The sequence below is a fragment of the Lepidochelys olivacea genome, assembly GCF_965140295.1.
Source record: "Lepidochelys olivacea isolate rLepOli2 genome assembly, chromosome: 7".
NCBI classification, from domain to species: Eukaryota; Metazoa; Chordata; order Testudines; family Cheloniidae; genus Lepidochelys; species Lepidochelys olivacea.
This window is the reverse complement of record NC_140417.1, coordinates 34,397,988-34,519,883: the sequence shown is the minus strand read 5'-3', so window position 1 is coordinate 34,519,883 and position 121,896 is coordinate 34,397,988. Positions and strand designations below refer to the sequence as shown.

Here is a 121,896-nt window from a genome sequence, read left to right as displayed (position 1 = left end):
GTAAGCCCATGTAGATGTTCTTATTCCAGAATTAGGGTGCCTTTTTGGGGTTAGTTTATGTTGCTTGGTCAGGGGGTTAAGCTAAACCAAGAAGAGCCTCTCATTCTGGAATATAAGTACCTGCACAGGGAGTTATAGTGGTATAACTATACCACGTAACTGGAAAAAATTTCCTGTGTAGGCAAGCCCTAGGCGAATATCCAGGGTAGTGCTTTCACCCTCACATTGGCTTGGCAGTGGCTGCTGCTCATCGTGAGCCTCTCCATAAGGCAAAAACCACAGCTAGTGAGGCATCCTAAAGGTCAAGAAACCCAGAATCTGTTCTGAGGACTGAAAGAAGGGATTCTGTGTGCCAGAAAAGCCACATTAATTTGTTTTTCCTTGGTTATTTGTTCAATTTGCAGAGAACCAGAACAGGGCACAGGGTACCATTTCTTTTGGGAATTAAAGCTTCTCCTTAGGAAGATTCTAGCATCTTAGCTTCTGAAATTCTGCTTTTCAGTGTTTCATCCATTTTTGCTAATACAAAAATACGATAGTTTCTGAAGTAACCACAACAATAATTATTTTGCTTCTCAATTTGCTATTTACTGCATTTTTAATTCTCTCTGCCAGCAGGGCCTTGAACTGGAGGCTTTGGTGACTAACTTATGTCATATTTCAGAAAAAATATACCTTCCCCCACTCAAATTTCAGACCAATTATATTTTGTAGCAGCCCTCAAGAGTTAAGTTGAACACTTGCAACTTACTAACCAAGTCATGAAACCTGCGTTATTCAACAAAATGAATAGGACTGAGCATTGTTCTCATCAAGGGCAACATCGCCCTACATAAGGATGATGACAAAGTGCTTTGCTTCCGTTCTCTACATGCCAGTAGGAGATCATGTCATTCACTAACAACCAGCTTATTTGTGCACAGGAAAACTTATTCACAGTATGTTTAATTAAAGGTCTACATGACAATAAAAAAGGCATACATTATTTTATACTAAAAGAATAAAGATTTTTATTAAGCATTGTAAGTTGCATTCAATAGCCTTCAAATACACCACACCACAATCCATCTACAACCAATCAAACCCAACAGTAGTTCATTCTTGCACAATCCATGAGTTGGGGCAGAACTCCCTTCAACTTACATTAAGATACCTACTTAGCTCTTGCGGGCAGGGAATGGGGAATTACACCTCATTTCTGATCACTAATGTGTGATGAAGAGCATCAGGAGAATTATATGAAAACGAATATAAAGAAATGATTCTGATTTTGAAGTACATTAAGTTTGGAAACACTAACAAAAACATCAAAATGATACAGGTATATTTGCTTATACTAAATTCTTGATGGGAAAGTTCTCAAGAACAAGCCATTTGTTTCCTGCTACAGAAGGGGGTATTTTTTGAAGATCAAAGCTTTTTTTGTTTTTTTTGTTTTTCACAGAATTTCATATTTGCTAATATGAAGGCATAAAACAGCAACAGAGAACAATAATGCATACAGCAATGAGTACACCAGGGTAACGTTGATATTCAAAAAACGGCTAGATAATTTTTTTTTTAAAGTTTTAGAATAAATGCAACAGAGGTCAATAATCACAAAATTTTAAGGTTAGAGCAAGATCAGTCAATGACTAAACATAGTTAACATCTTTTATAGGACTATTACTGATTATTAGCTTTTTGTTTTGCAAATGGGCACAGTACTTGTAAGAATGGAAGAAAGAGGACAATAACATGCATAATATTAACTACACACTTTAAAAATCATGAACCATGCAGAAGTTTAGCTCAAATAGTAGTACTAATGGTCTACGTCTGATTCAAAACCACATAGTTCATTGATCACGGATGCATGGTATTAGTCACAAAAAGTTTCAGAACACATTGTGTTTATTTTGAAAGGTCATTTGTATCTTCTATGATTTCAAGTTTATCTCCATTTAACTTTCTTGTAAAGTATGTATGATGTATATTTAAAATCAGCAGAACTGCAATATTACTCTATAATTTTTAGTTTCGATAGTTTGCACATTTTAAACACAAAAGAACCACATCAACAGTGATGAAATTTGAGAAAGAAAAACTGTGGTTGTGCCTTTTTTCCCCCAAAATCATAAATCAAAGCCTTAAAGAAAGCTTTATTGTGACACAGTAATGCAAAATCAAATATAATGGCATACATATGGTGCCAAGTACTAAAAATTATATTTTAAGCTATATATACTTAAAGACTGCCAAAATTTGTTTTCCTTATATTTCAAGAAACAAAACTACAAGCTTTTGTCATAACCAGTTTAAACTTTATGTATACTTCATTTTAAGTGCGGGAGTCAAATGCTCTTCATTCTCTTTCTTTTTTGTTTTATTGTAGCATTTTGACTACAACTGGTTAAAACTAAAAATGTGTTGTTTAAATCTCTGACATCAAAGAGGGATCCGAATTTCCAAAGTCCTCATTTTTCTCTTACGGAAAGGAAAAAATGTACGTAACTGTAGGCTCTCTTTCTTTCCAGATATTCCTAATCCTGACCCTTCCCAACATCCTTCACCCTCTATAAAAAATAAGTTTACTCTTCTTTTTTTAAGACAGCAGCCTCAAGAGTATCATCTTTATGGCAAACACTGTCTGCATTTAGTGCATTTAAGTGAGGATTTGTATTGCACATTTTAGAGTCATTACTCAAGGCACTTTCAGACTGGTTGGAACCCCGGACGTCTCCTGTATTCCCATTCATCTGGGAAGCTGGCTTCTCCTCATTCACTACTCCATTTTCAGCCAGGGATCCATCTGAAGACACAATTGAGGATTTAGATTCCTCTGATTTTGACTTAAGTTCTTTGGCCACTTCTTCTGCTGAAGCAGCATAAGGAGGTTTGCCCTATTTTAAAAAAAGAGAAGACATTATTAAAGAAGCTACCATTGTATATTTGTAACTGATTATCTTGACACCACTTCCGATAGCGTGCTGCAGAACACAGACAGAAGTATTACATGTTAACTTGGAATATTCCAAACATGATCTACTGTTGTAACAAGAGTTTGCATACCATACTAAATTCCCAGATTAGCATGGATTTAAAGACTGAACATATCAATCTACAGACATGGAAAATTTACCTCACTGTGGAAGGGGTGCACAAGGTCAAACAAAGCATCTAATGCCAATTTCATCTTTGGGGAACAACAGACAATATATCTGGGCTTCCCCTAGCTTATGCAGTCAAGAAACCAACTTTTTTTTTTTTCCTTCAGTTAACCAGTTACAGAATTAGCTTTTTATGACCAAGAGCCAAAAATGGCAGAGCTGGCTACCATAATTATGATTACCATAATTCAAAGAATTTCAGTCCTTAAAGGAAAATTAATGTGAACACCTTTTAGCTCAGCCCAGTTTTCTGACATGCCCGTGGGAAGTTGCACTTTGCACCAGGTGCAATAATTACACTGTTTAGACTGTACAATTAAGTAAACAAGAGTCAGGAAATGCCAAAATTAAGATTCAGCACATGATGTTAACTCTGTGTCCTCATTTGCACGCAGTGTAGTCTAATGATATGATTACATACTGTTTCTCAGATACAATATAAAACATTTTTTAACAAAGGTACAAGTAGTGTCATGTAATACCATGTACTGTGCATATGTAAGAGACAGCCCATGAAAGTGACTTATATTCAAAATGCACAATAAATACTCAGAAAACATACCACAGATGAAATAAAGCCATAAAGCTAATATTGAAAATGTAGACTTACAGGGCTTGAGAATTAAAACTACATTTAACTTTTCATCAGTTGCAATAATAAATCATACAATTCCAAAACACACAACAATCAACATAGTTGTTTCTTTTTAATTTAGATTGCTAAGTGACAACTTATCACATTGTTACAAACACAAAACACTTAAGGCTTGTATACATGTACATGCTCCAGCTTGTGGCAAGATGGAGCATAAATCTACCCTTAGTAGTTTTAGTAGCTTGCCAGGCACTAAATGTCCATGTGGACCCTGCTAAAGCACACTAGCTGTTCTCCCCAGTGTCCTCAGATAAAGGAGTAGATTAAAGCAAAAAAGCAAAGAAATGAATACATTAAGGACATGGTGTAAATCTTACAATTTCACAACAACAATCTTAACTGTAACCATGGGAAATATTAGTTAAGGTATTTCTGAATTGCTGGGTTTTTTTGTTTTGGTAAAATATTCAAATTGCTGTCCCTTAGTATTAGTGTTGCATAGGTGGCTTGCTAGGAAAGTGTATAATATCAATATGAAGCATTTGAGGCTGATCAATATTGTGGCACCAGTGCTCACATATTCTTTTTAGGTGTCCTATTCAGGTTGTTTTTTGCTGTGTTAATATTTTGAAACTACTAAGAAAGCACAGCATATATTCTGAGTCAGAGTTAAGGGTGTTATCCTGTGACAAAATATATATTTCTTTATACGTCGTAAGAACATATTAATTATAGACCAGCCACTTGTCCCCTCCACTCCTGCTGAGTAGCACCTTACTTTACAAGTCGTCTCAATGAAGTCATTGAAACTCTTTGAGGGTTAAGATGCTACTTATTCTGGGTACTTGCTCTGCTTTGTGCTGTCTGTTTGCTCTAACCTTCCCCCTCCTCTCTTAGGGCTTGTCTACACTACCTGAAGCATCAGCAGGCAGCGATCGATCCAGCAGGGGTCGATTTATCATGTCTAGTACAGACGCGATAATCGACCGCTGAGCGCTCTCCCACCGACTCAGTTCTCCACCAAAATGAGACACGCAAGCGGAGTCGATGGGAGTGCGTCAGCTGTCAACTTACTGCAGTGAAGACACCATGGAAAGTAGATCTAAGTACGTCGACTTCAGCTATGCTATTCATGTAGCGGAAGTTGTGTATCTTAGATCGACCCCAAGCGGTAGTGTACACAAGCCCGCAGTCTTCACATCTCAGCTTCACTGCACACCTGCCCCCTTACCCTCTGCTCCCCTGCCCTGTTCCTATCCCCTTTTTTCTTTTTCTTTTCATTTAGCTGAACCCCTCCTAACTATACCTACCCCTCAAAAAATAACTGGAACTAACATGACATTTGCAGCCATCACATTGTTCATTCTGCTTGCGTGTGCTACCTCTTTCCCCATCCTGTGTCTGTCTTGTCTACTTAGACTGTAAAGTCTTAGGGGTAGGGACCACCTACTACAGTATTTGTGTGGTGCCTAGTACAATGCGGCTCCATTCTTGGTTGGCCCTTACACACTACCGTAATAAACATAATTAATGACAAGGAAGGGTATCAAAATCTGGCCGTATATCTGCAGTGGAAGAGTTACAATATTCATTTCCTTACGATATCCATTTCCTTGCTTTTAAGTGCTGTCTGATACCCAAAGACTGAAATACCATGGAGACTGGTCTACCCTCTCAATCTCAAAGGTACTCCCTGTGAAAGAGACTTATGACTCTAGCAAACTTGGACTGCTGTGCAAATACTATATTGGTTCTATGGGTAAACAGAGGCCCCCTGTTTCCAGGCCTGTGAATTCAATACAGAATTCCAGCAGAATACTTTACACTGGGGTGCTGGTAATGAGAATTAAAGCTTTAAAAATACAGAAATTAACACCAGATACACATACACACTGAAATTTAGATCCATTTCCACAGACGTTGACAAAGAAGATAGGATGCAATAACTACAAAGAAGTAAATAGAACAAGCTTGAATTTTTACATCCAGAAAACATTGAGTTTTACTTGAAATTAAGAGTTCCCTCATCTCTCACAAGAGAGCACTCCTCTCGCTGTTAGCGCCCCACCCCGCCAACTCCTATCTGCTACTATCCATGTGACACAATGCAGAGCCACGATACATTTATCATGTACTTTTATCCACATCATCTACTAGCTGCCCACTAATCCATCTCCCCTGGGACTCATTTAACTTGCAAAAGTGCTGAGTAGCTGGAATAAAAGACTGAACAAAACTGGGGGAAATGTGAAGCTGAAACAAATTGGCATTATATGTGTAACACCCATATGCTTCAGTTACACGGTTTCAAAGAACCATGGAAAAGGTAGAAGCTATGATTTATGGACTCTTTGTACCATTACCAAAAGATGGGACTGTGTAACCACATGGCACAGAGGTTGTTCCATAATTTCCTATTAATATTTACAGTGAGTACTCTAGAGGTAGAATCCTAGCACTACCTGTTGGTTTGGGTTTTTTTTGTTTTTTTTAAAAGGAATTGGGGGGCCAGAATGAAAGTGAACAAAAACTGGGGGAGTTGGCCGTGGGGAATATAAAATACCAATTTGTTTCAACTTCATATTTCTCCTTAGTGTTTGCTCACTGATTTCAGTTAAGGTCCCACATCCCTCCCCTACAGCTGATCAGGATTGTCCATATGGGACCCATATTCTTCATTGCAGGGTGCATTTTCTCCTCTAATCAGATAACTAAAGCTTGCTTCTGAATGAGATGGAACAACACTGGGAGAACTGTCATCACTGTCCATATGGTTTATTGTTTCAGTGACCAGTATATACCATGGTAGCTACAAGAAGCACTCTATCCTGCCCTTCTCCCACGAGCTGTCAGCAGCAAGTCCTACTGGCCTAGGGAGCCTGTGACCACACTAGCCTGTAAACCAGAGTTATGGAAGTAAATCACACCACTTTATTACCTGAATTGCTCCCTGGTTTTTATAACCTCTCCCATAGTACCTTCCACCTCTTCCAAATGTTCTTATCACTGGAGTGGAAATAACTCCTCTAGGACGCCTATGTGTATTAAAGAAAAACAAACAACAAATGCATTTAAATTTTGTTTAAAAATACCTTAAACTAAATAGAATAAAGGGTTTTTTTGCTAATGCCATCTAATTATTATAGAAAAGTTTCACTCCCTCCCCATCCCAAGGAACAACCTGATTAATCATTCAGTGTTTTAAGATTTTTACTACTTGTGAGAGTGCAAAGTCTATGATTTGTGTTTCTAAAATCTTGTTTTCCTAGCAATAAAATGGCTATTTCACAATTTCACTTCAGAACAAGCAATGGAGAAGTACTTTCAAACTCTATGGAAATGCTTTAAATTCTTATCTAGTTATCCTTAAAATTCCTTTAAAATACGTATCAAATTTTCCATCAGTGGCTAGCATACATACTAAAAGCCTGGCAAAAGACAGCCATTCTGGACTATTTATTTATATTCATAAGACCATTCTTTCCACTGAATAATACTTCCCACCCACAATGTGCAAATATGATTCAACAATGCAAAGCTACTGCAATATTAAAGCTGGTCAGTGATTTAAGTGCTTATGAAATGGAAGGAGTGGCTTGAACCATGCCTAGTCCAGGCAGACACCGTACAAGCTTATCAACACAGTTCTGCTACACTCTCTTAATTATGACTTATCGTTTTGGAACACTCTTGAGCAGAGCTCCAGTCACACCAAATCATATAGCAGGGTTTCAAGTTATCTAAATGAGGATTAGATGAGAGTCCACAGATTTTAATTTGCCCTTCATTACAAATTTTGAACCCAGGTTCCAGGGGTGGAAGACCCACCTACAACCCACATTTATGCTTTACAGTAAGCAATTACATAAAAAAACCTTAATGTACTCTACCACGATGTCAGGACTTTCATTTTCAGTATTGGATCTAACAGCAACAGGACTGCTCTGACTTTACTCCAAGTACATATATCAAAACCAATGGGCCAGAGCCTTAGGCCTGGCCCAGAACAGGAATGAGAAATAGGATAGCCAAGTCAGGTCCACAGGAGCAACTTAGAATCAAAGAATTATAGGGTTAGAAGGGACCACAAGGGTCATCTTGTCAAACCCCCTGCCAAGATGCAGCATCTGTTGGGTCTAACTCATCTAAGACAGATGGCTTTCTAAGCCTCCTTTAGAAAACCTCCAGCGAAGGAGCTTCCACAATGTCCCTAGTAGGTTAGAGCAGTCTCAGGGCTGTTCTATGCTGTGCTGGCTGCACCAGCCCCCACTGAGCCATTCCAGCAACTAGTGATTTCTGCAGCTCGGCATCCATGCCTCCTTTCCCGCATAGCTGGCTCTGCACAACCTGAGGATTCCCCTATGCCAGGAGGGTCCCAAAGTAGCTGATTTTGCTAGCTTTAAGGCTGCTTTGTGCTGCCAGACTGGGACAAAGCAGTCAAAGGAGGAGCCAAGTTCCGATCCAATGTTTCCACTTATTCCACTCCTACAATTTGTTGTCATCTTTGCTGTGTTATGTCTAATTTAGATTGAATCACCTCAAGTGCCAACCCCAGTCTCTGTATGCACATCCACAATGCAATAAGAAGTAATAAATAATGAAATTAGAAGGAAACCAAAAGAGGAAATGAATACTTTACACATCTGACCCCTCTTATTTTAATCTGGTATGCATTTTTAAACCAATTTACAAAGAAAACAAGACAGACCCATCCCATTTACTAATTATATTTAGGATGAAGTGACTGTGACCTCTAGATAGTTCAAAAATAGGATTTTGCAATTCAGATTTCACATCTCACTGTATACTGATGGATCAAAGTTAATGAAAGTGAGTTGGTCACACTTAACGGTATGGAGAAGACTGAAAATCAGTAGATTGCATAGATAAGCCATTTGAGAATTAAGTTGCAAGGAGTCAAGAGAGAACAATGAAGGTAAGCCTGGACTTGAACTGCCCTCTGTTAAGAGGGAGGAGATGAGAAAGTGAGGTGAATTAAGTGACAAAGCATGGACAATGTTGTCCCTGTCCCCTGTTTTCAGTGCAGAGTAACTTTTCCTCTTTGGTACCAAATCAAATCCACAGATGAAGTCCTCAATCATTCACACACCTGTTTTGAGAGGACTCTGACACCAGGGTGTATTTCCTGTCAGCCTTTACGTGGACTGCCACTTTCCGGTGAATGACAGTTTTCCCCCCCTCTGAATGATCCATTTTTAGTAGCTCTACATACAGAGAGGTGAGCTTCCATTATGATTTGGCTGGAAAAGAGCGCGTCTGACATTGCAAAGAATTTTGTTTTTTGGAGGTGGTAACAAGTCTCCCAAAACAAACTGCCTACCCAAACATAGCATCTTTAGTTCATCCTCTCTCTGGCAAGCTATTACCAGAGAGTGTCTTTACATCTCTTTTCCATCTAGGTACTGCTGGAAAGGATTACATCCTTGCAGCAATTCGACTGCTCCCCCCGACACAGTGAGATCCCTATTAAGGATGTCAGTTTAGCATCCTGATTATAGGTGTCTGGGTGCTAGTGATTGTGCATTTGCTTTGCTTCTTCTAGTACCCAGAATATGGAAGGGCTCCTCTCCAATGCAAACGAGTGAAGTGAATTACTTAGACGAGCAGACGCACAGTGGGTATGTGAGGGTGCCTTCAAAGAACTAATGGTAATGCCCTAGCCACTACATATCATAATTATATGCACAGATATTCTGATCTTGGACCCCGCCCCCTTGACTGTGGCAATATACATCACCAGAACTCTTCCACAAGCAGTGTTGTCATCAAAAGTACTATATTTAGCTTACACCAGGGTATTGAACTCATTCTATGGATAGGGCCAGATTCCCCTTTTAATTAATGCCCATTATTGCCTGCACTAGCCAAGAAACGGGGAAACACCCAGGGAACCATTTACAACGGACAAGAGAAGCCTGGAATATAAGATGAGGGAAAAAGTAAATTGTACATGGACTTTGCATGATCAGAGGATGGTGTACAGGGATTGGTTCCTACAACATAACCAAGCCAATCCCAAAACATGTGATACAGTGTATAGTAAATGCAACATAACGTATAAATGTATACAAAGAAAGAGGTTTTCTGTGTAACTTTGGATATGTAGTATGCCCTATACCTACTCCTTATGCCTGAGTCTGATCAACTCAGTATTGCTTTGCTGCATGAAAAATAAAAATACCTAAGTGATAAAATCTGGAGTCAAATGGCGTTCTTGGGAAGCCAAGTGGAAAGAAGTCTCAGGGGAAATCTCAACATATAAAGTTGGATGACACTTGTCTGGAATAGGTAAAACTAACCTCAGCGACAAGACTGAAATAAACCCAAAATCCATACTTCTGGAGTAGATTAAGTAGATATCCCTAACTGTAAGGGTCACTATCTAACCGTAAGGAAAATAATATTTAAACCCTTTTAATGCCAAGTATGAAATTAAGTCAATGTGTTCTAAAAAAGTGTGTAGTATGTAAAAGAATACATGCTATATCAAGTAAAAGCAGCCTTATGTGATACGGAGCAAGAAAACCTGCTCTCCTATCACCACAAAAAAGTGATATATTTAGTGCAGAAAAGGTAACACCAGAGGGTGCAGGCTAAAAAAATTAACAAGGGTCCAATAACAAAGATAAATGTAAAAGCACTGCAACCCACGCAATGTTTTTCCTACTCAAATACTACTTCAAGGCAATACAAGGTCTGAAAAGTCCCAAATGTGTAGGGCTCTTTGCACCTGGGGGACTCTTACATGGGTAGGTGTAAGATCTTACAGACAAAGTTGCCAGCATCTGGGTTCACTCTGGGGGAATAGTATCCAAATTGCACAGTACGACTGAAATACTGAGACTTTGATAAAGTAAAAACTGCCTATGCTGGTAATAACAAGTATTGTGTAACAGCTGAAATGGATTACTTCTGGTAGGACCCAGGGAATGTTATTTAAATTGGACTATGTTCTGTTTCACATCTAAATTTCCTGTGGTAATAAATGAAAAAAATATATATTTTGTACCAGTTTTTTATAATGTAATTAAAATAAAAGCAAAGTTAAAATTACAAAAGAATGTTTTAAAGGCAGAGCAAGCTTATAATGTAAAATTACACCCTGATAGGCTATACTATAAAAGGGAAGCTTGCACTCACTCCCTGGTTCATACTTTAGTTTAATGATAGTCCAAATAATTACAACTACTCTGGTCTTAATATGTTGCTGAGTAATAAACTTACAAAAAAGCACAAAAAACAGGAATATAATGCAAATAAAACAAAGAAGAAAAGGAAAAGAAGTGGAATATACGCCTAGCCTGACATGAGTAACTGGACATAGATGAGGCCTTATTTCTTGGGAGACAGTATTAGGGAGGTAAATGGCTCAGCAGGCTGGAAACGGAATGTCTGTGCTAACTATACTCCTGGGGGAATTCTGCGCCACTGTGCACGCACAGCATTTATGTCCCCTGCAGATTTTTTTGCTTCCCTACGGAAAAATGACTTTCTGACAGGGAAGCAAAGGGAAGCCACAAGAGCAGTCATGTAACCCTCCCCAGCAGTATATTTTGGGTGCCTGGGGCAGACGGCGGAGAGGTAAATCACTGTGGGGCAGGACCGGGGAAGACCCGGCTAGTGGCTCCTACCCTGCGCCAGGCTCAGCTGCTAGTCTCGGCTAGGCTGGAGAGGACGGGACTTCCTCTTCTCCTGTATGGCATCCTGGGCCAGGTCAGACTCACCCCCAGATTTCTCCCCCAGCTGCAGGAATCTCTGCGAACTCCTTCCCCCCAAAATACCCTTCCTGCACCCCTCACTCCTCAGCTGCAGGGGGAGGGATGTCGGTACTGGGAGCTGCTCCCCCATCTGCCCAACCCCTGGGCATCCAGACCCCCTCATATCCAGACCCTCCCGCCAAGCCTCACCTCCTCCCCCAATGAGCCCCACTCCCTATGCGCCTGGACCATTCCGACAAGCCACATGCACCCGGATCCGACCCCCACTGAGCTCCATTCCCCCAGCATATGGACCCCCCACACCCAGACCTCCCTGCCAAGCTCTATCCCCCCCCCCACCCAGGTCGTAACCCCCGTGCTAAGCCCCAACCAACTTGACTTGGACCTCCATTACTGTTGCACCCAGAACTCCCCAATAAGCCCCTGTGCATCCAGATCCCCACTGAGACGCCTGCACCCAGATTGCCCCACACAGAACACTCTCAACCCACACCTGAATCCCCCCGCACTAAGTCCTCCACACTCGGATCCTGACTTGCTGAGCCTGCCTGCCTGCACCTGGCACGGAGGGGCTGGGCCCTGGGTGTTTCTGGGGCAGGTCCGGTCCTTGCGCAGTGTAAGGGTTGGGTGCAGCCTCACTGCTGAATCCGTGTCCCAGGGTGAGAGAGCTGCACAGGGATCTCCCACTTCTGTGCAGCCAGTGGCCTGTGCTCCCCAATGCCATGCTGGAGCCTCCACATTTATTTGACAAATAAAATTTGCAGAATTTTAAAATATTGTCTGCAGAATTTTAAATTTTTTGGCACGACATTTTTTAATTTTTGGCACAGAATGTATAGGAGTATAACTAAGACAGGTAAATGGGTCAATAAACTAAGAGACAGAAAGCCTCCACTAGCCAACAAAGGGGGAACACCCAGGGAACCATTTACGATGGACAAGATAGGCCTGGAATGTAAGATAAGGTAAAAAGTAAGTAGTGTGCGGACAGAGCATGGTGTACAGGGATTAATTCCTACAAAGTAACCCAGCCAATCTCAAAACATGATGCAGTGTATAGTAAATGTAATGTGTAAATGTATATAAAGGAAGAGGTTTTCTGTGCAACTTCGGATGTGTGGTACGCTCTATGCTTGAGTCTGGTCAACTCAGCATCACTTTGCTGCATGCCACATAAAAATACCTGAAGTGTCAATACCCAGCGTTGAACTGAGTTCTTGGGAAGCCATGTGGAAAGAGGTGTCGGAGGGAGTCTCAATTACTGTGAGATAAATTTATATCTACATACTGTCCTCATTTTAAAGCTCAACTCCCAGTGAAGCCCATGGGATTGTTTGTACAAAGAAGCAGCGTAGAACACATCTTTATGTATATCTAAATCTGCTCCCTTTAGTACCACTATTATTTCTGCCCTTTATTTTTCTTCCTTCCTTCCCCAACTTCTTTTCTGTTTGCCTCCCTCTTGCCTGTCACTGTTTCTCTTCTTGTCTTCCCCTCTGCATTTCCCTCCCTGCATCAACTTCCAGTTCTTTCTTTATCTATTCAAGGGCTTCACTTCCACCCACTTCCCTATTCTGGCCAATAAAATGATCAGCAATGAAATAGTCAATGATGACATTAAAAAGTTAGCATTGAGATTTATAGCTTATATCTCAACTAGATTAATGCGGAGAGGGGAAATCATGCCTCCCAGACTCATTGTTTCTGGCTACCCGCAGACCCAGGAAGACATGGCAGTATTTTCATTCACTTCACATTTGGGGGGCTACCTTCAAAACCTATGAGGCTATGAACTTTTCTTTAAAAATGAAAGCTTAGATTTTGCATGATCTAATAACGTCATGCAGGCCACAAACGCATCAAGTGAGGCCAGATGTGTCCTACGTGCTAGGTGTTTGATATTGTTTTGTAAACGGTGGAGAAGAGTGAGGATGAGGTTACTATATAAGAAATATATTAATACACCTATTTTACTCTGCTCCTTTGAAACTACACCTGATTGCAAGTAATTATAGACACAAAATATATTAATTTCCTGTTAACTTTTGGGGTTTAAAGTGTTTGTGTAGTGCCTAGCACAATGGAGCTGAATCCCAATTAAGTTTGCTAAACGCTACTATAACATAAACAATGATCATAAATCTCTGGGAACAAATATCAGCCTTTTTTTTTTTCAAATCAAGCCATATCAAGCCTATTTTGCAAAGGTCCTGGTTTTCAGAACTGCAGCATATCCATAGCACCAGATGAAATCAATAGGAACTGAGGGTGCTTAATGTTCTCTTAACCTAGTTTTTTGTGTGTAATAATCATGTATTTTCCCCCATCACTGTAGTGTCTGGGCATCATTAAGCCTTTTAAACTCCACATTGAGGTGTTTCCCCCTCCTCCTCTAGTACTACATAATAAAATTACTCATCAATTTATCAGACCAGTAAGTAAATATTTTACTATTATAAAAAAATATAGAATGCGGGAATGGATTTGGTTGGCTCAAATAAGTTCCTCATGTTCTTGTAACTGAAATGCTATTGAGTCATATCCTGGTACAGTACCCGTGAAATGTATGTAATTAGATTCAGAATGAGAGATTTTTGCGCACAGAAACGTTTTAATTTATCTGAACTACTGAGAAAGAACATGTTAAAATTAACATACAAGTGCTCTTGAACTCCTGAGTAATGGCATTACTGTTACCTAGTCCACTCCACACACAAGTCCGAAAGAAATGTAATCATAATACTTTATGCAAGGTCTCTGTCACCTCATTTCCCATCCTGGATTCTCTAGTGCACTGAATCACTGAATTATGTTAAGAACAGTTTCTGCGGTATTGCACTTACCCTCTTGCTGGTCCTCCAACAGAAACCACCTGTAGAGGAAATGGCCCTCTACCGCCACGTCCACGTCTGCTTCCAGCCCAATGGCCGACGACAGTGCCAGCTATTTCAAGTTTCCCTCCCTGAGAAGGAATAGGTTGGACTCCTGCACATAAACGCAAAACCAAAAATTGTTCTTTACAGTCATAAAATCAAAGTTATTAGTGAATGGAAAAATACGCTCCGTCAATCTTCATTACACAAAGAACTTCCTTTTCTGATACTGTGAAACTAATTTTCATGATGATGTGAACGTTTAAAGAAATTAGAGCTAAAATTGGAATCTAGAAGTCCTTTATTAAAATAAACGAATTATGAATTAAAAAATAAATACTCTTATGTGACTTCTTCAGTTTCAGTAATTTAAAACAATGTTTAGATAGATACTGAGAGTCTGAAGAGAAATTTTGAAAAATATGTAAGGATTTTTTTTAAACAAGGTAGTAACATGAGTAACAGAGAAGGAATTATTTTTAGATTCTCTTGACCTAGATTTACTACTGTACTTTCATCAGCATGATACACAAGAAAGGGCATTAAAAAATTACTAACGTTGGACTATGTTATAGAAATAGCATTTGAGTTGACTTAATTGTAAACACTATTTTTACCCTCCTTTTACAGAAGCAAAAACCTTAGTATCCAAACAAACAGAGAATATCAGTGTCACTGACATTCAAAATTTGCATTTTTATACCTAATGGCCTTAAAAATTAATGCTAGATCAGGGCATAACATATTTCCAGAAATCAAGGTAAGCACACTAGAGCTAGATGTTACTGTTAAGACCATCAGCAATGAAAGGGTTAAAAATGATGGCACTTATGCAGATGATGTTTGTTTTTAAAAGGTTAATACGCTTAAAAACGACAGCCCTGTTTAATGCAGATGGTTCATACTTCTCTGTACAATTCTCTCAGCTTTAATTGTGTACTGTGTACACTGGCAAGGTTGTTTTTGCCATAGAGTGTTAGAAATATTTGCTTGTTTTTTTTAAATAGAAGCGTAGATGCTAGAGCAGTGGTTCCCGAACTTGTTCCGCCGCTTGTGCAGGGAAAGCCCCTAGCAGGCCGCACCGGTTTGTTTACCTGCCGCGTCCACAGGTTCGGCCGATCCCGGCTCCCAGTGGCTGCAGTTCAATGCTCCAGGCCAATAGGAGCTGCTGGAAGTGGCGACCAGTACGTCCCTCAGCCCGCGCCGCTTCCAGCGGCTCCCATTGGCCTGGAGCAGCGAACCGCGGCCACTGGGAAACGCGATCAGCCGAACCTGTGGATGTGGCAGGTAAACAAACCGACGCAGTCAGCCAGAGGCTTTCCCTGCACAAGCGGAGGAACAAGTTTGGGAACCACAGTGCTAGAGAATACAGCTAGGTATATAGGAAACCTGTAGCCCAAGTAACTGGAATTCATGGATTTCTACTGTCACCTTTTACAGAAGAGAAAAACAATGGACAAAGAAATCTAACACTTTTATTAACTTAGGCCAGAAATCCAGACTTTGACATGAGGCACCAATGAAGGATGGATTAACAGTAACACAAATACAAGAACTTCTACTGTGTCACTTTTTCAAGATGCCTTTTTGCTCTCCAGTTTTAGAAAATCTTTAACATATCCAAGCAAAGCTGAGTTTGTTATAACATATCCTAACATTATGAAGCACAAAAGACAGAATTTCTACTTAAATGTTAAAGCATTTTTATATTTGAACAAGAATGTAACAGGCAGACTGGCACAGAGACCAGGTTGCCACAGGGACTTAGGGAAAAGATTGCAGTAGAGTACAGCAGTCAATGAGTGAGTTCACAGCAACCTACAAAAGTGACAGCTGGAGACAGTTAGGGAGACAGGAAAATTGCAGCCAGTGGAAAGCCCGAGACCAGACTGTGAAGTGAAAAGCTGTTGCCAGAAGCTCTAAGAAAAGGGGTTTGGTATAATTACCGCCCTGAAACTTGCTAGTCCTGTTGTTGTCATTGCCAGAGAAGGCTCCGGAGTGTCCTGCTGCTGCTGCCACCCGGAAGGCCCGGTAAGCGCCTGTTGCTACTGTTTCCCCATAAGGGCCTCCAAAGCCACAGACTCCTGTTAGACCCAGGGTAAAGAAAGACAGGGGAAAAGCTGTGAGGGGGCCGGGTATATGGGAATTCCCTGAAAGATAAGCTGCTGCCATGTTCCTTTTAGAGCCACAGTGACTACTGCCATTCAACACATAAGGCAGGAGAAAGGCTGCTGCTTCAGCAGCCAGAGGGATTAGAGCCACATGGGAGACCTACTGCACAGCCAGATCAGAGGCTGATGAAACGCAGGAGCAACTCACCATCAGTTAGAGCAGAGGTGGGCAAACTGTGGCCCGCGGGCCACATCCTGCCCGGCCTTTGAGCTTCCAGCCGGGGAGGCTAGCCCCCGGCCCCTTCCCTGCTGTCCCTCCTCCCCCGCAATCTCAGCTTGCCGTGCTGCCAGCGCTCTGGGTGGGGGTTGCGAGCTCCTGCCAGGCAGCGCAGCGGCGTGGCTGGCTCCAGCCGGGTGGTGTGGCTGCCAGACATGCTGATCTGAGAGGCACGGTAAGGGGGCAGGGAGGTTGGATAAGGGGCGGGGGTCCCTGGGTGCAGTCGGGGGACAGTTGGGTGGGGCGGAGGTTTGGGGGGGAGGGATGGATAGGTGTGGGAGTCCCGGGGGGCCTGTCAGGGGACAGAGGTGTGGCTAGGGGTCGGGGCAGTCAGGGGACAGGGAGGGTTGGATAGGGGGTGGGGTCCGGGGGGGCAGTTAGGGGCAGGGGGTTCCGGGAGGGGGTGGTCAGGGGACAAGGAGCAGGGGGGGTTGGATGGGTCAGGGGTTCTGAGGGGGGCAGTCAGGGGGCGAGAACTGAGAGGGGGCGGATAGGGGACAGGCTGTTTGGGGAGGCACAGCCTTCCCTACCCGGCCCTCCATTCAGTTTTGGAACCCCAATATGGCTCTCAGGCCAAAAAGTTCACCCACCCCTGAGTTAGAGGGTCCTATCCAGAGTAACTTCAACCTTGGCCTATGTGTCTCCTAGCTACTAAGTATAACCCTTTATTTGGGTAGGAAATATACTTGTGAATCTGGAGGTCTGAACCTCCAGTGCATAAGTTAACATGCTTACAAGTTTTGAGGCAGCAAGCCTTCATGATAACACTTGCCACACACACACACACACACACACACACACAAAAAAAACCACCAACAACAAAAAAACCAAAACCTATTAAACTTCCTGACTATTAAATATAAATTTGTATGTAGCCCTTTGTGTGTGGGGCTGCTGCTATGAGGAAGGGAAACAAATCGAGAATGGCGTGATCATTCAGTCATCTCCTGTGCTTACCCTAGGACATGCCTCTGTTTAAATGAAAGTACCAAAAATTAAATTTAAAAAGTGGGTGCAGGCGTGGTCTTCAGCCCTAACAGCTACCTTGTTCCCTTCATAAATTAAGCCATTCATTCATACTCTACACTTATAAATGTGAACATTTTAAAGTAAGGCAGTTTTATCATTTGTACTTTTCCTATCCTCTTATGCGGATTTATTCCTCTTTATCCCTCCACATACAAACAATAGCCTCTAAGGCATTTTGCACTGGCACAGCTACTTACAATCTTGAAGGAAACAAGTGGTATTACTACAGGCTCCTCAGTTACTAGGGCACAGCCAATAAAAATTATGTTTCCAGCAACAGACATGCTGGACCATAATCTGACCATTTATTTTACTGCACTACTGCTATGAAGTTGGGCTGATGATCAGAACACAATCTTGGAATGTGAATGACATGGCAGTATTTATTTCATACCAGTTTGAATCCATGTACATGTACTGTCAACTACTCACTTACCAGAAAAGCCTCTCCCCCTGCCCTGAGGTGGTGGGACTGGCCCAAAGTGCCGAGGATACATAGAAGCTGGATAGAAAGGCATGGCAGGTGGAGGTGGGAAAGGGAGTGGATGATTCTGCCTGGAGAAATTTAATCCTTCTAGAATGCTCTGACGCATCTTTTCAACCTTGGCAGCCTGCTCAGCCTGCAAGTAAACAAAAGTGCACAAAATAAATGTTAAAATCTTGTATTTGTGCTATGCAAATTCTGCTTATCAACCTGACTGTAGGAATACTAAATTTAGACTGGTGTTGGGACACACCCATATTTCTTAATAAAGCTAGCTTTTAATGGATAAATCACAATTTGCTATAGTGGGTAACAATCTACTATCACATTTCACTGATTCACAAGAAATCCCCATATTCAAGTTAATACAGTAGTCTAGAATCAATTTTCCAACTGTCAGAAACAAATACAGCCAAATGGTAGTCTTACCAACTCTTCCCTCTCAGGATCGCCCAGGAAGTCAAAAAAGGGGATGAGCATTTATTATACTATGCACTCTACTGCAATATTTCCTCTTCCTTGAAAAGGAAATACTGAAGTAAAATTAACAACCATGAGCAGTCACTTGGGAATTCCCTGAAATATACCACTTGGTGATATTTTGTAATACTCATATATTGTTTATTTTTTAAACTTCTGTTTTCTGTAAGAAATTAAGGGTTTTTGAAAGTAGGTGTTGTAAGCCCAACTTCACTCTTTTCAATTCTGTGTCAAATAAATCAGGTACTGGATTTTGTTTGTTTGCAAAAGCAGTGTTAGCATAGCCCTTTTTGACAGCATTGCCATCTTGATGCAAAACAAGATGCTACCGCTGAGAAGAAACAGAGATAGCTGCCAGCTCTGCTTGATTTGCTCATTACCTGGAGAATGTACAAGATTTCAATTTCCGGATATGTATCTTACATATGTATGCATAATAGTCTTTTGATAATTTGAATTCATGTACATCCTCAAAGTAACTAGTGAATCCTTGAGTTTGTTTACTGAGATTACAGGACAGAGGAAAAATGAAGTCATTCTACTTCCTTCAAAGTCTATTAAAATAAAAATGCCATTTCTCCCCAAGAGAAGCCCTAATAATTAAGGTCCATTTCCCATCCCCAAAGATATCTACATTCCAGATAGAAAGACCACTCTCTTAAAACAACAACTGCCAGATAAACTGCATTAGACACTAAAGAAAACTCAGAACACATGAAAAAACTGCATTTCAGAAACTACCTACCTGACCATCACAGAGGTCAATGAGAGGAACTTTCTCCCGGCTTGCTTTGATGAGCTTGGTCTGAAACAGTTTCCCATCAAAATACATCCATGGACAGCAGTGCTCCCATGGGATTGGCTGTCCACAAGCATCATTTGCAAAGAGTGCCATATCCACACCACTCATAAACAAAGCGGACAGCTGAATTCCTCGGGGATCCAGATTCTCAATCTTTAAGGAAAATGAAATTTCAGTTGAACATAGGGAAAGTACCAGATAGAATTCCAGGTTATTAATTTATGCCAATTATTTTCATGTCTACTTTGACAAGAGACTTGTTAAGAGCCTGATTTTCAATAAGTGGACTTATTTGTGAGCAACTTTGTACATAAAACCATCTGTGTGTGCAGGTACTGGAGTCTGCTACCTGTACATCCAAAATAACAATGCTCAAGGAGGCTGGGTTGTCACCCCTATAAAAATAAAGACACAAAGGCATACAAACACAAGCAAAGAAAGGAATTAAAATTATTAGATTTTTTTGGTTATGGACCAGTGCCAAATCTCACTACGAAGTCAGGGAGCCAGTGAAAATTTAAAGGAAATCATATGAATCACCCTAGAAACTAACGTGTACTGCTGGGAATCTTTTACCTTTCTAACTATATATAGCAAGTGACTCCAGATCTAGGAGCTCATGAGCTACTAAACCTTAAATTCACATCATTCTGATTAACAGCTTGCTTTCCTATCACACGAACTTAAAATATGACATAATTTTTTGCAGCCATTGCGTTAAGCACTCCTAGAGAACTGCTTTAAAATCCACGCAAAACCATTTAGTTGTAAGCTTGGCATTCGGCTTCCAAATGGCATAAAGCAGTGGTTTTCAACCTTTCTTTTTTTGAGACCTCCTACAAATTTTTGAATGCAAGTGTGGACCCCTTTGGAAATCCTAGACATAATCTGCAGACCCCAAGGGTCCGCGGAGCCCAGGTCAAAAATCACTGGCATAAAGCACAAAATCTTCAGCTCTAGTGATTACTGAGATATTTCTCACTAAAATCATGCTGGAAACAGCCAGGAAGAAAAACAAGAATAGCAAGAACAACAGTTTTCATGTCCAATGACCTGCCAGTTCCAAAGCTAGAAATACTTTGACAGACCGCTACAAATGTTCCAGAACAAGTAAGGATTGCTTCCAGATCAGCACTCCAAAAGAAAACATGTGATCTCAAATAATGCAAGTTTATATTTCATATTTTAATATTTATTCATGAGTCATGACAAGTACATGAGCTACAGAAATGGCATTTAACGAAGAGAAGAATAAAAACTCATGTTTGTTGTAGTGTGATAGCTGTGTTGGTCCCAGGATATGAGATACACAAGGTAGGTGAAGCTTAACCAATAAAAGATATTACATCACCTACCTTATGTCTCTAATAAAATTCATGCCAAAGTAAAACCCAAATCTTGGTGGGAGAGGGAAGGGGTCATGTGACTGAAATTAGAAGAAGGCAGCCTTAAATATGCTCTGTGCTGATTTAATGATTGGTAGCAATCATATAATTTTTTATTTTTTTTCACAGTAGGACAAAGACAGCACTGTTCACTTATGCTGTCAAGGAAGGATCTCCACTGTGAGATTTAAAGTAATGTTTCCATGCTACCGACAACTGAGAAGCTGCTCTCTGAATTCACCACATCCCTGGGAGAAAAGTTACATCTTCAAATAGCGTTGGGCTTGCTTAACTAGAAGTATTTAAAAGAGCTAGAAGTCAAGCGCAGGTTAAGAAATATCAGTGCTATTCTCCTATCTTCTCCCAAAATGAGAAGAAATTAACAATGATTTTTTAAATTTCCTATGGTGATTGTAATTATTTGGACAGTCATGTAGGAGACCTCCCCCGACCCCACATACACACTAAAGAAACGTTTTTGTTTAAAGAACTGAATTTTGAAGTGAGCACATAGATCAGAATCCAGCTTCCATTTACCTACTCTTCGTGCTCTGGTGTTAAAAGAAGTTGACAGTTAAGTCCACAACAAAAGCAATGTACTGAACTCTACCATAATTTCCTGTTTAACAAAGTATGTCATTTGGTGATTGTGATTATCCATGTGTGATCAAGCCCCATACCACTTACATGTAGTGTAATTCTAAACCCATTTTGACAGAAGTTATGGTAGTTTGAATTAGATTACAGTGGTTTCTAATGAAACTCTGAAAATACTCATACTGCTATAAATTGCACCGGAGCTGAACTAGCCAATGGATTGAGGAAAGAGGAATAAAACCATCCGTGTCTCCCGCACCTCCCCAGATCCTGTGCTAAGAGCATCTCAGCTGAACCCCTAGGTTTGGGGCTTAAGTGTATAAATCTTACAAGGCACACACTACAGTTTACTGCTGCGTTAAGAGCACCCAAAACAACATGCATTATGCAGCCAATTACATAAATTTTTCAGACAGTCTTGGAACATGTTACAACAAACAAAGGTTAAGAGATTTTCCTGACATTCTCTGCTCTGATTATGTTTGCACTTAATATTGTTTAAACTGTAGATAGCAAAAAATATTTTGATGTTTTCGGTGTATCTTCTGTGGTTTACTGCTGGAAACTCTCAGGAGTGCTCAACTTTTAAGATTTCATTTTTTAATGTTTCGGTTCTGAAACATTGCATTTTTCCCCCTCTGTCCTACTTCCATTGCAAAAGAATTTCTATTAGCTCTAGGTTGCCATCTTAGAAAAATTGTGTCAGCATCTGTAGCATTTGGAAAAGCAGTCTTGTATCATTAGAAAAACAAATTTTATTAATGAAGAGTTGGAGCTATAATGGGTTTCTGACAGTGAAATAACAGACTGGTTGAGGGATAAGAGGAGATAATGGAAAGAAAATAAGGAGCATTTATTTTCAGTGTGTAAACAAGAGAACTCTTACTCCTGGGAGAATTCTGTGCCACTGCGCGTGTATGGAATTCATGTCCCCTGCAGATTTCTTTGCTTCCCTGCAGAAAAATGACTTTCTAACATGGATGCAAAGGGAAGCTGCAAGAGTAACTATGCACCACTCCCTAGCTGTGCAGGTACATCATTTCAGACACCCAGAGCAACCAGCAGAGAGGTAAATCACTGCAGGGCTGGGGACACCTAGAAGCAGGAGAGGACGGGACTTCCTCTTCCCCTGCAAGGAGTGGCTGGCGCTGTGTCAGATCCACCCCCAGAAACCTCCCCCAGCTGCAGGAAGCTCAGCATCCTCCCCGCTTCCTGCCCCCATCGCTCCTCAGCTGCAAGGGAAGGGGTCTCTGTACAGGGAGCTGCTCCCCCATCTGCCCAACCCCTGTGCATCCGGACCTCCGATACCCCGACGCCCCTGCCAAGCCTCACCCTGTACACCCAACCCCGCCCCATCCCTCCATACCCAAACCCCACCCCATGGAACTTCAACCCCTGCATCAGAAGCCCCCCTGCACCCAGACCCCTGCCTTTGGACCCCCACCCCTGCACCCAGGCCACCCCCCACTGAGCTCCCTGTACTCAAAGCCCCCCAGATCTAGACCCTCACACCACTGACCCCCAACTAGCTGCACCCTGACCCCCACCAAGCCCCACTCCCTCCACCCAGACCCCTCTGCTGAGCCCCAACCATTCACCTGGAAGCCCCTACAGAGTCCCATTGTCCCTGCACCTGGAACCCCCCCACACTCCAAATGAGACTTGGTGCATCCAGATCCCTCCACACTTACATCCCCCACTGAGAGTTGCCTGCACACAGATTGTCCCACACAGAATCCTCTCACCCCACACCTGGATCCCCCCACACCAAGCCCCTCCACACTTGGATCCTGCCTGGTTGAGCCTGCCTGCCCCTGGCACAGAGGGACAGGGCCCCAGGGTGCTTCTGAGGTAGGCCCAGGCCTTGTGCTGTGTCAGGGTCAGGTGCAGCCTCACCACTGAATCCGTGCCTTGGGGCTGGGGAGGCTGCAGGGTGATTTCCCATTTTCGTGCAGCCAGTGGCTTGTGCCATGCTGGAGCCTCTGCATTTATTTATTGACAAATAAAGCTTGCAGAATTTTGCAGAATTTAAAAATACTGTGTGCAGAATTTTTAATTTTTTGGCACAGAATGCCCTCAGGAGTAAACTCTGTCTGTTCAGTTGACACGTGAAGATGTCAATCCTTTCCTGGAAATATTTGCCTGGTCTCTGCCAATCATTTTTCTCAGACATGAAAAAATGTATTCTCTTCTGGAATTCTTTTGCTGAAACCTTTGTGTCCTTCACAGTGTGGTTTCCTCCTCTACCCACTGAAATTGGAGACAACAGCAAGACTGTTTACTTTGTTAACACACGCAAAACAAAATCTGCAGAGGACTTTATGTCTACATTGTTGGGTTATGAGAATGTGAGGAATGAAGACCAAGTTATTGCCTTGCAGATTTCCTCATATGCCACATCCCACCTTTTGGCCATAAAGTTGCCTTTTGAGTTTTCATCAATACCTACAAGTAAGGTTGCCCAGTTAGCTTTGTGAGACCCCTGATCCATGCTACCACTGAGACTTTGTATAGCTTTCCCCCCGCAGCCTGCTGCAGGATAAAGTACTTGTGTTGACTTCTGTAGGCCTCAGACATGTGCAAATATATTTTGACCGTACTTCTAAACATGTAGGGTGTCTCGCTCAAGGGATGTTCTTGATTTGGACAAAAGCTATGTGTTTTCCTGGAGAGATGTGCACTGCCTCTCTGATGTTGCAAAAGATAGTTATCCTTTGGTCTGACTACTGAGTCAGCACCGTTAACCACCTTATCCTGAAGGAAGGTGACATACTATACTTGAATGGTTAAAGCATTTATTTAAAAACTTTCCTTAAAAAGACGACAACCACAACTGAATGTGAGAAAATACAGAGACACTGATCTCAGCAACAGTCCTGAATTAATCAGTTCAGGCTCCACATGGGCACCTGTGAATGATAGGAGAACTTAGTGATGCTGCTTTCAGGAATCTAGTATGTTGCTTTTTAGCAATCAGTGAAGAACTTCTGCAAATGATCCCATTTGCAATGGCTGAAACAGGATTCTTGAGAACTTGTGCTTTGAGAGCGACCGATGAGCTGTCCTGTAAGAACCCAGCATGTGCTCATTTTGGCTGACTGCATTCTGTCCTAGGTCTCATTATCTCCTTTCTTCTGGTAATTAAAAGTTTACGAGAAAAATGACAATGAAGAATCTCTCTTCCTCATTTCCTTTTGGATATATATATACTATATATATTTTTAGTCTGGGCTTTTCAGGCATCCTTGGGCTGCAAGGATCCTGGAAAGTGATTTATTCTCTCCATCTGCTGAATAACAATCCAAATAAGATTCTGATCTAGACTCAGGATTATTTTCTTCCACATTATCGTTTATGGGATTTATTAGCTCTTTTATGCTTAAAATGTGGGATTCACTGGGGTCAACTGATTTGGTTTTCTTGTATGCATCTCCTTAAGCAACTTCTTTTTACGGCTGGATGATAGCTAGAGGATCCTTCCTGAAACGAGTGGGAGAAATAGGAGATGTCATCTTTAAGATGACATCTGACTTGCTTAAAGGATCGGACAGAGAGAATACACAGCTGGGGGCTACCAGTAAACACAGGCAGGTAAGGCTCTAGCAAGATATAGCCTGCTTGACACCATAGGAAAACATACAGACAATGCATGATCTCTGCAGCACTCCCACTGGCTGGATCCTGGTGGCAGGAGGAAACACGATGCATCTACCTTTCTGAGCCTAGATAGTTGAAATCTAGGTGAGCTGCATCTGCTCCAGCTACTAGGGAGAGCAATGCCACAGGCTGTTGCTTCTCCCTGCTCTCTGCAGTGTCTTCTTCTAACTGTGGATCTCAGCTTGGGAAAAATAGATGTTTTTGCTGTCTGCCCATTCAGTTCAGTACAGCACATGCTCACACACTGGCTTGGAGCAATCATCTTCAAGTAGGAAGACAGTCCTCTCTGGCTTGGTTGGGATCTACTTCTTATATGGGGACTCTGGAAGACTACATACAACTATTACTTTAGTGTGAGGCCGCAGAAGCGGAACCCTTCCTGTTCCTTCTCCCCATCGGCCATCTTCCAACAACATAAAGAAGACTAAGTGAGTTGCTTCAGGTCACCAACTCCCTGCCCCATGCTAAAGTTTTCTTTCGTTTTCATTAAGCAGAGTGCTGGATGGGCTCAGGATCCAGCTGTCTGTTATGAATACAGGACTAAACCCTGCCATTTTCTCCATTCTGGGGCACAGAATTCTGGAGAGGGGTTCTAGGAGGGTGCCACTGTGAAGACAGACTGACTTACAAAGGTCTCTCCCACGCCTTAACTCCCTCCCCACACCCACACCTGCACCCCAACTCCCCGCCCCAGGTCGGAACCCCCTCCTTCACCCAAACTCCCTCCCGGAGCCCGCACCCCAAACCTCCTCCCGCACTCCAACCCCCTGCCCCAGCCCTGAGCCTGCTCCCGCACTCCAAATCCCTTGACCCCATCCTGGATCCCTCTTTTGCATCCCAACCCCCCCAGCCTCCCCCAGAGCCTGCACCCCCAGCTGGAGCCCTCAACCCCTCCCACACCCCAACCCCCGGCCCCAGTCTGGAGCCCTCTCCCGCACCCTGAACCCCTCATTTCTGGCCACACCCTGGAGCCTAGAGGAAGCCATGAGCCTCCGTGCCCCCTGCGGGGCTGGAGCTGCGAGTGCCGGCTCGCCTTGCTGCGGGGTAAAGCCCCAAGTCTCCACACTCCCCCACAGGGCTGTGTGTGGCCTGCGACTGACTGATTTTTCTGTGGGTCAGTGGCCCCTGACAGAAAAAAGGCTTCCCACCCCTGGGATAGTTAGCTATGTTTACTTCATAATATATAATTGTATCTAGAAAGATAAGCATCTTTGCTAAAGTCTTTTAAAAGTATGCAAGTTAATATTTATGGAACACAATCAATGCTGGAAGACTGCTTCCCCCACCTCTTTATTTATGCTTTTAAGTCTACATAAACTTCTTTGTGTTTCTCCACTCAAAATAAATGCTACAAGGATCTTTTGGCCCTAAACAAAGAAATCCATTTATTTAAATCAACAAGATGATGATTCAAGAGCAACCTCACCAGAAGGAAAATAGGTCTGTTCAGAAATAGATTTCTGGTTTAAGCTTTCAAAGGGCTATCATAAAATAGTAAGAATAAAATCTCACCAAAAAAAACCCCTCTAAAATTTTATTTTCATAACATAAACAATACACTATAACTGAGTGAGTACCAGTCTTTGCTGCACTTAAAAAGTTTGCATTTCACAGACTAAGTGACCTATATACATTGAATGGACATCCCAGATTTTTAAAGATATTTAGGCATTACGGTGCTCAGTGTTGCAACATCTGTTTTAGGAGCCTAAAATCCCACTGACTTTCAGGTGCCTAAATCCTTTTTGAAAATGAGAAATAGGCTCCTAAATCGGTTAGACATTGTCACTTCCCAGTGTCTTTTTCTTCTTCATCTTTCTATCAAGATATTTACTACTTCTAAGAACTGAATAAGCGATGGAAAGAATACTTTAAAGAGCCGTACAATATTCAGAACACAGTAGATGAAATGATCCTGGAGAAGCTTCCCAGCACAAACAAGGCACAGTGGATACCTAAATCACTTTTTAAAAAGTGGGCCTTAATGCTTAATGTCTTTAGAGATAAACATCACTTGCTCAACGTTAATATTATGGATCAGTTGGGTAGATTTCTCTAATGAAGGAAGTTGGATTAAGAATTACCTTAAGTTCCTGTAGCTGGTCAGGTTCATAGAGTTTTGGAGACAACGCTTGAGAAAGGAACGCATCAAGTTCCTGGCGACGAAGTATACGGATCCCTGGCCACTGCACCATATACCTACAGCAAAGGCAAACAAAGAACAGTTAATAACCTTTCTGTAACTGCTGTTCTTCACAATATGTTGCATATGTCCATTCCATGTAGGTGTCTGTGGACTCCAATGCACAGTTGGAGAGTTTTTATCCTTTTATCCTGAGTGCCCTCTGCTGTCTTGTGCACATTACACAGGCATAAAGGACTGAGCCACCCCAAGGATCCCCTCAACTCCTTCCTACCGGAATGACTCTGATAGAAATGGGAATGAACAAGTGCAAGGCATCTTAAAGAACTACTGAAAGATTAGTAATCTTTTTTCCTTCTTTGAGGGATTGCACATGTCCACTCCACTGTAGGTGGGATCAGAATCCATTTGAACAAAAAGACTGGTGGAGCACTTGTCCAAATTTAGCTTTGCCTCTAGATTGCTAAGATTGCACAGTGAGAGGCAAACATGTGACACTCTGACCAGGTTGCTGCCTTGCAAATGTCCAATATTGGCACATGAGCCAGAAGAAATGCCTCAAAGGCCACTTGGGATCTAGTTGAATGACCCAATACTCTATCCAGCAGCTCTGCATTAACCCATTGCTAACATAAGCGAATACAACTGGATATCCATGCCTAAATCCTCTGTGTAGAAACTCTGTCTGCAAATGCAACAAACAATTGAGATGAAAATCTAAATGGCTTAGTCCACTCCACATAAAGCACTAATCTCTTCTGCCTTCTGGAGTGAGCAGTGACTTCTCTCTCTCATTACTGTGAGGCTTTGGGAAGGACGGCAAGTAAAACTGCCTAGTTGATGTGAAAAGAGGAGACCACTTGTGCAAGGAACCTTGGATAGGGATGAAAGTAGACATTCTCTGCATAAAAAAATCATATATAGAAGATGTGATACTAACACCCTCAACTCCCCTACTCTCCTGGCCAACGTAATGGCTACTCAAAATGCTACTTTCACTGAAAGGTGTAATATAGACTAGCAGGTCACTAAAGGCTGAAAGTGGGGATCCATCAACTTCAAGACTAAATTCAGGCTTCACGGCGGAATAGGGCTCTGTACATGTGGAAACATCCTGTCCAAGCCCTTTAAAAATCTTACAACCATCGGTCTGGAAAAAAGAGAACGGTTATCCACAGGAGAGTGAAACACAGATACAGCTGCTAGGTGTACCCTAATTGAGCTAATCCTTGATGTTTCAGATACAAAAGACAGTCCAGCACTTGCTGAATAGAAGCAAGAACTGGGGAGACTCCTTTCAGCCTCAACCAGACAGAAAACCTCTTCTACTTAGCTAGTTGTCATCCTCGATGGTTTTCTACTATTCAGCAGTACCTCCTGCACCTCTCTGGAGCAGGACTCCTTGGCTGACATCGGTAGAGAAGTCTCCAGACCATCATGTGAAGATCCTGGAGGTTGGGGTGAAGGAGGCAACCACAATTCTGCAAGGCTAGGGCAGCATGAAGCGGGAGTAACGGACGGGGACTGACAGAGGTCCGAGAGCTGTGAAAGCCAGTGTTGACAGGACCACACTAACACAATGAGTGTAAGACTGGCCTTGTCCTGTTTCACCTTGCACAGAACTCTGGCAGAACAGGGACGGGGCAAAAGCATATAACAGACCATCTGACCACAGCAGCGGAAAAGCATCAGTCAGTGAACGTGGGGTTCGACCTGCTCTGGTGACATTTTGTGTTGCCCTTTGTTGCAAACAGATCCACTTAAGGAGTTCCCCAGACCTGGAAAATGGACCTTGCTATGTCTGGGCGAAGGGACCACTGCTGGTGATTGATGAACAACCTGCTTAGGCAGCCTGCCAGTGTGTTCTGAGCCTCTTGGAGGTGGGCCTCCTTCAGAAGTAGAGAGTTGCTGACACAGAAGTCCCAGAGTAGTAGACAGCTCTCAACCTGCCCATGAAAAATTAGTTCTTGGAAGATGCTGCCTGCCTTGAACCAGTGGCTGCAGATACAAAGGGCAGTGATGGGCGTCACCATTTGTAATCTCTGCTCCTTCTCTATGGTAGGTCTTGGACTTAAGGAGTAAATCACTGAAAACGCTGAGACTGATGAAGACAGCCTGTAGAGCTGTTCTGGCAACCAACTTGCCCTATCCAAGTGAGGAATTCCTGTTTTGCCTCACATGAGCGCTTGTCTTTCAATTTCAAACCTGTCCCCCTCAGAGTGAAATCAAAGCATCGCAGCACAGCTTGCTGGTTCACAGTGTGAAGCTGTAATCCACCTGTGGAATAAAGCTGCCTCCCAAGTAAGTCCAACTTCTTGTCCTCTTTATTCTTTGGTGCTGAAGTCTGGTATCCCTATCGTTCCTTTTCACTGGCTGCTGCAACTTCAAGGGACATTGGAGGAGGATGGTTATACAGTGCTCAAACCCCTGGGGAGAGGAGGTAGTACCTTCTCTCTACTCTTTCAACAGTCAAAGGCAGGGAAGTTGGGGTCTGCCAGAGAATCTTGGTGGGCTCTAAGCCTCATATATTCGCAGAGCTATTCTAGCTGGGGCTAGATTAGAACTTCCACTAGCTTGTGGAGTTTTTCCCACTCCTTCGGGTGGATATCATGCGCCATAATCATCCTCCTCATAGCTCCTGATGAGTCTTAAAATAAATCACCCAGAAGTGGAGATTTAGGCTCCATCATGACTGCCTCATCAGGAGAGGCGGAAGAGGATACTAATGGTTCCGTTCCTACAGTTGCTCGTGTGAGAGATCCCAAGCCTGCTCAGTACCAAGATGTTTGGGGGGACAATGCTCCTGGCACACAGCAGATGGAGCCAGCTGAGATGGCTGTAGGGATGCTCTTGACTGGGGTGGGGAACCTACGGGTCCCAAAAGGGCCACTACTATGTCCCTGGACTCCAGCTTTACACTGCCCAAGGACCCCTCCTGTAAACTCCCTGCTGGTATTGTGGCAGAAACCCGGGTGGGCAGGTGGCATCTCTCCCCCAGTGGGACCAGCTAGGTTGGGAAACATAGGAACCCACTTCAGAGTCTGATAAGGATGAAACTTTTTCTTGAGACCAAGATGGTACTGTACCCATTGATACTGCAGAGGAAGGCTGACTCTGAAGCGGAGACAGAGATATCATCTGTGCCTTTCCCTTAGATGATACCGGCCTCACTGGTACCCTGATGCCATATCTGGTGGAGCTGCTTAGTTGGAGGGGAAGGCCCTGGAGGTGGTGCCATCAGCACTGGTGCCAGGTGAGACTCTTGAACCGCTGGTGGAAAGGTTCCACAACCCTTTCGCAGCCTCCAACACCTCAGGAGTAGGCGGGGTGCCAGAAAGATACTGTGTGGTACAATGTGGCAAGGAGATGCCAATGAAGATGCTTAGAGAACCAGTCTTCACAGGCCCACATTGGCCTCTGGAGTCAATGAACTTCCCTGTTTAGAGGTGTGCTCTGGGAATTGCTTCCTTTTTGATCATCCTCCTGAGTTTTTATTAGAGCTCATCCTCTTTGATTTCTTTGAGGTCCTCATACGGAGTCCAATTTCTTATGCCTCTTGGTACCAGTAGCATGGCAGGTGTACCTCTGACCAAGACAAGGTGCTCTGTACCCAGAGCAACGTAGAGGGCTCAGATGGAGGCCACAGAGGCAATTCGATGACCAGATATTTTAACCTTACTGCCCTGTCTTTTTTCTGAAGAGGATTAAAGCCCTTACAAATGCTGCACTTGTCCCTCACATGAGCTTCCTCCAGGCACTTAAGGCCGCCGGGGTGAGGGTCCCTATTCAGCATAGCCTTGCCACAACAGTGGCAGGGCTCGAAATCCAGAGTATGTGGGGGATACCTCCGGTACTGGGGGTGGTTCATGCTCAAACAATAAAAACAATTTTTTTAAACTAGCAAATTGAGTAACTACTAGACTACACTAACTACACATAGGTACAATATATAGGTATCGAGAAAGACTTGCAGAAGCAAGAACAGGGAGCTTCAATGACTGTAACAGGTGGTAGAAAGTTACTGAGGTGGGTGTGGGGTGCTCAGCCCTTTATGCCTTTCCAATGTGTATGAGACAGCAGAGGGTGCTCAGGCTGCCCTGACAGGTACTACCAAGGGAAAAAACTCTTCAACAACTGTGCACCGGAGAGCACAAATACCTACAGTGGAATGGACATGTGCAATCACTCAAAGAAGATTTACTCAGAGTCCTCACTTTAACAGCTAAAGTAAAAGGTATTATTGTGTGAACAGAAAAGCCACCAGAACGAAGCCAAAAACTTTTTGTTCAGCTTCAAATTAAAGATAAGACATAGCGAAAAAAATAGAAGTGATTTCTTAGGGTTTAATGCCAGACTAATATTTTGGTAATGCTGCTAATTATAAATGACAAATTAATTATTGTCTGCAGTACTGTTACAGCCCTGTTGATCCCATGAGAGAGACATGGTAGGTGAGTTCTGTATAGTTTGATAGCTTGTCTCTTTCACCAACAGAAGTCGGTCCAATAAAAGATTACCACACCCACCTTGTCTAAATTAATTATTGTAGTTTGTGCTGATCCAAATACTTTTGCATAGCATAAAAATATGTATTTGGTCAAAAGTTACTCAAAGAAAACCAGTAATGTTGTTTGACAATATTTTTACATTATACCCCTTGAGCTGGCTCCTCAGAGTAGATGAATTAGGAAAATATCCATTATTTGATGCAAATGTCCAAGCAAAACATACTGATAAGACACTGCCTGTGAACTCACCCCACAGCACACATGATCATCAGAACCCCACGCTGCTGTCAATAACAAAAAGAGTAGGATAGGCCATAAAAATATTACCTAAAGCAGAAGTGCGTGATGATACACATAAAAGTAATGGTGTAGTATAAAGGTTTCATCAACATGAGTCTGAGATGAACACATTACTCAGAAGTGAAGTCACAGCAAGTTTTATGCATTCCAAACAAGTGCCAATAAAATTTTATACCTCACAAACTATTCATGTCACATCACAGAAAAACTATTTTACAAATGTGTTACGGGTTTTAATAAAATATTATTGGAACTATTTGTATTCTACTCCTACAAAGCCAAGTGCCTTATTTATAATTCCGCCCCGCCCTTTATCGCCTTGGTCGAAACCATGAGGCAGTAACAAGGGCGCGTGCGCGGACCAACAGACACTACTACTTTTAAAAGCTCCAGGTGCATGCTCACTACTCTCAGTGGAATACAATAAGGACCACTGCTTGAAGAAAAACTATACGTGGCTCAAAAGGCAAGAGAAATTAATATTAAATTGGAGGCAAACTTACATTTATCATCTCAAAAATTTACCCAAGACCTCTCTCCCATTCATACAAATCTCTCCTTTCAGCCTGAGATCTTGGGTCCTGCCAGATCAAGAAGCAAGAGCTGGGTCTTACTAGGTGACTAGGGATTCCCCGCCCCCCCAAGGTATAGGAGCACTCATTCCTAATTCAGTTCTGAAACTGAAGGTTAGTCTCTTCCTTCTTAATTCTGCACCTCTCATGTGGGCCGGTCAAATCAAGTAAGGGAACCAGCAAGCCTAGTACAGTGAATCCTAGTACCTAGTAAATGGGAAATCAATCCCAAAAAGCTACTAAGCAATTATTTTCTGCAGCACCTTTTGGTTTTTCTTTGGGAATATACAGTGCCACATTCTGTGACCCAAAAGGCAATGTTTGTGTCTGGCTACTTAGAAGCCTTAAATATAACAAGTCTAAATCACAGTTCAAATATAACAATTCAAATGCAAAGAAGCAACTGTGACAAAAAAGCCAATTTTTCTTCTTTCAACTCTCTGTGGAATTAACTGAAAAACTGACAAGTAGCGAGCATACTTTTAAGAATCACAGAAGTGAGGAAGTCATTTCTTCCAAAAATACTTGCAATGTGAATTATTAATATTCAAAGTCATGGTTTAATGCAGGATTAGAGAAAGACTTGATAGAGCAATATATTATACAACGTAGTAACACATTTCTTTCATGCTATTTTAACTTACGATAAACCCTCACCTTAATACACAACAGAGCACCATAAGATGAGTGGGCACATTAGCTGGATTGAGCATTGCTGGTGTATCTGATCTCATACAGGCCAAAAACGCCCTCATTCTTCGGTTCTTGTCCTCTACTGCTTTTCCCAGCCACAGCTTCTTCAGATTGGGACAGGTCCATTCCCTGAACGCAAGCGCTTCCACCAGTTCAGGAGTCTGGGGAGATTTTCCTTTGTAAGCAGCCCATTCTTTAATTATCACTGGGGAAACTATGGAACAAAAACAATTGAGAAAAAAAATTCAAAGTCTTGTATATTTTAAACTTCATATCCAGATAGCCTCCCCATTTAAATCAATAGGTCATTTTAACCCAGGTGGTGTTTAGATATTATATTGGCTGTACTGATTCTGTATCATGTATCCTAATTTGCATGACTAGTAACCAACCAGCAAGGTCCTGAAGGACTATTTGTTTCACATGCACTCACTTCAACACATTCTCTAATATGCAAGAGTATTCATAAAAACACAAATATATTGCAGGAACATTACTGTCAATTTATTTTTAACTTAATTAGTTTATTATCCAAAGTATTTTTCTCTATCATAATGGAAGATAAGCTACTTAATTTCTCTTTTTACCCAGATATTCTCCTAATTAGGTTTTACATGTTTGATTAAAGAGTTGGAGGGATGTAAAATGAAGAATATTTCCCAAAACAGCACATAAATACTAAATACTTCCTAAGCGTCAGCTGCTTTCACCTCTACAACTTTATCTTTGTGCAGCTAATGGTGATGAACAGGTGGCACAACTTTACAAACAAAAAAGGAGGACTGGAAAGGAGAGATGCATCGGGAGTGGAAATGTAAAAGGAAGCCTTGGGCAGTAATGTCTAATGTTCATTTGTCAGCTGTGACAGCCACGTAGGCCTGGTGGAAAGGGGCAAGGTGGTCCCTGGACATGGGGGCAGGCTTCTGATCAGCAGTGATATGACAAACTGATGTAACTCTTCACTTTCCTGTCAAATCTGTTCTCTGCGAAGACACCGGGTTGGTTAAGGAAGCAGAAGACTGGCGTCCCCTGCAATACCTGGGTTTTGCTTTGTGGGCTGTCTGCCCTGGGAGTAGGAAAACATCCTCTGCCTTTGCTGGCGGGTACTTGTATGGCTTTTTGTAGGGAGACCGTGTGTAAACTCCGACGTACCACAGTGTGACCCTTGAGTCCTTGAGGGAATAGAGTACTTTATCTGTCCTTTTATTGAAGAGCTCCATCTCCTGAAAGGGTAGGTCCTTTATCATGAACTGTATTTGGTATGCTCGATGTCAGAAGCCACAAGGCTCATCTGATTGTGACCGCCATGGCAACTGACCTTGCAGATGTATCAGATGTGACCATGGCTGCCTGCAGCAATGTCTTTGTATCCATCTGGCCCTCCTTAATGATCTCCCTCATTTCATCACTGTAGGATTTTTGAAAGGAAAGAAGTGACCCTCCCATATGTGAAGCAACTGTATCTGGTGACTAATGCCTGGCAGTTCTCTACCTAAAGATGCAGTGAGGCTGATGAATATGCCTTGCATCCAAAAAGGTCTAATTTCTTCGGATCCTTGTCCATATGAGTATGTTTAGTGAACTTCAATTTTTCTTGTACTTGTGTTCGGGTGGGCATAAAACACTCTAAGCCCTTCTAGAGCATATAATACTTATTTTCTTTCCACCTCCAAGTGAGCGGAGAAGTGGCCAGGATCTACCATAGTCCTTCCAGTTCCTCTAGCCACTCGTTAATGAGGAGGACGATGAACCTGGCCAGTGCTGTCACACTCAAAAATATCAAAAAACTTAAAACTTTTCTTGTAAGGAATTTGGTCTCAATATCGAGAGTCTCCAGTTCTGGACTAGAGGCCCTGGAAGGCTTTAAAGTCACTGATCACGGCAGTGGAGGCTAGGCTGGGGTCACTGCTTCATCCAGAGACAAGAATGTTTCCTTGGATGGAGACAGGGATCATTGTGATAGCCCCTTTGTCATCTCCTGCAGCCCCACATCTGTTTCCAGTGTGGGTGACCTAACCAATGATAGTGCCAGAGAGTGGGATCTCCTCCTCCTGCTAGAAGCACAAGAGGTTGATTTCTTTCACACAAAGGACAAAGGTCCTCAGTAATGCCAATATGGCCAAGCTGAAATGCCACACTGATGCTGGTGTGGTTCAAACTGGCCAACCCAGTCCCACTTTCAGACCATTTTGGGCAGTGATCTGAAGCCCTTATGCTCTCCTTGGGGTCATTCTCCAATGGTATAGGAGATGGATCTCTGCTTGTTGTTGTCAAGGAGTGCTGGTGATAGCGAGGAGAAGCATTTCTCTTCTTCAGAAAGTGGTTCCATGGGGAAATATGGAGCTGGTTCCAGTTCCAGTCACTTCTTCAGTACTAGGAATATGCCTCCAGGGCATATCTCGAGCCCTTACTCGGCTCTGTCAGGGGTATCAGTGCCATATCGGTGCTGGATCTTTGATTGCTTAGGGCCTTTGTCTTTGGAAGAGCGATGTTCCACGAGCTCCTTCAATTTAAGAGCTATCTATAAGATCAATCTTGTTGTGCGAGTCTATGTCCCCTTTGAGTGGGAATAGATGCCAGCTTTACTACCTGCCATGCACACCTACAGCGACAGACATGACACATACTTGAAGCATTATATATTCACGCATATTCTTTTAAAGAATATTATATAACATGAATACACAGCTGCTCAAGTTGCCACAATTGGTAATTGAGAAGAATAGTAAAAAGAGAGTCACAATAACTAGAAGCCTTAGATCTCCCTAGCCCCCATCAATCTGGTTACAGAGCTGGATATTGCACAGAAACCATCCTTGTCACACTGGACAACAATTTCATCCCAGTGATCAGGTGTCTACGCTGATATTAGATTTATCAGCTGCCTTCAGTTCCAGTGAATATGAAGTACTGTTGACTTGCCTGAAGTTATTTCTTTGTGACAGTGGGATGGGGCTCCTTGAGCAGCTTTGTTCCCTGTAGGCTGAAGCCCCAGAAGATGTATTTGTATCATCAATTCTAAGGACATTCCTGTACAGACTGCTGCAGGGTTCCATCTTGCTACCATTCTCGTTCAGTATATGCACAAGGCCAGGACTGAGTATTTTTGTGTACTTTTTAACTGTATGATCTCAGTGTTGTAGTGGACATTTCAATTAGAAAACTTGACTCCTTTGCACAAAAGAAAAAGTAATGGTTGAAATTCAAATTATAGCTCCCTCCATCTAATGTTTCACCAACAGAAGATAAGCCGTGGTCTCATTCCATTTCATATATGCCAGGAAGACAACTTAAGTTCTTATGTATAATTAGACTTAAGCTGGTATACAATGGGAAGAACTGGTGGTACTTAACACCTTGCCCTAGACAGAACCCCAAGGGCACTCTGAAATCAAATCTGTAAAGTACAAAACAGCTTTGTTTAGGTCTGAACAATGAAGAAACATCTTGGCAGAAGACTAAATGATTGCAGTGTACCTCTACCCTTACTCAAGGGATAAGTAGGCAATACTATCATCTTGGTAACTGTAATGTTGGATGAATTAGTCACTATAATTGGAAATTCCATATGAACAAATTTAAGTTAATTGCCAGGAGGAAAATAACTACATATAGTTTTTCATCCTAATTTCCAAGAAGATTTTGTTTGTGCAACAGGCTGCTTCTTCCTGAAAAAAATACTTGCTTTTCTCTGCATCAGCTCAACAATAAATGTTACTATTTACTGCAAAGCTTTTTAAAATGATACAATCAACTAAAAAATACTTGTTGAAAGAAAGGTGGAAAGAAAGAAAGAAAGAAACCAACCCCTCTACTTCCCCTTCTCCCAAATGCCAAACTTCCTATTACTGTAAATGAAATCTGGGGGAAAAAATAGATTTTTTTCCCCAATAGTTTGTTCACTTTCTGTATATTGTTTAACCATAATCAAGATTTCCCTGTTTGTGTGGGTCTTTCACACAGCAAAAGAGGAGGGGAAAAACCTTAAAGGAAAGCATGGGTGAAAAAAACAAAAACTTTAAAGAAGATTCAAAGACAGATATACTTATCCTTATAAAAATGAATAGACAGCTTCCAAGTAAATTATTTTTTGCCAACCAAATCTTATTTCCATGTAATACTGTGTAAGGAGGGTTAGCCATGAGCCCTTGGAGTTCGCTGACCCTTCTCGCTGATATAATGGTGACTAAAAAGGCTGTCTTCAGAGTAAGGTGATATAAAGAGCATTTAGAAAGAGGCTCAAAGGGGGGCTCCATGTGATTTGTAAGAATAACATTAAGATCCCACCTTAGAGGGCATTCTGTTGATTGGTAAGAATGCAGCAACACCTTTAGAAATCTGGATCCTGGAGGGTGAGAAAAAACTGAGCATGGCTTGATGGTAGTGTGGCAAGACTGCATCCAGGTGGACTTTGATAAAACCGAGTGTCCAGGGTGTTTCAAATATAAAATAAAGTTGAGGATTTTTGGTACAGAAGCCTTCAGTGGGCTGAGGTTGTGCTGGGCTGCCCAAATTGAAAATCTTTTCATTTAAAGGAGTAAGTCTTCCCTGGGAAGAGCCTTCTACTTTGCAGCAGGATCTCTTGTACTTGTAGTGAGCAGCCTCTGTTGGTAGCACTCAGGTGACCAACATCCATTCTATCAAATATTGTGACTTTGGGCACGGATGAAGTACCTGACCTTGTTTCTGTGATATTATGCATGGACTGTCTTGCAGTGGTACAGAAGCCTAGACAGACATTTTAAGGAGATATGTTAGCTAGAACTGTCCTGAAGATATCCGTAACAGTGTGACTGCAGCCTGTTTAATTTTGCACATCACTCTTGGAATCAAGAATATCGGCACAACTGCATACATGAGACCTCCATCCCAGTCTATGAGGAAGGTGTCTTGCAATGATTGAGGGCTCATGCCTCCCTAGAACAAATGGTTGGGCATTTCTTATGGTCTTTAGTGGTAAACAAGTCTATAATAGAATTTCCCATTATACTGATTTAAGGATGGAACTGTTCAGAGACCATTTGTGGCTGGCGATGGATTACTTGTTTAGGAAGTATTTTAAGCTGTTCCTGGCTCCTGGAAGATGAAAAGTGACGGGTTATCCCATGTTCATAAACACCCTATCTATAACTTCTTGATATGGGGTGATAAGAAGCACTTCCTTGCTTGTTCATACAGTACAGTGCAGATATGTTGTGGGCGAGAATTTGGGGAGTTTAGAAGAACAGGCTGGAATGCTATGCAAGCTAATCTGATTGCTCATAATTCTCGTATGTTTATGTGAAGAGTCATGTCTTTTTGAGACCAAGTCCCTTGTATGCGGACACAATCCAGATGTGCTTCCCAACCTGTACTTGATGCATCTGTGACCAACATCTTTCTAGGGGAGGTATGGAGAAGTGGGCTCTGAGCATTCTTGTGGTCTACCCACCAGTTCTGAGCTGATAGGATGAGCACTGGGACCACCATTTGCATGCTCACTATATGCTGTGGCAAGGCACCTCCTTCATCTCACCAGATTTAGTGCTTCCCCCCCTCTGGCGATGGAGGGCCTGGGGTAATCAGCCCCACTAATGGCAGGGTTTGCCTTCCCCCTTCTGTGCTCCTTTGGTCGTACTTTAAGTGTAGGCCTGAAGGTTGGCCGAAGGATTCATCCGCCACCAAACAAAAAGAAAAATAGTCTCAAACAAAGAAAAGCCAGTGGGGTACCTTTCTCTGCCTCCTCCCACGTGCAGGGTGTTGTCCTGTTGGTTGCCCTGGGGTGCCAGTCCTTCCCGCAGCAGGCCTCCGGTTTGGCAGCTTCCCCTGTGGGAAGGAGCCCAGCCTCCCACCCTGGAAAAACTTATTTCCCAACTGCCACAAGCCTGGCAGCAGCATGCCTCTCTTCCCATTTTCTCTCACCAAAGGAGGGGTTATTAAAGGCCTCAGGCAGGCCCTAATTGGAATCAGATGTCCCTCATTGACCTGAGGTAACCGCTTCTCAGCTAGTAGGGAAGAAGACCTTTAACATTCTGGGGCTAATGTATCTGCCTTCTAGCACCCTCTTGCAGCCTTCCAGCCTGTCACAATGCCTTGACCTTAACCAGCCTTGTAATGGACACAGGTGAGGTCTGACTAGGGGCATCATGTGGGCGAGTAAACATGTGACCTAGAAGTTTGAGGCAATTTGTTATTGTAGTTGCTGGATTAGATTTTATACCAGTGATTACTGTATGAAGAGAAAAATCCTTCCTCAGGAAGATATGCTTTTGCTAATTTGGAGTTGATTAGGGCTGCTATATAAATCCATGGCATGCCCACACCTTGAATACTGCAAATAGTTCTGGTCACCCCATCTCAAAGAGATAAATTAGAATTGGAAAAAGTTCAGAGAAGGGCAACAAAAATGGTTAGAGGCACAGAACAGTTTTCATATGAGGAGTTTAAAAAGACTGGGACTGTTCAGTTTTTAAAAAGAGATCACTTGGAGGGGGAGGAGGGAAGAACAGAAGTCTATAAAATCATGAAGGATGGAGAATGTGAAGAAGGAAGTGTTATTTATCCCTTCACAACACCAGAACCAATGGTCACCCAATGGTATTAATAGGCAGTAGGTTTGAAAACCAAACGTAAGGAAGTACTTATTCACACAATGCATAGCAAACCTGTGGAACTCACTGCCAGAGGATGTTGTGAAAGTCAAAAGTATAACTCAATTCAAAAAAGAATTAGGTAAGTTTATGAAGGATAGGTCCATCAATCGCTATTAGCCACGATGGTCAGGAACACAACCCCATGTTCTGGATGTCCCTAAATCTCTGCCAGAAGCTGGGACTGGACGATGGGGGATGGATCACTTGATAAATTGCCCTGTTCTGTTCGTTCCCTCTGAAGCATCTGGCAACAGCCACTGTCAAAGACAGAATACTGGGTTAGATGGACCATTGGCCATTTTTATGTTCTTATGTTTTCCTACAAATCGTATTATCTGTGATGGGCTCAGAGATGATTTCCCATAATTCACCATGAATTTCAGCTGTTTGCATAGGTGAAAAACCATACCTCAGGGCTGTGGCAACTTCCTGATGAGATCTGTCTTTGATCAGGGATAAAAGTGGGATAAAAGTAAATGACATCACCTCAGATATGTCACCACTATCGACAGACATTTTGTAAAGACTCTTGGTTCTATGGAGAGACTGAATGGTATCACTTTGTATTGGTAGCGACTGGACTCCACTGTGAATTGCAAGTACTTTCTGCAGGTAGGATGGATGGTGATATGGAAGTATGCATCTTGTAAACAGCCATGAAACAATCTTGAGCCTGAAGGGCAAGGATGATGGAGGCTAGAGTTACCATCCTGTATCTGAGATGGTAGATATATTTGTTCAGTCTTCTCAGGTCTAGAATAGGACAAAATCCCCTTCTTTCTTTGGAATAAGAAAATATCAGAATTAGAAGCCTCTTCCCCTATACTCCAGAGGCAATTTCTTCTATGGTTTCTAGGCAAAGTAGGAAAGCCACTTATTTGAGCTGATTTTCACGAGAAAGGTCCTGAAGAGGAGCAGGGAATGGTGTCAGCAGGGGGTGAGGACCAAAATTGGATGAGAGAGCTATGGGTGATACTTTCAGCACCCACCTGTCTGTTCTCATAGACCATGCCTGAAAGAAGAAAGCAAGGTGGCGTACAAAAGTCAGAGTTTAGAGATGGTCCCTGAGTGGGTCAAGTATGGCTATGAACTCTTGTGAAAACCTGCTCCCTGGAAGCCAGTGCAGTGTGACAACAGTTGAGGAAGATGCCTCCTCTGAGAAAACCTCTGTTTCTTCCTGGGCGGACATTCAGATCATCTGTATTGGTGTTAGAAGTCTTCTGCCTAGTTTGCCCCAGCACCTAACAGGCTTACAGTTTGTGGTATGTGCCCACAGAGTGGAATGTCCTGGAATCTTTGAGGGACTGTCATCTGTACGAGTGCTAAATAATTCTGTGTCCTTGAAGGGCAAATCCTCAGCTGTGCTTTGCGCCTCTTTTGGAACACCAGAGGCTTGCGGACACAAAGCTCTGCAAATAGTCACAGAAGTGGCCGCAGATCAAGCTGGTGTCCCCTATGCATCCATGGCTGCCTGTTAGCAACATTTTAGCTGTTCGCTGTCCTTCCACAATAATGCTTTTCAAATTCTGCTCTGGAGTCTTATATTCACCTTCACAGCTAAACTTCCACACTACCCCAAATTGTATCTTACAAATAAGGCCTCGTAACTGACAATTCATAGCTGCAATGATGCTGATTCACTGTCCTTTATTCCAAGTAAGTAATTTTTTAGAGCTGTGTCTTTTGGGGTGCTTGTAATCTGCTTAGTCTGTTCATGGGTCAAAGAGACCAGCAAGGAAGGTGAGTGAGGAGTCAGCACAGAATGGAATTGGATGGTGTAACCAGATGTTATAACTTCCGACATCCAACAGGTGGATGTCATCTTTTCCCAAAACACCCAGATTGGTCAGATAGTTTCTAAATAACAGGAAAAGAGGAGGAGAGTGGAACTTTGAATCTGAATGGTAGCATGGTTTTCAGCTCTCAACCTGCATATCAAAATGAATACTTGCCAGATGAAGTCTGCTATGTAGTCTTGTTTGCAGAGGTCAAGGTCTCTTGTTCTGGAATCTTGGCCATTTCCCGAGTGGCTTAGACATTCTTTGCTCAAACGATCTATGCAGAACAAAACTCTGAAATGACTGAGGCCTGTTATATTTTCTTCTGTTAGCAGGAGTATAGATGCCAAGAGAACAGAGGATCACTCTGGATTGTTAAGTGAACTAAGCGACTCAGCTGTCCTCTCACTGAATAGTTTTGATTCCCCAAATGAGAGTGTTTGGACCTCTTTTGGATGGAACCAGGATGCATGAAGCATGACTACTGCAGTAGCCATGAATCAGGACACCATATCTGCTACATCCAAAACAGCCTGTTGAGGTGGCTTGGCTGTAAGATTACCCTCAGAGATGATAAACTGAAATTGTTCCATGCTCTTATGGTAGTTGCTCAATAAAGTAAGCAAGCTTATTATAATTGATGTTGTCGTATTTTGCCATAAGAACTTGATAGGGTACTTTGCTACTCTGAATTGCAAAGTGGTGAATAAGTAGATCTTACGACCAAAGAGATCCAAATGATTTTGATTTTTCATCATGATGTTGTTTTAGAAAGCTGCTGGTTACGTTCATTTGCTACATCACCACTAAAGAATTAGGTACTGATTGGGGAAAAAAGGGTCCTCAGATCCTTGTGACGGTATATAATATTTCATGTGAGTTCTTTTACATGTTGGAGCTAAAGTTAGAGTTTATCAGACTGCCTGAGCTGGCTCCAGCGGGTCATCATTAATTGGCAGGCCTACTCACCATGTGGCTGAAGTGTGGAAGTTCCATGAAATTGTGTGGAGCTTCTTGGATTTCTTCCAAAGGGATCTGTAGTGATTCAGCTACCTGTTTCATCAAGTCCTGAAACTGCTTAGAATTGCCAGCATATAATGGTGGTGAAGGCATCACAGCCTCATCAGGCTGGTACTAAAGTTCCCTTTTCAGTATGTTGTTCCTCCTCATATGGCTGTTGAAACTGATGCAGAGGATCTTATGGTAGAGCTGGCTGCTGCCACAAATTCACTTTCTCAGAATCCCTCGTTATTCTGAGATAATACTCATTATCTCATGAGTTCCACAAACAGCCTGATGTGCCCCATACTGATATGGCTAAGGACCCCAAGGTGACTGGTACCAGGTCATTTGAGGGTGGTATTATGTATCTGTCCTGTCTAGATCTTGTAAATCCCTATCTGAGTGGAACTTTGTGGAGGAAGCCATGGAAGAGTAATCTGGTGAGTTCTTCACATACAGGTAAGAATCTGATGAACAATAAACATCTGATTCAAATGAGAGAGCCAAAGATGGTAGAGTGACTGGAGACAGAACTCTAGACCTGGACAGTAATGCAGAGTAAGATGGTACTGGAGACAATCTTGTGTCCAGTACCAAAATATCTATACACTCTGCTAGTAGAGATGACTCTGGTACTTCTGAAATTACCAAGTCTTTAGACAACATTAATCTACTCATTACAGGTGACAAAAAGGGAGACGGCAACTTGGAAGCGACTTCCCTACGAGCCACTGTCGGTACCAGAGGAGCCATAGACTTACTTGGCACCAAATGGCCCTCCACAGCCTCATCAGCACTGCACACTTATTTAGAGAAGTCACAGCCAGTACCACTTACTTGCTAGGCATTGCAGATACACTCAGTACCATAGGCTTAGCAGAGGCAGTGAGTCTACTCTTTGTTAAAAGTTTACTCAGTACTAAGCTAACAGAGCCAGGCTTCAATGTCAGTACCATCTCAGCCTGTGCACTGACGGATTTTTCACACTTGGTGCTAAAGTAGTAATTTTCCTGATCAGTAACAAAGCACCAGTACTGAAATCTCCTAGAGCCTCAGCAATGTCCTTATCAGGACATGAAGTCTCCATAGCGGTGACTCCCTCAGGCAATTTCAGCCTCTTATTATCAACTTCTTTTTGAAGTGATCTAAGTTGGCTCCTGTGTTTAGAAGGTATTGTAACACCACTTTCAGTGTGATCTCCTTGCACTGTCCTACTGGTTGCATGGGTCCTGGGAGTCACAGAAACCAAACCTGACAGGGTACTCTGAATTTCTGCATTCCCTTATACAAATGCGGTCCGAGGCTCTGGACCTGAAGAGGCCCACACAGATCAATCTATGAGAAACATTTCTAATTTGGTTTCTCTGATCTTTTTAGTTATCCTGCCAAATGATCTACAAATATTAAACTTAGAAGAACATGAACTTCTGCTAAACAATAGAGAAAACGTATGTGGTTGTCATTCAAGGGAATAGCATCCCTGCAGACATCACATGACTTAAAGCAAGGAGATTAGGCATTCCCATCAAGAACACAGTAAACCTAGAAAACTAAACTCCCCCTTCTGACTAGAGAATTGAGATGACATGGGGGAAATAAACCCTATGTCCTAATAAACTCTCTCTAAAGCTATTTTCACTAACTATACAAACAAAACTAATCACTACACTAAGCACTAAACTAACACTACCTATTCATCTAAGTATTTACCATGTCAGTAAACAAGCTACCTAAAATGGACACTGCAGGACACTAAAGCCCCGTTTAAAGCTTAAGTGGTGAGGCACTGTCCCTAGATACCCTCAGTAAGGGGTACAAGGATAATCAGGCTGCACGTGTGGACCAGACACTGCTGACAAAAATCTCCAAAGGCACATATGCCCCTGAAGTAGAGTACCCATACTGTAAGGAACCAGATTATAGGCAGTCTGGCCTAGCAATCACAGCTGGGCTGAGGTCTGCACACTAGGGATGGTAGTCACCGAGCAGGAGCTGGAGGAATTGCAAGAGCCGGGTCCCATAAGCAAGAGTCAGGATCAGAGTCGGGCTGGAGTTGGAGACTGGAGATCAGAGGCTGTACCAGGTTGGATCAGGGTCAGAGTCAGGCTGGAGTTGGAGACCAGAGGCAGTTCCAAGCTGGAATCAGGATCAGAGTCAGGCTGGAGTCAGAGACCGGAAATCAGAGGCAGTACCAGGCTAGAATCAGGAGGCAGGAATGAGGGTCACAATCAGGCTGGGATTGGAGACCGGAGATCAAGCAAAGTCTGGCACTGCAGCAGGCTGAAAACTGTGCCATTGCCCAGGCAACTTTCTAGGGCAACTCCTGGGGTTAAATAGGGTGCTTGGCCAATCAGAGGGCTGCAAGGTATGTCACTCTGGGCCTCTTGGGCGATACTTCCTGCGATGCCTACTCTCCACAGTACTCCCCAGCTGTGCCTTTGCATGGCTTCCTTATGGCACTGTGGTAACATCAGCTGTCCCAAGCTCTGCAGATCCAGGTTCTAGACCCCAGATCCTTACACACAGCAACAATCACTCCAAGAAGTCGTAAGGGACTGGTGCAGGTGTTCTCGTTCTGCTCTTTATGCCCTCACACAGGTGAGTGGGAGCACAAGGACATGAATGGTACGGGCACAGCATAGTAGCTGCTGCTATTCAAAAGATTTCAACCTTGGGTGCATGCACACAGACCCATTTGTGAAGAACACAGTTTGGTTTTGTTTGGCCTTCTGAAAAAAAAAATAAGTTCACCAATTGCATCTTCTAACAGAATTTTTTTGTGTGACTTTGATAATTACATACAAAGAACATCACAATATAGAAGTATGGCAGTGGTCAGTTAGTTTATATAAACGTTTCATTACCCTACAGTTTGCATATTCAACGACAACACTGACACAGTTTACCATGTGTATTTCACAAACCTAACTCCGACTCATGACAGTTACACACTCTTAAACACACACACACTACTTACTATACATATTAGAATATGCAATATATATCTAACAAGTGAAGCTCGTGTTGACAGATTTCAACAATGAGTATTGTAGATCAGAGTTAAGGTTTGTATAACAAAGATGGCAGTTTTTTAGGCATCAGTACAGCCATTAAATGAATATATAAACTGTAATAGTAATGAATAATTTAGACACACTGCCTTAGCTGTTTCCATACTTTTTAACAGTTCATTTTCGAATGCTGCATGTTTTAGATGTATAGGGCATCTTAAATATAATGTAACTAACTCTCTGTGGTCTCCTTGATCTCTGTCCCTTCCCTCCTTCTTCTCCTCACCTTCCGCTTTCTGCTAAAATGGCTTGATTTTCTTTACTCATCCCATTTTGCCATACCCCTGGCCACCATAATAAAAAATAAAGAAATAAAAATACTTTAAATTGAAAAATCCCACATGAAATTAGCATGTAACCATCACAACCCTGAGCACTTCATTTGTATGTTTTATCTCTTGCCTTTACCCTTTAATTTTTGTCTTTTTAGATTCTGCAGAAACTGCATGTTCTTATTAACATTACCGTAAATTCTACTTACTAACAATCTTTCAGTTCCCAGCAAAAAGAACCTATTATCTGGAGGCTGCAGATAAGTGGAAGGCAGGTTTGCAGGGCTGCAGCCAAGGAAGAGAACGCTGGGATGTGCCGGTACCTCTCCCTGCAACCCCACAAACCTGTCTGCAGTTGATGCTCAGCACTTCTCAGCTCTTCCTCCCCTGGGTGCAGCCCCACAAGCAGGTTTATGGGGCTGCAGCCAGGGAAAGAAGCACTGGGACATGCTGAGATCAGGCCCCTCGTGCCAGAGTAGGGCACAGCCCGGAGAGCACAGAGGTACCATGCAGTCCTGCAGGGCCCCAGCATCCCTACTCCCCAAGGAAAGCCACCAGTATCCAGGCTGCAGCCTGCCCCTTCCTGCTGCTGCCCTGTCCAGATCCTCCCCTCCCAGCTGCTGGCAGGTTTGCAGTGTTGCAGGCAAGGAACGCATGTCAAAAAGTTGTCATACGCGACAACCTGTTGCCAATATCCAAATATTATTAAAGTAAATGGGACAGAACTGGCTCCTGGAAAAATGCTATTAACCAGAAGTCATTAATATCAGGATTACTATTAAGTGGAACCCACTGTATTTCTTACTTATAATCCTTATTTGCACCAACATGCTTGGGCAGAGTTGAAAACTGAACTTCTCGTGAGCTCAAGTTCTGTGTCTTAATTACAGGTACTGCACCCTAGCACAATAAGAACCACAACCACAATTGGGGCGCTGGCATACTACTGCAATAAACACATAACAACATTGCACAAGAATTTCCTACATTAAAAGAAAAAGAAAGCCTCTGCTAGGAGTTTTCTACTCACAGAAGCAAATGACTATAGCCAACAGAAGTGATTCAGAAATTTAAGGCAAGTCAATAAATGTTGAACTGGCTGAAATAAGAGACATTTTACTTCTAGTAACATAAAAGTTTAAGGAGACCAAAAGTGAGAGTTGGTACCCCTATTTCCTTGTTACCAGCGCCACACTTACTAAGAACACCAGAGGATAGTGAGAGCTAAGTCAGCAGCAACTTCTGCCTCCACAGACTAAGGAAACTCTGAAGGGCAGTGTAAACTAAGGGAGGGAAGAGGGGGACCCAGCCAAGTAGCTCAAAAACTCTAGGGAACTCTGTGCAGTTTTTCAAGAGAAAAAAGGAAACCTGCATAAAGCTAAGATAGTTAAGGGCTTCAGCACTTACAGCTTTAAGCACTTTAGCTATTTAGGTGCATAAAGTAAATGCGTAAGTAAATCTATACAGCAGCTTCAAGACAGTAATCCAAGTCAGCAACAATGAACATTGCACAGAACTTTATTTCAAAGCCAATCTCCTAAAACTCTGTTAACACAAGTGTGTCTAGAATCTACATGTGTGAACTTGTGAGTTTGGAAATTATTCTGTTTGAGAAAGAGGTGGATTTAAAAAAAAAAAAAAAGACTCAGAAAAGGGATAATTTGACTACTTATTTCAAAACTATTTCTTACTTTATGACTTTTGAATCTCAGTGAAACTAGAGATTGAATCTCCTGCCTATAAGGGTCACAAAATATTTCACAATAGTTTGTTCCAATTAAAAATTGGTGGGAGGGAGGGGTGTAAATGAAAATAAGGCATACAAATGATTACTGTATGTAGCCTTAGACAAAGATTGCAAATGACATCTTCACAACAAACAAATCTAAATATTTGCTTTTTAAATTTGGTCTACTGACAGCAGAATCCTACAAATAAATGTTACCTTTTCTCCTGTTGACAATCATCTATTTAATACTTTGCTTTTCCTTAACCTTCCCAAGATCTTGTTACAGAGGTTTAACCACTTTTTGGTATGTGTTTGACATTAAGAAAACCTTTCCATATATAAACTGAGGTTTTCTCAAATGAAATGAATCACTGGCAACTACAGATCTGAAAATGTGTACAGCTGATTAATGTCAGCACTAGCACTCATGCTTTTGACTGCATTAGCAAATGGCCTCTGTAACAAATCTGCTCACAAAAAAGTGCAGTTTTTAAATTGTTAGTTGGTTTATGACTAAGTTGCTATACCTGAAGCCTAAGTAAACTACAGTGTAATAAAAATAAAATTTTCATGTGTCGATGTTTGAAAGCTAAAAAGAGAAACAAAACTAAATTCCACTGAAATACACTAGACAGAGTATTTTGGAAACGCAGAGGAAAAAACAGAGAAAACTGACATATGCATTTAACATTTCTGTGAAAACTATGTTAATATTTGTGTGAGAAAGGAAAAGAAATTTCTTACATTCAATTCCTAACATAATACTTTGAATCTAAAGAGCACACCAGGACCAAAAATGACAGACTATTCAAGAAAAGTCAGGCAGTAGCCAGACTATACATTTTCTTTCATGTTAGTGTTCCAGCTATAAACCTCCAATTTTGCTTATTGACTCCTTTTTTAGTCATTAAACAATTACAGAGAATAAATATAGTAAGAAAAAAGATTATAAAGTAATTTATTTATAAGGACCCATAAAATCTGCCACTTTTGTCCTGACAGAACATTAAAATTTTATCTCAGTGACATTCATGAAAGCCTAATAATTACTCTCATTTTTGATCATGCTGAAAATGTGCATAAGATTATGGAGTTTTGAAGAGAAAAACGATGGCTAGAGTACATACATTCTGGTGGAAGTCTGTTCTTTCTAAAAGCAAGCCTTTCAGTTTTCTTTCTGCTTTCTGCCAAACTAAACAGGACTCCGTAAACATACTGACGAACTGGCCTATAAAGCAGAGCAGCAGGAGGCAGGTCTTTGTTGGCTTCGTCTTCAATAGAAACGGCAATTTTGATTTCACCCTTTGCATGGAAGAAAGCAGAATAATATTGCACATATGTATATATATATATATATTTTCCATTCAACATAAAAGTAAGTATGCTAACGCAATCCTGCTTTAAAACCATTTCAGTCATATATTTAATCAATACAAAAGATATATTTGAAGAACAGATGCCTAGAGTTAAGCTAGAATTTAGAGACTACTTTCAAAATCGCAAGTGACTTAGCAGCACATGCCTCACTGATTGTATGCTCCTAAATACCTTAGAGATTTTGAAAATCTTCCCCGTAGTTCCCCCCAGTCTGAAACAGGTTTTTGCTTCTCAGTCACTGCTACACACAATTATGCAGGTGACGCAAAGCCTTTTAAATAGCCAAGAAATATATTAATAAAGCAAAAATATTTAAAATTGAGCATTTTACCAGTAAAGAAACAATTAGCGATATGATGAATCTGTTTTTTTTAAATGGATCCCAAACACTAGTCAAATTGCATTCAAAGACTTAACTGGAAAAGTCAGATATGACAATATTTTGAAAATTGGTAAAAGCTGCTTTAGAAATTTAGAAGTGTATTTGTAATTAAAATATGCCTTAAGTAAAGCTATGTAGCTATCCATTTAATGCCTTGCATGGCTTGTACTAAGTTTTGACTACTAAGTGAACAATTTAATTTAAAATGCTGTATAAACTGAAAAGATACATAAGGTGAATATACAACAATTTTAAAATAAAAATAAAGTGCATAGCTTACTTTTGTGTTCACTATGAAAAAGGATTAATACAATTACATAAGTATAGCGCCTCTTGTAGATAAAAACTTTTGGGAAAGGGCAGCATTGAGTACAGGGCTGAGGGCCAGGGCTGTCTGACTTATCGCAACTCTAGTCCCTGGTTGTACTGGCTTGGGGCAGGTTGCTTAACTCTGTCTCAATCTGCTGTCTGTAATGTGGGAAATAAATACTATCTACCTTACAAGGATGTCATAATGTTAGTATCTGTTCTCCCCCTGGTTCAATGTGGCTCTTGACAGGGCAGAACTCTGCAAGTATAGTGTCCTTATGCAAGTGGTCCAACCTGACTGCTTTCTACAAGCCCTAACCTGGAAGAATTTTTACAGCAATTTTCTAATGAGGTACAAATGGGCCCAGATGTATCACTTATTAACCTAGACATGGACTATTTTCTTTACTCTAATTGTCTCAGTCTATCACTAACCTCTTCCTATCGTAGAGACATTCGGGGGCTCTTGGAGAACACAAAAGTAGATCAGTGTCTCTCCAACCTTTTGAGGTCAGGCTTTTTACAGGGTTTGACACTTCAACTCCCTATTAAAGCCCCCCATGTCTTGGAGTCTTTGTGGAGTAATAAGCAGATTTTAAAAATGCCCATTTTGAGCCACTGTATACCAGATATCTCAATACTTTCTCTTGTGTGAAGTCATTGCTCAATGAGCGAGTGTAAGAAGTCCATTCAACTTTCTAGTTTCATTGGATATCAGTGCCCTAATCAAGATTCCCCCACAAAGATCACATCTGTGTGGCTGTCTGACTACATATTAGAATGACCTGATTAGTGTGAAGCTAGAGAATCACAAAGTACATTCATTTCTTGGGATGCATCCTACAAGCCATTAAGTGGTGATATTTGATGTTTTCTAGAATATGCTTTTTTCTCCCCTGCTCTTTTCTCCACTCTTTGTAATTCTGATTTTTTGAGGATTGTATCTTACTGGACACTCACCCATATGTCCCCCATCAAGAGTTTGGTGGTTTTTTAATAGAAAGGAATATGTTTACCCTCTGTATGAGTGCTTACTCATTTGCCCCTTTCTGAGCACCAAACTTGTACTGATCAGTTTTCAATAAATCATCATCATGAATGCACAGCTGCAGGGTGTGTACAAACAGCTCACCCTATAAATATTACAAATGCTGAAAGCTTTTTTTGTTTTTGTTTTAATGTTAACAGTGTTTCCATAATGAACAAGATTGCCATTTTGGGCCATCTACAAAGCCTTTAGCATGTTTTTTAAGTTATCAAAATAGTAGTGCCTGTGTGCTTGCCGTCAAAACATTCCAGTGTCACATAAAGGCTCACCTGTAAATTTACTAGCAATACAAGTAGAAGTTAGGCTGAGGAACACCCGAGTTATACTACTCTAGGTCCACGTATCAGCTGCAATGTCCTTGGACTGTGGCGATTCAGACTTACTCTGTTCTGTAGATCAATGTTTGATTCATTCATATTTTAAGATGTCTGGATTTGTATTTAGATCAAAGATTCATACATCCCTACTTATAAATATACCGTATCAATAAGCGTTTGAACACTTGGAATTAGAAAATCAGTCTTGTCTTCCATTTCAAGGACAGTGGTGTGATTTTTTGAGGGTAATTTACACAAGGCAGCATCTTAAATTAGTCCACACATGTTATCTTGTCTTCAAATTTTGAAATTAGGGAAACTGTACTGAACATACAGAAGGATGAAGATCACTAGACTGTGTTAAATTTATGGGGAAAATAATAAGGACATAACCTATCAAATAAGCTTCTATAAACCTTTTCAACCACAAAAATTACTCCTCCCTTCTAAAAGGACAAACATAAGTTAAATTTAGCAAAAGTAGATTTTAAATGTATGTTTTGACAGAGGCTCAACTGCAAACTTCTCTCTGCTTACCACAAATTATACCACCCCCATGGCTTTAAAGGCTGATTGTGTTTAGTTTTACTGAGAGAGACGTGGTAGATGAGGTAATATCTTATTACCAACTTCTGCTGGTGGAAGGTACAAGCTTTCAAGCTTCATAGAGCTCTTCTTCAGGTCTGGTGAATGTAACCAGAGTGTCTAAACTGGTACAAACTGTTAAGCATAAGGGGTTCACACATGCAGTAAGAGATCACTTAAAATTAAATGGGCAATTAAGAGTTACTAGGCAAACAACTAACATCACTTTCTATCTGTTAATTTTAAATCTTAACTATTCCTTATTCCTATTCTATTCTGACAAACTCTGCACCAATAATTTCTGTAGGGTCATAGACTATAGTCTATCACGTACACACAGAAATGCCACCAATACCAATGTGAACTGCACAAGTGGATCAAGAGTAGTATATGTCCCTAGTAAGATTCCAGCAGGGTCAACCAACCTGTACCCGCCCCAATTTTTTTATTTTAAATAGGCCTCTTAGGAAAATTAAAAGCATTCACTACTAACTTACCTTTCTCCTCAGAGTCTCAATTTAAGATGTTAAAATCCCAATTTTCTCTATAGTATTACATATTATACAAACACATCAATGAGTACAAGTATTCAATATTTTGTTTATAAACTCATGTACTTTACCCACAATTAAAACTTTATTTTGTCTTTTTCTTTTGAATTAAATGCCTTACAAGCTGTATTCCAATCAGCAACAAGAGCTCTGAAGTCACATGGGAAGGTAGCCAACATGACACAATACTGTTACATCAATCCCCTTCCTCTCAGATTTTAGGTTTTCAGTGTGCTGCAGAATGTTGTACTGATGTAGAAACTGGCAGGGAAATGCAGATTTTTGGAAGCTCGGGAGGGGGTCATTGAGGCTTTTGGTATCCATGAAGGTATGAAAGTTGTGTTTGATACCCAGGAAGTAATCAAGGCTTTTGGTACTTGGAAGGGGATGAACTGTGTATCCTCCCCTCCATTTAGGGGAAGGGTAGAGGTGTTTTTAATTTTTGAAATGGGAGAGTAATAATCCTTGGTAACAACTAGCTGCTCCACTGCATCCTTCCCCAATATTTACCACTACCATCCAGCAATGACAAATAAGCATATTAGTTAACCGTTTCTGATAAAATGGTCATTTAAACTGTCATCAGACTTCAGTGTTCACACCCAAGAGAGGAACAATGAAGTTCATACCTCTCAGACCTTTGTTTTAGGCTCTTGGCAAACTCAGAAAACATTGCATCAGTTACACTCAGTTTATGTTTTTAAGGTTTCCCCATAAACATGAGCGCTAGAGACAAATGAAAGCTTTAGATTCTGGAAAACAATTATGTGGCCATTTAAAAATAATCCACAATTATGTAACAATTTACATGGCAATGTAATCATATAATAGATTGGACCCTGCCTACAGATGTCAAATAGCATTTCTATTCACTGAAAAAACAGATCAGTCTTTAAATACTGATTGCCCTACTGTATTCAATGCAAGAGTCCCTAAGTTTATTTATTTATTTATTGCTGGAACAGATTCCTCACAATTTAGGACAGGGGTGGCTCCGGAGCTGCATGTGGCTCTTCATAAGTTAATATGCAGCTCCTTGCATAGGCACTGACTCCGGGGCTGGAGCTATAGATGCTAACTTTCCAATGTGCCAAGGAGTGCTCAGTGCTCAACCCCCTACCCTACCCCCCCTCCACCCCTTCCCCTGAGCCTGCCGTGCCCTCACTCTCCCCACCAGAGCCTCCTGCGCACCGCATAACAGCTGATCGCGGTGGGCAGAAGGCGTGGGGAGGGAGCCGAAGGCACAGATTGATGGGGCTGCCAGCGGGCTGGAGGCGCTGCAGGTTGGAGAGGGGGGAGCTAATGGGGGGCTGCTGACATATTAGTGTGGCTCTTTGGCAATGTACATTGGTAAATTTTGGCTCCTTCTCAGGCTCAGGTTGGCCGCCCCTGATTTAGGATAATTCTTCTTTTGATGTTTAATTGCTTGGATACTTTTCTGCATTCTATGATCACATATTCAGATAGTACGTTTAATCAACAACAACATCAAATATAGCATTTGACTATTGGCATAAAGAAATTAATTAGACATTTGTCCCACCCACCTTCGCTTCTGTGCTTTCCTTTTACGGATAAGGAAATGAAATGGAGAAAACGTGTATCAAAAGTGTATGTTATAGTTGAGAATTGAAATACAATGAAATTCAAAACTAAACTCTGATGCAGGTACACTTACACATTTCAATTCTCAATTATTACACTGCATTAATGTCTATTTTTGTACTGAAATAGATTGCTAAACAAATATTTGGAAAAACAGAGCTCCATGACAAAAAATAAGCTATGCAAAGATTAACAGAAAATTTAGAAGCTCAAAATTAAGTGTCTGATTTGCCAATTTTGGTAGACTTATAGAAATTATTATATTTATGTTGTTGCCAGGGTAATTAATAGGTTTGTTTAGTGTATTTTTAAAAGATTATCAAGGGTGCTCAAAGCTTTAGATGGGAGATATTTTGCTACCAAGTAGTTAAAATCCAAATTAACATATATATAGTAAATACCTGAAGTCAGCATAGAAATTTGTGTTAAACTTCACTGTGCATTGTTCATATAATTTAGAAACGGAGGTAAACTCACAAGCAGGAATCCTAGTTTACCATGATAACCCCCCCAAAATTCTCCAATAAAAAAAAAAAAAAAAAATCAAAAATCCACAGTTTTCCGCAATTAAAATGAAACGTTGAACTTTAGTTTCCCTAGTCATAATATATATAAGTATCAGATGAACAAAATGTTTTACTGATATACAGTAGAACCCTGTTTATCCAAGCTTCAGTTATCCGGCTCTCCGTATTAACCAAATCAGCAGCCACCCAGGGCTGACCACCCAACCTCCCCACCCCATCTTAAATTAAGGGATACAAAGGTCTTTGCCAATCCTCATGATTATTCCAATTTTTGACTATCCGAACTGGCTCTGGTCGATCAGATAAATCAGATCCACTATAAATTTAAAGCGCATTGAAAAAAAAACAACCACAAGAGGAAGAGGTTATGCACACTGATAAGTGACACTGGTACTTTCAGTAAAATTTAATTAACATTTAGCATATATTTTTATTTTTTCACAAAATGTAAAACCTAAAAATTCTCTGTAAAAATGCATATTCCGCATTTTTCCACGACAAATGGATTTCTAGGATCCATGCTCACAAGATAAGAGAAATGTATACAATTTTAGTTTTAGTTTTTGATATGCAATGTGGTTAACCACAAGTCCTCTGTGAATTAAAAAAAAAAAAAAAAGTCACAGCTAAGCATTTTTGTGTGTAAGTCAAGTACAGTAAAAGCTTTTTTATCCGGCATGTTAGGGAAATGGGGGGTGCCGGTAAATGAAAAATTCCAGTTAACTAAGGGAGGGGAGGATTTGGGTGCAGGAGGGGGTGCTGGGCACGGGCTCCGGGAGTTTGGGTGTGGAAGTGGGCTTAGAGTAAGGGGTTGGGGTGCGGGAGAGGGGTGCTGGATCCGGGTAGCACTCACCTTGGGCGGCTCCCTGGAAGTGGTGACCTGTTCCTGCTGCTCCTAGTGAGAGGTGCGGCTAGGCGGCTCTGCGCGCTGCTTCTGTCCACATGCACCGCCCCTGCAGCTCCCGCTGGCTGCAGTTCCCAGCCAATGGGAGCTGTGGAGCCAGCACTTGGGGTGGGGGCAGCGCGCAGAGCCACCTAGCCACACCTCTGCCTAGGAGTAGCAGGGACAGGTCACCGCCTGCGGGGAGCTGCCTAAGGTGAGAGCCACCCGGATCCGGTACCCCGAAACCCTTCCCACACCCCAACCCCCGCCCTGAGCCCCCTCCCGCACCCAATCTCCCTCCCAGAGCCCACGCCCTGCACCACCTCCCGCACCCCAATCCCCAGCCCCTCAACCCCTCCCACACACCGAACCCCTCATGGCCATTCGTCCACCTAGGAGCAGCAGGGACATGTTGCCATTTTGAGGGAGCCATGCACAGAGCCTACCGGCCCCATGCCAACCGGACTATAAACTGGACTTTCAATGAAGATCAGAAATGCCAGTTTATAGAGCTTTCTGGTTGGTAAAGTGCCAGATAACGCAGCTTTTACTGTATTAGGTTTTACTTGTACGCTTTATATTTAATGTGTGGGGGAAGGGCAAGTTTACATAATTTTCTCCAACCCCCCATTCAAACATTAGAGCATGATGCACATTTTTGTAAAAGTGATTTTCAGTATCTACTTTGTTGGGAAATCAAGCCTTTAGAAATGGGGCAGTGTAGCAAAGGGGTGTGGCCTCCCTCAGAGACTGACAGTGAGGGAGAGCCAGATGCCCCTTGGTGGGTGGAACCCGGAAGGCCTAGGCCGCCACACCGGATGCAGAAGGGCAGGACAGGAACAGGAAGTATAAGAAGCGGGCCCTGCAGCTCAGTTGAGCAGGAGCTGCCAACAGAAGCAGATGCTTCCAGAACACTGCTGGAGCTGGAACCTGCGGAAGACTATGGCCAAGGAGACCGTCAGGTACCAGGACTGCGTGACATGCCCAATGCTGAGGAGTTGCTGGGACTGCCGCTCGCAGTGTACCCCAGGGAGACCAAGGACAACCAGAGTTGCCAGCTGTCTGGTTTTCAACCGGAACGCCCGGTCATAAAGGGACCCTGGTGACTTCAGTCAGTACTGCTGACCAGGACGTTAAAAGTCTAGTTGGCAGTGCAGACCGGCTCCCTACCTGGCTCCACGCAACTCCTGGGAATCTGCCGGCATCTCCCTTTGGCTCCTAGGTGAATGAAGGGTCACAGGGGTTTGCGCACTGCCCCGCCCCCAGTTCAGCAGTTCCCATTTGCCAGGAGCCATGGCCAATGGGAGCTGAGGGAGTGGCAGGTGTGGGCAGCACCCAGAGCCACATGGTCGCACCTCCACTTAGGAACCAGAGGGAGATGTTGCTGCTTCCCGGGAGCCGCCTGAGATAAGTGCCGCCTGGAGCTTGCACCCCAAACCTTCTCCCACGCCCCAACCCCCTACCTCAGCCCAGATCCCGTTCTCACACCCTGAACCCGTCACCCCCTCCCGCACCCCAACCCCCTGCTCCAGCCCAGAGCCCTCTCCTGCACCCCAAACCCCTCATCTCTGGCCCCACCCCAGAGCACACACCCCCAGCTGGAGCCCTCACCCCCTCTCACACCCCAACCCCCGGTCCCAGCCTCGTGAAAATGAGCAAGCGAGGGTGAGGGAGAGTGTGCGACGGAGAGAGGGGGGATGGAGTCAATTGAATGAGACAGATGTCCACTTCCACTTGAGCTCTAGATCAGCCCTTGACTAGCTAGTCGTCGAGGTATGGAAATACATGGACCTCCTTTCTTCTGAGAGAGGCTGCCACTACTGCCATGCATTTGGTGAAGACTTGCGGGGAAGCTAACAGGCTGAATGGAATCACCACAAACTGGTAGTGAGTTTGGTTCACTACAATCTTAGGAAACGTCTGTGGCCATGGAAAAATCGAATTGTAGAAGTAAGTGTCCTTCAGACTGAGGGCAGCATATTAGTCCCCTGGATCCAGTGAGGGAATGACAGAAGCCAAGGAAACAATGCGAAACACTAAGTTCTGGAGACAGCAGTTGAGATGACAGTGTCTAAAATGAGTCTGAAACCACCTTTGGCTTTCAGAATTAGCAGGAATAGAACCCCTTTCCTCTTAGGGGAAACAGAATCTCTTCCACGGCTCACAACCGAAGGAGGGATTGGACTTCTTGTTTCAACAGATGTTCCTGAGAAGTGTCCCTGAAGAGGGAGGGGGAAGGAGGGGGGAAGGGGAAGTAGACAGAAATTGGATGGTTTAACCCAGTTTTACTGTGCTGAGAACCCAACCGTCTGAAGTGATCAGAGTCCAGACATCAAGCTAGTGGGAAAGGCAGTTGGAGAACAAGGGGGTACCTGGATCCTATATCAAGGGGATTGCAATGCTGACCTCAAGCATCTTGTCAAAATGAGCACTCTGAAGATCCCAAGTGTCTGGGGCTGGACTGCGCAGGACCTGCTGAGGAAGATGGGGCAAGAGATCTGCACCTGAACCCCCTGCTCTTAATCCTCAGCTGATCCTATCTGAGTGGCCAAGAAAAGTAATGGCCCATCTGCTGTGGCCTGTACTGTTTCCTTGACCCTGCTGGTACACAGAGTCCCAGGGATTTCAAGGCTGCCTTCAAGTCCTTAAGACTGTGTAGCCCAACGTCTGTTTGCTCTGAAAAGAACGATGATCCTTCAAATGGGAGGTCCCACATAGTTTGCTGCACCTCATGGGGTAGCCCAGAGGACTGCAAGCATGAGCTCCAATGCGTTGTTACCGCTGTAACCATTGATTTGGTCGTGGAATCAATGGCCCCAAGGGGAGGCACCTGCCACAGTTTCCCCTACTCAACTAGGGAAGAAAACTCCTGTCTAGAGTCCTGAGGGAGCAGGTCCTTGAATTCTGACATAAGACTCCCACATATTAAAATCACAGCAACCCAGCAAAGCTTGCTGATTTGCTATGCGGAGCTGTAGGCCCCGTGGAATATGCCTTCCGACTGAACAAGCCCAATTTCGTTGGGTCCTTTGCCTTGGGCGTAGAACTTGCCTATGTTTGGCGATCCCTTTTGTTGGTGGCCACTATACCCAGGGAAGCGTGCGAGAAAAGGAATTTGTATTCTTTGTCCAGTACAAAATATTTTCGCTCTGTGCACTTTGCTGTCAGGAAGGAGAGAGGCAAGGGTGTGCAATAGGGCCTTGATCAGATCCATGACGGCTTCATGTAGTGGTAGTGCTAGAGGGGCAGCCTAAGAGACTATGTGTTGCCTCCTTGACCATTTCCACTTGGACCCCCAAGTTTGAGGCTACACACTTTAACAAGTCCTGGTATGCCTTGTGGTAGTCTTCTGGCGGGGAGACACCCAGTGTCAATATAGCCTTGTCCAGAAAGGAGGATGAGGCATCTAAAAACAGGCTGAGACGCCTCCGTTGGTTTACCAGCATGCACAAGAGCCTGCAGGGCTTCCTTTTGAGGCTCTGTGCCATGCTCGGTACCAGAGTCTTGATCCAGAGTCTCTCGGTGCAGTACTGGGGGAGCCCTAGCCTCCAAGACAACGGAATATGAGCACTTTGAGGGAGTGCCCTGTGGTGGGGGAAACCAAAACAGTTCCAAAAGGGCCACTGCAAAGCTGCCGGTCCCCAGTGGCCAAGCATTTGGAGGTACCACTGAACTTGGGGCTGTGATGGAATGGAAACAGCTTAGGGGAGCAGTAAGGTCACCCGTGCTGATGAGGGGAATACAATCCCACCTCTGAGAACAACAAGCTGTAATGCAGAGACCAGGGGGGTGCCATACCTCTCGGTACTGGAGAAGGTCACCGAGGTTAGATCTTGAGGCTGTCAACGAGGGTTTTCCCCTAGATGGCAGCCTCAGCACTGAGCGAGGTCCTGCTGATAATACCCTGCTGCTCGGTGGCACCAGCGGTGCCGAATCTTGACCCTCGGGGGCCACCAGTACCAGTAGGGTGAGAAGGTCCCTGGCTGCTACAAAAGCCTTGGGGGTCGACGTCACCACAAACAGACGGGAACACTGTCAGCCTTGAGGATGCGGCTCCTATGCAGGTGTCAGAGGAGCTTGCAGTAGCACCAGAGTTGCAGGCACCTGATGATGTGGTGCCAGGGCTGAAGAGCAGCCCAACACTGGTCTTGTTCTCTCTCTCTCTCCTTTTACTTTTGGCACCGGGGACTGGCTCTTCCCAGGTGCCAAAGAAGAAACACCATAAGCAACAAGAGAAGAGGATCGGTGCTGAGAGTCACGAGCTGTTGGAGGAGTGCTCTGTACCAAGGCTGGGGTGCTTGGTGCCGAGTACAAGTCTTAAGGTTGCCCTCACGAGGAGGGCCTTCAGTCATGCAACTCAGTCCATCTTGGTTTGGGGTCTAAAGTCCCTGCAGATTTGGCAGCGGTCTTTCCTATGAGCATCCCCTAAGCACTTGAGACAGCTCAAATGTGGGTTGCTCAAAGGCATAGACTTACTACACGAGGTGCAGGGCTAGAAACCTGGCGACTGAAGCATGCCCCAGCACCGGGGAAGCAGACAACCCCGCTAAACTAAGCTTGGAGGTGTCAAACTACCTAAGGACTAAAAACTACTAAAAAACTACTCAATAACTAATTCCTAAGTACTAAACAACAACTATTTACACTAAAAACTGGAGAAAACCACTAGAAGATAAACTGTCTGAGCAATGAAGGGTTCCAGCGACCATCATGGGTGGTGAGAAGGAACTGAAGAGGGAGTGGGGTCAGCAGGGTCCTTTATACCGGCGCTATGAGAATATGGCACCAGAAGGCGCTGGAGCTGATCCAACGGATACCGCTGGAGAGAAAAATTCCAGCAACTGTGCTTGGCACATGCACACACCTACATTGTGCCGGAATTGGAATAGACATGTGCAGGCACTTGAAGAATAAAGAACCCTTTGCAAATTCTTCAAGGAGATGGTCTCAGACATCCTGATTAACAAGAAGTATCGCTGTAGGAGATCTGGGCAGGAAGCAGGTAGCTGCTTTTTCCTTTCCCTATATCACTCATCCAGACAACAAGAGTTGTTGCAATTGTGTCAGACCAAAAACTAACAAAAAGTGCATCAAAAGTACAAAATCACAGACATCAAAAGCCTCAAATGAAGTCACTGTAGGTAAATAATGTCATCAGTCAATATATTATTATTCCTGGGGGAATTCGGTGCCGCTGCACAATGCAGAATTTTGCAGAAATTAACACTGTGCATGTGGAATTTCCTTTCCTGCACAGAAATGGGCTGCAGTGCTGCCAGCCACCACTAGGGGCCCCTGAGCCCAGCAGAGCCCAGCTAGCACAATGAAGACGCTGCTGGGGGTAGGGAGCGGGAGCTAGAGCAGTGGTTCCCAAACTGGGGTTCGCAGAACGTTACAGGGGTTGGCCAGAAAAATTTCACTAATGGCAGCCAAAGGACCCCAGGCATTGGAGGCAGCAGGTGGGACCCGGTTGCAGGGCAGACCGCCCGAGCCCCAGGGAGAGTGGGACAGGGCAGCTGGGGCCGGCAGCCCAAGCCCTGGTGGTCAGCGGGACCTGCAGCCCAAGCTCAGTGGAGCTCAGTTTACCGGGGCGGCCAACAGGGTCCAGAAGCAGGAGTCCCACGGAGTGCAGAGTAAATTTAAACTTAAATCCCTGGAAATATTCATTTTTAGGTGGGGGTTCACAAGATTTCACAATTTAGTGAAAGGGGTTCGAGGGCTGTTAAAGTTTGGGAACCACTGAGCTGGAGGGTTCCTGGCAGCTGCAGTTCCCAGCATGCCCTGAGGGAAGGAGAGGGCGGTGCGCAGGAAACTCCGTGCAAGCCTTGGACCGAGCATCAGGCTGTTTCCCCCTCTGGATCCATGGGCTCAGGAGGGAAGGGGGAGCAGGTATCTGGGGTTGGGGGGAGGGGAGGGTACAGCTGCGCTCTGTGGGTGGGGGCACGGGTATCTGGACTAGGGAGGCTCGGGGGGTGTGGGGGGGACGGGGTTGTAGGTGTCTGGCTCCGCGGCTTGGCTGGGGGGTGGGAGTGGACTAAGGGGCAGAGAAACAGAAACTGGATTGTCATAGGGGTTTCTTTAACTCTCTACTCCTGGGGGAATTTTTGTGTCTGTACTGTTACAGACATACTTGCTGACAAGTATTTAATTATAAATTACCAAAATAATTGAAACTGTGATGATGTAGTGTTATTTTGACAAATAAAATTTGCAGAATTTTAAAATATTGTGCACAGATTTTTTAATATTGTGTGCAGAATGTTTAATTTTTTGGCACAGACTTAAATTTTTTTAGCACAGAATGCCCCCCAAGAGTAATATCTATATTGCTATTGCACAGAGGAATCCCAGCCCCATTGGGCTAGGCACTGTATAAACATACCAAAGAGACTGTCCATGCCTCAAAGAGAGCATGGCATGTACATCTGCAAATTAAACATTTTGGCTTTAAGGATATCAATGAGAATAATATAATATGGTTTAACGAGCCAGTGACTGGACTTATTGCTGCCACAACTGTTGTGGATGGAACTACAAGAGGCATTAAGCTGCTCTGAGGAGGAGTTATGAGAAGATGAGACAGGGTCAGAAGAATCAAGTTGTAGGATCTTCTCAGCCTGCACTTAGAGGGAGGTTTGGATTGAATCTTGTCCTCTGAATCTATACTAAGCAAAACCAAAGACTTGTGCCAAGGCCATCATTGCATCCTAATGACTGAGAGATAGTGCTGACCTCTGATAGTTGCAAAACACACAGCTTTGGGAAATCCCATTAAAACTACACTGAATCAACTGGCATTGACACAGCCTCTTTGTAGTAAGATGAGGAACTCTCCTCCATTGCCATGGAAGATTTGCTCTCCAAGGCCATCCAGAGAGATTTCTGTTGGACTTAGTGAGCAGAGCAGGGATGTTCAAGTGATCTCCCTAAGACCTGTCTGCTTGCCATGTATTTGCTGGGCATTCAAGATAGCAATCATGTTAATCCATAATGAAAATTTTATGGCCACACCTGGAGGAATTTCTTAAAGCTGCTGGGCTGTTTCTCTTCAGATACACCAAGAGAAAAAGAAACAGTGAGGGGAACAAGAGAGCCAGACAACAATCACATCAGTATAAATACCTAAACAATTCTGAAACAGGTAATGTCAGAGAAAGACTGGCAGAGGTGCCAAAGCCTCAAGAAGCACCACACACACCAAACTTTTTTAAAATAGAAAAGGAAAAAAATAGAGAAAATTCAGGGGGAAAAAAATCAGCTATTCTGTGAGTAAGCAGTTTTAACAATGAGGGTCAGACACCTGTTGTGCAATTCACTCCCAGAGCTACTGTCTGGAGCTTCTTTTTCACCAATGGTTAGAAGTGTTAATAGGTCAGAGCTTAGATCTAAGCAGGAGCAAGTATGCATCACCCCTGATGATACTGTCTGGTCAGGTGTTTAGGTATGGATACTTTTACAGAATCACTGTTTCACAATACATGAGTTTTAGAGTCATACCTTGGTTAGGACATGAAAGATGTAGGGATACATTAATCCCTTCTTGTGCCTGTGTTCTGCCACTCTTAATACTTCAGGTGCTACAGGAGGCAATGGAGGGGTGGTAATATCCATATGGTTCCTGGTGGGCATTGACAACAGACATGGGATTTGTGGACTACTGGTTTGATTCCCTTTGACTTCGGCTGCCTGGCTTCCTGAAGAGGCAGTCGAGGAACCTTCTGCCTGTAATACATCATATGAAAGAAAATATTCTTTTATTGGTTACATAGAAAAATAAACTTGTACATTAACAGAAAAAAAGGCACGTTACACATCTCTCCCTGCACCCACAATGGGAACTTAAATTCATAACTTTGTTAGACACTAAAAATAATGGCCTTAATAAAGGCAACAGATTAATGGCTTATTACAACAAGCTGTAACCCTTTTTTGGCCTATGACTGCAGAGGTATTAACAGGCCACTTTACCTTGAATGGTCTCGCAGAATGTGTTAACTATTCACGCTAAACCATCTGTTTCACCTCTAATTTAGCTGTGACACTCTGGGTATGTCAACATAGCAGTGTAACTCAGTCTCAAGGGGTTATTCCATTGCTGTGTAAACTTCCAAGCTCCAAGGTCCTAGAGTCCAGACCCCAGCCCAGAAGTCTACAAAGCAATGAAATAGCCCTGCGAGCCCAAGTCGGCTGACACGGGCCAGCCTCAGGTTTTTCTTTGCTGTGTAGACATACTCTCTGGGGCCTGATCTACACTTGAAAATTAAGTCTGTTTAACTACATTGGTCAAGTGTGTGAAACATCCAGACCCGAGCGATATAGGTAAGGTGACTTAAGTCCCTGTAAAAGCAACGAAGAGTCCTTGTGGCACCTTAGAGACTAACAAATTTATTTGGGCATAAGCTTTCGTGGGCTAGAACCCATTTCATCAGAGGCATGGAGTGGAAGGTGTCAGTATTCCATCTGTCCCACTGCCCCTTGTGTAGTACCATGCTGTGCACCTTCTCTCATATGGGCATACCACGCTTATTCCAATTATTGTTCCAGACTTCCCATTACAGTGGGCCCGAGAAGGTTGGGTCGTGGTTGTCTAGTACACTGAGGGGGAGGGCTTACCACATTACTTATAGGTTATAATTAGTGGCTGTTCTCTAGGGGGTTGTGCCCCCCGTGATCATTTCCATATGCAACGTAACACAAATACAGTTAACAATACACCAGCTGCTATGATAATCCACAGCAACACAGAGTCCTGACCACTGCAGTATGGTCCAACATCCTGGCCAACACCAAAACCACTGCTTCTCCTCCTTTGTTAGGGTTAAAATTTTGTCAGCGCCATCCTGTAGTGTGTATTGTAAGTGTGTCCAACTGTTGGTGCTTGCAGCAAGTTGCTCTTGTAATCATTGTGTACTCTTGTACATATTGTGTGTCCACTGAACATCCACAGTGAAATCTGGTATTGTCTAAACCAATTCAACTACTTGGTAATGCATAGGGTGGTAGGTGCTGGTTCGATTGTTTACAACGATTAAGTCCACTGATCCATTGGTGTACCATAGTCCAGGTGGCAGTGTATAGAAGTTCATAATTTCGCCTCCCAGTGTTATGTTGCAGGATTACACACATTCCCAACAGAATATACCGTACCCCATATACACTACCCCTAAATGCCCCCCTTTGCAATAGGCCATTGATCCTGCTCCTCCATAGTCATAGGAGAGGGGTACATCTATATTCCTCCTCTGGATATATAACTGATGAAGTGGGTTCTAGCCCACAAAAGCTTATGCCCAAATAAATCTGTTAGTCTCTAAGGTGCCACAAGGACTCCTCATTGTTTTTGCTGATACAGACTAACATGGCTACCACTCTAAGTCCCTGTGTCGACAGTGCTAGGTTGACAGAAGAAACCTAGTTACCTCCTGGTGGGGAGGTGGATTACCTTTGCCAACAGGAGAACCCCTCCTGTTGGTATAGGTGGTGTCTACACTGAAGCACAGCAGCAGTGCAGCTGTGCCACTGTAGCATTTTAAGTGTGGACAAGCCCTGAGTACCTTTCCCAGACCTGACGAAGAGCTCTGTGTAGCTTGAAAACTTTGGCTTGTCTACATTTGAAATGCTATAGCGGTCTCTTTCTCCAACAGAAATCAGTCCAATAGAATATATTACATCACCCACCTTGTCCAACAAATGAAAACATTCTTTTTTTTTTTGACTATATAAAAGTGTGAACATGTAGAATGGATTACCCAAAGGCAGCTACAGAAGCTGCAAACATGAGCAGTGTAAAGTACCACACTTATGATACATCTACACTTACAGCCATATGTAGAGTACAGACAACACATGCTAAGCTAGCATGGGTACAAACAGCAGTGTAGACAGTGAGGCATGGCTTAGGCAGGTAGAGTAGAGAGCCCTACATGCCTGAACCCCCAAGACACTATTTTTAGCAGTATAGTGTTTTGCTGCCTCTCTTCTGCCAGAGCCTTTCCCTGCCACAGTGAAAGGCTCCTGGAGCAGGGAGTTACCAGAGCTTTTCCCTGCTGCCTGAGCCTTTCACTGCGACACCTAGCTATATGTGTAGTGCATGTATTGTAAATGCTGCCACAAGTGTAGACACAGCCTTCGGAAGAAATAAACACACAACTACAAAATGAGGAATAATTGTCTAGACAGTACTGTTGAAAAGAATCTAGGAGTTATAGTTGACTCACATCCACAACATGATGCAATTGCGAAAAAGGCTAATATCATTCTGGGGTGTATTAACAGAAGTATCATATGTAAACTTCAGGAGGTAATTGCTCTGCTGTCCTTGGTACTGGTGAGGCCTCAGCTGGAGTACTGTGTCCAATTCTGAGCACCACACTTTTAAGAAAGATGTGGACAAATTTGAGAGAGTCCAGAGGAGAGCAACAAAAGTGATAAACGGTTTAGAAAACCTGACCTATGGAGAAAGGTAAAACAACTGGGCATATTTAGTCCTGAGAAAATAGGACTGAAGGGGAACCTGATAAAAGTCTTCAAATATGTTAAGAGCTGTTAAAAAGAGGGCTGAAATCAATGTCACTTAAGGCAGGACATGAAGTAATGGACTCAGCTAGGGAGATTTAGGTTGGATATTAGGAAATATTTTCTAACTATAAAAATAGTTAAGTTCTGGAATAGGCTGCCAAGGGAGGTTATGGAATCCATATCATTGGAGGTTTTTAAGAACAGCTTAGGTAAAGACGTGCCAGGGATCGTCCACGTATAACTTGGTCCTGTCTCAGTGCAGGGGGCTGGACTGGATGACCTCTTGAGGTCCCTTCCACCCTACTTTTCTAGGATTTTATATTCACAAGTGAATCAAAATTATAACCGTAACAGAATGCTGAAAATAAAATCTTCCTATTCTGTGGTTACTCTAGATGTTGTTTCCCTGCAAATAACCATTACTAAAAACAAAATATCATATTCAAGTCATTGTGCAGTTTAAATTTTAACTGTTCATCATATTAAAAAAGTAGTAATTTCTCTTTACATTAATATTTTCTCAGTATAGGAATAACAACCTCTGATAAACATTTCTGGGGAGTTATTGACTAGTTGGGCAAAGGCAAAACAAAGGGCCTTCAACTCCAGCCTGGGAAAAAAAACTAGGGGGGGAGGGGGAAGGAAAATAAAAACAAAACCGTCCCCTGTTCATTTCTTGAACAAAATGGGGAAACATACAAGCACCAGACACATACGGTGATTTGATCTTGAGGGGCCTATGTTTTTTTCCCCATTATGAATGAAATTATGTTCTTTGTGTTAAGAGGACTGCACAAGATTTTTGCTACCTCTTCTGGTTAAGAGTTGCTAGTATAGCATTCAATTTTGTTACTAGAAATTCAATTCAATATTATGATTTACAGCCAAAAGTGACATACTGTTGGACTTATCCAACAATGAAAAAGTACTTGGATAACTGCTTTCAGAGATACTTAAAAGTAAAAGTAGAGAAACCCACAAAAATCTCACTAACAACAATCTGGTCATCTCTCAATTTAGGAGGACACCGTAAATCATATTTTCATCTGAATTTGATAACTACTACTATTACAAGTAATTCCTATGTTGCTCTAACTGAAAGACTAAAGTTTGTTAACTTTGTGCTTGTGACAGCATTTTATTATTAATCAGTTTCACGGTTTTGCAGATGTGAGCATCCCTTCACACATAGAAAGGTGTGCAGGGCCCCCACCATGTTTGAGGTAATTCCAGGTACACCCATCAGATCTTTCTAAATATCAAAAGGGAAGCAGACAAATCCTTATTTAAAAAATTAAGGATTTTTTATTTTAAAGAAGTCAAAGCACACTATTCAAAAAGGGGTTCTCTCAGAACATGGCATTTCAAAAAAAATTCAAGTGGGCACTACCCCTTTCAGATTACTTTATACCACTTGTAATCCAGATTTAGATTTATTTATTTATTTAAAACAGAGGTTAGATACAAAAGGAATGGTTAGAACAAAACAATCTGTGATAGCAAAACATTTTATATCTGACAGCTATTGCTTGAAAAAAGTACTAAGTACACTTAGCACCAAAGTGTCATATTTATGGTATATTTTTATTTAGATGTAATTATTGTAAACAGATTCCTATCCCCAATTCTAGTGGCTCTAAGAATGAATTTAAAAGATGCTGAAATGGCACTATAAATAAGAATTTACAAAACACTGTGCTGCTATTAAAGGAGGAAAAATCTAGTTTAAAAAGTGTACCACCACAAGACTCTCATGTAGTTGCACTATCTAGATTATTTCCAGGCTGAATAAAAATTGGATTAGAAAATTTTAAAAATCTGATTTTTTTGAAGTTAAATACAGATTTTTTTTAAAAATAAATTTGACACTGACAACCTCTGTTAACGCCTAAACTTAGAATTTATTAAAAACATTTCCATTAAATACAAAAATATTGAGTACATATTTGCTGATAAGTTCCAAAGAAAGTAACACCACTGAACTGGTGGAAGTCAGTGGCTTACAACTGGAACCAGAGTTTGTTGAAGTATTAAACCAGCTTTTGACAGCTGTAGTCTCTCTGCACCTGCAGAAGAGACTATCTTCTTCATTTCAGCTTATTCAGCTAGATCAGTTCAATGACCAGTTCGATCAAAGTTTAGAAACCAATTGGAAATAGAAAAAGAAGGAAAGTTGATTTTCCTCTCCCCATCTATGAATAAAAACTAGGTGTGAAAGGATTAAATCTACTAGTTCTAAAGTCTTGATGACATCGTTACCAGAAATAATCAGTTCAATTCAATACCTAGAGATAATACTTCCTCTTTTAATGAATCAGTTTTAAATGCAAGACATGTTTTTGATAAACACTTTTCCCCTCTGTGTCCAGCAGTTAAGGTAGTTTTATTTAATACAAATATTAAAATGTGGTTTTGTCCATTTTTAACTGAATATGAATCTCCATCCAGGTAGAGCTTGACAAACATCACAAGTAAAAAATTAATCTAATAAATAAGAAATGTGTCATTCCCCATTTTCTAACATAGTAAGCAATGTAAAAATTAAGAATCTGAATACATGTAAATTAAGCTACAGAGTTGCTTAAATAAATGTGTATAGACATAATATGTCCTCCTGGTTACCAAAAAGCAGCACCAAATTAAGCATACAGGCTATATTTAGTTGCAAGCCAATATGTTTTAATGGTTACCAACCTCTCTCAGGAAAATAACTAAAAAGTACAATTGCAATACATGATTAAAATCAGTGATTTAAATCAATCCACCTACATAATGCACCCAGCACTGCACACAACAAAATAGTATCCAAGAGATCACTAGTATCTCCACAGTTGGGAGGAGTATTATTGTTCGTATTTATGTGTATTACTGTATAACTAAAAGGCCTAACTGAGATGTGAAGCCCATTGTCCCAGGCACTGTACAAATGCATAGCGAGACAGTCCTCACTCCAACAGCTTGCAATTTAACTATATGAAACAAAGGATAAGAGAAAGGAATTATCATCATCAGGGTTGGTGCTAGCTTTCTGTTACAGGCCAGATTTTGAACTCCCTAAATGATCTACCTTAAACTTCACATACCACATCTGATTCCAATGTGAAACTCTTCTGGAAAGTTTGAACACACACAAAGTTTCAGAGGAACTAGACTTTAAAAATATATTTTCACCTTTCAAAGATTTTTCCAATATTTTGGCTACCTCTGTGTGAAATAAATATACCTACAAACTCCAGACTTGGCTTTTTCTATAGTGCTTAACAAATACAATTGCTTTTAACTGGTTTAAGGGTGGGTAAGGAAGCAATTACACATTTAAAACGGTTATCACAGAAACACGAAGTATACACTTTAAAATGTACATCGATATTATTATATACATGTGTCCATTTGATTATCTACACACCAGTTTTCTGCATACTTTGCAAACTGTATGGCTTTATGGCCAAAATTGCAAATTGTGAATGGTCCACATGCAGATTGCTATCACATCAGGAGTGGCTTGCAGGGATAAGTATGGATGGGTGAGGTCTGTTTCTAGCTGTTATCAGGTTAGCACTATAGGGACAGACCCAAGGTGTTATCTGACTGGAATTTCCAGATTAAGAACTTTTATTTTATTTTTTGGGGGGGAGGAGGGGAACTAACACATTCTCATAAGGATTTATAGCTAAGAAAATAGGGTCTTTCCACCATAACTCCAGACTTTGGTTTGGCTTTATTTTTATTATATTTTTTGCCTGAGAATAAATTAATGGCTAGCCTTCATCTCTATTATAACTTGGGTTTATACTGGAGGTATAAAACGTGTGCATTTTCACTGAAATGTAGTTGAAACTTGGCATGTCTGGCATGATGTCCTTCACATTGACATCGTTTTGGAATTTGCTTTTTACTAGCTCAATTTTAAATCAATGTTGAATTCTTAAGGTATTAACTGTACCATCCTTACATTAAGTAGTACTTTACTTTGAATAGTCCCATTCAAACTCATAGAACTATTTCACTATTCATTGTGAAATTCATCCCAGCCATTTGTAAAAGTAGAATCTCTAACTGGTAAGTAATAGTATTTTTTCCATCTTTGAATTCTCATACATAAATTGATAATAATGACTACACAGCTCTGAGTTGTGCATTTATGCCCTACCTTCAAACATCCATAATGGAACTGCTCTCAACAGATAACAAATATCCTGTAGATGCTACATTAAGACTACTAAAGGTATTCTTTCTGAAATCAACCCAGTATATTATCATGTATACGAAATGTGCAAAAATATCCAAGAACGACAGGGTAAGATAGTCTACTGAGTGTACAATTTTGTATGCATATAACATATTTTAAGCCATTTCTCACTGTAATTACAGTTTGCCTCTTTTTTTTCTTTTTTTTTTTTTTTTTTAAGTTCTCACAGGTGCTTTTGAAAGTTTTACCATATGCTTGTAAGGCTGTAGCAATAAATGTGGAGGTTTGGAACTTAAGATACTACCTTTGTTTGGTCTCCTGGGTCTCCATGTGCTTGGTTTTCTGACTGGGTTCTTGTTTTTTCCCAACTCATTTTGTTCCCACTGACATGGCTGAATAAATACACAAAAAGAAAAACTACAGTATTTAGTGCAAAACGTAAGATGCATCTTAACAGCTTTATTAATAGTCAATGAGAATTTTTGTCAGTGAATGCTCTAATTTTAAAAGACACCACATAAATTAGAAATGCCAATATACAGGAGTGTCTAGAAAGCAGTATAAAATTCCCATATTTATTAATGTTTGGATTGTAATTTAAAAAAAAAAAAACTTAAGATTCCTTTATAATACAAGGACTAAATATTATCTCAACCATCCTTTACCTGCTCCTAAAAAACCTTCAATGACGGAGCTCCCACAACCTTCCAAAAGCTTTTCTAAAGATATCTATTGCTTCCCCCCTCTCCACAAGGCTTGTTACCCTGTCAAAGAAAGCTATAGGTTGATTTGACATCATTTGTTCTTGACAAATCCATGCTGTTACTGATCACCTTATCTTCTATTAACCTAGAAAACATCCTGAATCAAGTTCCAATGTCTGTCAATTTACCAATTAGCTTCCCACTTAAGAGACTGTCTCTAAACACAGTGATATCAGTGATATTGTCTTGACGCCAATTTCTAAATTCGTTCAGAATGTACTGCATAAAATAGCATTATTTTGAAAAACTAAAAAAAAAAAAAAATGTCTAGTGTATGTATCTTGTTAACATAGATGTACCAATTTTATAAATTGAAAATTTTAATTGTGGATAATTCAGTAATTGTACATAATTCATTAAGCAAAGAAAGCATAATGTGGTTTACATATCCCCAGTGTGTGCCAACTACACCACAAAAAATAAAATTTAGAGTTCTTGCCATTAATTGCAGACATTCTCAGAATTTACTGCCATGAAGAGATGCATTCACAATTGTGCACTTAGCAACACAGATCTGAACTTCTAAACGCATCTTTAGACTGAGGGTATGTCTACACTATGAAATTAGGTCGAATTTATAGAAGTGGATTTTTAGAAAGCAATTTTATACAGTTGATTGTGTGTGTCCCCACGAAGCGCATTAAGTCGGCGGAGTGAAGAGTCGGCAGAGTGCGTCCACAGTACCGACTTCCAAAGCCTTGCACTGTGCGTAGCTATCCCACAGTTCCTGCAGTCTCTGCCGCCATTGGAATTCTGGGTTAAGCTCCCAATGTCTGATGGGGCAAAAACATTGTCGCGGGTAGCTTTGGGTGCTGTCATCAGTCACCCCTCCCGCCGTGAAAGCAACGGCAGACAATCATTTTGTGCCCTTTTTCCGTGCAGGCGCCATACTGCTTTCAGCAGACAGTGCAGTAGGTCTGCAAACTGTTGTCATCAAACGACCACTTTCGCTGCCATTCTGCTCTCCTGGTGGTCTCGCAGGGCTGCTTCCACTGCAATGCTGCTCTTGTCTCGCCATACCACAGCAAGCGTGCAGCCACTCAGCTGTTGTGCCCTGGCAGCAGACAGTGCAGTAGGTCTGCAAAACTGGTCATCCAACCACCTACAACTCTGCTCCCCTGCAGACGCCATACCATGGCAAGCATGGAGCCAGCTCAGATCACCGCGGCAGTTACGAGCATTGTAAACACCTTGCGCATTATCATGCAGAACCAGAACCTGCAAAACCAGGCAAGGAGGCGACGGCAGCACGGTGATGAGAGCGACGAGGACATGAACACAGACTTCTCTCAAAGCACGGGCCCCAGTAATTTGGCCATTCTGGTAGCAATGGGGCAGGCTCATGCCATGGAACGCCAATCCTAGGCCCAGGAAACAAGCACTGGTGGGACCGCACAGTGTTGTGGGTCTGGGACAATTCCCAATGGCTGCGAAACTTTCCCATGCATAAGGGCACTTTCATGGAACTTTGTGACTTGCTTTCCCCTGCCCTAAAGGGCAAGAATACCAAGATGAGAGCAGCCCACACAGTTCACAAGAAGTGGCAATAGCCCTCTGGAAGCTTGCAATGCCAGACAGCTACCTGTCAGTTGGGAATCAATTTGTAGTGGGCAAATCTACTGTGGAGGCTGCAGTGATCCAAAGTAGCCAATGCAATCACTGAGCTGCTGCTATCAAGGGTAGTGACTCTGGGAAACGTGCAGGTCACAGTGGATGGCTTTGCTGCAATGAGATTCCCTAACTGGGGTGGGGCGATAGACGGAACCCATATCCCTATCTTGGGACCGGACCACCAGGGCAGCCAGTACATAAACCAAAAGGGGTACTTTTCAATGGTGCTGCAACCACTGGTGGATCACAAGGGACGTTTCACCAACATCAACGTGGGATGGCCGGGAAAGGTACATGACGCTCGCATCTTCAGGAACTCTGGTCTGTTTCAAAAGCTGCAGGAAGGGACTTACTTTCCAGACCAGAAAATAACCGTTGGGGATGTTGAAATGCCTATAGTTATCCTTGGGGACCCAGCCTACCCTTTAATGCCCTGGCTCATGAAGCCGTATACAGGCACCCTGGACAGTAGTCAGGAGCTGTTCAACTATAGGCTGAGCAAGTGCAGAATGGTGGCAGAATGTGCATTTGAACATTTAAAAGGGCACTGGAGCAGTTTACTGACTCGGTTAGACCTCAGTGAAACCAATATTCCCATTGTAATTACTGCTTGATGTGTGCTCCACAATATCTGTGAGAGTAAGGAGGAGACGTTTATGGCTGGGTGGGAAGTTGAGGCAAATCGCCTGGCCGCTGATTACACGCAGCCAGACACCAGGGTGGTTAGAAGAACATAGCAGGGCGCGCTGTGCATCAGAGAAGCTTTGAAAACCAATTTCATGGCTGACCAGGCTATGGTGTGACAGGTCTGTTTGTTTCTCCTCGATGAAAATCCGCCCCCTTGGCTCATTCTACTTCCCTGTAAGCCAACCGCCCTCCGCTCTCCCCTTCGATCACTGCTTGCAGAGGCAATCAAGTCATTGTTGTTTCAAATTCATGCATTCTTTATTAATTTGTCACACAAACAGGGGGGTAACTGCCAAGGTAGCCCGGGAGGGGTGTGGGAGGAGGGAAGCACCAGGTGGGGTGGGGGAGGACAAGGCCACACTGCCCTTCAAAACTTATTGAATGCCAACGTTCTGTTCCTTAGGCAGTCCTCTGGGGTGGAGTGGTTGCGTGCCCAGAGCCTCCCCCCTTCCCCCCCCATGCGTTCTTGGGTGTCTGGGTGAGAAGGCTATGGAACCTGGGGAGGAGGGTGGTTGATTACAAACACCGGGACCACATGCTGCCATGCTTTCTTATGCAATGATTCCAGACTATGTGCTACTGGCCTACCGTGGTAAACTGTCCTACCATGGAGAACGTAATAAGGCTGCCCTCCCCAGAAACCTTTTGCAAAGGTTTCATTGAGATGTCCCTGGAGGATTTCCACTCCATCCCCAGACATGTTAACAGACTTTTCCAGTAGCTGTACTGGCCGTGAATGCATCCCAAGTCTTCAGGGCAAATTAATCATTAAACACGCTTGCTTTTAAACTGTGTATTATATTTACAAAGGTACACTCACCAGAGGTGCCTTCTCCGCCTTCAAGGTCCGGGAGCCTGGGTTGGGAGGGTACTGTCTCCAGGGTGATAAACAGTTCCTGGCTGTCGGGGAGAACGGTTTCTCCATTTGCCTGGTGTGCACTATCGTCCTCCTCATCCCCAAAATCCTCATCCCTGTTGCATGAGACTCCCTTGCAGGAGTCCATGTACAGGTGTGGGGTAGTTGTAGGGGCACCCCTTAGAATGGCATGCAGCTCATCATAGAAGCGGCATGTCTGGGGCTCTGACCCCGAGTGGGCATTTGCCTCTTGGGTTTTTTGGTAGGTTTGCCTGAGCTCCTTAAGTTTCATACAGTACTGCTGTGGGTCCTTGTTATAGCCTCTGTCCTTCATGCCCTTGGAGATTTTTTCAAACATTTTGGCATTTCGTCTTTTGGAACGGAGTTCTGATTCGTCTCCCCACACAGCGATCAGATCCAGTACCTCCCACTGGGTCCATGCTGGAGCTCTTTTGCGATTCTGGGACTCCATGGTCACCTCTGCTGTTGAGATCTGCACCGTCACCTGTGCTGATCAGCTTGCCACGCTGGCCAAACAGGAAATGAAATTCAAAAGTTCCCAGGGCTTTTCCTGTCTACCTGACTAGTGAATCCGAGTTGAGAGTGCTATCCAGAGCGGTCACAATGGAGCACTGTGGGATAGCTCCCGGAGGCCAATACTGTTGAATTGCGTCCACACTAACCCAAATTCAACCCAGAGATGTCGATTTCAGTGCTAATCCCCTCCTCGGGGAGGAGTACAGAAATCGATTTTAAGAGCCCATTAAGTCGACAAAAATGGCTTCGTTGTGTGGACGGGTGCAGGGTTAAATCAATCTAATGCTGTAAATTCGACCTAAACTCATAGTGTAGACCAGGGCTGAGTAGGGTCATGTGCCATGGTGCACGCAACAGGTCTACATCTATTTAAGGTTACATGCAGATAGTCCCCCATCAAATCTCCTGTTGGAAATCAGTAAGCAGTAATGACAAATACTCCACAACTCTCTTACCAAAATGGACATATGATCTAGTACAGTGGTTCTCTACCTTTTTCTTTCTGAGGCTCCCCCCGCCCATGCTATAAAACCTCCACAGCCCACCTGTGGCACAACAACTGATGTTCTGCATATAAAAGCCAGGGCCAGTGTTAGGGGGTAGCAAACAGGGCAATTGTTTGGGGCCCCATGAAGCTAAGCTGCTCAGGCTTCGGTCCCAGATGGTGGGGCGCGCAGCCTCAGGCTTCAGCCCTATGCAGTGGAGCTTCAGCTTTCTGCCCTGGGCCGCAGTGAGTCTGATGCTGGCCCTGCTTGACGGACCCCTTGAAACCTGCTCGCGGCCCAGATGAGAACCAACGATCTAGTATAAACCTGAACGTATGAATTATTCTGAATTACCTTTTCACTCCAAGAAAGGGGTAAGGCAGAATGGTAGGGCAGAACAAGGAAGTTTTTAGCGCTACTCTCTGTGCTGTATCTGTTCTGTTGATGAGGGCCATCAGTCACTTTCTAGAATTGTTAATCCTTGCATAAACACTAAACTTCACTGCATGACTACATTTTCCCAAAGTTATAAAAGTGCAAAAACTGCAAGTTGAGCAGGTTTTATATTTTTATCTATTAGAACTCTAATAAATAATGCTGTGGAGTGTTTTTCCACTGTGGAGTTGAAGAGAGGAGGTTCTCATTTATCAAGATCTCACAATGCATCATTCTTCTTCTTAGGGAACAATGAAAAAGCGTAGGGTAAAAAAAACTTGCTGGTAGTGTGGGGTTTTTTGTTTTGTTTTTTTTTGCTTTTTAGAAAAATGGCTAGAGTACATAGATGTGTTGGCAGCCACAGTGACCCAGCAAAGTACAACTTTTCTGTCAGTAACCTGTACTCACAGGATATTGAAAAAGGTTCTGCTCATGAATAAGTATTTCAAAATATGTAAGGTGTTACTGAAATTATCTCATCCATTACTTACTTCACAGCACCTCCATTGCCTTCATCATTGTCAGAGGAAGATGATGTAGAAGAAGCAGGAAAATAGGTTGAATCCACATGATTGGGGCTCCCACTCTGAGCTGGGTTTATTGGAGAGGACCGTTCATACAATGGAGTATGTTTTCCTTCATGAGGAATGTTACTGTAGTTGTTCTGCTCAGAAAGACTTTTCCCACCTGCTTCCAAGGTGATGGCTGGCTCAGAAAGATTATATGGGTATGGACCCGGACCTTGGGCTCCACCCTGACTGGACATCTGTGGGGCCTAATGTAATTTTTTTTTTAAAACAAAGGTAACAACAAAAAGATTGATGTTATAATATGAATTTGGTTATTTAAATAGACTTTTTTTTTTTAAACATATGAGTTCAGCCTTCCAGACCCTTCATGAGAAATGCTTTCATTGGAGTCTGCCGAGTCATTGTAGTTACAAGATGAGTTTTATCAATCAACTCTGGTTGTGGAAAGCAGGTTAGGTTTTTAATCTTCTTACCTAGATTTTCATGCATCTAGCAGACCACATTTCTAATAGTTATTAAGTCAAGAAAAGCAGAAGAAAATACTTGCCACAGGTTTTGCTTGTAGAGAGGTCTGTGGAATGTTGAGCATCTGAGAAGGAACATATGGTGGCACTATTCCAGGCATCCCAAACTGATTTGGTCTGGCTGTTTAATTAGCAAATTGGGAAAAGGGGTGGAAATAAAAATGGGAAAAAACACGATAGTACTCATTTTATATACTCATCCCCACACATGCAATCTGGTCAAAACGCAGTTGTCCAATGTGTATTTTAAGTAACTAATCTATATGTTAAAAAAATCAATCCTCACTGAGTTTTACACCTGACCTGATTATTTTATTTATTTATATATTTTGCCCTTACAGTTTATTTGTTCTTGTTTTATTCCCATGTCTATTTTTACCATCCTGAGCTCATTTCTGTTTTTTTACTATATAATTCTCTCTGCAACTCTGCAGTTTGTCAAGTCAATTTTAACTTGTTTTGGTTTCTCTCCATTTTGATTCCATTTCTCTCTCTTCATTATTCTGCCTACTTTTATTCTCCAAATCCCATCATATCTAGAACTTAATCCACATGACCCTTCAGTGAAAGTGGCTTGACATTCTCAACATATTGCATTTCCACTAGAATACAGCAGAAGTAGTGGAACTTCAAGTTTTAAGTTTCTAGACACTAACTGTAAGAATATTGGTTGTCCAACAAGCATTCAAAAGAGCAAAAACACTGTCGGCCCGTAGCAGCATGCTGTCTCTGTCAAGAAGAAACAATCTTATTTACATCTTCCTCAAAAGGATGCAAGGTAGATTAGTATACTGTAATATGAAAACTATCTGGAGATCACCTGCTTCCTCTCCTTAGAGCTTCCCTTACTCTCACTACCTTCCCTCCATACCAACCTGGGCTTGCAACCTACCCAACGTGCATTGGTTAATTAGGGTTAGCAGAACAGGGAAATCAGTGATAATAACTGTAATTGTGAGTAGAGATGGCACCAACTGACAGACTGAAAAACACTCGGCTATTTTAACCCTAATGCAGGTCTCGGAGGACTTAAAATAGGGTCCGTTTCAAATGAGTTACTGCTCAGGAGCCCAACAGTGGCAAACAATAGGAGCCTAAAGCGGAGAGAAGTCCAAAAGTAATGGCAACCCAGACAGCTGGATGGAGACCACAGTGCCAGGGTGTTAACTGCACAGGGAAGAAGGAATAAAGGTAGATAAATGGGGACAGAGCCAAGTCAGGGTTGCAAGGAAGAGTTGTAGTAGCATGTGACTGCCAACGCCACTCAACCTGCAGCACCAAGAGATAAAAAATGCACAACATATCTGAGCTCAAGTAACCTTCCGAGTACCTGACTCTGCAACCTTAACATACTTTTAATCTAGCCCTTTATTTATTACAAAGGATATACAGTAAGCTGGGAGGAAAATGTTTTCCAAGTTACTTCAATAGTTTGGTCACATTTAGTACTTGGCATATTCAAGTTTTGGTGGTAACAGTTAACTTAAACTATGAACACCACATCTGTGAAACATGTAATTTCAGTGTTTTTATTTCATCATGTATACAAAGGAAAAATCTCTCAGATAAAACTGGGGAGAAGCAAGAACTCTGTTTTGTGAAAAAAGTATAGTACACCTATTTTCCTGCTGAAGTTGCTGACCAGTTTTCACTTGTTAACTGTTTAAGTATCCTGAATTAGACACTGTTTAGGATGAAAGATAATTAGTGTTGTTGCTGTAATCGAAACTCAATTTGGGGAATGAGCTCAACCTATTTTAAAAGAAATGAAACCACTGCAGTGAATACTGGGTTTTTAAAGGTAATCTGATAAAAAAATAGAGGTAATGAATATAAAGACAACTTCCTCAACATCGCTATCTTTTATTTAGGATTATCTCAGTCAGTTTTCTTATAAACAGGCTTTTGTTACTTACCTAGGTAATGTGGTAGATGAAATGGCATAGGTTTATTAGTTGCTGAATAATATGCAACTGCTCTCTTAAATCGAGTAACTTTGTCTTCTGTTCTAGACTAAAATAAAAAGTAAAACAGGCTTCGTAAACAAATATACCCATGTGACCTATACATCATGGCATAATATTGTAACATGCTTATCTATGCTACATCATACAATAATAAATATAATATCTATGGATCAACAAATTAACATCTTACTATGGCACATTGGTACAGAGAATTATTTTTAATAAGCATCATGGTGATTGAGTGGATACAAGATCCACTTTTATTAACAATCACCATAGGAACAAAGCATATTTCGAGCTTAGAAAAGCAAACTTTGTAAGTGTGGGCTCTTAATGACAATGAACATAAATAAAGCTAAAAGGTAAGGTGGAAAGAATGTAGTGTCATTTCAATAATCATGTACCCAACGATTAAGTGCAGACAGGAAAGTGGATTTCTTTTTAAAACTGCTGAATACTAAGTTTTGGAAATCAAGACATATACACACACAAGAAATATGAACTTTATTTGTTTTCAACAAAGATCCACAACACAATTTTAGGTGAACCAAACCCATGTATTTTTGTGTTAGCCCTACTTTACCTGTGAATGTTGAAAAACATCTTTTGCTATGGCATCCAAATCTGTGGTGTCCTGAATATTACGGACGTACTCAGCTACAGCCTTGATCACTACATCACAAGGTGGTAAAACTAACTGGTGTGCACGTACCTATAAAAACACATATTTGTTAACATCTAATAGGCTTAAGTAACTCCAGAAAAGCTCCAAGACATTTTAGCTTTGTAATTGAGGACTAGTCTGACGGACCATTATAAATATATAAAACACAAATTCCATGCTACAGGGCAGATTCAGAGTGTGTGGATTTCTTGTATTTCAACTTTTCTGCAGACTTTTTTTTTCCCCTTTGTGTTGCAAGGATAACCTTTAAAATTTGAAGTGATACAACAATACTTCTAGGCGGGTATTAATTGTCCCATACAATTCCATTAAATATTAGCTCTAAAACAATGATAGACATGTAAAATGTCAACAATTTCTAACTATTTTACTGCTTAACATTTTACTACTTAACATTTTAGAACAAATGCCCAGCTAGTGTGTTTTACACATTATAGTTACATTCATTTGAAGGATCTCTCCAAGGAACGTGGGTTCAAGTCTTTAAAAAATGCTCATTTAATTTTGACAAGGTTTGGTACTCAATTTACGAGTTTAAGAGGGACAAGCAGGAAAAAGCCTCGAGGGATAGGAAGATCTCCTTGGATACAGGAACTGAAACTCAGGAAGAGAAAAAAAAGATATCGTAGGGGGTGTATTTCTTGTTAATACCAAGACTGTGAAATAAATCCACATTTTATTTAAAGCTGCTTGAAAATGTCTTACTATTGCCGGGGGGGGGGGGGGGAGAGAGAGAGAGAGAGAGAATAAGTAAGTTAGTAGAGACTTTTCCCTGAAATCTTCAAAACGTTTAATCAGATCTGGAGAGAAGAGAAGTCCACAGAATTTCATAAAATTCCCCATTGATTTCAAGTGGTCTTTCTGACTGCCTAGAATATATGGTAATCAGAAATATGACCATTCACATCTAATTTCTGAAGACTTTATTCTTTTTTATTATTATTATTTTTGTTTACACTGAGTACACCACAGTGAGCCTCCAAAGGTGGCTGGGATCCTGTAAGTGCTACTGTAATACAAATAATCAAAAAACCGCAATCACCAAAAGTTTAGGCTTAGTACACAAATGTCTGGATGGGATAAAGGACGTTCACTATTCGTAAAGGCAAAAGGAATTTTATTTCTTAATTACTAGGAGTGAAAATTCATGTTACCAGTTCTTAAAAATACAGGTGTGAGGCAAGAGATGATGACTAATTCAGAATTCAAGAAACAAGGTGAAACACTAAATAATAAATTGTGAACCACCCATTTACAACTGGTCGATGTGCCTAAGATTGTTCTGAAGAATTCTTCAGGCAATGCTAAGGCCTTAATCCTGTAAAGACTTTACTCATGTGCTTGACTTTAAGAATGTGTGTAAGGTTCTGCAAGTGTGGGGGAGCCTAAGTGATTTATTAGCCCAGTATATTTCAGCAGTCAGTTTCTCTCTTAGAAACTACACATTTACCTTTAAAAAAAAAAAAAAAAAGATTCTGACAGCACACAGAGAAAATTTTAAAAGCAGCCAGGCTCTTACGATCCTTAATATTAAGGGTTCTGTATTGCAATATACCTGAACTATACTCTTCACATGCAGCTTGTTATCACAAACTGGATTCCAGGTGATGGTAAAGACAAAGGATTTTTAAGCAAGTTATGTTGTACATAAAAATGAGTAAAGAGATGTGTTTGGCTGTCTAAAGTTCTCTCTCTCAGATGCGCGCTCATGCAGTCCGAAGGGGAGCACAGGATCTAGTCCAAGAGGCGAGTATAGCTGAACCACTCAGAAATAGTTGTCATAATGTACTTCAATGTAACATCTTTGTAGGGTGGAAATACCAAAGAAACCCACCATAGTAGCATTTAACTTCAAAAAGGGAACACAAAAATGAAGCTAGTTAAACAGAAATTAAAAAGAACAGTCACAAGAGTGACAGGCCTGCAAGCTGCCAGGAAACTATTTAAAAACACCATAAGGGGTGTATACCACAAACAAAAAAACCCAGAAAGATGACCAAAAAATATCGCCGTGGCTAAACAGAAGAGTAATAGAGGTGGTTAGAGGCAAAAAGGCATCCCTTACAAATTGGAAGTCAAATTCTATTAAGGAAAAAAGAAACAAGCATAAACTCTTGCAAGTCAATGTATACATTATATTTAAATTATAATTATTAAAAATTATAAAAAGTATAATTAGGTGGGCCAAAAAAAGAATTTGAAGAGCAACTAGCAAAAAAAAATTAAGTATATCAGAAGCATGAAGCCTACCAAACAGTAAGTGAGACAACTGGATGATTGAGGTGCTAAAGAAGCAATCAGGGAAGACAAGGCCATTGCAGAGAAGCTAAATGAATTTTTTGCATAGGTCTTCACTGCAGAGGATGTAAGGGAGATTCCCAAATCAGACCAATTATTTTTAGACAAATCTGAGGAACTGTCTCAGATTGAGGTATCACAAGGAGGTGGTTTTGGAACAAACTGATAAATTAAACAGTAATACCAGGACCTGATGATATTCACTGAAGAGCTCTGAAGGAATTCAAATATGAAACTGCAGAACTTACAACTATGATATGTAACCTATCAGTTAAATCTGCCTTTGTATGAGATGACTGGAAGACTGCTAATGTAATGCCAACTTTTTAAAAAGGCTCCAGAGGTGATCCTGGCAATTACAGGACTGTAAGAATAACTTCAGTACAGGAGAAACTGGTCAAAAGAACAGAATCATCACACACACAGATGAACATGATACATTGGAGAAGAGTCAACACAACATTTGTAAACAAAAATCATGCCTCACACATTGTTTCAATTCTTTGAGGGTGCCAACAAATATATGGACAAGGGATATATGTACTAGAACTTTCAGAAAGCCTTTGGCGGGGTCCCTCACCAAAGGCTGTTAAGCAAAGTAAGGAGTTATGCAATAAAAGGGAAGGTCCTCTCATGGATCAGCAACTAGCTAAAAGATAGGAAAAAAGGATAGGAATAAACTCTTTTTTCACAATGCAAAGTGATAAATAGCATGGTCCACCAATCATCTGTATAGGGCCCAATGCTGTTCAACTTTTTAATAAATTATCCAGAAAGGCGGTTAACAGTGAGGTGGCAACATTAGCAAATGAGATTAAATTATACAAGATAGTTAAGTCCAAAGTTGACTGCAAAGAGTTACAAAGGGACTGCGGAAAACTGAGTGACTGGGCAACAAAATGGCAGATGAAATTCAATGTTGATAAGTGCAAAATACTGCACATTGGAAAGCATAATCCCAACTACACATGCAAAATGATGGGGTCTAAATTAGCTGTTGCCACTCAAGGAAGATCTTGGAGTATTGTGGAGAGTTCTCTGAAAACATCTGCTCACTGTGCAGCAGCAGTCAAAAAAGCAAACAGAATATTAGGAACCATTAGGTATGGGATAGACAATAAGATAGAAAATATTATAATGCCATTATATAAACCTGTAGTATGCCCACACCTTGAATACTGTGTGCAGTTATGATTGCCGTATCTCAAAAAAGATATTAGAATTAGAACAAAGAAGGGCAACAAAAATCAATAGGAGTATGGAACAGCTTCCATATGAGGAGAGAATAAAAAGACTTGGACTGTTCATCTTAGAAAAGAGAAGATTACAGTGGGGGGAGGATATGATAGAAGTTTCTAAAATCATTAATAGTTTGGAGAAAGCAACTATGGAAGTGTTACTTATCTCTTCACACAACACACGAACCAGGGATCACCCAATGAAATTAATAGGCTGCAAGTTTAAAATGAACAGAAGGAAGTACTTCAAACAACGCACAGTGTGAACCTGTGGAACTCATTGCCAGGGATGTTGTGAAGGCCCAAAGTATAATAGGATTTAAAAAACAATTGGATAAGTTCATGGAGCATAGATCCATCAAAGGCTATTAGTCAAGATGGTCAGTGACATGACCCCATGCTCTAGGCACCTCTAAACCTCTGGCTGCCAAAAGCTCAGACTGAATGACAGGGGATGGATCACTCTGCAATTGCCCTGTTCATTCCCTCTGATGCATCTGGCACTGGCAACTGTTGCAAGACAGGACACTGGACTAGATTGACCATTCTTCTGACCCAATATGGCTAGTCTTATGTTATCATCATATACTCTCACACATATGTATGGGAACCTGACATTGTTCATAGATTCACAGACTTTAAGGCCAGAAGGGACCATCATGATCATCTAGTCTGACCTCCTGCACATTGCAGGCCACAGAACCTCACCCATCCACTCCTGTAAGAGACTCCTAACCGCTGGCTGAGTTACTGAAGTCCTCAAATCATGGTTTAAAGACTTCAAATTACAGAGAATTCACCATTTACACTAGTTGCAACCTGCAAGTGACCCGTGCCCTATGCTGCAAAGGAAGGCAAAAATCCTTCAAGGTCTCTGGCAAAATTCCTTCCCTACCCCAAATATGGCGATCAGTTAGAGCCTGAGCATGTGGGCAAAACCCACATTGCTGAACCATACTAGACTAATACATCACTTTGGCTCCAATTTTGCAAGGATTTAGGTGCTTAAAGTTAAAACCTGGATAGAGAGGAGGGTGCTTTGAATTAACAATTGCCACTATCTCGTTTGCAAACTGGTGTGGTTTCTTTCTACTCCATTTAGACATCTCAGTGCAAACACAACAGGCTGCTCTTCCTGCACATTTAGTTGTCCCAATGTGTTCTGAAGAACATGCTTGGGCACTTGACTAAACGATTCAGAACTGGAGAATTTGTGATCTGTTTTTTCACTGTTTGAATGCCTCCCTATGTCTGTGATCCTAATGCCTGGGAATGTTATTTTCAACCATTCCTTTGAAAAAAAATGTGCACGACTCCTATATCCTAGGGCTTTTTGATTAGGTAAGGGACATTTGCTCAACGGATGGTCCCTCTCTCTGAAGTTTGCTACTTGGGTAATAAGGACCATAGATTTGTCTCTGGCCCATGCTGATGAAAGCTGTTCATGGAACTTGAAAGGATAGAGTAGGAGACTGCTCCAAGCCTTCTCATCAAAAGGAAAGACTCCCCACTGACTTCAATGGGCACTGGATCAGGCCCTCAGGGCATACTGAAATCCAGTTCCATGAGAACTTTGGTTCCAAGAAGGTCTGAGAAGCCAAGAGTAGTTTTAGACTGTGCAGCAAAAGATCCTCTCTCTGTATGAAAAAAACAAAGAAGAGATGGTATCACCACCACCCCCTGTGGCTCCTCCTCCACAATATCTAAGGGTAGCAATAATGTCAGAGTTGAGTGGAAACAGGGCAGAAAGCTTCTGTTGCTCCGTCATACTAAGGGAAAAGTTTCTGGGCTGTATTGGTCTGCTCATCTCCTTTGCATCATTCAGGTGTCACAAAGTGAGAAAACCAGCAAAGCTTCTCAGCTGGTGAGTCCCCTGACATAGAGGAGCCACAAACAGGTGTAGAATTTGGATAGTTGGCTCCTACATCAACCCTCACAGGGATAAGGCCATGGGTTAAGTAGACTGCACTCTGGAAATTCCCAGGGGCAAGCCCCTGGGAAACTCTGTTACCACACATACCTATACATATGTATGTGGGAGAACTTTAGGACAACCAACCCTTGGGGACCAGTACAAGCTGGTAGAGTTTAGAGCAGACATTAGTCTGCTCCAAAATCTGCAAAGATCCTGTCCAGAAAATCAGTGAGTTATGATCAACTCTCTACTGGTCCCCCACCTCCACTGCACCTTGCAGAGACTCTCTGTAGCAGAGAATGAACTTTCATCTCTGGTTAGGGCTGGGTAATCACCCTTAATATAGAGTGGAAGATCATCTTCTCTGGCAAAATTACTCTGCTTGGTTCCAGTCTCAGTTCCACCCTTGGAGTCAAAGAGAGAACCCCTGCCCGCCTCCCTCCTCTCCCAGCTCCATCTTCAATTCATCCAAGTAAAATCAGTGTTGAGGATTAAAATCCTTAAATAATAAACGCATGGTTGTCGCTCTTATGGCTTCTGAATAACCCTCCTGGACTAACCAAATTAAATTAGGAGGCAGTTACAGCCAGCTAGTCAAAGCATATTAATGCTTTCTAATTAAAAAAATATGGAAGCGAACATCAATGAGATAGATAGATGTTGTCGCCATTTCAGATTAAACAACAAGGTAACAATTACTAACACACCCATGTCAACATCTGTAGTACTAGGAGTCACTGAACAGTAAGTACTACTAACCTTGAAAGGATTTGTCCCAGAATTTTGCACCTTTTTTTTTTTTTTTAAAGGACCATTACAGCAAAACTAATGCACATTCACCAACCTGTATACTCAAACAAAAAGGTTGGAAGTATCTGTGAATTGAATCCCCCTCTATTCTGTGTATTTCACTCTAGTGTAAGCACAAACATGGTGAAGAGTGGTTAAATATTTGATATACACAAGGGTAAACTTGGAACACAAACTGTATATGGGAGTCTGATACTGGAATCAGAATGGCACCTCTGCGGACAAAAAATGGATTCGGAAGCATTCGTAGTACATTGATGCCATCTATTGGATACCAGAGGAAAAGCAGTTCTGAACCTAAGAACTAAAATCGGACACCGGAAAAACAGATCTGGTAACAGAACCAATCAAAAAGAAAATATGTAACCCTTATCCAACATCCACAACAAAAACCTGAGAAAAGATCTATTAACCATGTTCTCCAGCTGAGCCCAGTAGAGGGGGGTTGCTGTGATTGGAAAAAGCTACATAAGCTGCTAAGAGCTTTCCAAACATAATCCACTCCAGACCCAAAAACCTGTGAACCAACCAGAGTTATTGTAGTCCTTTATGGCACCAACTGTGCTAATCAGTAAATTGAACACTTTTTATTTTATGCTAATTACTTGAGTTCAGCACATCTGTTGTCCTCGTTCCTATGAGAAAGGAGGGATAGGGAGGAGTGTGTTTTAAATAGTTGCCCACACTTTAAGTGTTCTCTGCAACCCTCCTAGTAATGAGAAAAAATTCAAATTATTGCTTAAACTGACATCCATTTTTCTGCAATGCTTTCTTACAAATCTATTAGGCTGAGTGAAAGCAAGTGATCCATCTTTAATTCTATATAACTTCCAAAACACAGTAAATATTTAATAAACTTCAAGCACCCTGTTCAGACTCCAGAAATATTTAGTTCACAACACTGAGCATGCTCAGAAGCTTAATACAAGTACCTCAGCTGTGTAGTCATTCTGATGAGTAATTTGTTAACAAGTACTGAGAACTGGAGGACAGTTACTGTACGTCACAAATAGCTCACATGAGCATTTTTAACTGTCAAAATGAGAGCCCTTTATAAATACATACTGCAAATTTAGAGATGCCTGCAGATATCTGGATTTTATTTGAACAACCATCCAGTCTATATAAGGGGACAGGAAACAGTTACTTATACACAGTGCATCTAATATTTCAACAGCTTTTCAGAAAGAAATTTGAGAACAAAAAGTCAGATCTCTCTCAAAATATAAATATAAATAAAAGCAGTTTCCCAATCTTAGCAAAAAAGGTCAAGTTGCTTTGTTATGTACACCAAGAACCTTTTAAAACATCAATGTCATTTTCATTAGAATTCAAACTCTGAAATTTTATATTTTTAGATAAATTGTAAGACTTCTAAATACAAAGTTTATTAATAAAATACATTTAAAGAATACACTAATTGAGAAGTTAGTAAACAGTAGAAGCAAAGAAAAATTAGGAAACGGTCTCAGCAGCAAAAAAATTAAAAATTTTAAATGGTTTAATACAAACCTATTTTTTATGATACTCTGAAAGTGTTTCAAAACAAAGGCATAAGCCTTGAAATCATAATCTACTAAATATTCATCAAGTGGTTTCTTCTCACCCAGATAAGGCCTCCTAAACAGGAGATATAGGGGAAAGAGGTTTTAAATGGAAAATATTTGGGAAGGGTCCTAGTTTCTTTTCCCATTGAAAACATAAAAGTTCACATAAGACCGGCCAGACCAAAGGTCCATCTAGCCCAGTGTCCTGTCTTCCAACAGTGGCCAGTGCCAGGTGTCCCAGCAGGAATGAACAGGTCATCATCAAGTGATCTATCCTGTCGCCCATTCTCAGCTTCTGGCAAACAGACAATAGGGATACCATCCCTGGCCATCCTGGCTAATAGCCATTGAACTTCATGAACTTATCTAGTTCTTTTTTGAACCCTGTTATAGTTTTGGCCTTCACAACATCCTCTGGCAAGGAGTTTCACAGGCTGACTGGGCGTTCTGAGAAAAAATACTTTCTTTTGTTTGTTTTAAACCTTCTGACTATTAATTTCATTTGGTGACTCATAGTTCTTGTGTTATGAGAAGGAGTAAATAACACTTTATTTACTTTCTCCACGCAAGTCATGATTTTATAGACCTCTATCGTATCCCTCCTTATCTCTTTTCCAAGGAAAAAAGTCCCAGTCTTACTAATCTCTCCTCAACTCCTCTTCACATTCCAGATTTGAAGAGAAAAGGAAAGTGCTCTTTTGGTACATTTTGGAAAGATTAAGAAGGGCGAGGAAACTAATTCTACATACACATTTTGTCAGAAATTGAGCCAGAATTCATCACCCCAAGTCCTGCAGCCATGAGATAAAAATGCATTACATCAGCATAATACACTTTATCCAAAAACAGTACCACAATATTTCCAATGTAACTACAGTACTATGATAATATTGTGGAAGCTAGTAACATCACACCTGGAGACTTGTAGTTTAGAAGCAGAACTGTAATCCTGGAACAGGTTTAATTTTCACCCTCTATCTGAAATCCATAAAAGTCCACAAAGGAAAGTTTCAGCATTTACTCTGTTGCTGCTGCCAGAGACAGGTATTCAACTTAATTTTATTCTAAAACTGTTGGATGAAAGGAACTCGAACACTTGCCAGGACAAATGGTACAAGAAAATAATAAAACCACAAACTAAACCTGAATTTAATGTTAATGGGAATTATTTGTGGTAAATAACGGTATAGTACAGCAAAAATTCAGTGTTATAGGAAGTAATGCAGAGCAAATAATATTCCACAAAACATAAGGTCCGGATACAAGATTCTGTGATAAAGAAGAAGTTAATAAGCCATCTTTTGGAGGGGCTGAAAAACCGAAATCCTAACTACTTGTAGTAATTAATGATTCATTGAACTTTTGTAAGACTAGGGATGTTAATCTGTGTCTAGGCCTGAATTCATATTCTACCTATTTAAGTCCTCATATCATTTCAACTGGATTCAGGAGTCTTCACCTCCTGAACTACTGTTCAGTGTTCATGTGTTATGTTTCACTACAGCAATCCATTTGAATGGAGAGTGAGCAATGTATATCCACTTTATTTTTTAAGCCTAAAAATAAAAATTCTTTGCTCGTGTTTACAACCAAGTGGGTCCCAGAACATGTTCTAGGTACATGTTGAGCACCCATGAAGCACGTGTATGCTACTACTACCCCATGTCTTCAGCACCATGCTCTAAAGGTACATCTACACTGTAGGGACTATACAAGCATCGTTACAGCATGGCAGCTAGGACAGCATAACCCTGTAGCGCAGATACAGCTCACACCAATTAAAGGGTTTTCTCCATCCATGTAGGAGCTCCACTTCCCAAAGTGACAGTAGCTTTGTTGACGGAATTATTCTCCTGTGGACCTAGCTGCATCTACACTGGGGTTTAGGTCAGCATAGCTACATTGCTCAAGGGCATGGAGTTTTCACACCCATCACTGATGTAACTATATCAGCCTAAAATTTAAGTTTCAGAGTAGCAACCGTGTTAGTCTGTATTCGCAAAAAGAAAAGGAGTACTTGTGGCACCTTAGAGACGAACAAATTTATTTGAGCATAAGCTTTCGTGAGCTACAGCTCACTTCATCGGATGCATTCAGTGGAAAATACAGTGGGGAGATTTGTTTCATGTTCTCTATGTATATAAATCTCCTCACTGTATTTTCCACTGAATGCATCCGATGAAGTGAGCTGTAGCTCACGAAAGCTTATGCGCAAATAAATTTGTTAATCTCTGAGGTGCCACAAGTACTCTTTTTTTTTTAAATTTAAGTGTAGACCAGGCCTAACTGGCAGGAAGTTTACTCAGCCTGATTTCAGAGGTGAGAATAAGGGCTTGGGTACACTTACATTTTATAACACTCTAACTTGCTGGCTCAGGGCATGAAAAATCACACCCCTGAGCACAGCAAGTCCGAGCGCTTTAAAGCGCTAGTGTAAACAGGCTCCCAGTACTCGGAGCTAATCCCCTCGTGGAGGTGGATTACCAGGAGCGCTCGCGTGCGACCACACTTGCACTTCAAAGCACTGCCGTGGGAGCGCTCCCGCGACAGTGCTTTGAAGTTTCCAGTGTAGCCATGCCCTAAGTGTCCTTTTCCTGAAGAGGAGGAAAAGGATTGAGAAGAGCATCTTTTCCAGCAGTAGAAAATGAAATCGGGAAATGAAGACCTCCCTCCGGTAGTTGAAAGAAAACCCTTGCTAGGGCCTATGGGGCGGGAAGAAGGCAGAGAAAAAAAGAGATGGGAAAAAACACTTCTACCAGAGAGAACTCTAAGAAGCTGTATGGAAAGCAATGCATGAGAAAGATCTTGTCGTGTTGCTAAAAATGAACTATGAGATGGAAGCAGAAAGGCAGATTAAGAAGACAGTGTCCTTTTTAAAATTGGTAGCCTTTAAAGTAAAGTGTTCCACAGGGGGGGTGAGAGGGAAAGAGTGCTTTACATCCTTCAGCAACAATCCTGTGGTTGCTCCAAAGGTAAAATGAGAAGGTAAACAAAAGTACCCAAAGTACAAAAACAATGAGCTATTCATATGGAATTTAAAAGGTATTTAAATATGATACAAAGAAAACATTTTCCCCCAAACATATGCTACACAATTTACCTACAAAACTCACTGACAAAAGATACCAAGACCAAAAATTTAGGCGGTTCAAAAAAAAAAAAAAAAAAAAAAATTAGACACTGATATGAATCAGGAGAAAGTTTAGTTTAATTTTTTCCCATACAGGAAATAAACCCACGTTTTAGTCACGTTTTTGGAGCTGTGCTCTGGCTCCGCTCCAGCTTCAGGCAAAAACCAGCAGCTCCACTGCTCCAGAGCTGCTCCGCACTCAAGCTCCGGGCTCTGCTCCAAAGCCCTAGTTTTAGTGCCTAAGCCAAACTCAAACTTACAGTGCATAAAAGAAATTTCCCCTATGGCTGGTTATTCCATATGTATGTGGTACTTGCCACTTTTAGAAATAGGATACTGCATTAGATAGAACAGTGTTCTGATCAGACATGGCAATACCCATGTTCCCAATCAAACAGGATAGGTCCATCAATGGCTATTAGCCAGGATGGGCAGGATTGGTGTCCCTAGCCTCTGTTTGCCAGAAGCTGGGAATGAGCAACAGGGGATGGATCACTTGATGATTACCTGTTCTGTTCATTCCCTCTGGGGCACCTGGCACTGGCCACTGTCGGAAGACAGAATACTGGGCTAGATGGACCTTTGGCTCTTCTGGGTCAGACTAGTCTTATGTTCAGCAGGGAGGTTTCTGGTCAGTTGAAGTTTGTTTGATTTTTCCTTTTTCTTTGGGGTGGTGGGGCAATTTCCCCCCAATCCTGATAGGTTTAGTTTAATGCTTGCTGCAAGTGAGAGGTACATCCTCTCCCTCACACTTCTCCATTCCATTAGAGCACTCCATGGAGAAACAAGCTACCAGGTTGTGAGCTCTCTCATTCTCTAGTTAGTAGGGAATAAGAAAGGGTTAAGGGTTCCCTTTTCAACACTTGGAGTCTTGGATGCTCAGGTTAGGGATAACTGAATTAAGATGCAACACACATGACCCTTGGTTTTCATGCATCTTTAATCTTTCCTGTCATCAAAGGGTACAGTCAGAAATAGTCTACTTTGTCAGCTCTGTCATTTAGTGATTTTTAGATCACAAAATACCCCCTGAGAGGCCTTAATCCTAGCTCGTTGGAACCTGTCTGAAACTGAATCTACCAATCTTGGAGGCTGGAAGTGCATAACACCCATGGGTTCAGCTTTCTGAAGAGATATGACCAATTTACAGGATGATATGGAATATGTCAACCCAAGTAAGAAGAGTTGGGATTCCATGGAGATAAGGTTGTTTAAGAGAGACTCTTTTTACCCTAATTGAACATCTGACCAGGACCCTTAATCTGAAAGATGGAGATCTTGGAGAACCAAAAGGAGCTGTACCTTAGGAGCTCAATGCCCTTGTGTAGGACTTTTTTTTTTTTTTTTAAATCGTCGTTATTCCAAAATAGAATCCAACATCTCCAGGTAGATGAGACCACTCTCAAAATAGATTTCCAATGACCCATAAAGATTCAAATGGACTGTAAAGCAGGGATTATGCTCAGATAGTCATTTAGGCTGAACAAACAGCTATGGCTCTATTAAGGTAGTTACAGAAATTGTCATCAGGGAATATGTTTCATTTAGATTTCTTTTAGGTAAGGATATAACCTTTGTAATCAGTCTCTCTGCCTACTGAGCCCTGTGGCTGCAGACAGTTTGGTGAGCTGATCTCTAGAATTGCCTTAACTGGAGGACAATTTACCTCAGATTAGGATGGCAGATCTAGTATAGTTTTGCCAGATCCTCCCCTGGGGTCAATCCCTTCAGAAGCAAAGTAACAATGGGGCTAGGTTCTAGAACTACATTCCTTACAGACCTACAAGGAAACTGTCCTTCACTGGTGCCAAATTCTCCTGTATTGCCCAGTCCAGCTCATTCCAGGACAAAAAGATCAGTCAAGTGGAGGAAAAGGTGTCAATTCCCCTAATCCCAACTCAACATGAAGAGATGTGGATCTATATGCTCCATCCTCTAATCAAGTGATCATTCCGGCCTTTGCACAAAAAGGGCCCTTATTATGACTGATCACCGGGTGGTATAAATGTGTCTAAGGTACTCAGTAGTATTTGCATAGATAATAGCTCTTTTCTTCTCTATTTCCTCTGAAAGCTCTGTTCAAAAAGAAGTCTGTACCCAGTACTGTACCCAGTATATGCTAGATTACTCAATTTAAAAACATGTAGTAGTATGATTCCAGCCTTCTTGGGCAGGCACTGTGGCTGAACTCTCTCTCACCATGTCTAGCGGTTTCTGTCCCTTCTCAACCTAAAATCAGTTTCCTGCTCCAGGTGCCATTAAGGAAGTCATTGCTCTCTATCGATTAGCAGGATGCTTAATCTCATTCATTCCAAACTTGATTATTTATCTGTAGCACTGAAAGCGTGCCAGGCACTTTACAAACACTAACAGCCAAAGCTCTTGCCCTGAAGGGCTTATGGTCTAAATAGTTCCTTTGTGGCAGCAATAGCAGTTCAGATCTCTTCCCTTTAAACGAACCACAACACTCCACACCTTTTCCAAAGGGGAAGGTGGTTCTTGCTGTGGCCCTCTGCAGGGCAAGGCTTTTTGTTCACTTGCCTCTAGCTGACTGAATGAGGGCAAAGTCAGAACAGCAAGGTTCAAACCTTCTAGAAGTGAACAGCTAGCAACAGAGCCAAGAGAAGTTGGGGGCTCTCTTTTCTGAGAATTTTACTGCTTGGAGTTTTGATTCCTCTCCTTTGTCTCCACAAATTATTGCTCAAGACACTTCTAATTGAGTTGGTTTAGCCAGTTAACCCTTTGAAAAAGGGCAAAAAGTTTATTCTGCTTTTGCTTTTCCCCACCTCACCCTGCTAATTCTTGGGCACACTGAAAAGTGCAATTATTAAATGTTATCCAACAACATTGGTGCTTGTTTTGCCTCCATTCCATGCTTCTGTGTGGGCTGATAAGTAAAGCTTCATTTTTTATAGCACTATTACTTTGCTACTGCATAATAAAAAGGGCAGAGAATGTCACAAAGAAAACAACTCAAGGGACCCTAATTTATCAAGTCTCTGTTTTTCTTGATAAAAAACCCAGTCCTAGTTTTCTGAAGTGCTGAGGCACTCCAACTTAAGTCAAAGGAAGTCAAGGTAACCAGCACCTCAAAAAAAAAAAAAAGTCACCACACAGTTTTCACATTGTTAAAATGATGGGAAATTTTCTAAATCCCAAATTTTCTTGGGAGGGAATGAGAAGTCCCTACTTCTTGCAGCTATAGGGGGTGCAAAATAATCAAATTCCTAGTGACCATAAACTGATGCCAAAAAAACCTGAGCTCCCAAGCTGAATCCAGATATAGTGATCTGATTTGGAATCACAGCACCTTCCAACTTCCAGCATCGGACAGAGAGACCAGGCTTTTCACCAAGGTCATTGCTCCAAGACCTAGACAGTGCCTAGCCCCTCTCCCCACTCATTTTATTAAGTCTATGGCTTGCAGATGTGCCTGGCAGGGCTGGTTGGTTGGTTTTTGTAGTGTCTGGAAAAAAATAAATTCTGTGTTTTGTTTTTGCGACACCTGCAGTTAACCAAAAACCCACTACTCCCAGCGCTGCAATGACATCACTGGTGCTACTATGTCAAATGGAACTAAAGATGTTAAGCCATGTTAAGTTAGTTCTCTTGGAAACTCAGGAAGGCAATATCTGTCAAATGGAAAAGCAAAAAAGCAGTTGAGAGAAACTGAAGAGTAAAAAAGTTGTTGGTTTTTTTAGGAAGTATCTGACTGGGGTCTTTTAAATAAAGAATAAAGTGAATTTAAAAACAAACAAGGCAGAATACATCTTAATTAAAATATTTTGTTTTCATAATAATCAAGTGAAATTTAGCATATATTTGGCAAGTATCTTAAGGAACATGACTGTGGTCATATTCTTCAAAGCCATATTCTGAATTGGCTATTTTGATCTTTGAGTAATGGTATACCTGTAAACCAGCTCCCACTGGTGGATATCTGGGATCTCAAACAAAAAGGAAAATCCCTATGCCTCTTTAAATAAGAAAACAAAGATGTATTTGTACAACTCTGAGGATTTCTCTTCCACTAAACTAACTACCGATTCCACTTTTTTCCATTCTCTGGACTCCATCACAGAATGATCCTTTCATGGATGAATAACCGTCCCTAATAATCTATCTAAAGAGATGGAGAAGGGTTTTGTGGGTCTCTGATGGTTTCCCAAGAACGGTTTAAGAACCAGTAGACTAAAAGATTATTCTGAAGAGACAGGAATCCCTCTCTTCCTCCCCTAAACTTTTCAGCTTAATACCTGAATTGGGAGCCTTAAATCTGTCTCCAAATTTAAATTTCTAAATTAAGCTTTAGCTTGAAAAGTGCTCCACCACCTCCACATTTAGCTGGGATGGCAAAGAAAATGACTGTTTCCCTTACAAGTGCCACTGCTACCTCTCTTGCAGTGGCAAGTCAAAAGTATTACTTTATCACCCGGCCCCAGTTTTCAAGAGACAAAAAGCAACTTTTTTGGTGTGATTTTTTTTTAAATGGATTTTCATTTAAAGTTGCCTGGCTCTTTTTTTCAGGCTATACTTGATGCAAAAAAAGCCAGGCAATTTTTAACGGAAAATGTAGGTCAGAAAGTTGAGTGCTTAAGCTGTAAAGTTCAGGACAGGGGAAAAGTTAAGTAAACTGGGGTAAAGAGGAGGAAAGAGTGACAGTTCTGAACTACTGCCATGATTCCATCTCCCAGTGAACCCAGCTGCCCTTTCAGCAGCAGTTTTTGGCTTACTACTATTTTTAACTCTCAGAAGAAAAAGGTTCTTAAGTTAGTATTTAACAGAAAGTAAGCATTAAACCGGTCACTGAGCCATGAATTGCTACAGACAGGACAGCCAAACTCATGGGAAATCAGAGGGATTAGACATCTAAGAAATTTTAAAAGGTTTTTTAAAATTACATACAAAATTTTAAATATACTGTATTACAGATAAGGGGCCAATTTTAGCATTGAGGTAAATGACAGTGAAAGTAGGTAATTAAAAGGTGTGCAGACTAAAGTACCATACCTTGCACCAAATTGTCATTAGAAAGCTATTGCTGTATTTCTCAGGAGCTGAAAGTACCTGGTCTTCATTATTGTACCTCAAAAAGCACCTAAGGTGTGAATCAGCTGCCTATGAAGCATATACTGCTGTGGTCTGTTGCTATAATGGACTATAATGTTTAATTGCTAAAAATCAGATTAGGTTTGTACCTTAAGTGAGGCTAGTGGATGTTCTGGACCAAGTAAACTCCAATGAAAGGAAGCCAAATCTTCATCAGGAAGAATGTGATTACCTAGAATATACAACATGCAGAACTTTAAAAAAAAAAAAAAAAAAAGTACACCTTTAAAAACAAAACACTTTGTATAAACTGATTCTGCAGCAAAACTGATTGATGCAGCAAAGCAGATTTGCAGTCAAACCCAAATACACGTAGGTTTATCCTAGGGAGCAGGGGAGGAATTAAGTTTGTAAACAAAAATCTATTATTTCATAAAGCCTAATTAAAAAAAACGGTTACCTACCTTTCGTAACTGTTGTTCTTTGAGATGTGTTGCTCATGTCCATTCCATTCTAGGTGTGCGTGCGGCCATGCGTGCAGTCGGAGATTTTTGCCTTAGTGGTATCCCTAAGGCCAGTTGTGGCGCCCCCTTGAGTGCCACACTCATGCAGCGGTATATCAGGCGTCGTTGGCCTTACACCCGCTCACTCAGTTCCTTCTTGCCAGCAACAGAGGGGTAGGAGAGTGAGTAATGGAATAGACATGAGCAACACATCTCAAAGAGCAACAGTTACAAAACGTAGGTAAACATTTTGTCTTCTTTGAGTGCTTGCTCATGTCAATTCCATTCTAGGTGACTCATAATGTACCAATGGAGTACCAATGGAGGTGGGCTCAGAGTTCACGGTCTTGCAGCTTTCAGCACTGCTCTGCCAAAGCCAGCGTCGTCTCGATCTTGTTGGGTAAACACAACATCAGATGGGAACATGTGGACAGATGACCAGATAGAGGCCCTACAGATCTCTTGGATTGGTACCTGTGCCAGGAAGGATGCTGACAATGCTCATACCCTACTCAAGTGTGCTATCACGATCACCGACAGAGACACCCTCACCACCTTACAGCAGTAGCAGATGCAAGCCGTGACCCAGGATGAAATCCTCTGAGCAGACAGTGGGCGACCTTTCATTCGGTCTGCCACCGCAATGAACAACAGCGTTGACTTACGGAATGGCTTTGTTCTATCTATGTAGAAAGCCAGCGCCCTCCTGACGTCCAGGGTGGATAGCCTGCGCTCCTCATCTGATGCATGAGGCTTTGGAAAGAAGACAGGTAAAATATATGTCCTGGCCCATATGAAACTGGGAAATTACCTTGGGCAGAAACACTGGGTGCAGTCGCAGCTGGACCTTATCTTTGTAGAAGACTATAGGGCAGCTCCGAAGTAAGCACTCTAATCTCAGACACCCTGCAGGCCGATGTTATCATGACCAGGAATAATACCTTCCAGGAGAGAAGCAGGAGAGAACAGGAAGCCAACGGCTCAAAGGGAGGCCCCATGAGCCTTGACAGCATGACATTCAGGTCCCGGGAGGGGACGGGATCCTGGATGTGCGGGCAGAGACGCTCCAGACCTTTCAAAAACCTTTGTAACCAGGTTGCTGTCATGTCGTGAACGAAGATTGACCTGCCTTGGAACAGAGGAAGGAAAGCCGAGATAGCAGCCAGGTGGACCTTGATCAATGACAGGGACAAACCTTGGAGTTTGAGGTGCAGCAGATAATCCAGGATCTCTTGCAGAGGGGCCTGCTTGGTCCGAATACACAGTTATGAGGCCCAGCACGTGAACCTTTTTCATTTGACCAGGTAAGTCACTCTGGTAAAAGGCTTCCTGCTACCAGACAAGTCCTGCTGGACATGTGCCGAGCGAGCCCATCCGACTGCACTTAGCCATGCAGTAGCCAAGCCATCAAGTGCAGCGCCACCTGGTTCGGATGCAAAAGGCTACCGTGGTTCTGGGACAGCACATCAGGTCAGAGGGGAAGCTGCAGCACAGCAGCTACTGAAAGGCTCAGCAACATGCCGAACCAATGTTTGCAAGGCTACGTAGGGGCTTTTAGGATAATTCCTACCCTGTCTTGCTTGATCTTCACAAGGACCCTGTGAATCAATGGCACTGGCAGGAAGGCATACATCAGCACCCCTGACCAAGGAATGAGAAAGGCATCTGACAATTAGCCCCGGTCCATCCCTCAGACTGAACAGAACATGTGGCATTTTTTGTACTGCCTGGACACGAACAGGTCCACCTAGGGAGTCCCCATCTCTGGAAGATTATGCTGACCACCTCTAGATGGAGGGACCACTCGTGGCAAGATAAGAAAGTCCTGCTGAGGTGATCCGCCAGGACATTCCTGGTTCCAGGCAGGTGCGCAGCTATCAGATGAATGGCATGCTGCACATAAAAATCCCAAAGGCAGAGAGCTTCTTAACAAAGGGCCAAAGACCTGGCACCGTCCTACCTGTTGATGTAATACATCACGGCAATGTTGTCCATCAGGACCTGCACTACCTTGTCCTTCAGGTGGACCAAGAAAGCCTGGCAGGCCAGATGAACCACTCTAAGCTTCCTGACGTTGATGTGGCGGGCCAGATCTTCCTGCAACCAGCAGCCCTGGGTGCTCAGCTCGTCCAGGTGGGCTCCCCAGCCCAGGTCCGAAGCATCGGAGACCAGGGTCAGAGACAGGGATGGGATTGTTAAGGGAACTCCCTCCAACACCAACTCAAGGTCCAAACACCAATCCAGGGACGTAGATGGACTCTAGACACGTTTTCAGAGCCAGAGATGGAGCCAAGCATGGCTGACCACGTACATACATGTGGCTGTTAGGATATAGATATTCAGGCCTGTCTGTAAAGGCCTATACTCTAAGAATTTAGGTGTATTCTTATCACTTGGCTAGTGATAGAGGTATAAAAGAAAGAATCAAAATCACTGTCTGCTGGTGTAAGGGCCTTCTCTTACTGTGACAGTCTGAGGCCCTGTTCTTAGGCTAAGGCCTTTGGCTAAGCAGCAGAGGCAGCCATAAGCTGGGAAGCGACCGGTCACCTCCTCACATTCCAAACTAGTCACATTGAAAGAAGGTGCTATTGGGCTGTTAGGCACTATCAGGACAGGATTGTGTTCCTATCACCTCCAGAGAAAGGGAAGTGCCTAGAAAATGTAAAAGGAAACTTAGTTTGATAGCATCCTGTCTGGCAAGAACTCACTTATCAATAGCTGGGATGTGAAATCCTCACTTCTGTATTGTTTTGTCATTATAGTTCCTACTTTGCTGTTGTTTGTATAATCTCTGTCTGGTTCTGTGATTGTTCCTGTCTGCTGTATAATTAATTTTGCTGGGTGTAAACTAATTGAGGTGGTGGGATATAATTGGTTACATAATCATGTTACAATATGTTAGGATTGGTTAGTTAAATTTCAGGAAAATGATTGGTTAAGGTATAGCTAAGCAGAACTCAAGTTTTACTATATAATCTGTAGTCAATGAGGAAGTGACTGGGGTGTGGGTGGGCATGTGGGTGTGTGAGATGGGAACAGGGAATGGGGGTAAGAAAATTGGAATCATGTTTTGCTAAAGGGGGAAATGGGAACAGGGAATGGGAGTAAGGAAGTTGGAATCATGTTTGGCTAAGGGTAGGAATGGGAACAGGGACACAGGTGTAAGGCTCTGTGGTGTCAGAGCTGGGAAGGAGGATACTAAGGAAGGAAACTGGAATCATGCTTGCTGGAAGTTCACCCCAATAAACATCGAATTGTTTGCACCTTTGGACTTCGGGTATTGTTGCTCTCTGTTCATGCGAGAAGGACCAGGGAAGTAAGTGGGTGAAGGAATAAGCCCCCTAACAGTGGCCATGTGACCTAACAGCCGCAGGCAGGTGTGAGCCATGGTGAGCGGGTGGTTCTTACCATGGGAGATCAGGTCCAACATGGCCTAAAGATGCATTTCCGAAGTAAAGCTCTGGCTCGCGTGGAGTCAAGAACTACCCCAATGAACTGGACAGGCTACTGGAATGAACTATGGACTGGAATGAACTATTCGCTGGACAGGCGTTAAGGAGGATTTTTTCTCGTTTATTAACAGGACCAGGTTGCGGCAGGTGGAAGGTACCAGATCGAGGCTCCTCTACACTTGCTCGCAAGACCTGCCCTTGATGAGCCAGTTGTCGAGGTACAGGAAGACCTGGACCCCTCGATGTCTCAGGTAAGCAGCCACTGGCGCCATACACTTTGTGAACACCCTTGGGGCTGATGAGAGGCCAGAGGGCAGTGCCATGAATTGAAAACGGCGTCCGCCCACTACGAAATGCAGGAAATATCTGTGACCTTGGAATATGGAAATATGCAACCTTCCAGCCGAGGGCGGTGTACCAGTCTCCCAGATCCAGGGAGGGGAAGATGGAGGCCAGGGAGACCATGCAAAACTTCAACTTTCTAAGAGAACTGTTGAGGCGATGCAGGTCCAGAATGGGTCTGAGGCCCCGTTTTGCTTTCGGAATTAGGAAGTAGAGGGAACAGAACCCTTTCCCTTCATGTCCCGAGACACCTCCTCCACCGCCCCAAGGTGCAGGAGGTTCTTGATCTCTTGGATGTGGAGTTGCTCATGAGAAGGGTCCCTGAAGAGGGACGGAGAAAAGGGGGGTTGGGAGGGAGAGGCAGTCGAAAATTGTAGGGTATAGCCCCAAGATACTATGTCCAGCACCCAGTGGTCAGAGGTGACCTGCGACCAGGCCAAATGGTAGGGATGAAGACAATCGAGGAAAGAATGAGGTGAATCCGGGGAATTGACTGGGGCATCACTCTTAAGCGCACCTTCAAAACGAGCGCTTCTGGTCCCCGGGATGCTTCGCCGGACTGGGCTGTGCAGGTGAGCGGGAGGAGGAAGGGCAGTGACGACTAAAGCTTGTGTCTCTATCCCTTCTCCTTGCAGGCCCCTGATGAGGCTTCCACGGCCTTGGCAATGGGGTGGGGGTGGAGGAACTGCTTCTGTGCAGACTGCGGCATATGCATGCTCGGCGAGTGAAGGGTGGCCCAAGTGTCCTTTAACCCATGCAGCCTCCCATCAGTCTGCTCTGAAAAGAGACCATTCCCATCTAATGCGAGGTCCTGGATAGAGGTCTGCATCTCTTGGGACAGGACAGCGGTCTGAAGCCAGGAGCTGTGCCTCATGACCACCACAACCATCCTAGCCGCTGAGTCCACCATGTCCCATGCCATCTGGAGAGAGCACCTAGCCGCCACAGTGCCCTCCTCCACCAGGGTGCCAAATTCCTGGGCCAGAGGGAGGGACTCCTTGAACTTACGGAGGGAGTCCCACAAGTTAAAATTGTATCTGCCCAAGAGTGCCTGATGGTTCACCACCCAGAATTGCAGGCTGGCTGTTGAATACATTTTTCTCCCAAAAAGGTACAGTCGTTGGCCTCTATTTTTGGGAGCTGAACTAGTGTGCCCCTGCTTGTCCTATTCGGTGGCTGCCGAGATAACCAGCGAGCCCAAAGGTGGGGGGTACAAAGGTACTCAAACTCCTTGGCCGGGACAAAGTACCTCTTTTCGGCCCTTTTGGAGGTGGGAGGGATGGACAATGGGGTTTGCCAGAGGGATCCTGGCAATGTTCAGAACCCAGTCATGCACTGGTAGGGCAACACGTGCCAGGATGAAGGCTGAGAGGACACTGAACAAGATGTCCACCTGCTCAGCCATCTCTTCCACCTGTAGGCCCAAATTCTCGGCCACCTGTCGAAGCAGGGCCCGGTATTCCTTAAAATCGTCCGGGAGGCTGGCCCTCAAGGGTCCCATGACTGCCTTGTGTGGGGATGAGGACGAAGACTGTACCACCGGGGGAGGCTCAAGTGCATTATCCCCCAAGGGGAAGGGGGATTTTGGGGTGGGTGTTGTCTCCACTACCCCGACCTCAAGCGGGTCTCATGCACCAAGCCCGGTGCAGTCAGTGCTGCCAGCTGTTGCTCCAAGGCAGCGGCAGATGAGCGGTGCGAAGGGGGCATCGTCATCACTAGCATGCCCCAAGCACTCCAATAAGGTCACTGGCCGTGCTGCCAAGGCAGCACTGTAGACTTTGATGTGGCCTCAGGTGCCCATTCACACCGACGGGGTCTTGGTGAAGGGCTGAACGGCCCTTCTGTGCTGGAGGAATCCCTTTCCGGTGACCACTGTGGAGCTGTCAACCCGTGTCTGCCCGCCAACCATCGCCACCGGAGACCAGTGTTTGGAGTGAGGATTGGTGCCAGTATCAAGGGGACTGGTGCCAGGTGGAATATGGCAAGCTCCAGAGGATCTGGGTCACAACACTAGAGATCTGCGGTGCAGAGATGGAGAACGCTGCCTTGTCTTGTGGGATCGCTGGTGCTCCACTGCCCCCAAAGGGCTCTTAGCAGTTGCTTGCTATCTTAAGGAGCCTTTCCCACTTCCTGCAGCACGCATGGTGCCAGGGGAAGCTTCTGCTCTCTCAGTGCCAGGAGAGCTTGGGAAGGCATCGATGACTTCAGAAGTTTGGATTCCCTTCTGCTCCCAGGTGTCGGTTGTGGATCCTTGAAGGGGCTAAGAGTGGCCCAAACTGAGTCTTTTGCCTGATGCCCCAGGGCCTTTCTTACCTGGTGCCAGGAAGCTGTGCTTCTTCATTTTCTTTCTGGGCACTAGTGATGCGGAGCGGTGCTGGAGGTGCACTGAGGCCGAGGTACTAGCCGAGTCTTGGCGGGATGGCTCAGAAACCAGACAAAGGGCAGCCTCCATGAGGAGAGCCCGCAAACAAATATCCTGCTCTCTCTCAGTCCTGGGTCGAAAATTTTTTACAAATACGATCTCTGTCCTTCCCATGTGATTGCCTCAAGCTTTAGGCAGCTGCTGTGGGGGGTCATTTACAGGCATAAGCCTGTTTAAGCCCTCCGAGGACTGTAACTCCAGAGATCAGGGCATGTCCCGCCTGGGACAAAATCCCCACTGGGACTCTAACTTCTAACTCCTAACTACACTTAACTACAGTAACTCCTCACTTAAAGTGCTCCCGGTTAATATTGTTTCGTTGTTACGTTGCTGATCAATTAGGGAACATGCTTGTTTAAAGTTGTGCAATGCTCCCTTATAGCATTGTTTGGCAGCTGCCTGCTTTGTCCACGGCTTGCGGACTAGCTACTGGGGACTTGGAACCAGGGTGGACCGGCAGCCACCCTATCAGCTCCCCACTGCCCTAAGGTCCCTGTGCAGCAGCAACCGCCCAGCACGCTACCAACTGCCAGCAGTTCAGCTGTCCCTCTCCTCTCTGCCATGTGCTGCTCCTGCCCTCTGCCTTGGAGCTGCTCTCCAGAGCCTCCAGCTTGCTGTGCACAGGGGATAGGGGGGCTAATGTCATGGTGTCCCCCTCCACCCTGCTCTTGCACCCTGCTTACCCCATCTTCCATAGAGCAGGGGGGGATACACAACAGGACTCAGGAGGGAGGGAGCTTCCTGGCAGCAGCAGCTGCGGTCTCGGCTTGCTGATCTACTTAACAAGGCAATGTACTTAAGAGTGGGGTCCCCTTACCTAATGGAGAAATGTGCCTGCCTCTCTCTCTCTCACACACACACATGCACGGTGTGTGTCTGTCTGTCATGCTGTCTCCCCTCCCTCCATTCGTGCTGCCTTGTAGAGTGTGAGGCTACATTAACAACAATGAGTTAACTCTGGAGGGCTCAGCCAGTTGCTAGTTCATCATTTAGCAGTAAGGCATTCCCTGGGAAATATCCCACCCTCATATACACACACACACACCCCATACATAATCTGATAAAAAAATGTCCCTGGAACCTAATTTCTCCTCCCCCACCCCATTTACATTAATTCTCATGGGGAAACTGGACTCGCTTAACATCGTTTCACTTAAAGTCGCATTTTTCAGGAACATAACTACAAGGTTAAGTGAGGAGTTACTATACTTAACACTAACTACTATAAACAACTATTTACAAAGCCTTAAGGCTCAAAGTCAGAAGAGAGGAAACCTCTAGCCCTTCCTATGCAAGGAAAGGTGCTCCGAGTAACCATCAAGGGTAGTAAGAAGGAACTGAGAGGGTGTAGGCTCGGCAGTGCCTGTTATACCAACACATGAGCGCGGCACTCAAGAGGATGCCACAGCTGGCCCTACTGATACCGCTAAGGAAAAACTCTCCGATGACCAGGCACGTGGGCATGTACACTTCAAGAATGGAATCGACATGAGCAAGCACTTGAAGAAAATGTTGTTACAGAAGGACAATTATTTCAAAGCCTGAAGGTCCTATATTAAGAGCAAAATATTAACTCTGCATTTCCATATTTTTCAAGTCCAACCTTAACTTTGAATTTTCAGATTAATGTAATTATATTATCTAAATTTTAATAGCTGAAGTGTTCTAATTTTTTTCAGAAATAATCTGTATATACTATTCTAAATCTGTCTAAGTTTTATATCTGGAGTCACAACAATTCAGAATACAGAAAGAGCTAGGGTTCATGTGGGAGATGCAGCCTCTACAGAAGTTAATAAGATATCTTCTTAAAGCTTCAACTGAAGACACTTAACTCTGTCTCCCATCCTGGCTGATCCTTTCTGAACTCCATGTGATTCACTTGGATATCTAACAAACTCTACAGCTATCTCCTAATTTAGTTAATACTCCTCATATGACTTCAAGCTAAAACGGACACTTTCCAAAAATAATCGAATACCTATTCATTGTTGCCAATAGAAAAAAACAAATCTGAAGTAACTGGACAAAGCCATTTTGAGATAAGGTTGCTAAAAACTGTTAGGAAACTTTTGTAATACTGAGGACTGTTCTTTTTAAAAGCTCTCATGTTTTCCAAGTGGCCTATCCAATTAGCTTTGAAAACCTTTCCAACAGAAGTCTGCCCTCAGCAAACAATACACATGAGAAATATCAGGCAAATTTGCTTAGTCTGGCAATGCTGGGTGAACAAGAGGTTAACATAAAGAAAAGGAGTACTTGTGACACCTTAGAGACTAACCAATTTATTTGAGCATAAGCTTTCGTGAGCTACAGCTCACTTCATCGGATGCATACTGTGGAAAATACAGAAGACGTTTTTATACACACAAACCATGAAAAAATGGGTGTTTATCACTACAAAGAGGTTAACATAAAATCCTACTTTCAAAAATGTAACTAAGCCACCATCTGAAACTATTCTCTCCCCATATTTTCACTATATTTGCTAATTTTAATATGGGCTAATTTTAAGATAGTTTATTAAGCAATGCAGTTCTACTAATTATTTAGTAAATACTATCTCCGGTCAACTGGTTAGCCTGGGAATGAAAAAGGCTGGCAAGTTAATGACCAAGCTACATGGTCATTTACCAGCTAAACCACTTTAGCAAAGTGGAAAGTTATTTAAATAATTTTGATCTTCCAAAGCACAGTACATTGCAATCAGAAAAAAAGGTTTGAAGAAATGAGAGGAAACAACTTGAATAAAGCAAGAACATGATTCACTGATGACAAAGCAATACATTACAGCATCTGAAAATGGATTTTACAAAGCATGAGAAGAAATCCTTACAGACTCAATTAAATTTAACTATCATAAATGTAGCAACAAAGTATTTTTCCATATTTACTAAGTTTGTAGAAAGCTACAGGCTTAGTCTCTAGTGCTTTCAATATATTTAAAGCAGGATTTTTCAAACTTTTTCACCACTTCTGCTGCTGTGGAAACTGTCGAGCTACAGCACTATTGCTATGCCTCTGAAATGCCATAACGCTTCTTACACTGACGGAAGGGGTTTTCCAATACCACCACTCTGAGTGGTGGTAGTTAGGTCAACGGAAGAATTCTTCTATCAACCTAACTGTATCTACACTGGGTGTTAGGTCAACCTAACTATGGTGCTGAATTTCTCAGAGCCCTGAGCGATGCAGCTAGGTCAAACTAATTTTTCAGTATAGATCAGCCCTTAGCCTTTCTTTCCCATTCACAAATCACATATTGCTGTGGCAACCACAGCAACTATTTACAAGGAAAATTAATATTAGGAAAATAATGTATTTTAGCTGACTTGAGGGAAACCAGTACCTTGCTGTTAGTCACCCTCTCCATACCACGAGAGGATACCCTCTGGATCACAGTTTGAGGACTGCAAACTTTAACAACAACTGCAGAGAAAAAAGCAGTTCAAAATTCTTCAAACTAATCGAACGGAATATCTCACTCCTTACCTGAATGGACAAACTATTTAGTCAACATGCCCATTCAAATCCTTCACTTCCTGCTGAGACTACCATCAAGGAGAGAAATGATATTGTGTGTCCTCACGTGGCCATTAAGAACAACAAGAATATCAAACAGTTTTCATAGAGCAATTACTTCATCGCTACAGACCTCTAGGTCACTGGAGCCAAATTTAAGTCAGGATTAGTAAACCTCAACTCAAGGCTGAAAAATCCACTCAACGTGGACATGTAGGAAGCTTTCCTGGGTGATTCCCATTAACTTCAGCAGGATCGAAGATTTCATTTTAAATAATTATGTTTCTAGCCCTTGGGCCTGATACTCAACCGTCATGCCTCCTTGTGTCAATCTGCTTAACTCTGTCCACTTGTAATCAAACTGCTATAATAAATATATGCACATGATCATTTCTCAAGTATAGGATTTTTAAATAAAATTTAAGATAACTAGTAGAAGATGCAGCTGCACTTAAGTACTTATGTCTGATATATCACACATAGAAGACAGTACAAATTATGAAATGTACCTGAAGTTCTTTTACCGAAACAAAAAACAAAAACAATAAAACAACCCTGTTGTTTGAGAAATAGCATGTGAATGAGTAATTAGATTTCTTATACTGCATACGCACAATGGGGAAGAGATTAAGGTTACACAAGCAACCTTAGCTCCGCTGTTTCCTGATCTGGGTGCTTAACTATGCAACCTCAATTTTTTTCCCCATTTTTATGACATCTACTACTTTTTTTTTTTTAAATAAAAAGGTTAGACATCAATTAAAAACATTGTCCAATACAAGGAGTGCACTAAATAAGAGCCCCTTACCTCACACTGTGCTTAGTTTTCCACTGACCAAGGTTCACACAAGGTTTTCAAGTATACAAGTCAACACTTACTGAGTAGGTCCAAACTCCCACTGTTTTCGAGTTGGATCAGACGTCGTTAAGTGCACACACTACCCAAAACAGGATGTCCCTGGCAGCATCTTAACTACCCAATATCTGAGGCACTCTCCTTCCTACAATAAGCAGCTAAATTAAACCTGAACAATACAAACTGTGCTCCCTAATTAAGAGAAAACTTCAGGAGGAGATTGCAAAAAATCATACCCACACACCCATCACAAAGTCTGATTTTTAAACCCCCAAAATTGATCCAAACACTTTGCTGAAATACTCAAAAGCACTTCCCTGCCAAGTTTCAACTTTTTAACCCCAGCCATTTTTTTTTTTTTTTTATAAGAAAGTTCACCATTTGTCTTCACTGTGTTCATACTCAGTAATGGTGGAGCCTCTCTCACCCTCAAAGTTTTAAGAGCTATTCACCTTTGGGTAGCACCGGGTATAGAAACCTTCAGCCCAAAAGGTGAACTTTAACAGGGAACTAGCAACACAGACTAAAAACAGAAACACTAAGGGCTTGTCTAAACATGGAAATTGACTAGCATAACTATATAGTGAAATTATTCCACTGTGGTTATGCTGGTATAACTCTCCTATTCTGACACACTACTCTGAAATAAGTGACTTTATTCTGATATAACAGTAATTTATTCTGGAATAATTATAATTGCTGTTTAAGATACTATCTTAATTGTAATTATTCCAGAATAGAGTGTTCTCACAGGGGAGTTATACTAGCATAGCCACAGTAGAATAATTATACCACTACAGCAGAGCCGGTTATTTTCTCTGTGTAGACAAGCCCTTAGGCATCCTTAACACTAAGTGATGCCTTCAACCCATCTATGAGGTTTAGAGGACACCTGCAGACCACATGAGCCAAGCCTGAGACATCTGTCAAGACATGCAGCCCACCTATAGTTTTATTCAGGTTACGTAAGATGTGCTGCTTTTAAACATTTAGCAGATTACATACAACTTTAACTGTATTTAAGATTGATTAAAATTACACACTATCTTTCAAGAACAAGTAGTATCTCAAAATACTGAGATGACTTTAGTGACACTATGCCCAAATAAACGAACAACCCTTCCTATAAAACTTTACAAAAGTTTAATTATTTATAGTACTGCAGTGCCTAAATTCAGTAACATGAATTACAATATTCAATGACAAACAGCATAGTACTGATAAGCCTGAAGAATCCTACAGTTCAAGTGCCCAGAGTTCATATAGAATCTTTTCTACAGCTACATCACTCAGACTCCAAAAAATAAGAAAACAATAAAATCAGTCAGGATGTTAGCTCAATGGTTATTCAAGGTCTGAACCAATACAAAGCAAGCCACAAAAATACCTGGTAACTTTTTTTGTTTCAACAGGCTTGTTTTATAAATAAGCTTCAGTGGAATATACTTCAAAAAGCTTACAAGCCATTCAAAACATTAAATCACAGAAAGACAAGGTTTTCTCTGCTAAAAACAAATTTTAAGGACTATTTTGTTATTTAAAGTGTCAGTTTAGACAGATTCTAGCAACAGCAATACCAACCACCGCCCACATAAAACTCCTAGCATCACTAGTTGTTTTACCAGTACTTCATATTAATAACAATTTATCAATTTGGGGAGTGGTGGTGATAACTATTCTTGACACGGAAAGAAAACATGAACTAACATGACCAGAAATCTTATCTATTTCCTGCATGATCCCACTGCAAGTCTTTTTTGAATCACTCACTGCTGTATGGTTCTTTCCATTCTTATGTAAAAGGATTTCACTTTTTAGTGGGGAAAATATTAGCCTTGACAAAGTGTGTGTGTGTCTGTGTATGAATTTTAGTGTTTACTAGAGCACTGGCATGTCAAGGGAGTAATACATAGCCCTTTTCATCTACAGATTTCAAAGCACTTGAAGTATTATACTCATTTTACAGTGAGAAAGAACTAAAGTAAAGAGGTTATGCGATTCGTCCAAGGTCACTCAGCAAGTCAATGGGAAAGGTGGAAATAGAATCCAAGTCTCTCAGCCTAGTCTGGTGCTCTATCCAACATACCATGATGGAAAACATGTATTCAATAGTTTTTTTGCCCAGACAGAATTTAGGATACCAGTCTATGTAAGTTTTATTCTTTGGAGGTCGCCCATAGAAAACCTCAGTGCTGCAATGGTACTAGTGATACAGTAATTGGCAAATCTGTAATAGAACAAAGTGCTAGAATGGTGTGGGCAGTACTGTGCTGCTAAAAGTGACATCTTTCAGATGAGACATGGAACTGAGGTCTTCACTAGTTGGGCTCATTAAAGATCTCATGGCATGTATCATCAGAGGCAGGAGAGTGTCCTAGCCAAACTCTAGCTGAGATAGTTACATACTGCATACTAATACTTCCCTGCAGTTTCAATTAAATACAATACTTTTCAGTTCTGGACATAAATTGTCCTGTAGTGAAACGGTTGCTCGGACCCACCTCAGTGACAGAGAAGTGATCCAGGCAGCTGAGGCACTAATGCTTGTACAACACTCATATCTGAGATAAAAAGTACATTGGAAGTGCAAGATACCTACACAATTCAACATTTTTAGCATGAATGGATAGACTACACAAGTACATCTATCTGAAAACTTACTAAGACAAACCATGGTTATTAAAATAGAGCTTAAATACAGTGTATTTATATGACTGAAGCTGTCTAAAAACTTTGTTCCCATTCATGAAGTAAAATGCTTTGGCTAGTGAGAGCTTTTGCAGAACTCCTACTTTATTTCCATAAAAGATTTGCATTACTCTTTTCACAATCTTTTTAGCTATTCACAGAGCATTTCTCTCAACTCAAAAGTTGATTGCATTCACAGACATGCACAAGTTAGTGCCACAAGGAACCTAAAGCTGCAGTGAGTATGGAGTGACAGAATATAATAGCTCAAAAACAATGGAAAGGGAAACAGGTCACACAAGGAAAGAGCTTTGTTAAAGATATTATACACATACATCTTTTACAAATCATTTATTGTAAATATAAATTGTACGTTTCACAAGTCACAATATGTAAAATTCTCTTACTTAACCTACCTAACAGAGCAGCAAAAATAGGAAAACGGTTTGGATTCAGGTCCAGTTGCTTGGCAACTTCATGCATCAGATATTGGCTTGTTGTGAGACTTTTCCCATTACGGCTCAGTTTTAGGGCATGGGCACTGAAATAGTAAGGGATGTTGCACAATGCATAATCGGAGTCATATGCAACCAAACCATGGAAACCTTTTTCTCTGCAGAAAGCGATTACTTCTTGATGGTGATCCTCAATGCTCTGTGCAACCTATAAAAGAAGAGAAAAAAGCATTAACAGTCTTTTTCATATTTAGCATGATACACTGAGATCCATAAAGAAGAACCTGAACATTTGGAGTTAAGTGTAGAATAAAACAGAGATCCAAAGAACGCATTTTGAGCAGAGATTTCAAACACTGCTATAGGTAGCATGTTGCGAAAACACTAAGATCTGAAAGGTATTCAGACAGAAGTGATACTACTTAAAGATAGCTCAGTATTATTGTATTATATTACATTTTAACATTTTTTCACAATATACACATACACTACTACACCAGTCAATATTAGTCAACTTACGGAAAAAAGATTCTCAAGGATGTACTTTCCTAGCCACTGAAAGAACTAGAACAGATTGGTCCCAACAGAGGCCAACCTAATTACAGAAGGTTCAAGTAAGTCAAATAAAGACCAACTTCTGACATTGGAAATAAGTAAACTTCCTGATCAGACGACAAGGGTCTTGTGTAATAATAATTTTAAAAATAGATAAGAATCCAACACTCCACAGTCTGCCCTTCCACACACTGAACTTCCAATGACTGCAACAAGTTATAGGAACCACAACTGCAATATCAAGCCCCCCAAAAAATTAAAAAAAATAAAACACTGTGTTTATGAAAACTTACTCCTTTGTCCTCTGCTGCTACCTACATCCCAAACTATTAGTCAGTGATTTTGAAAAATGCCGAAAGCTTTCATGCTGGTACAACTTGGCCCCACAAGCATCTGAATTTAAAAGTAAAACGCCTTGACCCAAGAAAAATAGCAAACACGAGGGTAAAACAACAGTTCAATTCACCACAATACATATGTTTATATAGTTATAAACTTAGACTTAGTGATAAATTAACCAAATTTACGAGTTAGTTTGTAAGATGTTTGGGACACAGGAAGTCTTTTTGTTCTGTGTTTCTACAGCACCTAGCACAATAGGGTCCTGGTCCATGACCAGGTCTCCTATGCAGTATGATAACACATAGAACTATTATGATTATTTATTTTAAGAAAAGGAGTACTTGTGGCACCTTAGAGACTAACCAATTTATTTGAGCATGAGCTTTCGTGAGCTACAGCTCACTTCATCGGATGCTCACGAAAGCTCATGCTCAAATAAATTGGTTAGTCTCTAAGGTGCCACAAGTACTCCTTTTCTTTTTGCGAATACAGACTAACACGGCTGTTACTCTGAAACCTGTCATAATAGTTCTATCACTCTTCTGTCAAATCAGAATAGTTTAAACTAACACTTGATTACTTAGTAAAAAAGAAGCTTTAGTTCTAAAAGCAAATTTAAAAAGTTGTTTGAACAAAGCCCTTGTGCTCTGAATATTATTCCATATTATCTGCATGTAATACAGTCACATTGTATTGATCTTCTATTGATTTTCAAGCTTCTGGTAAGGATACCCCAGTATAAGTTCAGATTTCCACATGTAACTTCATGATTGACTCATATTTAGAAACCATGACTTGAGTTACTGGACAGTCAACATCTCACTCAGTATTTTGTTGAAATAGCCAATTTAAAGTTTGCTAAAACGTACAATTTTCTTAAAACTTTTACCTAGTTTTTTCGGGAAACTATGTTTGGTGTATTTGTTAAGTATCAAGGGAAGAGGAAAAAGTTATTCTCTTCTATGTCTCACTTTCTATCTTCATCTTTTAACTCCATGTCAAAGTTATCCTGATTAACAATCTGCATTTAAGGTCAATGGTGCACAAAGCTTCTCAATGCATTCCCTTGCTTCTCAAAGTACCAATCACAAAGGTAACATCTTAAGAGTCATTTCATAAGTATCTAATTAGTTACATCACCATCCGGTGTGATATGCGTGGCTGTTTTGTTCATGTCCAAGATAAGTTTGAAAAACTCTCTGTGGCAGGTTATCAAGTTGTCAGAGATGACTGTGGTCACTCCAAAAAAAAAAAAATAAAAATAAAGCAAGCAAGAGTTCAAAAATCAGATCTATAAAATGTTTTAAATTGGGAAGGTTACTAGCACAATTTTTATGACAAATTTAATAGAGTTAATCTTAAATCCTAGCATTGTGCACATGGGCTCATATTACTGAACAACTGTGTTTAAGTAACACAAATAATTGAGCAGTTATACGATGAAGAGCTGCAATGGCTGCCTGTCAAGGTACAGCGAACTTCCAACTTTACCAAAATCCAAACCAGATACAAGGGCCACAAAACGGTATAAAAAGCTAGAGATAAACAGTCTAAAAGTTGTACAAATCAAACTAGTTGGAACATGCATGTTATGCCAAAAAAAGCACAAAGGTGAAAATCAGAAATAATCTGGGGGAAAAAAAAAGCAATGCAACTTGAAACAATTTTCAGTGCTTAAAAAGGCAAAAAATTAAGTTTAAATCTAAGTCATGTGTAAATGATGCCAGAACAGAAAAAGAGAAAATAAACAGTAAATCTTAAATTGACACACACGGAAAAGAAAATGAGGTTCTGCCAAAGCACTAACAATGCTAGGTCCGTGCACTGCTTAATCATTTAAATTCTAACAAACGTGCTTGGCATAAAAACAAGTTTCTGTTTCATGAATTACACTTCTTTCAATGGACAACAAAGAAAAGCTCATGACGAAAATAAGGATCTGTAGACCATTTAATATGTCAGAGAAACCTGTTTTAGCTTATGTTGTGCTGCAGTAATCTACAAAGCTTTTAAAACTGCTCTGGATGGGAAGTATTTACATTTTTCTTAACACAATAAACTGAGCTAATGGACAGTCTGTAAGAGTTCAGAGAGGCCTAACATCAAATGTTTCAAATAAGATTACTGAAGATGAGTTCATATTTAAAACTTGTTACCAATATTCTCAAAACTAGTCTTCTTGAAACACCAAAATAAAATAAGACATTCCATTCTGCAGTGAGATTTTATTGCATTATGCACAGGCAAAAAAAATTAAACATGCAAGTTCAATTTACTCTTGCCCACCCAGAACGTTGCCAGAAACTGTGGGGGTAAGTAGAAGGTGAAGGGGTTTGGGATAAGGGTTAAAGAGGAGAAAAGTACATTTGAGAACTATAAAATAGAACACCTGAACTTTGATCAATAAAAGAAAATAATATAGGAGAACAAAAAAGAAGCTAATTTTGAATTAAAAAAATATATATTTTGAAAATAAATTATTAATAAAAGCAGGAAGTTTATGGTCTAATCTTAAAATTATCTATATATACTATCTACACAGCATCCTAGTTGGTTATATAAACTGATCATCTATTTGGATTACTAACAAATTCTCCCCATTTCACAGTTTAAAGAAACAGAGCAATACAGAGCTGCCTTCCATCTCTAGGTCAGCAATTTGAATCTCTCCAACATTGGCAGTGACTAAAAAAGGATTGTTCTTTGATAACTTCCAAGTGCTTTGGTGAGGTAAATCCAGCTCCCCAAGGAACATGTGTCCACAAAACACACCACAACTGATCCCTTAGTCACAATCTCAGCAAAAAGGCCAAGGATTCAATAAGTATGAACTGTACTCTCCCCACTAAAGTTGGTTCCTCCAGGACAAGTTGTAGGCATATTGGCAGGGCACTACAGAGAAACTCATGCCACAGTTCTTCTTTTTTGTGAACAGCCACAAAGCTGACAAATTCAGCAACTTCACATACATTAAATGTACTAAAAAAATAGAAACAACACACAAATCCAGTTTACATATTGCTTAAGTGACTATCGTTATGTCTACATTAGAGATCCTACAGCAGCACCGCTGCACCGCTGTAAAGTCTACTGTGTAGCTGCTCTAAGCTGACAGGAGAGAGCTCTCCCATCAACATAATTAAACCACCCCCAACAACAGGCAGTAGCTATGTTGGCAGGAGAGCATCTTCTGCCAACATAATGCTGTCCACACCAGCGCTTGTCCATGAAACTTATGTCAGTCAGTGGTGTGTTTTTTCACACCCCTGACCAACAAAAGTGATAGTGTAGATATAGTCAGCTACTAACAGCTAGTTAAAACTTATTACTAATTTGCTGCATGTTAATCAATGACAAAACTATCCATTTCATCTATAAAAAAAGGCAGGAAAAAACCTTTATTTTACTGCGGGAAATCCTCAAGTTTCTGGGGCTAAGAGGCAAAAAATATTCTTCAGAACCGAGAATTTGTACATTATACACCCTGACATCAGATCAGAGTATCCATTTAAACAATAGCAAAAGCATCATGAAGGAGTTCCAGAAATTAAGGAGTTAAACAAAAAAACCTCTTAATATCTATTTCATGAAAAGACAACAGCACATATTACACTATAACAATAATTTCACATCAGACTTGATACTTCCACAAGGTGATCTTTAATGTCCTTTTATTTAGAAAGCATTAAAAATATTTTTTCAAGCTGCAAAAACAGATTAATATAATCACATTACATAACCAGACTTGAACTAATCATTCAAGTTCTTAGAGAAATCATACAAAAATCAAACTATTTCATGCTGGCCAGGTACAGCATAAGAAAAAGAATAGCTGCCATCATGACAAAAGTAACCAATGACGAAAAAAGGACTTTAACTTTATATAAATGTCAGGCCTCAGTGTTTTGCAGTACATAACAGACTCTTGTGAAAGAGAGAGTTTCTACCCTGAGGGATTTCTAGTTATATGCCACATCTGACTAACACAGGAAGGCGAAATCTCACTTCTCCTGTTAGTTGCAAGCTCTCATACAAATAAAAATTAAATGTACATACATACATACAAGAACACGACAATCATTCACACTAACCTGTCAGTAATAGTAACACATTGTATGTCTGTCATTCCTGTTAACCAATCACTACACTAGATACATTAACCCAGAGAGTTATAAAATTTCTTACCAGCTACAATGGGATCAAGGGGTGGGACTTCCACTATCAGCTTAGGCTGAGCTGTAGCTGCCTCTAAAATGTAGGATATTTTTTAACACTGAGCCTTTCAACCTTAAGTGCCAGATGGAAAATAAAATGGTAAGTTTTCCTCTGTGACTAAGGTCTCACTGAACCTCACAAAATTCCAGAAAATAAGTTATTTTGTTGTTTCTCCCTTTTGCTGAACACTGAAAAACTTAACCAAAAGATCGCTTCTTCAAAACCCTGTCAAGAAAGCAATCTATACGAAACTTGCCCTGACCTCAAAGTTATCCTTTGGCCCAGTTACAGCTGTGGTGTAATCTGCCAAAACGGACAGTACAAAAGCCGAATAATGTTAAGCTCCAATTACTGATCAGTGGCACAACTCTGAAGGTCACATAATATTTACTGTGCTACAGAAGTAATAGACAAAGTTGGCAACTAGTTAGTATGTATTCCAACTTCTGCTCTTTTCTCCTTAGTGGACGTTTAAAGAAATAATTCCTGGAATTTTCATTCCAGGCTTCAGCTACAAAATTTTCTTTTGCAATATCCATTAAATATGTGTCAAAAATAAATTACTGCAAGATTACTACAAATCTGGAAAGCAGGATAAAAGTATATAAAATGTTTTGCAAACTTTATCTCTTGGATGCTAGAGTACAAAGATTATAATGAAGCCTCAAAGACATTCCCTCCTGCAGTCAAAACTATCAGCAAATTTACACTTGTTTGAAATAAAAACAGTTGTAAACTACAGCTGCATAACTATATGTTAAGCAGTTCTAGTTTACAAGAAAAATAGGTTATGACACTACTTTGTGTTAATCAATTATTTTAGAATAATGGATTAATTAGTTTAAACTACTTGAAACCCCTTTATGGAAGTATTCTGGGCCTCTTTATATTTGACAAGTTATTTTTAGCTTTTTACCATAGATTCTGAACATCTACATTTTAGCCTCTGATAATGCACTTCATTTAGTCAAAACATCTTCAGTTTAAATGCAAATTAACATCTTGCCTCATGGTAGAACTTGTTGCTGGCCTATCAGGTACAATACAACTTTATAGACTTTTTAGTAACTGTTGTTTTATAATGCCCATTTAAACTCTTGGCAAAAAATATGTAATACTGCACATTAGTCTCTAAGGTGCCACAAGTACTCCTTTTCTTTTTGCAAAAATTTAGAGTATATTGTTACCTGTGGAGAAAATTAGCTAAGTGTGTTTCTAAGAAGAGGGAACTCAGGGCAGGAAGGGACATTTTACAAGTCAGATACATGAATGGAACAATGGCCCCCAAAAGAACATGGAGGCAGAGGATCTAGCACAGAATACTGCACCCAGTTTTAAAGCAAAAGACACTACGCAAATGTATATATAAACAAGACTGTCAGCTTATCAGCATTTGGAGGATGATACCTGCAAATTCACTGTCACCCTACAAAACACTATCATCAGCCACATTTGATGGGTGAGTAGGACTCTCTGGTTTCTACCCCAAGAGGACATGAAGGGGAGTAGGGAAAGAAGAGTGGAGAAGAGAATATACAAATGAAGGGGTAGAGACTACAACAGAAAGGGGAAATAAGGACAGACACCCCCAGCCATAAAAATAAAATAAAAGGAAGAAAGATGGGAAGAAGGACAAATAATATAAAATGCACCGAAAGAAGTGAAAACGGGTAAAAGGAAAACCGGGGAAAGCAACATAACTAGTCCTGTCTTTGAAACCATTAAGTTGTTTCTATACCCCATTCTGAAGACATGCTGAAACTGTAATTTTCCTCTCTGTAGCCCATTTGGGCAGTTCGCCTGGGAAGGGACTCTCCCCGGATGCTGTAAATCACCCTCATTTTGCTTCCACAGGCTGACAGGTACGTATAAATAGAAAATCCCAGCGGAGATTGAGGACACCCGGGTGCTCACTACACCCTCCCCTCTGCCTGCTAAGGGCACCCTGCAGCTCCCAGGCGGCAGCGAGGCTAGTTAGTTTTGCTCCAGCCTCAGGGAGTCCGCGGAGAAGGCAGCGGCAGCAGCATAAACTTTGGCCGCGTTCAGTTGTGCAGCTGCCGCTGGACAGTGGAGGCCGCTCCCAGGGAGCTCGCCGAACCTCCTCTCCCCACCCGAGCCGCCAGGTTTCGACGACATTTTGCGGATATGGGAATACATGATTCTCCCTCCCCTCTCTGAACCCGGTACGGACATTACCGGGAGGGCAATTCTGCTGCCATCTTAGAGCCCTACCCCTCCCCAACCTCTCCAGGCCGTAGCGCCGGGAATTGGCCAGAGGGACTGGAGACAGCGGCAAGAGGGGGCGCTGGTGCCATGGTGGGGGTCCAAGGGGCGCAGCGAGAGGGGGCGCTGGTGCCATGGTGGAGATGGGGGGGCAAGGGGCGCAGCGAGAGGGGGCGCTGGTGCCATGGTGGAGATGGGGGGGCAAGGGGCGCAGCGAGAGGGGGCGCTGGTGCCATGGTGGAGATGGGGGGGGCAAGGGGCGCAGCGAGAGGGGGCGCTGGTGCCATGGTGGAGATGGGGGGGCAAGGGGCGCAGCGAGAGGGGGCGCTGGTGCCATGGTGGAGATGGGGGGGGCAAGGGGCGCAGCGAGAGGGGGCGCTGGTGCCATGGTGGAGATGGGGGGGCAAGGGGCGCAGCGAGAGGGGGCGCTGGTGCCATGGTGGAGATGGGGGGGCAAGGGGCGCAGCGAGAGGGGGCGCTGGTGCCATGGTGGAGATGGGGGGGCAAGGGGCGCAGCGAGAGGGGGCGCTGGTGCCATGGTGGAGATGGGGGGGGCAAGGGGCGCAGCGAGAGGGGGCGCTGGTGCCATGGTGGAGATGGGGGGGCAAGGGGCGCAGCGAGAGGGGGCGCTGGTGCCATGGTGGAGATGGGGGGGCAAGGGGCGCAGCGAGAGGGGGCGCTGGTGCCATGGTGGAGATGGGGGGGGCAAGGGGCGCGGCGAGAGGGGGCGCTGGTGCCATGACGGAGATGGGGGGGCAAGGGGCGCGGCGAGAGGGGGCGCTGGTGCCATGGGGGGGGCAAGGGGCGCGGCGAGAGGGGGCGCTGGTGCCATGACGGAGATGGGGGGGCAAGGGGCGCGGCGAGAGGGGGCGCTGGTGCCATGGGGGGGGCAAGGGGCGCGGCGAGAGGGGGCGCTGGTGCCATGACGGAGATGGGGGGGCAAGGGGCGCGGCGAGAGGGGGCGCTGGTGCCATGGTGGAGATGGGGGTGGCAAGGGGCGCGGCGAGAGGGCGCGCTGGTGCCCTGGTGGAGAACGGGGGAAAAGGGGCGCAGCGAGAGGGGGCGCTGGTGCCCTGGTGGGAGAGGCCGAGGAGCGCGGCGGGCGGGGGCGCTGGCAGCCTGGCCGGGGGAGGCCGCTGGGCCCCGTTGCTCACCTTGATGTGGAAGCGGATGAGGGCCAGGCGGATGCAGTGCGCCATGCAGACGGGCGGCAGGAACCAGACTTTGGGCGGCGGGGTGCCCTTGTTCTGGACGTGGCTGACGATCTGCTGCGCGGTCTGGCGCTCGTTGCCCTGGCGCTTCACCCACTCGTGGAGCCGGGCCTTCTCCAGGGCCCCGTTGAAGAAGACGAAGAGCTCGATGTTGCCGTTGAAGCAGGCCTTGGCCAACGCCGCCAGGTAGCCCAGCATGTGGTTCCATTGCCCGCCGCTCACCCAGTCCGTGTAGAAGCCGCCGTAGAGCCGGTGCAGGCAGTTGTCGGCGTCGATGAGGAGGCGCAGCGGGGTCTGAGGGGGCCGTTGGCGGCCCCCACCCACGAGGCTGCCCCGGGCCAGTTTCTGCAGCTCCACGGGCACCACGGCGCTGGGGCAGTGCTTCTCGATGTAGTCCTGGAATCCCTGCACTCCCATGGCGAGGACGGGCGGGCGGCGGCGGCGGCGGGTGAGCGCAGGCCCGGCGGCGGGGTCTGGGTGCTGGCCGGGCGATGGGCTGTGGCTGGAGTTGCGGGCGGGGTGGGAGCGGTGGAGCCGGTGGGGGCGCTGCTGCTGGAGGTGGCCGTTCAGGGGGGAGTTGTGTGGATTAGTTGGGGGCTCATGGCAGCTGCGGCCGCCATGTGCTGCTCTCACAGAGCCATGGCTCAGGGACCCGGGCTGCTGCCGCTGCGGCTCCTACTGCCGGGGGGAGGGGGAGCGGCACCGCGCGCAGGAAGCCACCCCGCCGCCGCCGCCGCCTGCAGCAGGGAGAGCGGAACAGGCGGGACTTGGCGGCGGCCCCCGCTGCCACTCACGGGCCCGGCGCGCCGCGCACACAGTGGCCTCAGGGGCAGCACCCGGGGGGCCGGGCCGCGAGCGCGCCCCACCGACCCGGCCTCTTCCAGCGAGACGGCACCCTTGCTCTGCGGCCGCGGCACTCAGGCAGCGCGGCCTGGGCGGCCAGGCAGGGCTGTTGCATAACCCAAGCATGCGCCCTACGGACGAGCGAGAGAGCAGGCGGGCGGGGGCCACTACGCAGAGGGGCTTGGAAGTTGCTGGGGGGCGGCAGACGAACCGCGTGACGTGGGCGGGGGGCTGGAAGAGAGAGCAGGAGAGGGGCTCTGTGGAGGGAGGCTGGAAAGGGGCGGGGGTGTGGAGGACTGGGGGGGGGGAGGAGAAGGAGAATGGCGGGGCGTGCTACAAAGCCGCCTCCAAGCAGAAGCTCTGCCCCGCTGGGCACGATGGCAGCGCTTGGGCAGCAGGCCGTGCCAGTGAAATGTGGTCGGGCGCGTTCAGGACGGGAGGAGCCAACCCTCCGTGCAGGAGCCCACTGGGTGCTGTTGCAGCCCCAGAGCTGGGCGGGGGGAGGTGCTGGGTGAGAGGCACCCAGCCCGCTGGCCTCCCCCTCGGGCTTGGCTCCAGCGTTGCAGGAAGTCTTACACATTGACACCCGCCCAGAAGAGCGGGCTCCATGTGGGAGCTCCACGGCGCTGTTCCCGCTCCCGTGTCTGCGCAGCAGTGTATATCTCAAGCTGTACAAGTGCTGGGCCGGAAAGACCGCTTGCTGCACGGAGATCAGCCAATGAGAGAAGCGAACTGAATAGTGTCAACATCCCGGGCTGAGAGGTCGCTAACTGCCCCTGTGAGTGAGCTGGCTGGGCCCCTTGCTCCCCGCGATTCGATTTCAGGCAAAGACAGAAATAATGCCCGGCCCAAGGGGAGAGGAAGTCGTGCTCTTCCTCTAGGGAACTCGCACCCGCTCCTGCTTTGGAGAACGTTGGCATGTATCTGAATTAAAAAGCTAGTTTTGCTTTGTGCTGTGCACACACTATACTGTACAGCGATATAAATGCTAACCTGGAGCAGTGGTTTTCAACCTTTTTTCATTTGTGGACCTTAGATGTCAGGTGGAACTACAGATCCCTTTGGAAATCTTAGACCTAATTTGTGAACTCCCAGGGGTCTGTGGACCAGAGGTTGAAGACCACTTACCTCAAGCACTAAGAATAAGGGACATAACAGGTAAAGTATTCTATACTTTTAGAAGTGCTTTTTTTTTTTTACTTTTATTTGAAATAAAAATAAAAACTGCTTAGTTTTTTGAACATTGATCAGATAGAAGGAAAACAAATCTTTAAAAACAAATGCCTCTGAGAAGATGGACTGTCCTCCCCTCTTGCTTGGATTTTGCTGGTTTGGGAGGTTTCAGACTACAAAATACAAGTCCATTGAGATATGAGATACCATCAAGCAATACTTTGCTTCACACTGTGCCAACAGACTTGGGTGATGTCCAAACCTGACAATATAAAACTGGCATAGTCTTTGTTTTTCTAAAATTGGCACAGATTAGAAGGATTTAAAATTTGCACTCTCCACACAAATACAATAATAGCAGTTATTTAAAAAGAAACACAGTAGTAGGAAATTAACCTCAACTCACCAACAGCTAAAGATTTAACACTACCAGAAAACCTTCCAAAATGTCTTTGGTGGCCTGTTCGACAAGAGTATATATAAAGCTAACTCAATTCACATAGGCCTGACAAGCACAACTGGTTACTGATCTGGGCATGAATTTAAAGGCACGGCAACATGCAGTCAGTGGTATAGGAACTGCTAGAATAAGATCTATTGTCCTCTTCTAAACTGCTTCCAGTATTATGGTGATGATTTGCTCACTCCAGTTTCAGCTAGTGAAACTGTTTAAAGAGGCCCAGATTTGGCCTTAGATGTTTCCTGGCAGAGCATACATATTATCTTTGAAATATCAGCATAGTGTCTGAGTATTCCTCGGTGCTGGGCAACTGGCAAATACTGCAGATGCCTTATACCACGTTTAGTATTTTATTGGTAAAGATACATTTCATTTTTAATGAGATTTCAGTTGTTTGGCCAGATTGGCACCTAAAATAAAAATTCTCTTGTGACTCACTTGGTGGTGACTGTTTCCTAGGGAGTTGGTTGATTCCTTCCTGAGCTATGCTAACTCAACCCTGATTGGAAGACATTTGTATCCAACAGTGACTGATGTAGCCCATAAGGATGGTAAAATAAAGTATACAGAAAACTTTGTGGAAGTCCTTAATAAAAAAACGTTTCCTAAAAAATTGGGTTTTGGTTTTTTTTTTAAATCAGTGGAGAAAATATGTAGCACCTTTTCAGATAACTTTCTTCAAAGGTATTCATGAGTATCTGTTAAGAGCTTTTTCTTAATTTAGCCTTCATCCCAAGGCTCAAATGGATTCTCCCTTCAAAGTGCAATCACTAAGTTCTGTTATAACATTAAGGATGCTACAACAAAACACCTTGGAATAGTTTACAGTAGTACAAATTATGACACTAAATAAACATTGCAATTAATTGGGGATTTGACAGAGGAGAGAGGATTTCAGGTGGTTTTTAAAAGTATCCAAAGATTCAGCAGTGCTTGACCAACTGAACAATTAATGCCACAGATGCAGAGCATAAAAAAATAAAAACAAATGGTCAGTAGAGTCTGCACCCGAGGTCCAGCCAAGAAAGAACAGAGTTTGATCAGGAACACCTAAAAGATAGTTAATGTAACTTTATGACAGATCATTCAGACTCTTAAACAACTAATGAAAAGATTACAAATCAATCTAATCTCAGGCCAGAAACCAATGAAAGTCTGTCAGGACTGGTGAAGAATTGGGGATTCCATCAGCATTCTGAACAAACTTGAACAATTTAGGTTCAACAGAACCAATTAGTGGGGGTGGGGGGTGGAAAGAGGAAGAGTCTTTGGAACAGATCTTTAGCTGGTGTAAATTTCGTAGCTCCATTGACTTCAATGTACTTCCTGGCTGAGGATCTGCCACACTGTATCCTGCTCAATGCTGCCATAATTTAGAACTACTCCATATGTGGCTC

At 42.5% G+C, this 121,896-nt stretch overlaps 1 protein-coding gene across 2 annotated transcripts; it reads right to left on the bottom strand.

Moving 5' to 3' along the window:
* Positions 1–982: 982 nt before the first annotated feature.
* Positions 983–119,026, bottom strand: FAM120A (family with sequence similarity 120 member A). Of its 2 annotated transcripts, XM_084633548.1 has the most exons (18): positions 117,967–119,024; positions 109,439–109,685; positions 95,387–95,469; positions 79,149–79,277; positions 78,515–78,611; positions 76,622–76,719; positions 76,036–76,319; positions 70,474–70,561; positions 62,960–63,184; positions 49,006–49,180; positions 33,359–33,608; positions 27,263–27,377; positions 19,483–19,692; positions 18,210–18,393; positions 16,303–16,440; positions 14,327–14,468; positions 6,683–6,779; positions 983–2,882 (listed from the first exon to the last, which is right to left on the bottom strand). In XM_084633548.1, the coding sequence occupies exons 1-18, from the start codon at positions 118,438–118,440 to the stop codon at positions 2,571–2,573; spliced, it is 3,348 nt and encodes a 1,115-aa protein (XP_084489674.1). In that variant the 5' UTR covers positions 118,441–119,024; the 3' UTR covers positions 983–2,570. The 2 variants fall into 2 exon arrangements, with proteins under 2 accessions (XP_084489674.1, XP_084489675.1); XM_084633549.1 differs by lacking the exon at positions 6,683–6,779 and having other exon boundaries at positions 2,629–2,882; positions 117,967–119,026.
* Between the last annotated feature and the right edge of the window lie 2,870 nt (positions 119,027–121,896).

Coding starts and splice junctions, on each gene's coding strand:
- FAM120A (XM_084633548.1), bottom strand. CDS start 118,440: ATGGGAGTGCAGGGATTCCAGGACTACATCGAGAAGCACTGCCCCAGC. Junction 70,562..76,035: donor GGCAATGGAGGTGCTGTGAA/GTAAGTAATGGA, acceptor GTATTTATTCAG/CCATGTCAGTGGGAACAAAA. Junction 2,883..6,682: donor AAAACCAGGGAGCAATTCAG/GTAATAAAGTGG, acceptor TTTTTAAAATAG/GGCAAACCTCCTTATGCTGC.